This window comes from Phyllopteryx taeniolatus, chromosome 3 (assembly GCF_024500385.1).
Source record: "Phyllopteryx taeniolatus isolate TA_2022b chromosome 3, UOR_Ptae_1.2, whole genome shotgun sequence".
NCBI lineage: Eukaryota > Metazoa > Chordata > Actinopteri > Syngnathiformes > Syngnathidae > Phyllopteryx > Phyllopteryx taeniolatus.
In genome coordinates this window covers 9,329,837-9,474,015 of record NC_084504.1, presented here as the reverse complement: position 1 = coordinate 9,474,015, position 144,179 = coordinate 9,329,837, and the positions used below count along the sequence as shown (strand labels likewise).

The 144,179-nt window shown below is 40.3% G+C and overlaps 3 protein-coding genes across 9 annotated transcripts in view; 1 reads left to right on the top strand and 2 right to left on the bottom strand.

The window, feature by feature from the left end:
- The first annotated feature begins 47,112 nt into the window (after positions 1 to 47,112).
- paqr3a (progestin and adipoQ receptor family member IIIa) lies at positions 47,113 to 58,870 on the top strand. Of its 3 annotated transcripts, none has more exons than XM_061766879.1 (8): positions 47,113 to 47,303; positions 49,718 to 49,951; positions 50,467 to 50,629; positions 50,801 to 50,956; positions 52,962 to 53,159; positions 53,909 to 53,999; positions 55,033 to 55,228; positions 56,227 to 58,870. In XM_061766879.1, exons 1-7 carry the CDS (start codon positions 47,242 to 47,244, stop codon positions 55,185 to 55,187), a joined length of 1,059 nt encoding a protein of 352 aa, XP_061622863.1. In that variant the 5' UTR covers positions 47,113 to 47,241; the 3' UTR covers positions 55,188 to 55,228; positions 56,227 to 58,870. The 3 variants fall into 3 exon arrangements, with proteins under 3 accessions (XP_061622863.1, XP_061622862.1, XP_061622864.1); XM_061766880.1 differs by adding an exon at positions 49,387 to 49,492 and having other exon boundaries at positions 47,145 to 47,303; positions 55,033 to 58,870; XM_061766878.1 differs by having other exon boundaries at positions 55,033 to 58,870.
- A 1,298-nt stretch (positions 58,871 to 60,168) lies between these two features.
- bmp2k (BMP2 inducible kinase) lies at positions 60,169 to 130,532 on the bottom strand. 2 transcript variants are annotated; one of them, XM_061766876.1, is made up of 16 exons: positions 130,104 to 130,532; positions 115,175 to 115,293; positions 102,444 to 102,549; positions 102,210 to 102,352; positions 99,996 to 100,117; positions 98,066 to 98,147; positions 86,674 to 86,806; positions 86,274 to 86,377; positions 86,128 to 86,207; positions 84,974 to 85,122; positions 79,389 to 79,567; positions 79,160 to 79,306; positions 71,309 to 71,493; positions 69,440 to 69,594; positions 68,727 to 68,840; positions 60,169 to 64,093 (listed from the first exon to the last, which is right to left on the bottom strand). In XM_061766876.1, the coding sequence occupies exons 1-16, from the start codon at positions 130,246 to 130,248 to the stop codon at positions 62,790 to 62,792; spliced, it is 3,267 nt and encodes a 1,088-aa protein (XP_061622860.1). In that variant the 5' UTR covers positions 130,249 to 130,532; the 3' UTR covers positions 60,169 to 62,789. The 2 variants fall into 2 exon arrangements, with proteins under 2 accessions (XP_061622860.1, XP_061622861.1); XM_061766877.1 differs by having other exon boundaries at positions 79,160 to 79,297.
- An 8,499-nt stretch (positions 130,533 to 139,031) lies between these two features.
- The window catches only part of fras1 (Fraser extracellular matrix complex subunit 1), a 242,070-nt gene continuing 236,922 nt past the window's right edge, over positions 139,032 to 144,179 (bottom strand). For 3 of the 4 annotated variants that reach the window (XM_061766873.1, XM_061766872.1, XM_061766874.1), the window contains 2 exons: positions 143,186 to 143,539; positions 139,032 to 141,876 (listed from right to left, as the gene is read on the bottom strand). In XM_061766873.1, the coding sequence (XP_061622857.1) occupies positions 141,655 to 141,876; positions 143,186 to 143,539 (576 nt within the window). In that variant the 3' untranslated portion in view covers positions 139,032 to 141,654. Of the gene's footprint in view, positions 141,877 to 143,185; positions 143,540 to 143,559 lie in introns of those variants that run through there. The other variant, XM_061766875.1, reaches the window with a different exon arrangement.

Sequence of the window (144,179 nt, the reverse complement as noted above, 5' to 3'; positions counted from 1 at the left end):
ATAGAAAATGTGCTTTTTTTTTAGATTAAACAACACAACGATGCAATTATTTTTATAGTAAAGAGGTTTGCTGTTCGTAACTACTCACTCTCTTTAAAAACCGACGACCAAGTTCGAAGCCTTGGTACGCTGATAGATTCTGATCTGACCTTCAGCAGTCATATCAAATCAATCACTAAAACAGCTGAAAAACATCCGGAATGAAGGATTGCATTTTCCAAGCAGACCTCATGCATGCTTTTATCTCCAGTAGACTTGACTATTTTAATGGTCTTTTGACTGGACTCCCCCAAAAGAGCATTAAACAGCTGCAGCGACCAGAGCATATTACGCTTTCGAAAAGACTTTGGTTAGAATTATTTTTGGGGCCGTTTTTCTTAGATTTGTTTCTTTTAAAATTTCTTGTAATGTTGCCTAGCTACTTTTAGATTTACCTTAGTACAATCTCTTTTAATGTTGCACTTTGAGATCATTTGTTTGATGTAAAGTGTGTTATAAATAAATTTGTTATTATTGTTATTATTATTACTCAAATTCTAAAGTCTCTACATGGGCTCCAAGTCAGCTATAGAATAGATTTTAAAGTTCTACTACTGGTCTATAAATCACTAAATTGTTTAGGTCATTACATTACATTACAGAAATGCTAATAGAATATAAACCCAGTAGGGCTCTGAGATCTATAGACTCAGATAGTGGAGCAGAGTCCAAAGCAATGGTACATACATTCGCACATTCTTCGGGGAGCTGGTTGGCCTGGGTGAGGGTGACTGTTGCGGGTCATCATTGCCCCGTGACCGTCTCGCCTCACCACCACCAGTCTCCCCAATTTTAATGCACGACACCCCACCGCACACGATCACAGTACAGGGATCATGGCTGCCAGTCGGGGACATGGTAGCCATAGTAATAGGGTGGGTGGTGGGTATTCACATTTGTGTTGGCTTGACTCCTGGGGCCTGCGCCCGTTGACCCCCCCCCCCCCCCCCCCCCCCCCCCCTTTGGGTGGCGGGCTGCGAAGAGATGGGGACCCCCTTCCCCTCTTGGGTCCCCAGCTTCCTCTCCCCTCCCCTGGTGCCCTCGCCCATCATTGGTCGCGACGCGCGCTTAACATGGGCTCGCTTTTGGCAGGCTGTGACCTTTTTCAGGTGGCAGCTGGGTCCTGCATTGGGCCCTGTTGGTGGCTGGGGCCCCCCATGGTCTCCGCGGCTGGTGGGGGGGATTGAGCGTGGCACCGGTGGTCCGATACCCGTGTCCCTCCCTTTGGGACTGATCGGGGTGCTTCGGTTGGGCAAGGGGATCACCCTGGGTCATGGGGAGTGGATAACGTCTCCTTGGCTAAGTCCCCGTGCGATGCACCCCTATTCCCCTTGTCCGTTCTGTCCCTCTGTTTGTCCCGTAAAACCCCATTCTGTCTGGCTGCATTTTCAATAAACATCAAAATAATGACACAATAAGCAGAGGGACTATTTCAAACTCCCCTCTTACACATCAAAACTGTTCCAGCACAAAAGGCATACAGATTCGCCATTCTGCATGGCCATGCAGCTGAACAGGACAGGTTAAAAAAATAAATAATAAGATCCATCCATCCATCCATTTTCTACACCGCATATCTTCACTAGGGGCGCGGATAGGCTGCAGCCTATCCCGGCTCACTGCGGGCAGGAGGCGGGGTACACCCTGAACCTGTTGCCAGCCAATCGCAGAGAATGTATAAACAAACAACCATTCGCACTCACATTCATACCTATGGCCAATTTAGAGTCTTCAATTAACCTACCATGCATGTTTTTGGGAGGAAACACAGGCGAGGCTGGATTTGAACCCCGGTCCTCAGAACTGTGAGGCGGATGTGCTAACCAGTCAGTCACTGTGGCGCCTAAATAAGACGCATTATCTTTTATGTTAATTGGTAAATATAAGACTTACAAAAAGTAAAGGTTTTTGAAGACTCATCTTGGATCTTTTCATAAAACAAACGAGGTAGGCGAAAAATGTCTTATGTTTACAGAAGACGTACAATTGGTGTGTTGAAGACTTGTCTTTGATGTTTACAAATTTGATAAGGCTTGTTGAAGTCTTTCAATTGTCTTTGATGTTTACAAAAATTATATTCGGTTCGCTGAAGATTTTTCAAAAAATTTAATGCAAAGAAAGACATGAAATGTTTACAGGAAACAGACAAAGTTGTCTTGATTAGTTAATTCAAGACTTTTGTTAGGTGAGTTAAAGACTCTAAACTGTCTTTTAAGTTTAGGAAAAAAAATGTTCTTGGTAAATCTATATTGTCTTTAATGTTTGTGTGTGTGGTTGCATATGCACCGTTGACTATATGTGTGTATATGGATTCATATTGTGTGTATCTACAATGTTTACCCAAAGAAATCTACACATATTAATACAGAAAAGGAGTAAATATTAGTCGTACACTTGTGAGGAACAGACGGACTCGTCATGTTTGCATCTTGGCTTGCTAATTATACCCCAAACTCCACATGAAACATTTAGTCTTTTTTCTCTGTGATACTCTAAAGGTGACTTTGTTTCTTTCTTAGCTGTGTGTGTGCGCGCGTGTGCCCGCATGCATGCGTATGTCTGTGTTATGACATCATGGGTGACACGCGTGTGGCCTTGGGGGGTGTGGATGCCCCCTGTGGAGAACCACCGACATGTCACCTTGACGTCTTTGTCCTCCAGAGACTACCGGCCAGTCACCTTCATTTACATAAATGCCTCATCTAATGGTCAACTTATTGTAATACATGATAAGCACTAACTTGCACAATAGAAATACACAAAATAACTAGAAATAAACCACAGAGTTCTCCCCAAAAATTGTCAAATTTGTGTGCAAGCAGAGAATTTAGCAGCGCACACTATAAATCAACTTAGAAAGTAAAGAAAAAAAAAAAAAAAAAAGTGGACCAATGAAGCAAAGATGGAACTTCAAAGCAGTTTAGACTGCACAGACTGGAGTGTCTGAGAACAATAGCACACAACAGCACACTAGCCAACGACTTGAATACCTTCGACTGCAGATTTGAAAAGGACACTTTCACACCCCACACCCACCCAGCCGCACCACTGACCGCAATCACACCTCTGACTTCTGCGTTAATCCACGAACAGGATGTGAGACGCATCTTCAAACAACAAAAGATTAACAATGCAGCAGGCCCAGACCATGTGTCCCCATCCTGCCTCAATGTCTGCGCGGACCAGCTCGCTCCTGTCTTCACACAGCTCTTCAATAGATCTCTGGAACTGTGCGAAGTACCATCCTGTTTCAAACGCTCCACCATCATTCCAGTCTCCAAGAAACCTACAATCTCGGGTCTAAATGACTACAGGCCTGTCCCCTTGACATCTGTGGTCATGAAGTCCTTTGAACATCTTGTGCTGGACCACCTGAAGAGCGTCACAGGTCCCCTGCTGGACCCCCTGCAGTTTGCCTACCGAGCGAACAGGTCTGCGGATGATGCAGTCAACATGGGACTGCACTTCATCCTAGAACACCTTGACAGTGCAGGGACCTACGCGAGGATCCTGTTCGTGGACTTCAGCTCAGCGTTCAACACCATCATCCCTGAACTCCTTTCATCCAAGATATAATGAACCGTAGATGATGAAATCCATAAATTCCTTGTAATTATTCGTTGACAAACGATATTAAACTGTTGGACTATTTGCTAATGCAGTTGTTCACAAAGTGGTCAACCTCACCCCATCCTTGCTTGTGAACAACTGAACCTTTCGGGGATACTCCTTTTATACTCAATCATGACACTCACCTGTTAACCTGTTCACCCGTGGAATGTTAAAGGTGTTTTTTGAGCATTCCTCAATTTTCCCAGTATTTTGTTGCCCCTGTCCCAGCTTTTTTGGGAAGGTGTCACAGGCATCAAATTCAAAATGAGAGAATACTTGCCAAAAATATGTTCATCAGTTTCAACATTAATTATCTTGTCTTTGTAGTGTATTCAATTAAAATAGGTTGAAAAGGATTTGCAAATCATTGAATTCTGTTTTTATTTACGTTTTACACAACGCCCCAACTTCACTGGAATTGTGGTTTGTCCAAAAACATTTTAAGTTAATGTTTAGGCCAGCAGGGCCAGTATGATCAACAAATTTTGAGTTCCCCACATGTTGTTGGTATTGACAGCAGAATTTTCAGTCTTTTGAATTAATATTTGGGTTAGGGTTAGTTAATATCGGTTAGCAAACTTTTTTTTTTTTTTTTTTTTCAAACAAAATTATCGCCAACAATTGGGCTGAAATGTGGAGCAGAAGTTTGTCAGCAACAAAAAATATTTAACAATAATAACAATAAAAAGTTGGCTAATTTACTGGTCACACATGCCCAAGTAGATTAAACATTTACTCGCAAGTCTCGCAATCTCAAATTTTAGGGGCAAAATGCGACCATTTGGGGCAGTTTTGAATCCTGAATATAAATGTACCCTAATTAATAAGTAACCACTACTTTGGACAAGAGAAATAGACTGAATAACTAGAAATAACCCAGAGAGTTAAAAAAACAACAACAACAACAATGGCACTGTCAGTCAGGTGTACACACAAATCTACTGTACATGTTGCACAACTGAAACAAACAGACCTACTAGAAATGACCCAGAGTGTCAACAAAAAGTCAGTGACACACTCAGTCACATGCATGCGTAATGTACGTGTCATATGATTAATGACGAACTGACTAGATAAAATCCATAGAATAAAAAAAAAAAAAAAAGGCCACTCCACACTTGGTCATGTATGTGGTATAAAATGAATGTAATGGCTCCTCTCACCAGTTGGAATATTGATAAAAATCATTACCTTGCACAATAGAAATAAACAGAACGACTACAAATACTCCACAAAAAAAATGTCAACCATCCTTCTAGATAAAGCCTTGCCTTTGATGGGCAAATCATCACATGGCTGGTAGCATCTGTTGTCGTCTCACTACCGTCGCCGTGGCGACCGTAGTCGTCAAGATGTTTCCTCATCTCCGCCGCTAATGTCTCACTGAGGGTGACCATCTGCTTTTACATCTCAGCGGTGGGAACGGGGCGGCAGCAGCTTCTGCTGCTGGCTCGCCACATTTTGTCCTTGTCCAGATCGTATGATGTAACACTAAGTAAAAATAAAGACAAGTGATATGGAGGCCGGCGCCCGCCTTTGAGCCCCAGGTGTCCTCACAGCTGAACAGATGTGGCGTGATGGGGGCAGGTGAGGGGTGCTCCGAGGCAACCCACCACTTGCCTGACTCCACCCATTGTCTTTCTCCACCTGCTCTGCATGGGCCCACCACTTTACTGATGCAAATTTCTTTTACCACGCAGGCAACCGCCACCCCTCCCATCAGTTTCACCTGGGCCCTCCACTTGCCTGACCCCTACTATCCCCCCGGACATCAGTCAACCCTCTGACCTGCCCCACCTGCTCCACTTGGGTTCACCACATGCGCCTCCTTTCCACCCACCCGCTCCAACCTGGTCCACGTGCGCTCTGTTTTTACCATGCGTACCTACGCACCGCCTCCCCTCCCACCTCCTCCATTCTTGCCTAACCCCTCCTTTTTCCATACCGAGACCCTCCCACATGGGCCCACCACTTGCCTGACCCCTCTGCCGTTCGACGGGACATACGCCACCCCTTCCATCTGCTCCACCACTTGCCTTACCCTTGTCTTATACAACCTGACCCAACACTTGTCCAATCCCTCTTTCTCTTCCACCCAGATACTCGCTACTCCTCACACTTGCCACATTGCTTCCCTTACTCCTCTCTCTTGTTTCCACATAATTATCTGCCACCCTTCCACCGGCCTTACCCTTCCTCGCATAGCCCCACCCTTGCCTGACTCCTTTCTCTTCTACCTGGACATCCACCACCCCTTCCACCTGCCTTAGCCCTCTCTTTTCCAACCTGACCCAACACATGCCTGATCCCTTTTTCTGTTCCACCCAAATATTTGCTGCCTTCTCACCTGCTCCACCACTTGCCTGCCACCTCTCGGGAGTATAAAGAGGGCTTTACTTTCCATGTGCTTCGCAATGCCTCGCATAGTTTCATTAATGAGAGAAAAAGAGAAAGGAGTCAGTTTCTCTTTTCCACCATACATTTTCCGCCTGCCTCCACCTGGCCCCACCACTTTCCCGATCCCACTGTTTACCACCAACACATCAGCCACCCTTTCCCATCCAGCCCACCCTGCCTCATAACACCACAACTTGCCTGACCCTACTCTTTTTTTCTATCCAGCCCAACCAAGCTGTCCTATCTGGTTACACCACTTGACAGACCCATCTTCTTTTTGCCACCCACCCCTCCAACCTGCCCCACCACTTGCCTGATCCCATGCTCCCACCCTGACAGCCGCCTCCCATCTCATCTGCCCCACCTGTGCCACCAATTACCTCATTCATCTTTTTTCTTCCTGGTAGCCGCTGCCCTTTCAGACCAGCCCCACCACTTAGCTTACCCGTCTCTCTCTTATCTTTCTACACATCTACCACCTCTTCCACCTGCCACACCCTGCCTTGCGTAGCCTCCCCAGTTGCCTGACCCCGCTTTCTTTACCACCAGACATCTGCCATCCGTGTTTTCCAGGAGTGTGGCTGGATAAGAAAGAGAGGTAGCAGACAAAAACCTGTGGGAGGAGTTCGGTGAGGCCATGGAGAATGACTTCTGGACAGCTTGGAGGAAATTCTGGTCCACCATCCGTTGTCTCAGGAGGGGGGAAGCAGTGCACCGTCAACACTGTATAGTGGGGACGGGGTGCTGCTGACCTCAATTCGAGATGCTGTATGCACTTTGAAGACCTCCTCAATTCCACTGACATGCCTTTCTATGCTCTCCTATCTCTGAGGTTGAGGTCAACGAGGTAATTAAAAAGCTCCTCGGTGCAGGGCACTGGGGTGGATGATATTCGCCCGTAGTTCCTAAATGCTCTGGATGTTGTGGGGCTGTCCTGGTTGACACACCTCTGCAACATTGCATGGACCTTGCGGACAGTGCCTCTGGATTGGCAGACCGGGGTAGTGATCCCCCTTTTTAAGACGTGAGACCGGAGGGTGTGTTTCAATTACAGTGGAATCACACTCCTCAGACTCCCGGGTAAGGTCTATTCAGGGGTTCTGGAGAGGAGGCTCTGTCGAGAAGTTGAATCTCAGATTCAGGAGGAGCAATGTGGTTTTCGTAATGGCCGTGGAACAGTGGAGGAGCTCTACACTCTCAGCTGGGTCCTCGAGGGTGCATGGGAGTTTGCCCAACCAGTCTGCATGTGCTTTGCAGACTTGGATAAAGCGTTCAACCATGTCTCGGGGGGGGGGTACTGTGGAAGGTGCTCTGGGAGTGTGGGGTTCCAGACCCCTTAATAAGGGCGGTTCAATCCCTGTATGACCGTGTCAGAGTTTAGTCTGCATTGCTGGCAGTAAATTGGATTTGTTTCCGGTGAAGGTTGGACTCTGTCAAGGCTGCCCTTTGTCACCAATTCTGTTTATTACCTTTACAGACATAATTTCTAAGTGAAGCCAAGGCATTGAGGGGGACTGGTTTGGTGACCTAAGCATTGTGTCTCTGCTTTTCGCAGATTATTTGGTTCTGTTGGCTTCATCAAGCCGCGATCTTCAACTCTCACGGGAGCAGTTTGCAGCCGAGTGTGATGCGGTTGGGATGAGACTCAGCACCTCCAAAACTGAGGTCATGGCCCTCAGTTGGAAAAGGGGGGAGTGCCCTCTCCAGGTTGAGGAGATCCTGCCTCAAGGAGTTCAAGTATATCAGGGTTTTGTTCATGAGTGAGGGGAGAAGGGAGCAGGAGATTGAAAGGCGGAGCGTGAGATCGACAGGGGGATTGGCGCAGCAGCATGTGGACTCTGTATCGGTATGTCATGGTCAAGAAGAAGCTGAGCCTGAAAGGCGAAGCTCTCGATTTCACGGTTAATCTACAGTCCTACCCTCACCTATTGTCACAAGCTGTGGCTTGTCACTGAAAGAACAAGATTGCGGATACAAGCAGCCAAAATAATTTCCCTCCGCAGGGTGTCTGGGCTCTCCCTTAGAGAGGGTGAGAAGCTCAGTCCCCCGGGAGGTACTTAGAGTCGAGCCGCTGCTCCTCTGTATTGAGAGGAGCCAGATGAGGTGGCTCGGGCATCTGGTTAAGATGACTCCAGGCTGCCTGCCTGGTGAGGTGTTCCGGGCATGTCCCACCGGGAGAACGCCCCAGGGATGACCCAGGAGACACTGGATAGACTATATCTCCTGGCTGGCCTGGGAACAGCCTGGTATACCCCCAGAAGAGCTGGACGAAGTGGCTGGGGAGAGGGAAGTCTGGGCTTCCCTGTTTAAACTGCTGTGCCTGCGACCTGAATCCGGATAAACCGAAAAGAAAATTGATGGATGGATTAGCTGCCCACCTCCACCTGGCCCCACCACGTACCTGAATCCAATCCTTTCCACCAACACATGACCCTTTCCCACCTGCCCCACCTTGCCTCACATAACATCACAACATCACAATCTTTTCCACCTACATATGTGCCAACCCCCTCTCGCTTGCCCCATCACTTTCCTGACCGTGCTCAATTTTTCCCTCCCCTGCCAGACAACCTTCACCCTTGCCACTTGCCCCACCCTGCCCCGCCCCTCCTTGGTCCATCCTCATCCACATGCGGTGCGGTCCCCTACTGCTTCCTTTGACAAGCCAAGCTGTTGGCTGACCGCTTCATTTTTGATGTTGGTAGACGCACATACACACGCACACAATCACACACGCCTGTCTACACATACACACAGCGGGTTGAAGGGAATGGCATCCAAGAGGATGGGGCGCTTCCAAGTGACCAAACACAGGCTGCTTCCCGAGTGTTTGCTTCATCTCGTCTTTGTTGTCTCGAGGTCTTGTGGCGTGTTTGTCTTCTTTATCTTCTTCTTTATTGTTCTCCCTGATTGTCTTGCTACCTTCTTGGCGGCCATCTTGACTTCCCTTAAGCCGCCGCTGTCATCCTTCTGATGCTCCTCACAAACGTTTAACCCACCCCCCAACCAAATGTCATTTTCGGTGGAAATGTGGAATAAAGCGTAATTTCTTACAGGCTGCTTACATACCATGCAATATATAAATTAAATAAATTAGTTTAATTAAAATTTTCATTTTATAGTATTTAAAAAATGCATTTTAATGTATAATTTTTTATGGGACCTATACTTTCTATTTTTTAAAAGTATGTCTGTCTATCTACTGTATGTCTATCTATCTCTCCATCTCTATCTATCTATCTATCTATCTATCACCTCTATACCTGTACTTACTCTTAGATATTGATCAGTAAGAAATATTTTAGTATGTGTTTGTTGTTTTCTAAAAATGTCTGCATTATTTATTGTACTTTATTTAAACATTTAAAAATCTAATAAATGAATATGTTGATATATTCTTTTAATTTTTTTATTATTTATATATTGTTTAATAGCTAAACATTCATGCAGCTGGTCATGTTGTCCGATGATCATTTTTGCGTGCGTGTCTTTGCGTGCGTGCACGTGCACTGTGCAGATGGGTGCAGTAGCCTCTGAGATGTCGTATCATTTTAATTGGTGGGGGGTGAGGCCCCACCCACGTATCAGTTGACACCATCACTTCCTCTTTTGGACCTTTCGGTCATCATGACAACTGTATTGTTTTTGGTTGCAAGCTGTGTTTATCATAAGACACTTATACTCCTTCCCCATGAATAAATCACAAAATGATGATTTTGGATGTTGTCGATCAATCAGCCTTTGCTGTTGCAGCTGCCTCAGCACATTAGACAGGCCTCCTCTTTACCTGTAATTAAATCACTTCTTAAAACTCATCTCTTCTCTCCTTGTCCTTTGCTACTTCAGTGAGATGTTGACTGTTTTATTTTTAATTTATTTTGATGCCTTTGAAAGCAGCGAACAGATCCCACCTATTGTAGGCATCTTCCAAGGGCATGTGGTTTTGCTTTATTATAGTTTTATCAGACAGTGGTCAACATATTTTCAAAGAAGTTAATATCTTTTCCCAAATATCTGTGCTGAAATGTAACTGTTTTTTATTAGCCCATGCATATAACTAACTCAGAAACACCAACAAAAGAGAAACACGTTTTAAATTAATTAAAAGACTTACTAAGTAACAAGGAACGACCTAATAATACTAACGTTTTTACTTACTGAGCAACCAACCGACAAACCAATCAATAAACCAACTAACAAACTTGGTGATTTACTAACTACTAACTGCTTATTGTGATATGTATGAGTAAGTTGTTTATTTTACAAATATTTTTGGAAATGTATTTACAATAAATCATCTAAAAAATTATTTAATGAGATAAAGGTATAAAAATGAATACATTTTAACTAGACAATTTTAGGGGGGAAAGTGGCTAAATAATATAACAGTTATGAGAGGACTATCATTTTTTAAAATTTATTATTGATGATATTATATATAAGTACATTTTATTTTACCAAATTTATGGTAGAATAGGTTAGTTAATGCAACAAATGGTAAAGGTATGTATCATTGATTATTTATACCATTATAATATTATTGATTGTTTTTATTGTATTCAACTATAAAATCCGTTTTAATTTACCAATATTTGGTAAATTAAAGCAAAATATATAACAGGATTGTAAAATGTCCATCCATCCATCCATCCATCCATTTCCTGAGCCGCTTCTCCTCACAAGGGTCGCGGGCGTGCTGGAGCCTATCCCAGCTGTCATCGGGCAGGAGGCGGGGTACACCCTGAACTGGTTGCCAGCCAATCGCAGGGCACATACAAACAAACAACCATTCGCACTCACATTCACACCTACAGGCAATTTAGGAAACCGGAGTGCCCGGAGAAAACCCACGCAGGCACAGGGAGAACATGCAAACTCCACACAGGCGGGGCCGGGGATTGAACCCCGGTCCTCAGAACTGTGAGGCAGACGCTCTAACCAGTCACCCACCGTGCCTGATTGTAAAAATGTATTTTTTATAATTATTTAAATTTATTATAATGGTACTGAATGTTTTTAATGTATATTTTATTATATTAAAATACTAATACATTTTAATTTAATAATGTTAGAGAAAATTGCTATAACAATGCATCAAATATTACAGGACTAATTGTTATTTGTATTATAATTTATATTAGATCCATCCATCCCTTTTCTGAGCCGCTTCTCCTCACTAGGATCGCGGGCGTGCTGGAGCCTATCCCAGCTATCATCGGGCAGGAGGCAGGGTACACCCTGAACTGGTTGCCAGCCAATCGCAGGGTACATACAATCAAGCAACCATCCGCACTCACATTCACACCTACGGGCAATTTAGAGACGTCAATTAACCTACCATGCATGTTTTTGGGATGGGGGAGGAAACCGGAGTGCCCGGAGAAAACCCACACAGGCACGGGGAGAACATGCAAACTCCACACAGGAGAGGCCGGGGATTGAACCCCAGTCCTCAGAACTGTGAGGCATACGCTCTAACCAGTCGATCACTGTGCCGCCTTATATTAGATTTCGTTAAATATTTTATTATGTATAAATATACTGTACATACATTTATAGTTCCCACTTTTAAGGGCAAAAGGGGCTCCTAAATGAATGCAACAAATCTGACAGGACTCTTGCTAATGTGAATGGTGGTCAGTGAGGTCGTTCCATATTTACGGGGCGTTGAACGGTGTAAAGCACGAGTTGTTTCTCATAACCACCCTGAGGTGCGTCTCGTCCCGGTGACCCGTCGTAGAAAATCAAGACATAGAGCAGATTAAACGGCGGCCATCAGCGTGACGACAATTACCCCCTGGTCTGGACTGGCGCGAGGGTTACAGAGCACTTGAACCCTCCTTCAACTCCACACGCTGGAGCATGGCTGCTTGTTTTAGCTCTGTTTCGCCAGCTAATGCCGCCATTCGGCTGATCTATTGCCGAGTCAGAAGACAAGTTGGAAAGCTGCTCCTCACCGCCACCAGGCAGGGGCTTATACCTCCTTTCCTCCTCCTTCCTCCGTCCTCCTTCCTAGTCCGAACAGCCGTTTACTCCACAGCACCATCATGTAGGACCTGACATGAACAACGCTTGCAAAGGACAAGAGATGTGCATGATAACTAACTAAGGCATACACATAAAGACAATCGGCCTGTGTTTGTGACGATTTTGCCCCTTCTCGACCAATCACGTCAAATGCCAGACAATCTTATAAAATTATCCTATATGACTGTCCTTAGGTCTGATGTCAAGAGTGGATTTGTCCCAATTTTAGGGTCCGAAACAGGTCGGGCCGACAATCTTAAATCATGAACGTGTTCAATATTATATATATACATAACATAATATATACAAAACGTCTTATGTGTGGGGGAGAGCAAACTTCTCCTGAATTATCCATCCATCCATCCATCCATTTTCTGTGCCGCTTCTCCTCACTAAGGTCGCGGGCGTGCTGGAGCCTATCCCAGCTATCATCGGGCAGCTATCATGTACCCCGCACACCCTGAACTGGTTGCCAGCCAATCGCAGGGCACATATAAACAAACAATCATTTGCACTCACATTCACACCTACGGGCAATTTTAGAGTCGTCAATCAACCTAGCACGCATGTTTTTGGGATGTGGGAGGAAACCGGAGTTCCCGGAGAAAACCCACGCAGGCACGAGGAGAACATGCAAACTCCACACAGGCGGGGCCGGGGATTGAACCCCGGTCCTCAGAACTGTGAGGCAGACGCTCTAACCAGTCGTAAATTTAGAATGGGATATCACTTAAAATCATATGTGAGTCAAGGCAGCTGAGCGACCTACCTACCTACATACAGTACCTACAAACCTACCCACCTACTGTACCTCGTACCTACCTACCTACCTACCTACCGACCTAGTACCTAGCCACCTGCCTGCCTGCCTACCTACCTACCTATCTACTTACCTACCCACTGTACTTGCCCACTCACCTACCTACCTACCTACCATCTTACAAACCTACCTACCACTACCTAAAAAAAATCAAGTGGAAAAAATCACTCCTATACTACACAGCAACCTACTTACCTACCAACCGACTGACCTACCGAGCTACCTATCAACCAACAATCTGGTGTACCTACCTACAAACTCAACTAACTACCTTCTTATTCTGCTTACTTGTCTAACCTACTTACCTGTCTACCTACCGACCAACCTGTATACCTACCTCTCCTACAATTGTACCTGCCATGGCTTGGTGTTCCCACTGTTGTTAGAGTGGAGACAAAGGTCAGCTGTAACAACCCGACGTCAGCAAGGCTTCATCAGCCGTGAAACAAAATGGAGCTACTGCTGATTCATACAGCAGAAGGAGGGATTGGGGGCTGCAGGGGGGCATCGAGTGGGGTTGGGGTGGTGGTTTGGGGGGGAGGGGGGTCGTTGGGGGGGTTGGAATTATCCGGAAAGGTCATCCTCAATTTCTAACCAGAAAATGATCTTTTCCTGCTCTGTAATAAACATTTATCTGATCCCTTTATTGGTTTTATGAGAGCTGACAGTTTAGTTAAGCCATTTGCCGCCAGCGCGAGTCGAGACAGTTAACGTTCCAATGCCTGGTGGGCAAGGGCGGGAGGTCCAAAATGAAAAAAAAAGAAGAACATGAAGCCATGTTGCATTTAAGGTTGCTGGCGTTGTTGTAACAGTTGCGTGTGAACACTTTAAGGAGCAGGGACCTTCAAATGTCTGTCTTAAAACTAAAAGCCCCCATTAACTGTATTTCTATAAAACTATATATACATATATACATAATACAGTGGTGCCTTGAGATATGAGTTTAATTCGTCCCGTGACAACACTCGTAACCCACACATATCTCAAATAATCTTTCTCCACTGAAATGAATGGAAATGCCATTAATCTGTTCCAGCCTCCCATGCTCCTTTTTTAAAAAAGAAAAATAGCACTCAATAATACTGTAATTAATAAAAACATACAATAATGACATCATTAAATTGAATGTAAAGAAATTAAGCAGTTTTTGACACATTTTTTGCTTCAATGGACATTGTGCCGCTCCTTCTGGTGTGGGCAACTTGGCCTCTATAATACATACGGCTATACTGTACATGGAGTAGGTCAGATTTCCTTAGTAAGCTGCAAAAATATGAATTGTTCTTCGCAGTGACAAAGCATATGTATGTGAGTGTTGTTACAGTATATTATCTGTCTACACACGTTGGGCCACCTTATGTTTTCAAATATGGATTACCATTCTGCGGTCAAACAGCCCTCATGTACTGTTTCGATGTACATTATTTCCTCAGGAGGAATAAAAATAATCAGTCAAGATGTGAAATTCATTAAATTAATAATATTACAAAATACATGTAGGTATTCATTTAATTCTTTAATGTAAAAGGAATACAAAATATATAATAATAAAAAATAATTCAGTTATTAAGAATAATATAAGAATATAGTAAATATATTTACAAAATACATTTATTAAATGTTTAAATAAATACTGTATAAATAATATAATGAATAATGAATAAATATAATACATGAATCAAAGAAAATGAATAAAATAACAATAAATACATTATTTGAAAAGTTGAAAAACTCCTTCTTCATCATTTTATCATTGTTGATTGTCATACGAGTGTAAAAATACTTTTTAAAAGATCAAAGTTACAAATAAATGCGTTCTTATAAAAAATACATTTTTCTAATATTAAAAAATTGTTAAAATAAAAAACACTGAAATCATTAAATACAATCTTGAAATTATATTCATATATATATATATATATATATATATATATATATATATAGTAATAAAATAAATATAATATTAAAAAGATAATAATAATAATAATAATTTATTAAATACCTTAGGAAATAAATAATACTTTAATGAATGAATAGCATAATAAATGATATAATGAGTGAATAAAATACAATAGTAATAATTTAAATAATTTCATAATCAACATAATTTTAACATTTTTCTTTACGAGTGCAAAAATAAGTTTGAAAAATCTTAATGAAAATAAGATAATCCCTTTGTTCATATAGCCTATTATATGAATATATATATACATACTGTATTTCTAATAATTGATTAATGACATAATAAAAATGACTACTTATACGGTATAATTTAGTAAAATTAAAAAAATAAAATACATTAATAATAGGATGAATAAAAGATAATTCTATTATAATTACAATATTAAACAATTAATTGAACAAAAAACTGTCAACCAGTGACATTTTTACATTATTAACTACCGTACAAATGTAAAAATAACTCTCATTTTAACAATAAAAATAACACATAAAATAAGGTATTTGTCCATGTAATAATTTTATTTCTAATAATAAATTAATGATATTGTAAAAAGTAAATAAATCTATCCATCCATTTTCTACAGCGCTTATCCTCACTGTGGTCGCGGGCATGCTGGAGCCAATCCCAGCGAACTGTGGGTAGGAGGCGGGGTACAACAGTTGCCAGCCAATCGCAGGGCACATTTAAACAACCATTCGCACTCACATTCATACCGATTTAGAGTATTCAATTAACCGACCATGCATTTTTTTGGGATGTGGGAGGAAACCGGAGTGCCCGGAGAAAACCCATGCAGGCACAGGAAGAACATGCAAACTCCACACAGGCGAGGCCAGATTTGAACCCGGGTCCTCAGAACTGTCAGGCGGATGTGCTAACCAGTCGCACACCGTGCCGCCAGTAAATAAATCATTAGTAATAAAATACAAAAAAATAGGATAAATAAAGAATTAAACATTCATAGTGTAAAAATGCAGTTTATAAAATTGTAAAAATTTTGTTAATCAAATAATTTTATAGCTAATCATAAAACATTATGAAATCATGAAAAATACTTAATCAGATGAATTAGAAATCATCCAAAACTTAAATATGATAATAAAAGACATAAATGAATGAAATATTATCATTATTATTACAATATAATATTTTGGTTAATTTATTACTTCTATTAAATCTTAACTTCAATGATTAAGGTGTTATGCTATGTTTCCATTTTTTTCTTTTTATATTGTTAATTGTCATTCCAAGTGTAAAAAGAAGCTAACCACTTGCATATTTTAACCTTAAGGTTGCTTCAGCTGTCTTTTAAGTATTTTTCCTCCTGCTTCTTGTGTTTTATCTTTTTTTCAATTACGTTAATTGAATGTTGGCTGGCAAAGTTGGCCAGGCGGGCTAAGTTAGCGAATAAAGTGAACTTGTCACTCTGCGGCGGTGGTGGAGGTTGTCGTGCAGGAGGGCAAAGTGGGGGCTTCGCCTCGTGATCCAGACCATCTGCGGCCCCAGCTGGAGCGCCAGCAATGGTCTGGCACTTGTACGCCGCCATATTTACAGATCTAAACACAAATGGCGACGGCCTGATTGTTTCACGATTCATTAGTCAGACAAGCTTGGCTCGTGCGCCAGCCCAGCTGTTCCAGAGTAAACCTTTATCGCTTCGTAGGGCCGATCCGCCATCAAATGTATTGATCTGTGGCCCAGGCCGTCTCAGGGGAGGGGGTCAAAAGCAATGTTTAATAATACAGTGGTTCCTTGACTTGACTATACAACTAAGAAACGTGCCGTGATCTCGTAACTCAAGGACAAAAACATTTGGCCAAGCAACAAATCACAAAAAACTCGCAAGTCAGGTAACTCGTAAATCCAGGTACCACTGTAGTCAAAGGATGTGATTTTCTTTGTGTAGCATTGAGAACCATTTTGGGGGTGAACCCAGCTACAGTTTAGCACATTTTCCTATGTTGTGTCCAATTAATTTAAAAAAAACATTCCAAGCAAATGCTGTGTAATGACTAAGAGACACAACATTTTCTGACATTTTTGCTAATGTATTAAAAAATTAAAAGGACAAATATATTTTTTTTAATTTATTCCCTCAAAATTCGACACAAAATGCACCACAATGACAAAGTGAAAAGATGTTTTATAAAAAGAATATTTGTATTTTTTCATGAGAGATTAACACAACAATTACATCGCCTATATTTGTTTAATTATATTTTAATAATTTTATATTAGATACAAAAAGATAAAATATATATTATTATATTATTGAAACTAATTATTTTTTCTTTCTTGACAATATCATACATAACAACAAGGATACAATAATGTCAGTTAAACACAGACACACAAAATAATGATACAATAAGTAACACAATTGTGTGAAACTGATTAATGGGGAAATAACAAAATCTTCCTTTGTAAATGTAAAATTATAAAATGATCTGTAAACATAAAAGTAAAAATATTTAAATAAATAATATTTTAGTAATTAATAAAAAAATATTAATCATGATTTTTTTGTGCAAATCATATTACCACTTTACACTGGTATTAGAACCAACAATTATTATCATTGATAATATTTGGAATTACCTACAAATTCTTTAAAGTAACAACTAAAAGGTCAAGTTTGGCAAATATTTAGATTTTTTTTTTTTTTTTGAGCCACTGTCAAGCTGATGTTTACTTTCAAGAGTCCTACAAGTCAAGAAGAAGACGAAGACGAAGAAGCGCATACTCCACTCGGTCAAGTTAGCGTATTGATTTGCCATTACCGCCTGCAAATATTTCACTGATGCTTATTGGCAATATGCCACTGGGCTAAACGGCGCCATTGATCCCGTCGCGTTGTGTCACTGCTCGCGAGAAATTAGCTTTGTTAAGGGCCGAGGTGGGCAGGGTCAGACGGCATAGGGGGGGCGGGGGGTTTTCCCCAGAGAGCGGTGAGACGTTTAAAATGGACGTCGTCGTCGTCGCCTCCTCGGGCTGCGTATGCTACAACGAGCTTAGCACGCCTCACAACTGCCTGATTTAATTAACAGCTTATTAGCTAATTAGTATGTTGATTAACGCTCTATTAATCCGCCATGGAGCCAATTGAATCTTCATTGGCAATATTGGACATTACAGCGGCAAACGGCTAATTAGCAACGCGGGCACCCGTGCAGGTGAACGCCGCAATGAATCATAAGGGGAAAAAAACTGATAGCAACATGAAATTTGGTAGACACGATGAGTAGACCCACAAAAAAGTCTAGGAAGCCATGCCGGGAAAGACCCAAGAAGGCTACCATTTTTATTTGGATTTTCATTTTATTTATTTATTGTTTTTGGGTTTGAAGCAGCCAAGAGTCCATCAAATTTATTGAAAATTCAGCCCTCAAAGCAGGGGTGGATTATGGGGAAAAAGTGGCCCGGGAGTGATGGACAGACTGGCCCAGTTCAAGCTCACCGTGGGGAGCCAGCCAGCCGGCAACACAAATTTCATGATGAAATAAATAAATAAATAAATAAAGAACGTGATGCTCTTTTGGACCATAATTCATGTAGTAGTTAATAACATTAAATACCTCAAACTAAAACTATAAACAAAGGCAAAAGGAACAGAGTAAGGACCATAGATAATTTTACGCTTGAGACTATGTGACTCACGCGACGCACATGTCATGGAAACAATGAGTCCCAACCTGGGAACAACGAGTCCCTGCAATTTATCATCACGGAATACAGATACAGTAAACCTACATTATATCACGGTTATGCTTTGCGGTCCCGCTATATTGAATATTTTTATTACAGGTGTTACTCTATTTTTTTTATAATGTTTGTACAATATTTTTGTCATCCATTGCTCCTGTTCTCTCTATATATGTGTTTAGGCCTGTCATTGTATCACATTTTTTAGGATGATATATTTTCCCAAAAACTATCACGACAAACGATAGTATCGTTGATGTTTTTTATGCCACTGATATAATATTAGAGTATAATAATTCAAGTACATCCTTTTTAAGAACAATTCGCTTTTAATTCTAATTCTAAGAATAATGAACATTGACATTGTAATGTAGAACAATGAATAAAATCTCTTAGATAAAAAAAAATACAAATAAAACAGACTCGGGCTCTGTTCCCAAAATTTGCACTTCTACAAATATTAAATATTGGCATAGCAGTATAAATAGGTTAAGTGGTATTGGGAATGAATGAATGAATGAATGAATGAATGAATGAATGAATGAATGTCCATCATGATAAGACCAGCAAAAGAGTCTCAAGAAGCCTTGTCTGTATTGATTCAGGAAGTCTGCCATTTTGTTTTGAAGTGACTCATTCCTGAACATTTATCCATTTGTAGGGGTCCCAAAGCAGCTTCCAAACCCAGTTTCAGTTGGCAACATGAAGATTAGTACCAATCTATCATTACTAGACCTACAAAAAGTCTGCAGAAGCCATGGCCGAAAAGATAGAGGAAACCTGGCATTTTGGTTTAAAGTGACCATTTTAGGCTCACTATGGGACATTTGCAGTGGTACTACTTTCATATTGGCTTTCATTAGACAGATACAGGTATACCTAAATATTGTGTTACGGTGCTCTGAACATCTGGCAAGCGTCAAGAGCGCCGTGCTGTGCCTCTGCCAGCCTCCAGGTCATCCATCACGCCGCTGACAGCGCCACACGCTGTTCAGAGTGAAATCTTCAGTATGGCTGCTTGGCACATAATTAATGAGCCCATGTTGGCAGTTTTGAGCCTTGCCACACCGAGCATTTTAGTTCAGAAAACTATTATTATGTTCTACTGACCTGGATGGAGAGTCGCAAAATTATATGAACGAATATAATTTGTGTTTACATGTCGTCTTAAACTGGTTTAAAACACATGTAATGCTAGCTGCTAACTGGATGCTGACAATGCATTTAATGTACACTGGAAACGTACAAAATAAATTAAATACTTCAGGGACCCGACATCTGCTAAGGAATAGAGATGTGATTTAACGCGACATTTGTATGTGATGCTAACTGCTAACTGAATGCTAACAGTTTCATTAATGTACCCTCAAAATTCAAGGCCCAGGGGCCAGATCCAGTCCATTTTATGTGGCCCACGAAAGCAAATCATGTGTGCCAACTTCCATAATTGCTGATAAATCTGGACAAAAATTTCAAACTGTCATATAATGTAATAAATAATTACATTGAGATATTTTAAGCATTGTTCCAAAACTCTTTTTAGAAAAGCTTGAACAATAGTTTAAACAAACTATTATCATTGACTTCTGATTTAAAATCTAGTTATCCATCAATTTGTTGTGTATTGTATATATAATAAAACGATGAGCCGTTAAACTATCGTATGGTTTCACAATCTAACGGGCCAGGCCTCTGAGGGAAACCATAATGTGACCAATGTCAAAAATGACACCCCTTAAATAGAAGCAAAACTATCTTTCCTGTCCTATAAACATGTCATCTTCCTGAACTGACCCATAATGCTGCCAATATAATGAGCTTACAGTGCATCTTAGATATTTTAGTAACAAGAACTGGAAGAAAAATTATCTTTCCTGTTGTGCAAATATGTAAACTTCGAGGATCGACATCTCAATATGATGCAAACTACTAACTGGTTGCTAACAATGTCTCAAATATTACATTAGAAACTTACAACATGACATTTAGTAGACATGTCTATGATGAGAAGACCCCCGCCAAAAAGCCATGCCCAAAAAGACACAGGGAAACTGCCATTTTGGTTTGAATCGGCCATTTTAGGGTCATTTTAGCCATTTCCACAGGTCGTTGGAATTGTTTGAAAATTCAGCCCCCGAAGACCATTTCTCTTTGCAACATGAAATTTAGTAGTCATGTCTACTATGAGTAGACCCCAGAGGTATGGACTCAAGTCACATGACTTGGACTCGAGTCAGACTCAAGTCATGAATTTGATGACTTTGGATTAAACTTGACAATATACTAAAAGACTTACAACTTGACTTGGACTTGGACAGCAATGACTCATGACTTCACTTGGACATGAACTCATCGATCCATCCATCCATTGCCTTTACCACTTTATCCTCACAAGGGTTGTGGGCTGCTGGAGCCTATCCCAGCTATCTTCGGGCGGGAGGCGGGGTACACGCTGAACCGGTCGCCAATCGCAGTGCACATATAAACAATAATTCGCACTCACAGTCACACCTACGGGCAATTTTAGATTTTTCAATCAACCTACCACGCATGTTTTTGGAATGTGGGAGGAAACACACCCAGACACAGGGAGAACATGCAAACTCCACACAGGCGGGGCGGGGATTTGAACCCAGGTCCCCAGAACTGTGAGGCAGATGTGCTAACCAGTCGTCCACCGTGCCAGCGACTTGAAATCAATGACTTGAAAAGACTTGCTACTTTGACCAAAGTCACTAGGGTCGCGGCCTTGCTGGAGCCTATCCCAGCTGTCATCGGGCAGGAGGCGGGGTACACCCTGAACTGGTTGCTAGCCAATCGCAGGGCACATACAAACAAACAACCATTCGCACTCACAGTCACACCTACGGGCAATTTAGAGTCTCCAATTAATGCATGTTTTTGGGATGTAGGAGGAAACCGGAGTGCCCGGAGAAAACTCACGCAGGCACGGGGAGAACATGCAAACTCCACACAGGCAGGGCCGGGGATTGAACCCGGGTCCTCAGAACTGTGAGGCTGACGCTCTAACCAGTCGCCCACCGTGCCGCCATAAAGAAAAATAAAGAAACAATAAATGTGACAGCTAAATAAGGTATACATCCCAGTAACCGCTGATAACATACACAGAAAGGACGACGACATTTAATGTAACAATAAGGAAGTTAATGATTGCAACAACACATTGCATTGTGGGAATTGCGCGGCTTGACGTCCGTATGCTTGTTTTCGTTAGCATTAGCAGCTAGCTTTATGAGCGACCACGCAAATAGTTACACGGCGGGTCGGCTGTGCGCTGTGTGGGCTTCCTGTACAATGTAGTCTGGTTTAGTCAGTGTAGTGTTCTCAAGAATCAGTCTTGTACTGTATTTCTTTTTTTATTCACTTTATTAGCAGTCGATCAGCACACAGCTAGCATCTATTGACATGAAACAGCATTCTTCTTTGTGTTGATTTCTTGGTCTCATTTTAATGTAATATTTTTACATAGTGCCCCTAGTGTTCTGACTGAGATACCATAATTGGATAAAATTTGATGACAAACTTGTGTTCCTGTTTTTTTAAATTAATTATGTTTTTGATACTCACAAGAAATGCCAAATTTAAATGTTTATATTTGTGTTTGAAATTGCCTCACTAGAAATGTTTCTAGACAATAAAATGTAGTTTCCTGTTGTATGCACAGTGTGAATTTTACAAAAAAAACTGATAATTCATTATCTAAAAGAGGAAACCAATTGTTCCTTTATTCTTCTTCTTTTCCTTTCGGCTTGTCCCGTTAGGGGTCGCCACAGCGTGTCATCCTTTTCCATGTAAGCCTATCTCCTGCATCCTCTTCTCTAACACCAACTGCCTTCATGTCTTCCCTCACGACATACATTAACCTTCTCTTTGGTCTTCCTCTCGGTCTCTTGCCTGGCAGCTCCATCTTCATCATCCTTCTACCAATATACTCACCATTTCTCCTCTGAACGTGTCCAAGCCATCGAAGTCTCCTCTCTCTAACTTTGTCTCCAAAACATGGAACCTTGGCTGTCCCTCTGATGAGCTCATTTCTAATTTTGTCCAACCTGGTCACTGTTAGAGCGAACCTCAACATCTTCATTCTCGACACCTCCAGCTCTGCTTCCTGTTGTCCCTTCAATCCCACTGTCTCTAATCCGTACATCATGGCTGACCTCACCACTGTCTTATAAACTTTGTCCTTCATCCTCGCAGAGACTCTTCTGTCACATAACACACATAACACCTTCCTCCACCCGTTCCAACCTGCTTGGACCCATTTCTTCACTTCCTGACCACACTCACCATTGCTCTGGACTGTTGACCCCAAGTATTTAAAGTCCTCCACACTCAATATCTCTCCTCCCTGTAGCCTCAGTCTTCCCCCACCACCCCTCTCATTCATGCACATATATTCTGTCTTACTTTGGCTCATTTTCATTCCTCTCCTTTCCAGTGCATGCCTCAATCTTTCTAACTGTTCCTCCACCCGCTCCCTGCTTTCACTGCAGATCACAATATCATCATATCATCCCACCTCCACCTTAAATTCCTCTTTCACACCTACAGCACACCTCATCACTGTTGCCCTGCTACATGTCCTGTATTATTCTAACATACTTCTCTGCCACTCCAGACTTCCGCATGCAGTACCACAGTTCCTCTCTGGGTACTCTGTCATAGGCTTTCTCTTGATCCACAAAGACACAATGTAGCTGCTTCTAACCTTCTCTGTACTTTTCCATCAACATCCTCAAGGCAAATAATGCATCTGCTGTAGTTTTTCTAGACATGAAACCCTACTGTTGCTCGCAAATACTCACTTCTGTCCTGAGTCTAGCCTCCACTACTCTTTCCCATAACTTCCTTGTGTGACACATCAACTTTATTCCTCTATAGTTCCCACAGTTCTGCACATCACCCTTGTTCTTAAAAATGTGCACCAGCACACTTTTCCTCCATTCCTCAGGTGTCTTCTCACCCACTAGAATTCTGTTGAACAAGCTGGTCAAAAATTCCAAAGCCACCTCTCCTAGATGCTTCCATACCTCTACAGGAATGCCATCAGAACCAACTGCCTTTCCATTTTTCATCCTCTTTAATCCCTTTCTAACTTCCCTCTTACTAATCATTGCCACTTCCTGGTCCACCACACTTGCCTCTTCTACTCTTCCTTCTCTCTCATTTTCCTCATTCATCAACTCCTCAAAGCATTCTGTCCATCTGTCCAGCACACTAGTGGCACCAGTCAACACAGTTCCATCTCTACCCTTAATCACCCTAAACTGCTGCACATCCTTCCCATCTCTAGCCCTCTGTCTGGCCAACCTGTATAAATCCCTTTCTCCTTCTTTAGTGTCCAACCTGGCATCTTTGTCATCATATGCCTCGTTTGGCCTTTGCCACCTCGACATTTGCCCTACGTCGCATCTCAATGTATTCCTTTTGCCTCTCCTCGGTCCTCTCAGGGTCCTACTTCTTCTTAGCTAACCTCGTTCCTTGTATGATTTCCTGTACTGTGAGGTTCCACCACCAAGTCTCCTTCTCTCCTTCCCCACCAGAAGATACACCAAGTACTCGCCTGCCTGTCTCTCTGATCACCTTTGCTGTAGTGGTCTAGTCTTGTGGAAGCTCCTCCTGTCCACTAAGAGCCTGTCTCACCTCTTCTTGAAAAGCCGCACAACACTCTTTCTTTCTCAACTTCCACCACATGGTTTTCTGCTCTGCCTTTGTCTTCTTAATCTTCCTCCCCACCACCAGAGTCATCTTGCACACCCTATGCTGTCTAGCGACACTCTCCCCTACCACTACCTTACAGTCAGTAACCTCCTTCAGATTATATCGTCTGCACAAGATGTAACCCACCTGCATGTTTCCACCGCCGCTCTTGTAGCTCACCCTATGTTCCTGCCTCTTATGGAAAAAAAGTGTTCACGACAGCCATTTCCATCCTTTTTGCAAAGTCTACCACCATCTGTCCCGCCAAGTTCCTTTCCTGGATGCCGTACTTACCCATGACTTCTTCATCACCCCTGTTTCCTTCACCAACATGTCCATTACAATCTGCACCAATCACGACTCTCTCTCTTTCTGGGATGCTCAGAACTATTTCGTCTAGCTCCTTCCAGAATTTCTCTTTCCCCTCCAGGTCACATCATACCTGTGGGGCATAGCCGCTAATCACATTATACATAACACCCTCAATTTCAAGTTTCAGCCTCATCACTCGATCTCAGAATCACCTTTATTTTGCCAAGTATGTCCAAAAAACACACAAGGAATTTGCCTCCAGTAGATGGAGCCACTCTAGTACGACAACAGACATAAGGACATTGAGAAAAACAGTAACTCAGCAATAAAGGGTTGCTAGTTATCTGGTAATTATTACTTTTTTTTTTTTTTTTTTTTTTTTTTTTTTACAATTGTGCAAAAAGATGCAGAGTCCTCTAGCACTTAGAGCAGTTTAAATGACTAATATAGCAATAGTCCGGTGCAATGATCATTGTGCGCAGGCACGGGGACAACATGCAAACTCCACACAGGCGGGGCCGGGATTTGAACCCCAGTCCTCAGAACTGTGAGGTAGATGTGCTAACCCAGTCGGTCACCGTGCCGCTAAATATACATATATTAAAATATATTTTTCTTTTGTTAGTAAAATTACTTGGAAAAAGTAGGACTTGCGACTTGACTCGGGACTTGTCTGTCTAGACTTGAGACTTTACTCAGGACTTAAGAGCAAAGACTTGAGACTTACTTGTGACTTGCAAAGCAATGACTTGGTCCCACCTCTGGTAGACGCACATAAAACTCTCAAGAGCCCATTTCTCACAGCAACATGACATTGGGTAGGAACGTCTATCATCACAAAAAAGTCTCCTATATTGGTTTGAAACAGCCATTTTAGGGTCACTTTGGCCATTTCCATAGGTTATTAGAATTGGTTCAAAAATTCCACCCTCAAAGGCAGTTTCACAAGGAAAAATTTCATTTGGTACACATCTATCATGATAACACCCACAAAAAAGTCTAATTGAACTAGTTTATGGACAAATTGTCCATTTCCAGGAGTTCTTTGAACTGTTTGAGAACTCAGGCCCCAAAAACCGTTTCACTTCGCAACATTACATTTGGTGGGTATGTCTATAATGAGCAGACCCATGAAAAAAATCTTACGAGCCCATGTCTGGAAAACATTTGAGGTCTGCCATTTTTTGTTCTCAGGTTTCTGGGATAAATTGGCCATTTCTAGGGCCCACAGAATTGTTTGAAAAAAAAGTTGTAAACATTTTTTTCCCGTCCTGTAAATAGACCATCTTCCAGTCCCAACATCTGCCCGGACTCAGGGTAACACATTTTAAAATCCGGCAACATCTGCATGTTGTCCCTGTACTTCCCGTTTTTTCTGCTTCGCCGCCCCCCTGAATGATGCCAAGAACCCAGTAGTACGCCTTCCCAGCAGATGGACAGCAAATATGGCCTCTTGTTTTTTTTCTCTGGCCGGGCGAGAATGCAACAGTCGGGCGGATGAGTGATGCACCCTGGGGGGAGGGGTGTACAGCAGGTAGCACGGAGGACGCTAATATATTCATGAAAATATATTTGTTAAAAAAAGATAATTGGGATCGAAGCAGCATTCTTGGAAATGTAGCGAATGAGTCGATAAAAAGTACTGGCGAAATAATTGACAGACGCCTGTTATATGGACAGCACCGGGCATAACAGATGGGTGGATGGGGGGGTTACGGGAGTGGGGATGTATACGGGGGTTGCGCATCATGATCATGTCATGGGGGAAGTGTTAAAATGTTACACAACAATAATTTCTTTCACATGAGACTTTGGTGCTGTTACCATCAGCGACGCGTTAATTGTTCTCTTTTTTATGAGGTTACAATTGATGACATCACACAAACACGTACACACACACATACACACACAAAGTTTTTGTTCCCACCTCTACTTGGACACAGCTCAGACTGAGATGAATGTCGGCCATTATCGCAGGCGGCCATTTGTGCTGGTATTTGACTCGCTAATGATCGTCTTCCAAGTTCATCAGTTTATGCACACACACACACACACACACACACACACACACAAAGCTACATTTTTCTCTCTAGTTCATCATTTGCTGTTAGCTGGTGTCTTAGCGCCTCACATAGTGTACTGATGAATACAAGTACATAAATACAAATACTGATAAAATCTCACACAAACATCAATAGTAATTTTTAAAAGCTTAATTGAGGTTTAGACATATAAACAGTCTCATGCAAGTCTCAGGGAAAAAAATAAAAAATATTGTCGTTTTTAAAAGTGTCATGCAAGACTCACTTTAGTTTTCTCAGACAAACCCAAAATCAAGTGTCAAAGTGTCGAGTCATGTATAAAAATATTATGTAAGTCTCAAGTGATTTTAATAAGTGTATATAAGGCCCAAGCCCTTTTAAAAGTCTCATTCAAGTCTCAAACCATTCGGAAAAGCTTATTTTTTTCAAAACTCATGTAAGTTCCAAGCATTTTAAAAATCGTACGCAAGTCTAAAGTTGTCTTGTAAATCTTGTGCAACTCTCAAGTCATTTTGATGAATTGAATGTAAAGCCCAACAACCTATCCAAGTCTATTATCGAAGTTTCGTATGAGTCATATCATTTTCAAGTCTTATGTAATCTTTTTAAAACTCAAGCAAGTCCTACGTTGTTTTTACATGCCTCCTGTGAGTCTAAAGTCATTTTTAAAAGTTGAATGTATGTCTCAAGTCATTTCTACAAGTCTCATGCGAATCTTAAGTCAGTTTTGAAAGGGTAATGTGAGTACCAAGACTTTTTTAAGTCTAATACAAGTGTCAAGTAATTGAATCTCATTCGAGTCCCAAGTTAATTTTGTCTTATGCAAGTCCCAAGCCATTTCTAGACAACTGATGCAAGTCATTTTAAAAGTGTTGATCAAGTACACAGTAATTTTAAGTCTCATATAATTCTCAAGCAATTTTTACGTCGCATGTGAGTCTCAAGCCAATTTTAAAAATCTCATTTAAGTCGCATGTGATTTTTTGCAGGTCTCATGAAAGTCTCAAGTTATTTTTAAAACTTGGAAGCCATTTGTATAAATCTTATGCAAGTCTTAAGTCTCACAAGAAAGTATTAAAGCAGTCTTGAGTCAATTTAATTGTGTAAGTCTTGTGCAAGTTCCAAGTATTTTTTTTATCAGTCCCATGTGAGTCTCAAGTGCATCCATCCGTCCATTTTCCGTCCCAATCATCCTCACTAGGGTCACGGGCGTTCTAGCGCCTATCTCAGCTGACCCTGGGCAAGACGCTGGGTACTCCCTGAACTGGTCGCCAGACAATCGCAGGGCAGATAGAGACAAATAATCATTCACACTCACATCAGAATCACAATCAGAATCCTCTTTATTTGCTGAATATGTAAAAACACACGAAGGAATTTGTCTCTGGTAGTTGGAGCATAGTACGACAAAAGACAGCCATTTTGACAGTAAATACTTTTGAGACATAAAATCATAAAAACACACTACGAAGAGCCACATAGCCTCTTGCAATTTAATGGCCAGAGGGAAGAAGCTGTTGGAATGTCTGCTTTTTTTAGTTTGCATTGATCGATAGGACCTAACTGAGGGAAGGAGCTGGAAGTGGTGGTGACCAGGATGTGGAGAGTCCGAGAGCATGCAAAATGTTAGTTCTGGCAGCGTGCAAGTTCTCAAGGGTGGGTAGGGGCGTACCGACGATTTTTTGGCAGTCCTGATTGTCCGTGGCATTCGGAGTTTGTCCTTTTTTGTGGCAGCACCAAACTAGACTGTGATGGATGAACATAGGACTGATTCGATGACTGCTGTGTTGGTCTCCCACTTCAGGTCCTGAGAGACTGTAATTCCCAGGAACTTAAAGGTTTTGACAGTTGACGCAGGGCAGTTGGACAGCGTGAGGGGCAGGTGTGGCGAAGGATGCTTCTTGAAGTCCACGATCATCTCTGCAGTCTCGAGCATGTTCAGCTCCAGGTTGTGTCAGCCGCACCAAAGCTCCAGCCGCTTCGCTTCCTGTCATTATGCAGACTCGTCACCATCTTTGATGAGGCCGATGACTGTGATGTTGTCTGCAAACTTCAGGCGTTTGACAGCTGGGTGCGTTGAGGTGCAGTTGTTCATGTAGAGAGAGAAGAGGAGTGGAGAGAGGACACATCCTCGGGGAACCCCGGGGTTGATGGTACGTATAGATGAGGTGGTGTCCCCCAGCCTCACCTGCTGTGTCTTGCCCGTTAGGAAGCTGTAACTCCACTACCAGAAGGCAGGCGAGACACTGAGCTGGAGAAGCTTGAAAGAGAGTAGTTTGGGGATGATGGTGTTGAAAGCAGAGCTGAAGTACACGAACAGGATGCTCACATAGGTCCCCGCGCTGTTGAGGTGTTCTAGGATGAAGTGCAGCCCCATGTTGACTGCATCATCGACAGACCTGTTTGCTCAGTAAGCAAACTGCAGGGGGTCGCATGCAAGTCCCAAATAATTTGTACAAGTTTCATGGAAGTCTCAAGCCATTTCTAAAATAATCTTATGTAAATCTCAAGTTTTTTTTTAAGATTAATGAGCGAAAGGTTTAGAGTGCAAAGTCTCACATAAGTCTAAAGTCAAGGTGCAAGTCAGAATCAGAATCATCTTTATTTTTCCAAGTATGTCCAAAAAACACACAAGGAATTTGTCTCCAGTAGTTGGAATGTCTGCTAGCTTTATTTTGCATTGTTCGGTAGCGCCTACCTCAGGGAAGGAGCTGGAAGAGCTGGTGACCAGGATGTGGAAGGTCCAAGAGGATTTTGCAGTCTTGTCTTAATTCTGGCAGCATGCAAGTCCTCAAGGGTCGGTAGGGGGGTACCGACAATCTTTTCAGCAGTTTTGATTGTCTGTTCCAGTCGAAGAATGTCCTTTTTTGAAGCAGCACGGAACCAGACTGTGATGGAAGAACACAGGACTGATTCGATGACTGCTGTGTAGAGCTGCCTCAACAGCTCTTGTGGCAGGCCGTGCTTCCTCAGAAGCCGGAGGAAGTACATCCTCTGCTGGGCCTTTTTGAGGAAGGAGTTGATGTTGATCGCCCACTTCAGGTCCTGAGAGAGTAATTCCCAGGAACTTGAAGGTCTCGACGGTTGACACAAGGCAGTTGGAGAGCATGAGGGGCAGCTGTAGCGAAGGATGCCTCTGCAGTCTTGAGTGTGTTCAGCTCCAGGTTTTGTCGGCCGCACCACAGCTCTAGCCACTCCACTTCCTGTCGATATGCACTGGTCACCGTCTTTGATGAGGCCGATGACAGTGGTGTCATCTGCAAACTTCAGGAGTTTGACAGCCGGGTGTGTTGAGATGCAGTCGTTCGTGTAGAGAGAGAAGAGTAGTGGAGAGAGGTCACAACCAGTCTGATTCAAGTTTCAAGTCTTTTTTTATGTCTCATCAATGGAAATTCTACAGCAAATCCACTTGGACAAACTACATGTTTGGAATTGGAAATGCCTAAAATCACAGTCTTTTTTGGGGGGGATTTGGGTTAAGTGTTATTTTTACCAAAAAACGAATGCAAAACAAAGACGTGTCAGTGAGCACAATGGATATCTATGAGGAAATATGAATATTTCATTCTTAAAGTGTTAATTATGCATCAAGGGTAGCACTTTGCGAATGGACTCAATTAATCATGTTGATAGAATTGGACTGTGTGTGTGTGCGTGTGTGTGTGCGTGTGTGTGTGTGTGTTAATATAATAACGTTTGGGTAAAATTTGACGTCCTGTAATGGATTGTCAGCCATCACTTATTCATTAATTAGATGGATGATCTAACCCAGCCACTTCACTAATGCCCATCACGACTAGAACACGAGACGTTAGATGACATGATGTGCTCACTTCACTTTTGGAAGATGTTCATGTAAGTCCCAAATCAGTTTGAACTATTTTTCATTTCATGTCGTTTGTACAAGTCCCATGTCAGACCCAAGTATTTTTTTTACAAATATCACTTAGAAGATCTCAAGTCATTAGTGTAAAGCCCTAGTCATTTCAAGTCTCAAGTCATTAGTTGAAGCCTCACCTAAGTCTCAACTCATTAGTGTAATGTCCCAAGTCCTTTTCAAAAGTCTCATGCATGCCCAATACATTTTACAGGTCTCATGCGATGCCCATGTTTTTAAGTCTCATGCAAGTCTAAAGTAATTTGAAAAGTCTCAAGTCATTATTAAAAGTCTCAGGAGCTCCCAATTTCTCATTGTAAGGTTTATGCCAAGTCTCAAGTTATTTGTAAAAGTGTCATGTTAAGTCTCAAAGGATTTTTATTAGTCTCATGTGAGTCTAAATCTATTTGAAAAATCTCATGCAAATTTTAAGTCAATAGTAAAAGGATCACTCAAGTCCCAAGTGATTTTTAAAGTGTCAAGAGCTCCCACTTTCTTATTGGAAGTCTCATGAAAGTCTTAAGTAATTTTTTTAAAGTCATACTGTATGTAAGTCTAAAATCCTTCATGTAAGTCTCAGGCAAGTCAAGTTTCAAGTCATTTTTATCATTCTCATGCAAGATCAAACTTATTTTCACAAGTCTTGTAAATGATCCAAGTCTCATGCCAGTCTCATCAAAAGTCTCATCAAGTTATTTGTCAATGTCTCTTGCAATTCTTATGTCCCAAGTTTTTCATCTGATCCGTGCCAGTCTCAATCTTTTTTTTCTTTAAATCTCATGTAAGTCTCAAGTGATTTTTAAAAGTCTCAAATCATTTACACAAGTATAATCCATCCATCCATCCATCTCTGTACCGCTTATCCTCACTAGGGTCGCGGGCATGCTGGAGCCTATCCCAGCTATCTCCGGGCGAGAGGCGGGGTACACCGTGAACTGGTCGCCAGGCAATCGCAACAAACAACACTTTGCACTCACATTCATACCTACGGGCAATTTAGCATATTCCATTAACCTACCCTCCATGTTTTTGGGATGTGGGAGGAAACCGGAGTATCCAGAGAACCCCACGCAGGCATGGGGAGAACATGCAAACTCCACACAGGCGGGGCCGGGATTTGAACCCTGGTCCACAGAACTGTGTGGCAGACATGCTAACCAGTCGACCACAGAGAGAGAGACAGAGACAGAGAGAGAGAGAGAGAGAGAGAGAGAGAGAGAGAGAGAGATTTGGAGTACGAATAGAAATGACCAATAGAAATAGATGAGATCTGTTATGAATGAAAATGTACCAACAGTTTCACCTCCCATAAAAAGCTTCCATCCGTCAACATCCACTTTGGAGTGCTGCTTCATCGTCGCACTTCCTCGCCTTTAGACTACACCACTAACTTGCTCTACCTCTTCCCTTATACCTCCCTCCACCCCCCTGACTGATATTGGCTCATCACACTTAATCTTTCCTGAGATCCACCGCTCTTTGCTAAATGACTCGCAGCCTTCGGGCCAGGGCGCGTGAGCGAAAGAACGAGAGGAGATATTTATTTTTCTCAGGGCTAATGACCTGTCACCAGGCCCCACCCACTGATGGTTATTTACTGGGGCCCAGATGCTGGCGCTCAAAATGAGTGGTCATGTCAGCACCGGCCGCCATCCTTCACAGCAACCCTCCCTTAGCTGTCCCCCACCCCCCAATTGAATCCCGGCGATCCCATTGACATTGACTCTGTGACTTTTAAGGCCATTACCTTCCTCCGCCCACCATGATCACCTTGTCGTGGCCAAAGAGCTGACTGCTGATTAGCAACAAATTACTGACAGGAGAAGGCTGTGTGACACTCATTGTGTGTGTGTATGTGTGGGAGTAGGTGGATTTGCTTAGGGGTCTGGGGGGGGCGCCCTGCTGCGCTCATGGTAATGTAATAAGCACAGAGGGGCTCATATGTTGACGCTCGCCACCAGGAGGACACCAGCAGCTGCTGCTCATTGGTGGAGAACCATCACATTTCCTGTCTGGTCCATAAACGGCCCACAACGAGGATGTGCAAGGTGAAGGATTGGTCGCCCAATTTGAATGTAGGCGGGTTTATGAATGCAAATCAAACACGATCCTACACCCACTTCCAAGGGCCATGGGTGCAAAAATAAATCTAGATAGACGCTAACGTAGCATGCAGAGTTACACAGTCTCATGGAAGTCTCATGCAAGTTTCAAATCATTTGAGAAGAAGAAGAAGAATAATCACTTTTTTATTGTCATGAACATGCATGCATGCACACGAAATTTGTTCTCTGCATTTAACCCATCACAGTGAACACATACACATGTTAGTGGAACACGCTGGAGCAGGGAGCAGCTGAAGCGCCCAGGGAGCATAAAGGTCTCGTGGAAGTCTGAAGTCATTTTTAAAATCTCATGAGAGTCCCAGGTCGTTAGTGTAAATGTCATGCAAAAGTCTCTAGACGATTTATATAAGGTTTAAGTCATTTTACAGGTCTCGTGTCATTGCTTTGGTCATCGAGGCTACGCTCCTTAGTTTAGCTGGATAGTATAGCATCAACATTTTATTGAACTCGTCTTTTTTGCCTCTGCAAACATTGTCCCTTGTTACCAAAGTGATGCTAGACTGTTTCACTGTGTTTACCTTATTTTTTTCTACACTTCTATGACCATTAAAAAAATTTCAAATGTTACAGAAGCCATTGCTTGTACAGTTAATAGTACAAATTTATGTTTTGAGGACAAAATGTCTTCTTTGGTCTACACCATTAAGTGGTGTCCTCTCTGCATTTTGACATGTCAAGAAGCCTCTAGATTAACAGCCGCACCCCCTCCCTGTTCTCACACACACGCGCACACACACTTCCTTTTTATCCCCTCCATTACGGGGTGCCTCACTCATTTGCATAACCAGATAATCCTTGATAAAAAATTTCCATTAGACAAAGGTGAAATGGATCAATTTCCCGCTGCCAAGATAAATCTCGGGTTTTTACACCGACGGGGTCATTACACAAGCCACATTTCCCAGAGAGCGGGGGATTCTGGGGTCCGATAGCGCAAAGGAGGGGCTCCATTTCCCACTTTCCAATTACCTTTAAGAAAAGCTTATTCTGTGGACAATAAAGCACATTACAGCACAATATGATACAGTCCATAAAGATCAGCGTGTTTGATGAGAGCTTAGCGAAAGCTCAGCATATTTCCGAGGGTGGGGTAGGGTTGCTAGGGTGGGCTACCACAGTGTTATCGCTAACATGTCTCCTGTGCTTGCTATGCAAATGTGCTATTAGGGAAAAGTCACCACGCATTAACACTCTATTCGAATAACCCCTCCACCAGTAAAATGAAGATTAGGGGTGAGGTGATGGTGGACTTGACAGGACAGCAAGGTGTTCAGGGGCACGGAGAACGGCGGGAAAACTCATTACTTTGCTCGCACCCCCAATTCGTCACTTTGGCTTTGACCTTCAGACATGCACAACCACCCACCCACCACCACCACCCACTACAGTTTCAGATGAATCACACACAATTTTGTTGTTAGCTGGCGAATTCATCATTTGCTCAGACCCCTTCCCGTATTTGATTTTGCTCTTTTAAAAAGGTAAATATGGCTAAACAATGTGCTCGCAAAGGCTCAGAATGAAGCTACACGTCTGTGAAATAATCTTATGCTGTTGTTAGCTAAAAATGCAAACAATGCGGAAAACTATTTGCATAGCCAGTTAAAACCAGTCAAAAATCAACAGGCACATCTTGTTATATTTCAAATAATGCTATTCTGTTGTTAGCCCAAAATGCTAACACTATGCTGCTAAAGTGGCCTACTTATTAGCCGACATTATGTGAACTACTCTCGAGATAAAGCTATGTGGTGTGGATTCCATCTAAAATCAACAGGCACACCTCGTTATACTTAAAATAATGCTATGCTGTTAATAGCTCTAAATGCTAACATTATGCTTCAAACGTGAGGCGTACTTACAAGTCTACATGCTAAAATATGATAGGTAAAATAATGTTATGCTGATGTTAGCAGAAAATGCTAACCAAACGATGTGGTAAACCAGATAAATGCATGTGCTGGCTAAAGCTATGAAACAATTGTCTGCTCCAGGGTTAGCTGCTCCTGTTGTTAGCTCAAAATGCTAATGCCATACTACTGATGTGATGCTAAGTTACTATCCGTGGCACTAGTCACCTAAGCTAATGAGGCTAACTTTACATTTCTCTGGTGGCAATGTTTGCATATGCCCATTGTGCCACCTAATCCGGTATGGGCACAAACTACTTTCACAATCGGCAAACAGTATGATATCATATTTGTATAAATCATTTATATACAAGTATTTTTACTTTTATCCGAAGACCCCAGCCATAAAGAAAACAACATTTTATCAAATTTGGCATCAAACAACCATGTAATCAGTCCTAGTTTTGATCGTCAGGAAAGCATACACAGGAAGCCAGCTATTCCGCGGTCCGCTTTGGTCACGTGATGTTCCGTACATCGTGGATTAAAGGCTCAAAAAAGGCTGAATAATATTAATAATTAGAAACCCCTATCCAAAAGCTGAATAATAATAATTAAAGCCCATTAAACACGAGTTAGTTAGCTGAATAATAATAATTAAAGCCCACCAATTTTGTTGGTGTAATAAAATTTAATAATAATAATAATAATAATAATAATAATAAAATTAAAAAATATCCCAAAAGGCAATGTGGTTGGTTGAATAATACTAAAGAATAATTAAAGCCCCCTGATAAAGGTTGGTTTAGTGCTCATTATAATTCACTTCAATTAAATTAAAGCACCACTACACCTTAATAAATCATGCCACACGCTTCTTTCAAGGTATTAAAAATATTAAAAATATGAATATAACATTAATACGTACATATCCACGCCCATTCATACAAGTTCATGCAATAATATGTACAAATAATTAAAGAAAAGCACATTTTAACAATGGATCATTATTATGAATATAATCATAATGCTTAAGGTTTTGACTTATGTAATTCTTTAAAAGCCCTGTAGTTTTCTATACTGGTTAATAATCTCTTAATAATAATTTTCAATGTGGGTTAAAGAACCAGAAAAATGGCAGTTAAATAATAGGCGTGCGTACCAGAGTTCTGTGCAAAGCAGGTAAACAGTGATATCTGCAGGACAATCAGTGAACTGCAACCCAGTGCTGCCTGTCACCTATTTACAGATTAATCAAAGAGAATAAATGATTTTTAATCACCTAAATAACATATGAGGCTCTTTTATCCATAACTATGCATTTTTTAAATTTAAATAATATGTTTTTGATTTGCTTCATGAGGAAGATTGAAGTCATTTCTTAAAAGGAATAAAATAATAATTTTAAAAAAGCCCTTCTTCTGTTGAAACATGAAAAAAAAAAAAAACCTTGAGCTTGTCCAAAATAAGGGTACAGTATGTCACAGAAGTGGGTGCACTCCTCAAAATACATAACTCAATACAGAGCCATTAATGTCTAAACCATTGACAACAAAGGTGCGTATACTCCTAAGGGAATCTGTCCACATTGGGTTCGATTAGCCATTTTCCCTCCCCGGTGTCGTGAAAAACTCTCAGACGTGAATGGGGAGCAGGTTATGAAATTTGGTGTCATGGGTCACACTGTCATACTGTTCACTGGAAGTTCAATATGGCACCTCATGACAAAGAAAAATTGTTGCTCTACATAAAGATGCGGCATAGAGGTACATGGGCTCTCTCTAGTGGTATCTAAGAATCACTAAATGTAATGTTCAAATGAAGCACAGTACAATTTTTAAGCACATTTCAGTTGTATTTAACTTTTAAGGACAATACTTTTGCGTTACAGTTCTTGGAAGTGTTTGTTTGTTTGGACATTTTTTAGGTATTTTCTTTAACTTTTATGACTTTTTTTGTTTTAATTTTTGATTCATTATTAAAGTTCAGTTTTTAATATAGTTGTTGGTCATTATTGTGGTATTTGGAGAGCCATGTCTTTTTTTAAGGCGGTACTTGAGGAAAAAAAAACTTTGAGAACCACTGGCCTCGGCTATAAAAAGATTGGCAACACCTTAGAGGTGCAACATTAATGTATTAATTGACATCTAATCAATGATCAAATTACTCAACAACTATTTTGATTATCGATGAAATGTTTGGAGGCCTTTTTTGACTTACGTTGTCCAAATCTTCGGAATTTTAGCCTCTCAGCAGTAAATTTCCGTCGTCCTCCATGAAAGCAGAATGATTATCTTAGTGATCAAAATAAGCATTTTGCAAGCATCTGCTTTGACTTGAACAACAATGATCGAAAAAACAATGATCAACATTTTTGCTTCTTTTCTGATGAATGTTACCGACCAAACCAGTAACTGAATCATGTTTTTGCATTTTCTACACTGTCAATTTAAAATAATGTCCTGTTTTTGAATAAAGGGATGGAAATTTAAAAATGTTTTTTTTATCCACTTCATCAATTAATAGAAAAAAATAATCAACAGTTTTATCGATTATTAAAGTAATGGTTTGTTCCAGTCCAACAACACACTGAAAATATTGACAAAAATGTGAGGTGCATACTCAGCTTTGTGAGCTACTGTAGCATTCTCGTAGCAGTGCTAAGCTAGCCTGTGGCGTTAGGGCCAGGGAGGTTGTTTTTGCGATACTAACACAACATGTCAGCGTCTTTATGTATGGCCAGCAGACATCTGCCTCTGTCCTCCACATGTCCTCAAATGACTGCAAGACACTTGGAGGCTTCACGCTTTGTCTCGTCTGGTGATGTTTACGCGAACATTCGCTCGTTGTCTTTAGACTGCTTGCTGCACGGACGAGACGTCTGATGAGACCTTTCACCCTCACGCTTCTGTCTCACACCACACACACTTCCTCGACTCTTTGTCTTCGCAGCAAGTGTCTTGGATACAAAATGGCGGTAACAGGGCGAGAGGAAGAAGTGGTGGGAGACATTTTGTGTTCCTGAAAAGAAGCAAGAGAGAATAACACCTTGTTGGTGTCTCAATACTTTTGTCTGTCTCGTATGTGTGTGTCTTTGATTATTATCAGTCATGTTTCATAATCTGTTGGCATCCTAATACTTTTCGCAATCAAGTGTGTATCTGATTATTGTTCAGGGTCCAAAATACTATAATACTATATTATATAATAACGATAATAATTGCTATACAAAATTATTTTGTAAAGCAATTGCTGAGATTTGTGTGGCAATTTTTTGACACGCTGCTTTGGGCAGTAACTTGAATAAAAGTACTGAATCACTCTCTAGTTTTGTTTTTCTACCATATATTTTTATATAGATGCATATAAATTGGATAAATCAACTAATCTAATGTTTGCTGATCATGTGAATAAAAATGAGTTTGTTTTCTATGGTTCCTTGTAATTTTTATTATGCTTACCATTTCTAATGTATTTACTAAAATGAAAAGCCTACTCACTGCAAATGCAAAATTACTGGAACTAAACCCAATATTAGCATTCATAGTTTCACTAAATTCAAATGTATTGGATTTTTTTTATAATTAAGTTAAGTTATAATTAATTAATAGGGTGACGTTTTTTTTAACAACTTTATTTTTCAAGTTTTCTGGTTACAAAAATACTATGCGAGGCTAGGCTCAACCTAAGAAATCAAATACATCATAAAAGAATGTACAATATTTTTAAACATCCATCCATTTTCTGAGCCGCTTCTCCTCACTAGGGTCGCAGGCGTGCTGAAGCCTATCCCAGCTGTCATCGGGCAGGAGGCGGGGTACACCCTGAACTGGTTGCCAGCCAAACACATACAAACAAACAGCCATTTGCACTCACATTCACACCTACGGCCAATTTAGAGTCTCCAATTAATGCATGTTTTTGGGATGTGGGAGGAAACCGGAGTGCCCGGAGAAAACCCACGCAGGCACGGGGAGAACATGCAAACTCCACACAGGCGGGACCGGGGATTGAACCCAGGTCCTCAGAACTGTGAGGCTGACGCTCTAAGCAGTCGACCACCGTGCCGCCTATTTTTAAACATAAAGCACAAAAAAGGTCATCCTTCCCAATTTTACACGTTTAAGTGTTGAAGATAGGAGCAATAGTGTATGTCATTGTTCGTCATCTGAAAACCATATAGCTATGGAAAGCTCGGTTCAGTCGTCAGTGAAAAGGGAATCTGAACAAATTCCATGAAGAAGCCCCAGGTCTGCATAAATTTCCTGTGTTTTTCGTTCAGCTTGTATTGAAGTTTTCTCGAGGCAGGAAGGAAGCACCTCTTTCAACCATTGCAAAAAAAGACCGGGCTTTGTTTGACTTCCAATTATAAATAGGACAAGTCTGCGGGCCAGTAATGAGCCAAATGCCACAGCGTTTGCCTGCAAATCCGTAAGGTCACTATTGGGAGGAGGCACGCCAAAAATGGCTGTGTGGGGATGCGGTACCAAGTCTTGCTTGCAAATGTGACTAAATACTTTAAATATCTGTTTCCAATAATTATTAAGCAAGGAGCAGGCCCAAAACATATGGCCTACAGAGGCTGGACTATGGTCACATCTTAAACAGTTACTGTCATCAGTATCATAAAGCTTAGCAAGCCTCTCCCTTGAATAATGGAAACGATGAAGCACTTTGAATTGTATTAACCCATGGCGTATGCACAGTGAGGAGGTATGTATACGGGTAAGACTTCTTCGCCACATCTCGCCTGGCAGCTCTTCACCCAAATCTTTCTCCCATGCGACTTTTGTCTTGTCCCAAGATACTTTCTTCATTTCCCGTGGTCTACATGTTTTTAAATAAAATTAACTTGAATCAATTACTTTTTATTCGAATTCCGGCTCCAACTGTCCGCATGTCGAAGTGTCCTTGGGCAAGACACTGAACCCTAATTTGCTCCCAGTGGGCCTGGCCGCGCCTTGCATGGCATCAGCCGCCCACTGGTGTATGAATGTGTGTGTGAATGGGTGAATGTGAGGCTTTGTGAAGCGCTTTGGGCACTGTGATGGTGCAGATAAAGCGCTACATAAGTGCAGTTCATTTAGCATTTACCATTTTATTAATGAATTGCAACAGCAATTTAGGATCTTGTGCTTTTTTAAATTATCAATGATTTTAAAAAAATGGACAACTTTATATATATTAATGCAGCGCTATGGGGGGCACAAGCCAGTGCAAACTGTAGGCCGGTCCCAAGCCCAGATAAATGCAGAGGGTTGCGTCAGGAAGGGCATCCGGCTTAAAACTTTGCCAAACAAATATGAGTGTTCATCTAAAGCATAGGTGTCAAAATCAAGACCCGGGGGCCAGATGCGGCCTGCCACATCATTTTATGTGGCCCACGAAAGCAAATCATGCTCGTCAACTTCTGTGATTTTTGCTAAAATCTGTACCCAAATTCCAAATTGTCATAATAATAAACAATAATGTTGAGATATTTAATTTTTCCTTTCCCAAACCAGTCTTCTACAGTAACTTAAACAATACTTGAACAAACTATTATCCTTGTCTTCTGATTTCAAACCTTGTTATCCCTCAATTTGTTGTGTAATGGTAATCATATGTTTTGTTGATGATTAAACATTTATATGGTTTCACTGTTTTAACCGCCCTCTGAGGGAAATCATAACTACAATGCGGCCCGAGACAAAAAAAAAAAAGAGTTTGACACCCCTGATCTAAAGAATTCCATACCTGATCGGTCATGGCCCGGGTTAACAACGTCCTGCAGGGCGCCGGTGGAAATTCAGCTACTGGGGGTCGAAGATAAAGGAGAGGTGGAAAACGGGTTCTTAGGCAGAAAGAGAAGAGGAAAGCACAGAGCCTATAATTGAATGTGGGGAAGTGAAGAAACGGGTACAAGCAAGTTGGAACGGGTGGAGGAAGGTGTCAGGCGTGTTATGTGACAGAAGAGTCTCTGCTAGGATGAAGGGCAAAGTTTATCAGACAGTGGTGAGGCCAGCCATGATGTACGGATTAAAGACAGTGGCACTGAAGAGACAACAGGAAGCAGAGCTGGAGGTGGCGGAAATGAAGATGTTGAGGTTCGCTCTAACAGTGACCAGGTTGGAGAAAATTAGAAATGAGCTCATCAGAGGGACAGCCAAGGTTAGATGTTTTGGAGACAAGGTTAGCGAAAGCAGACTTCGATGGTTTGGACACATCCAGAGGAGAGAAAGTGAGTATATTTGTAATGGGATGATGAGGATGGAGCTGCCAGGCAACAGAGCGAGAGGAAGAGCAAAGAGAAGGTTGATGGATGTAGTGAGGAAAGACATGAGGGCAGTTGGTGTTAGAGAGGAGGATGCAGGACATAGGCTTACATGGAAAAGGACGACATGCTGTGGCGACTCCTAGCGGGACAAGCCGAAAGGAAAAGAAGTAGAGCTTTATATTCAGGGGACACTACTCCTTCCTGACTTGTGTGGTTATCTCCCCTAAGTAAGAAAATACACATAACACCTTAAGTGGGCTCAACTGGCTGTCTGTCTTCGAGACTCTACACAGCCTGATGGCGTCATATACCTGTATCCTTCTGTCTTGTGCTATGCACATAATATAGTACCATACAGCACACCACCACACGGCTATATTGGACGCTTGTTGTCAATCACTTTGCCTTTCGTGTAGACCTTCCACTACTTGTGTTAATCTTATGTGTCTTTGATTATTATTGTCAATGATTTCACTTGCTGTATGGTGGCCTCATACGTTTGTCCAACAAGTGTACGTGTCTTTGATTATTATTGTAAATCACTTTTCACTTCCTCTATGGTGTTCCTATGCTTTTGTCCATGTGGTGGTGTATGTCTTTGACTATTAGTGTCAATCACTTTTCACTTCCTGTGTGTTGGCCGCATACTTTTGTCCATCGAGTGTGTGTCTTTAACTACTACTGACAATCACTTTTTATCTATTTGGCGTAGTTGCCTCTGATTATATTGTAGTTTATCCATATCAACGTTTATCCATGTATGTGTATTTGATCATTTCCGCTTTATTTGTCCACGTGGGTTAGGGGTCACTTCCTTTGTAGCTGTCCAAATACCTTTGTCAATAATTGTCTTTGGTAATTATTGTCAGCGACTTCTCAATTCCAGTACGCATCCAAATACGCCATAGTGATTTCCATGTACAACTTTCATTGTTTGTGGTTTATAGTAATGTTAAGCATTTACATGCAGAGAGAGGAGAGGGAAGTCTGGGCTTCCCTGCTGAAGCTGCAGCCCCAACAACCTGACCCCTGATAAGCGGAAGAAAATGGATGCATGGATAGCACTTCAATAACTTTTCACTCTCTTGCTACTTATAGCAATCATTCCATAGTGAATGATCATGGGTCTTTGACTATTGTGAATAACTTGTCACTTCCTGTAGGTGTTCCAATACTTTTGCCCATATACGCGTCTTTGACTATTATTGTTAGTCACCTTTCACTTGCAGTCAGTGTACCAATACATTTGTCCATGTATGTGTCTTTGATTATTGTAGACGATATATAGTGAGGATAAGCGGTACAGAAAATGGATGGATATATTGTAGCATGCGTCCGTCTGCACTCACTGACACATGCAAAATACTTTTGTCCATACTGTACTTGTCAATCTTTTTGCAGCATCTGGCCTCGCTGAGCTCTTTACGGCTTAGTGTCTTTGTACCTTTTTTATTAATTTTTTTATTCTTTTATGGGAGTAAAAGTTTCATCCGCACAACAATATTGAAAAGCATTACTAATAATAATAATCCGAGGGGCATCTTTTGGACTCCGTCTTAGGAGATACATCTGGTTGCTTGTAAATCCCAGCCCAAGGAAAAAGCGGCAAAAACAAATTTGACAAGAGCTCTGGGATTAGCGCGGATAAACATTATAGTGCTTGCACTTTTTGCAGCTGGACACAAAAAGAAACTTCCCGCTAATCCCTCAGGGATGGGGATGTGGAAGACCACAAAAGCGCGCATTTTATCGAAACGTTTATTAGCGAACAGAGCGTAGCTTTAGACGCGCATATGCGCCGTGATCCGCTTTCCTGACCGGGTTACATGACTTGCAGATTGCTTTTCTTCAATTGTTCTAAAGAAGATTGGGAACATGTTTAGTTTTTATAAGTCAAAGAAAAAGCTTTTAGTGATTGTTACTTGTTCAACAAACCTGTTCTCCGCTATAACATTGCACGACACGACAAACCTCTTTGTTGTAAACGCAATAAAGCAATACTTAGACGTAAATGCAATAAAGGACTTGTTTTGCATTCTTAGCTGTCATAAAAGTATCAAATGAAGTTAACCATTGCTATCAGTATAACATAAATGCAGTAATTTCTGGGGAGTATTTCTGCTAATTAGCTATCTATCTAGCTAACTAATTACCCATGATCAAAACAAAACAACGTCTCGACTTGCAGACATCCGTTTTATATTTTTTTGCGTAATTCTGCTAACTAGCTACCTAATTGTCATCAGAATACCTTTTTAACTTGTGGAAATGGATTAAGTGGTTATTTTAACGTAACAGACTGACTGACACACTAACTAACTGTGATGAGCAGTGTTTTTTTTTGTTTGTTTTTTTCATTCAGGAAGTGCGCAAGCAACTAACTTTAGTGATACAATAAAGAAGAAAAGCTATCGCGTCTAGGGTGCATCGGTCAGTCTGCTGCCAACTATAGCACGTTTCAGAATATTTTCAGACAATAGGCAGGGGGATACCAGGGGACAGAACGCGAGTGACTAACACTGACTTGAACCGACACCATGACAAAAACTAAAAATAATAATAATCCATAAATGTGTAGTAGTAGAACCAAAGTCCATTATTGGGTTTGTGGAAGACATTTTCTCACACATACATGTATGTAAAATCTTTGGTTCGGTTGTTTTTGAGTAACTTAGTAAAACAATTGTGATCTGCTAACTAGTGCTAATGCTTTCAATCCATTTCAGCGTGAAAATAGCATATCTGTGACATTCATCCAACCAAGAGAAAAGTCAAGCAATATAGATAACAGGGAAATAGACTATCTACCATAGCCTAACAGATTGGAAGTCAAACAGTATCAGTCACCAAAATAACCAATCAATGCTAGGATAGGCTCATTTACAAATGACGGCAGTACAGTACGCTAAAAGTTAGGCTATACCGTGATCAATCTTAAAGGTCCCATATTTTTGCAATTTAGACCTCCTCCTCAGAGTATTGGGTGGGTCCTTTCGTCCCAAATCATTTCGTCGACGGGGGAGGGGGTTATTACTGCAAACTCCGATGAAAATTTTTGCACCCACACAGGGCCACTTTGCCTAAAATAGAGGCACTTCTCCATAAACTGGCAGGGCACTGGCCCCGACCGTTCCACTGCCTCTCTCCCAAATACTAGAAAAAGTTGGTTTTGTAAAATATGGCACCTTTAAGGCATTTTAATTTACACATTTAAAGCAATTTACCTCTTTACATCTTTTTCATTGTTTCATCTTTTTCACTGACATGTCACACATTCAAAGTATGGCAGTAGAGAAGAAGGCTAAAATCATCATTCAAGTCCATCCATCCATCCATTTTCTGAGCCGCTTCTCCTCACTAGGGTCGCGGGCGTGCTGGAGCCTATCCCAGCTGTCATCGGGCAGGAGGCGGGGTACACACTGAACTGGTTGCCAGCCAATCGCAGGGCACATAGAAACAAACAACCATTCACACTCACAGTCATGCCTACGGGCAATTTAGAGTCTACAATTAATGCATGTTTTTGGGATGTGGGAGGAAACAGGAGTGCCCGGAGAAAACCCACACAGGCAAGGGGAGAACATGCAAACTCCACACAGGCGGGACCGGGGATTGAACCCGGGTCCTCAGAACTGTGAGGCTGACGCTCTAACCAGTTAGCCACCGTGCCACCATCATTCAAGTCATTTAAGGGTTTGTTCACTAGTGGTGTCATTGGATATCGCTTGGGCATTTGCTACCTGAAAGAATGTGTGACGTCATTGTGAAATGTCTGACATACTGTAAATTTGAATCAAGCTAGTGTTTTGATGTTAGCACAGAGTAGATGTTCCGCCTCAGGGAGACGGAATGTAATGCGACCTTTTCCCGATCATTTCGCCGCGACGTGCTTCCACGCTTCTGCCAGTGCCGCCGTCATAGCGCAATCATCGCACGTGCCATATTTTGTCATCACTTCCTGCTTTTTATGAGAAATATTGGGAGGAGACGTGGCTTCCATTTCATGTTCCATTACACGGCGCCTTAACGCGTAATTACACCCTCCAGTAGCAAAATGGATGACGGGAACGAAAGGTGCAAAGAAGTGGGACAAAGGTGGACTCTGAATAGGGATGAGGTGTCAACGGTTCAGTCTTTAATATCATTTAACAATAATAATATTATACCACAGAGCATTGATGCTAAGCTTAAAACATACGATGCTGAGCTGCCTCAAATGGCCGCTAGAGGTTACCAGAGCAGGAAATTCGAACTTAGAAATTGTCAGTGGGTAAGCCAGCAAATTAGACAGCTAATTAGCCTGATAGCTAGTTAATTATTAAGTTAACTAGTTATTCAGTCAGTCAGTTGGTCAGTCAATCAACCAGTACTTAGACAGCTAGTTAATCACTTAATTATTTATATAGATAGTAGTTAGTTGTTATTTAGTCAGCTAATTACTTACGTATTTAGTCAGATATTTAGTTTGTCTTCTATTCAGCTAATTGTTTTGTCAGTTATTTAGTCAGTAATTGGTTACTTATAGTCAGCTAGTTGATCAGACAATTAGTTCATTAGTCAGCAATTAGTCAATCAGCTAGTAGGCCAGCTAATATGTTATATAATTTGTTACTTAGCTAGTTAATCAGTTAAATAGCTACCTGGTTAGACCAGTAATTATTCTGTTTGTTAGTCCACTAATCTAGTGAGACAGCTAATTAGATAGCTTGCTATATAGTGTGCTAGTTCTTCAGCTATTTGGAAAGTAGTCCGCGTTTGGCTGACAGGTACTTAGTTCATTAGCTGCTAAAATTTGCGGGGACAATTACATACTACTGGCCTAGCCTGTATATTACAGAACACTATTTTCACTTTTTTCTGCAGGTCTGTGTAAATGTGGAGTGGTTGTTTTGACAACTTTGTTTTCTTTCCATGAAAAAAATCTCGCTCTTCCAGGATGACTGTGGTGTGGTGTAAACCAGCGGATGTCTCTGCGAGCTCGTGTGGCGAGAGCGTCTTCACTATGTCAATGCGTGAGTACTGAGAGGTGTATTAAATGTGATAATGAACTACACTCATCCCGCGACCCTTGTGAGGATAAGCGGCTCAGAAAATGGATGGATGGATGCATGGAACTACACTCATCCACGACACGCTGAATGGAGGGCAGGCGTAAACACTGTGCGAATGAGGCCTTCTCTCTTCTCCTGAGGGAAGCTTTTGACCAACGTTCCTTAACATCTCAACGCTCAGACCAACATTCCCACTGATATCCCACAAATTTACACACTTTAGTTCAGTCCAGTCCAGTTAATTCGTTAGTCAGCTAGCTTGACTGATAATGAGTTTCCTAGACAGTCAGATAATAAGTTACCTAGATTCACCGAATTAGTTAGCTACCTAGCTAGGTACTTCATTAGTCAGCTAGTTAAACAGGTATTTTATCAATTAGTTGGACACAGAGTTACTAAGACAGCTATTTAGTCAGTTAGTTAGTCCGTTAAAGGAAAAATAATGAAGCGGAAATTATTTAAATATGATTATACTACAATGATCTATTGTCATGATTACAAATAATGATTATTTCTTTTACTTTCGAAAAGGGTGTGCGTCTCCATCAGTGTTAACTTGTCACAGTAATAATAAAAACTTTTTGTATACATTACACACAGAAATATATCATGATGTCACTTCCTTGCCATTCCAAAGCACTGACTGTCAAATTAGCATGCCCATGAACCAATTGGTGAAACACAGCCATCAGGTGCACAGAAACGTGATTGCTTAATTGTAGACACACCAATCAGGTTTAAGCACTGCATAAAATGCAGCAGGTGAGTTCATCTGTCTTCAACCAAAATGGAAGAAGAGATCATGTATATTTCTGTACTGTATTTAAATTGGTTTTTCTTGGCGGCACGCTGACCAAATTTTCCTTACATTTTTTTGTGAAGGGAAAATTAGTTTTCATTACAGCTATTATTTGTTGGGGTAGGCCGTCTGCCAGCCCCGACAAATAATATCTGGATATATAGGGTTTTATGTTTTAGCTATTGAGAAATACTGCACTCTGACTCTGTCTCTCTGTTTGTCTCTACACATAGTGAAAATTCAACAACCAGGGCTCCCTGAACTGATTTCTTTACATCATTAGCCAAAGGTCTGATACATTTTTAGTTATTGTGTAATAACAAGCGTAATACCAAAAGTGCTTCTTGCTTTTTGCTGTTTTTTTTTTTTTAACTAGTCATTTCATCTGTATTTTATTATTATTCACACAAATACAGGACTCGATGAGGAAGAAAAAAATATATAATTTACGGATCGGATTTACTTTACTGTACTCTCAATTTATCGTTAGTGTATTTTTATTCAGGCACTCTTAGGACGCTCTTGTCTTATGGAGGCAGGGTGGGTCCTTCATTGTTGACGTCAATACTGATTTGGAAGATAAAATTTAAAGTTGATCGTTGCTGGGTACCATTCCAAGTTACGGTTTAACGATTTGATTCTTTCAAATGTTCAGTGTGTTTAGTGAGACCCAAAAATGGAACGAAGTGCACATTCATAAAGTTGAACGGTGAGTTAATCTTCAATTTAGTCGAGAAATTAGCTAGCTTGTTGTTGTAGCCTATTTAAAACCCCTCTCGTCGCCAAACTCAGTTGGAATGTATTAAACATTTACGTACTCTATTTAATCAGTATAGTGTCATTCGAGTTACTTTTGGTGTAATTTGAGTCTTCGGACGTATTTGGCACAGAGTTGTTAACAAAGAAAGCGCTTTTAACAGGGTTTGGTGACAAATATTGTCGTCGCTTGCCGTTTCTACCCGCTTAGTCAGCAGTTGTTCAATAAGAGGTTTTTTTTTAATGGAAGTTATGACTCAGTTAGACCTGATTTTCATTGTTTAGCAGAGGTGGTAAAAGTACTCACACTATGTACTTGAGTACACGCACTTTTGACTATGGTAAATGTGGAAGTACTCAACATAAACTGAGTATGAAATAGTTATTTTCCTTTCGGCTTGTCCCGTTATGGGTCGCCACAGCGTGCCATCCTTTTCTCCTGCATCCTCTTCTGTAACACCAACTGCCCTCATGTCTTCCCTCACTACAGTTATCGACCTTCTCTTTGGTCTTCCTCGAGTTCTCTTTCCCGGCAGTTCCATCATCATCTTCCTTATCCCAATATACTACTCACTCTCTCTCCTCTGGACGTGTCCAAACTGTTGAAGTCTGCTCTCTCTTTAACTTCGTCTCCAAGACATCAAACCTAGGCTGTCCTTTTGATGTGCTCATTTCTAATCCTATCCAACCTGGCCGCTCCGAGAGAGAGCCTCAACATCTTCATCCAGCTCTGCTTCCTGTTGTCTCTTCAGTGCCACTGTCTTTAATCCGCTCATCATGACTGGCCTAACCACTGTTTTATAAACGTTGCCCTTCATCCTAGCAGAGAGTCTTCTGTCACAACACCCCTGACAGGGCTCTACACTAACATTTGCACTTGTAGCACTGGTGCGATCAACTTTTTCAGTTGGTCGCTCCAGCATATGATTTGTGTACGTGAACATACTTCAAGCAATTCTTAAATGAAAGTCCTCTCCCGAGCACCGGTGACCACCACCACACGTTTTTCCCCATTTTGGGGAAAAACGTGATCCATTGTTTTTGTATCCGGTCGCGTTTGTATCCGGTCGCGTTTGAGTTGACAAGATAAAGCCCAGTGATTGTAAAAGACGGGATGCGGTGGTATCGGAATAAAAGTTTTTATTGCAGTAGTGCAATCGTGGAAGACCAAATTTGTCTTGTCGTCTGATCCATGCATTACGTGTTTTCAGTCTCAGACGTGTTGATTGTCCCACACTGCCGACATGTTTTTAAAAAAAAAAAAAAACCTTATTGGCGGTCAGATATTTACAGTACTACGGCAAAAGACACGCGACAAGGCTAAAAATAAACTAGCTTTTGGATTCAAATGTACTGACCACGATGGTGACGCGGAAAAAATGTCTTTTGCGGAGCATTGATCGGATCGGCAAATTATGACAAAGCCGATCAGCATAAAATGCTAATTATTGGCCGGTACAGATGAAGCCGATTAGATCGGTGTAAAGTCTAGATGAAATTTTTAATCGCGCACACTGAAAAAAGGGTCGCATATGAAGCTAACAGCTAACTCACAACTGAGCAGCCAAACGAAATGTCACTTTGTCCTTATATAGTGGGGGAGGGAACTCGCACGAGAAAGTTTACGCCCCAGCCCTGTTTTTTAGCCCCGCCCACAAAATCAGGAAAATTCAAACAGTGAAAAAGATGCTCAAGCTAAATCTCAACAATTTACACTATATTAAGTTTTTGCATATGTTTTCAGCATTTCAAACATATTTAATGTATTGAGAAACAAAACAAGGATATCTTCTTAGAGTCTCTTTAAAATAACCCATCCTCCATTTCTCTTTCCATCTCTACCATGGTAAAATAATTTGAACCCTGCCCCTCAGCTTCAAGCCTTACTGCCTTTCCACCTGGTCTCCTGGACACACAATGCATCTAACATTCTCTTAATCATCATATCAACCAACTCCTGCGCTAATAGTCCCAACATTCAAAGTCCCCAATTTCAGTTCTAGGCTCTTTACTGTCCTCTTCTCTTTCTGCCTCAGAACCCACTTTCCACCTCTCCTTCGTCTTCGACCCACAGCAGCTGAATTTCCACTGCCGCCCTGTAGGTTAACAGCCACATTGTTAACCCGGGCCACGACCGATCCGGTATGTAATTCTTTGGCCGAACGATCATATTTCTTTGGCAAAGTTTTAAGCTGGATGCCCTTCCTGACGCAACCCTCTGCATTTATCTGGGCTTTGGACCAGCTTACTGTTCGCACTGGCATGTGCCCCCTGTACAGCTGAAGTTAAATATATGACATAGCACCTCCTAAAATGTTGATTATTATTCAATAACTGTCATTATGTGACCTGTTTTGTCTCGTACAGTCCCTCCTTAGGTCAGAAGAAAGCATCCCCCACCGCCGTGATGCCTCAGAAGGGCCAGAAGAGTGCCCAGACCACCCACTACATCGAGCTGGGGGGCTACCAGTACTGGCCGGTGCTGGTGCCCCGTGGGATCCGCCTGTACACCTACGAGCAGATCCCGGGGTACCTGCGCGAGAACCCCTACATCACGGACGGATATAGGGCATACCTGCCCTCCAGGCTCTGCATCAAAAGGTGAGGAGCAGTTTTTTCAATTTTGGTTTTAGTTGTTTTGTTTGTTTTTTGTTTATTATTAACATACTTTTATATTTATTACTTAAAAATAAGACTTCTGCAAGAATCTTTACTTTGGAAACCAACTTTTTTTTGTCCATTTTCTGATGTTACGGACCAAAGCAGTGACTGAATCATAATCAATTAATGTTGTGCATTTTCTACACAATTCTCAATTTGAAATAATGTCCTGTTTTTGAATAAAGGCATGGACAAATAAAAATGTTTTATCTGATTCATCAATTAATCAAAAAGAAATCAAAAGAGAAATCCATTATTAAAATAATTAGTTGCAGCCCTAGTAATAAATCAGTGAGTAAGACAGCTAGTTAGTTCTTCAGCAGATTTTACATAGTCAGGAAATTAGACAGCTAATCAGTCATTCAGCCACATAGTTTCTCAGCTATTTAGTTAGTTCTCTTGAGCACTCGGCCGTGGTGGCTTGTTGACGTGTGTGCTTTGCGTCTGTCCGTCAGCCTATTCATCCTGTCCAACGAGACGGTGAATATCTGGACTCACCTGCTGGGCTTCCTGCTCTTCTTTTTCCTGGCTGTGTACCACATGGCGCAGGTTCTGCCCCAGCTGGGAGCATCACGCGAGGACTATGTCATCTACTCAGTCGGCCTTTTCTGCTTCCAGGTACACTGTTCTGCCGCACATTTGTGATTCGTTATTTGTAAATTCACCAATCAGTGGATTTTTTTGGGGAAACTATCCTCTGAAAATCTTAACTCTTTGCTGTTTTGTACTCTATGGAATGCCACAAGATGGCGCTAAAAGTACAAGTTAACCCATCACTTGTGTGTCCAGCTATGTCTGCTTTGCTCCGCGGGCTACCACGTGTTCTGCTGCCACCGCTCGGAGAAGACGAGTCGGCGCTGGATGGCGCTGGACTATGCCGGCGTGTCGGTGGGCATCCTGGGCTGCTATGTGCCTGCCGTCTTCTACGCATTCTACTGCAATAATGTGAGTATGCCACCAGAGGCGGGTGTTTTTTATACGCAACACAAATATTATGTTATTGGAACACAAAATATCCAACACCGAACTCAGGTGAATCAGCATTTCATCCTCATTACAATGAAAAAAAAATGTGGCCTTTCTCCAAAATTGGTATTTTTATTTTCTTCTGAAAAAAAGCCGCTTTTTTTCCCATTTGTCTTTTACACTGAAAACAACAACCCCCGCCCCACACACAAAACTGCAAAATGTGTTTTTTGCTTCTATGTAAACTCAAAATTGTATCTATTAAAGGTCCCGTATTTTTGCTATTTAGACCTCCATAGGGGGAGTCTCTAATATGGACTTAGTATAAAAATGTCAATTTTATATATATATATATATATATAAATATATATATATAAATATATATAAATATAAATATATAAATAATATATATAATATATAAATATAAATATATATATATATATAAACATATATATATATATATATATATAAACATATATATATTTATATATATATATATATATATATATATAAATATATATATATATAAATATATATATATAAATATATTGATTGATTTATGACCACAACCGGCGATAAGTATATAACAATAAACAATAAAAAACACTTTCTTAATACCATCCATCCATTTTCTGAGCCGCTTCTCCTCACGCGGGTCGCGGGCGCGCTGGAGCCTATCCCAGCTATCATCGGGCAGGAGGCGGGGTACACCCTGAACTGGTTGCCAGCATAACAAAAGTATTTTTATACTTAAGGCCATTTGGTAACATGACATGTTGTGGACCCGTTAAGTTTGTCCCTTTCCGAATGCTGTAGAAACCCACCCGACCCCCTTAACCCCCCCATCTTGTGTTGAGATGCGCATTTGTTGGAAAGTATGTTGAAGAGCGATACAAGCAGATATGCTATTGTATTCCGTCTCTTCATTTATAGTTATTACACCAGACGATAAGTATATAACACTCGGTGGTGCATCGTTGATTTTGTTTGAAGGCTTACAATTACCTTAGCATAATTGCCTTCTTACTGTATTTTAGTTCATTTTTCTTTTTATAAGTCTTTTTGTTTTATGTGTCCAGTTTACAATAAACTACAACTGGGAGTGACAAATATACAGCTTGACGTTTTGCCTCTTATTTGGAGAACTAATCTCTGTCAGTCGCTATCAAAGTGCACGGTGCACACAACTTGTAGTCGTGACTTACCATGCCATTGAGCTCACTTTTTGTATATTACTCTTTTATTCAGCTGGGTAAGGTAATTGAGAACACATTTTCATTTGCAATGCCAACCTGGCAGCAGACACCAGGGTAAAACAAATACACGTTTTTGTTTGAAGTTCTGTGTCATACATCTTGTGCTCCTGTGATGCCCAAAGCTGGCAGGCAAGCAACGCAGCAACACATTGTCTAGCATTGTGGAGAGTGAAATGCTCAAACATTTTAGACTACTTTGTCCACACACACACAAAAAATTGACGTGAAAATTGCGTGACACAACGAATCAATGAAATTCGTTGCCACCACTTTATCGATTCGTTGTTGCAGCCCTAATATACAGTATATTGAAAAATTTCCCAGACTTAGTTTTCTTTTTTTTTTATGTTAATGATAAAGTAAACTGTAAATTTGGCCACTTTTTGTTGTTTTATGATACGAAATTTGACCGGGGGTAATTTATTTTATTTTACAATAAAAACCAGATAAATGGCCCCCCTCTTTCTTAATGTTGGGCTATTTTTTGTCAGTTGTTTACAATTAAAACAAGAAAATCTAAAAATGTGTCCATATTTGGTTGTTTTTATGATTTAAAAAAAAAAAAGTTATTGATAAAAACAAAATAACTTGCAACATTTGGCAATTCTTTGTTTTTAAAAAATCACAAAATGTGCCTTTTTTTTTCCAATATATATTTTTTTGTAATTCTGTGATTTATTTATTTTTTATAATGAACACCTCTGAAAGCAAATGTTTTTGTGTGTCAGTACTGGCGTCAGGTCTACCTGGTGACAGTGTTGGCCATGATCCTGGCTGTGTTCCTGGCACACATCCACCCAAACTACCTGAGCAAGCAGTGGCGCCGCCCTCGATCGCTGGCCTTCTGCGCGCTGGCGTCGTGCGGTCTGGTGCCCGTTGTGCACTGGGTCTGCGACGCTGGCGGATTTTCCTCGGAACTCGTGCAAGTAAGGCTGTGCATATTTTTAATATCATTTAGGGATGTTACATTATTTTTTGCAACCAATATATACATACACACATGTATGTGTTTGCATACAAATATATATAAATATATATACATATAAACATATAAATATATACATATATATACACAAATATATATATATAAATATATATATAAATATATACATATATACACAAATATATGTATATAAATATATATATATATAAATACATATATATACACAAATATATATATATAAATATATATATACACACACACATATATATGTATATACACGTGTGTGTGTGTACACAAACATACATATATACACACATTCACACACACACATATATATATATATATATACACACACACACACACATATATATATATATATGTGTGTGTGTGTGTGTGTGTGTGTGGATAAACGGCTTGGAAAATGGATGGATGGATGGACAGTCCATGCAGCTACATGGTTATAGGTCACGTGTGTGACTCCAAACGACACTATTGATTTATGACCACAAGCCTGTGCTTCCCAAAATAATTCACACTTGTTAAACTTCTATTTGAAGTTAAATAATTTGAATGCGTTACAATTGCTAACCTGTCTGACGTTCTATCGTACTGCGGAATAGAATCAAGGCAGACTGTGTCTGTGTGTCTTTCACAGTCGCTTATACACGTACTGATCAGATCGGGACATGCCTAGGCTTATTTTTTTTTAATTTAACGTTGGTCTCTCTGCAGGCATTCATCCCCCGTGTGTTGGTCATGTATTTGATGGCGGCATTGGCGCTGCTCTTCTATGTCTCCAAAGTGCCTGAACGATATTTCCCAGGTCAGCCATGTCAGTATGCAAATGCCAAATCATCCACTAACAATTCACAATGATCAGCAGAGGAAATCAGCTTTCTGTGTCTCTGTGTGAAGAAACACTTGTTATTTTTCTTTCAAATATAAGATTTTTTTAAAGTCTTCTTTTCTAAATTGTATTAGGTTTTGCTGTTTTTATTCAACACAAAAAATTATTTTTGTTTGTGTAATGGGAGAAAAAGAGCTACCCGTAACTAGAAGAAAATGTGATGACACATGCTTTTCATTGGATGGCAACAAATCTCTAAATTTTGTGTTTAAAAAAATATTTTTTTAGTTTTTATGATACAAAGTTAATGCAATAATTTGTAATATATTTAAAGGTTTATAATTATGTTTATTCATTATTATTATTTCAATAGTTTAATTAAATAAATACAATTTCAGATTGCCGCTTTCTAATGAAAAGCATCCAATTTTTGTATTTCTCTCCAAAAAGACATTTTTCATTTTCTATCAATTGAAACCGAAAACTCACAATATTTGGAGCTCCATCACTGTTTAATGAAAAACATGGATCAAATTTGACGATATGTTTCTTTTTGAACAGGAAAAAAAAAATACAATTTCCTCATCTTCCAGGTAGAAAGAAAATTCCTCTTCAATTCAAATGAAGAATTTGAGACTTTTCCTTATAAACAAAATGTTACATTATTATTCCGATAAAAATGTTATGTATTTTTTAAAAACATTTCTCCAAAATGTTTTAAATTTAGTTGACTTTCAGATATTTTTTTCCCCCCACAAATCACAAAATTTGGAGACTTGTATTTTGTTTTCTCTCCTGAATCATATCCAAATTTATTAAAAAATGAAAAAACTTAATTTGTACTTTCGTCACCATCCAAGGACATACATGGACTTCCAAGTTGTATTTTCTCCTTTTAGCGTAAAAAAATAAAATAAAAATCATGATTTAAAAACGAGGAAAGAATGGTGAGATTGGCCAAAATGTTTTTCGGGTAAATGACGTGTTGTTAATGAATGTGTTGTTTTAGGCCAGCTGAACTACGTGGGCTCGAGCCATCAGCTGTGGCACGTGCTGCTGCTGCTCATGTTCTACTGGTGGCACCAGTCGTCCTGTTTCATCATGGCCTACAGACACAGCCGGCCCTGCCCTGCGGACCTCGTTGACACCAACGTGCACTCCTAGCCACCATGAAAGACAACTACACGACACTCTTTGTATACATTGTAAGAATGTACTGCAACACTATCCTACATGGTCCTGACTATGACTGTATTAAACTACAGTAGGTTGACTGACTGACTCAACCATTGAAGACTAGACTATCCTACCCTGTCCTAGACTATTACAGAGCGCGAACCAAGCAGCTTTTTTTTTTTTTTTTTTTTTTTAAACTATGTAGTGTCTATTTCATCACGGTGGCCGGACACAGCGCCACGCTGGCCAGTAGAGTCGGACATTTGATTGATGATCCTGAACATTAAATTGGGGAAACTATGCAAAACTATAAGAATTTGAGAAGGGAGCCAATACATTTTACAGCACTGTATGACTAGACTATCTTACCTTGTACTAGAGTAGACTATTGCTGTACTAAACTATGTTATGAGACTGGAATAGACTACATTACAATAGACGACGACAACTGTCCCATACTTGACTATCCTAGACTACTACTACTATCCAATGAAAACCCATTTGTTCTCCCTGGTTTTCTCTTCTTTCTGGATGAGAGTTTGTAGTGTTATTTTATTGGGTTTTTGTAAACAGTGTTATATTTTATATCCTCTGATGTACAGCACTTTAGTCAACTCTGTTGTTTTTAAATGGGCTTTATAAATAAATGGGCTTTATAAATAAATTGGATTGTGCTAGACTAGACCATTACTGTACTAGACTGCTAAAGTACCATAGACTAGACCACAATACACTCAACTAAATTCAATAAGACTATCCCATCCGTGTCTAAACTAGACTATTCTGTCTACACTGTCCTAGACTAATACCATACTGGACTATGCTAGACTGGTCTAGGACTATTCTAGACTGGAATAGTCTACGCTACAATGGACTCAACCATACCACATACAACTAGACTATCCCATCCTTGCGTAAACTTGACGAGCATACCCTGTTCTAGATTAGACCATTACAATGCTAGACTAGTCTATGACTCCATGTCATTTCTTAACAGAAGCTGTAATGCTTGTTTGTTTTTTCCCAGCATGCACTGCCGCTGCCGAGCCCATGGGTTCAGGACAAGAGACAATGGCCGTCATGTTAGCATTTCACATGCTAGCCAATCTTTACATAGTGCTCAATAACCTTACATGGTCAATGAGGACATCAACTCGGAAAGACCAAAAAATTGGTTGCTACTGAACCTGCGTGACTGATAAGGATGCTAATTCCAAACATTTCTTTGCTATCAACTGAACAAAAGAACTGAGCGACTTAACGAAGGAGCCTGGCGCTAACACTGTAGTAAACGGGAACAAACAAAGATTGTTAGCATGTCGTTATTATCGTTGTTTTTGTAACTATGGAAACTCGGTGGAGGTTTTATAAAGGTGCTCCTTTATGTGAGAAAATCTGAGAAACACTGTTCTTAAAGGGCCTTGTCTACTCTCTCCTAGACTAAATGAGAGAGGAATATACAAGTCTTAACTATCCCCCGTTAGTCTAAAACTGACTATTCTAACTGATCCTAGACTAGATGACAACTATTTTAGGACAGAGTATTACTCAACTCCAATATGAATCAGATCACAATAGACTCAATCATAGATAAGACTATCCCCATCCTTGTCTAAACCAGACTATCCTACCCTGTGCTATACCATGCTAGGCTTGACAATATTTGACTCAAGTACAGTGCCCTCCAAAAGTATTGGAACGGCAAGGTCAATCCCTTTGTTTTTGTTGAATACTGAAGACATTTGGGTTTCAGCTCAAAAGATGAATGAGTTCAGAATTTCAGCTTTTATTTCACGGTACTTACATCTAGATGTGTTAAACTCAGGACAGAGCACCTTTTGTTTTAAGCCACCCACTTTTCAAGTGAGCAAAAATATTGGAACAGACATTAATTAACGAAGTGAATAACATTTAATATTTGGTAGCGTAACCCTTACGTGCAATAACTGCATCAAGCCTGTGACCCATTGACTTCAACAAACTGTTGCATTCTTCATTTGAAATGCTTTTCCAGGCCTTTACTGCAGCCTCTTTCAGTTCTTGTTTGTTTCTGGGAGTTTCTCCTTTCAGTCTCCTCTTCAGGAAGTAAAATGCATGCTCTATTGGGTTAAGGTCGGGTGATTGACTTGGCCAGTCTAAGACCTTCCAGTTTTCCCCCCCGATGAAGTCCTTTGTTGTGTTGGCAGTGTTTTGGGTCATTGTCTTGTTGCATGAACCAGCTTCTCCTGATTAGTTTGGATGCATTTGTCAGTAAATTACCAGACAAAATGGTTTTGTAGACTTCAGAATTCATTCTGCTGTTACCATCATGAATTACATCATTAGTAAAGACTAGTGAGCCCATTACAGAAGCAGCCATGCAAGCCCAAGCCATGACATCACCTTCACAGATGAGCTTGTGTGTTTTGGATCATAAGCAGATCCTTTCTTTCTCTTTCCATCGCTTTGGTAGAGGTTAACCTTGTCTCATCAGGCCATAAAACCTTGTTCCAAAACCTTAGTGGCTCATCTCTGTACTACTTTGCAAAATTCAATCTGGCCTTCCGATTCTTTTTGCTGATGAGTGGTTTGCATCTTGCGGTATGGCCTGTATAGTTCTTCTCTCAGTCTTGTGTGATACCTTCACCCCTGCCCTGTGGAGGTTGGCAGTGGTGTCTCTCGCCATGTTTCTGTCATCAACTGCTGTTGATACCCTTGGTCGACCTATTCGATGTCTGATGCTCATTATACCAGTAGTTTGGCTTTTTCAGGACATTCCAAATTGTTGTATTGGCTATGTACAATGTTTGTGCAATAGCTCTGATTGATTTGACCTATACTCTCAGATTCCCATAGACAGCTCTATGGTCTTTGTGTTTGCTTAACTCATTCAGTCCCAGCCTTCCCAGTTAACATTGATATTTGACTTCTAAAGGCACCAATGGCAGTGAATCTGTTAAGAGCAAATGCAGTTTCCACAGGTGAAACCCAAAACCAAAAACAAGAACTATCTAATGTTTAAGCAATCAATTTGATTGAATCCTGAGCAGCTGGAAACACCCATTAGTCACGTTCCAATACTTTTGCTCACTTGAAAAATGGGTGGTTTCAAACAAATTTTGCTCAGTCCTGAGTTGTTTAACACATCTAGATGGAAATAAAAGCTAGAATTCTGAACTTTTGTCTTACATTCATCTTTTGATCTGAAACCCAAATGTCTTCAGTATACAACAAAAACAAAGGAATTGACCTTGCCGTTCCAATACTTTTGGACGGGACTGTATGTATGGCAACAGTATCCCATCCTTCTGTTAATTTGACTAGACAAGGCAGAGTAGATCATTACTCAGTGGTGGGACCAAGTCATTGCTTTGCAAGTCCCAAGTCGACGACTTGGGACATGACGATAAAGTCTTGAGTGACTTAGTCCCACCTCTACCATTACTAGATGAGACTGGGCAAGTCTACGTATTCAGAATAGACTAGACCACAGGTGTCAAACTGGTGGCCCGTGGGGCCAGATCCGGGCTGCAACATAATTTTATGTGGCCCGCGAAAGCAAATCATGTGTGTCGACTTCATGTTTCTTGTGAAAATACCAAAATCGGTGTCTTTACTTGTATAATGTTGAGATATTGCAAGTATTTTATGTTACCAATCACCTTTTTTAAATAAATGTAATAATTGTTGAACATTTTTTATTGGCTTCTGATTTTAAAACTAGTTATCCATCATTTTGTTGTGTATGTCATTATATGAGACAATATTTTATATGGGTTCACAGTGATAATGGCCCTCCGAGGGAAGCAATAACTACAATGTGGCCCGCGACAAAAATTAGTTTGAGACCCCTGGACTAGACTATAATAGATGCAACAGACTATCCAGTCCTGTCATAACTTGACTATCCTACCCTGTCCTAGTCTATTATACTGGACTACAATGGACATAACCATTCACAACTATTCTACACTGGCTGTTTGTGCTACAGTAGAGTGGAATAGCCATATCGCATCCTAGACTGTGACGGACTAGACCAGGTGTGTCAAAATCATTTCTGTCACAGGCCACATTGTAGTTTTGGGTTCCCTCAGGAAGGGCTGTTATGACAGTATAACTATATAAATGTTTAATCGCCTCATATTGTATAAACAAATTAATGGATAACTACTTTTGAAAGCAGAAGTCAAGGATTATAGTTTGTTCAACTAACTGTAAAAATTGGTTTGGTAACAAAAAAACAAAAGAGAGTGCGAGTATTATTTATTAAATATGAAAATTCAAAATTTTGTTACAATTTTTAGAAAGACTCATGGAAATGGATACATGATTTGAATGGATACATTATTTGCTTTCACAAGCCACATAAAATGATGTGGCAGGCCAGATGTGGACCCCTGGCATTGAGTTTGACGCCTGTGGACCAGACTATTCTATAAAGGACTGGAATAGATGAGATGTAACCATATACGACTTGACTATCCCATAATACCACATCATAGACTGGACTATGACGGTATTAGACTATGCTAGACAGGACTGTAAAATAATCGCTGTTATTTGTCTCTAGTTCTTCTAGGGCCACGTGCAATGTTCCTGCTTTGTGTAATTATAGTAACCATTTAGCATTAGTATGTGCTACATTGTTTTTGTAAGAGCAAGAACGTTAAAAGAAATTATACAAATTTCATGTAGATTAACTTTTTTGTATTAAATTATTCTTGGGAACTCCAAATAAAAGAATAAAAAAAGTTGTGTTGTGATGTTTGTGCAAATAAAAATCTCAGTTCATTTCTCAAATAATATATTTCAACTCACGCATTTTCCAAACAATCGAAAAAAAATATATACTTCAGCCTAAAAAACATCAGTGTATCTTCCAATCAAAAGAGAGCACTTGTGAAAATAAATGGTTACAGAAAATGTCAAAATTAAAAAAAAAATTAAACTCATGACCAACGTGGGGAGGAACAAAAAAAAAATAAAATAATCCCATCTGGTCCACATTGGTGACATGCATAGAAAAAGAAGGGAAAAAACTCAAGAATTAATAATAATAAAAAAAAAAAAAAAGAAGAAACATAAGTGGTTAAAAAGGTTTCCAGAGGTACTGTGCAGCTAATGCGCTCCCGTATAGTAAATCGAGTAAGGCTTTGCGGTGTGAACTACAGTGGTACCTTGAATTACGAGTTTAATTGGTTTTAATTGGTCAATGAACGGTGGCTCTCCTTGCAGAGATGCGAGGGGATTACAGTACCTTAATTGATAATTTTTTTTACCAAGTTTATCCAAGCGCTGGCGTGTCTGAAGCTTGCTTGTAACTCAAATTTTGGCTCGCAACAACACAAAAGAAAAATGACAAAGTGACGCCATAACTAGAAAAATAAAGTTGGGGCACTCCTAAGTCAAGGTCCTACTGTTATAAAAAAAGATGTGAGTGTAACGGTCGCACATTAGAAATCAGAGTTTGGAGAAGGTTGCTTCTGCAGGATGAAAACAGCTAAAACAACATGCAGACTCCAGAATTCTTCCACAGAATTTAAGAGGTGCTGGTAGTGTCTGCTGATTCTGCCCCCCTACCCAGAAAAAAAAGGGGGCTCAGGAAGACTTACACAAGAATGAGTCACTTCTTGTTTGGAACCGGTTCGGAAGATGTCTGCTGCAATGCTGGTCCAAAATTCCCTGTGTCTGGCCGCCGGCATTATCTCTTGTGCCAGTTCTGTGACCCCCCCCCCCCCCCCACCCCCCAAAATCTGTTCATGGTTTTACTTCTCCCCTGTGAAGAACTGTCTAGGACTTCCCACTGGTGACAATGGGAATAACCCCAAAATCCATCCTTGGTTTTCGTTACCTGTGACGAGCCACCCAGGACGCGCCCACTGGTGACTTTCAGGGAGATCCAAAATCTCACCAGGGTGTCTGGAAAGTGGTCTTGCTGTTGAGGTCCGCTGTAGATGACAAACTCGGAAACCAATCTCTTGGCTTTACATTTTTCTGTCAAGACCCACTTGTGGGGCCCAGGATTTCCCACAGGCGGTGCACAGGACTTCTCCCTAGTGGTCTCCAGGCCTACCTTGTTTTCAGAGACGCCTGGACACCTTCACCCAAATGGGACCAAAAGAATCTTGCTACATAAAAAACAGAAGGGCCGCTTAGGGCAGTACTAGTGGAACAGTCAAACATTACAAATCACAGTTGGAGGCTTGCTAATGTTTCTCGAGTATACCAAAAGGCACTGGCCCCAAAAAACATCAGTCAGTGGTTTTAAAGGGCCTCCCATAACTTGGAATTGATGCTCGTGGTCGGGTGCTGCTTGCTAAATAAAACAGGTTTCGAGTGGAACAGTCGCACATTAGAAATCACAGTTGGAGGGTTACTAAGATTTCTCAAGTGTAGGGAAGAACACCGCCCCAAGAACATCCCACTGGTGCTGCCTGTCTGGGTAGGCACCATGCATGCCTCTCCTCAAATGGGTCCAAAACAATCTTGTTTCTGAGGAATGTGGGCTTGCCTGTCTTATGGCCTCATGTCTAAGTGTTACTTTCTAAATAAAAACAGACTGGTTGCTCAGACCAGCACTCGTGGAACAGTTGCACATTACAAATCACAGTTTTCGGTTTGTTAAAGTTTCGCAAACGCAACTCAGGATTTCTCACTGGCGGTGTGCCCAAGTCGACCATACCTTCAGCGACCTCTACCTAAAGCGTCCCAAAAAATATTGACGGTTGCTGCGGGGTTGGCAACGGAACAGTCGGACAGAGTTCGCCGGGTTGCTAATGCTTCTCAAGGGTAACGAAGAGCACTGCCCCAAAAAACTAATTCAGTGGTTTTAGAAAGCCGCCCAGGACTTCCAGCATCCTCCAGTCAATGTGTCGCAGTGCTACTTGTTAAATAAAACATGCTGTACAAGTGGAACTGTCATGCAATAGAAATCAGTTTGCCGGCTTATGTTTCTCAACCGTAACAAAGGGAACCACCCCAATAACATCTGTACTATTAATTTCCCCATTAAAATTAGCCCGGGACTTGGGCCTGCTAGAATATTTCACTCAGAACATATGTGAGTGGTCACAGTCTGTCAGGTTGCTAAGGTTTCTCGAGCATAATGCAGGGCACTGGCCCTGAAAAAACATAAGTCAGTGGTTTTAGTGAGTTGACTTGGACTTGCTGGTCTTGTTGAGTCGTGTTGCGGTCCTGCTCGCTAAATGGAAAAAATAAAAAATAAACGGGTCGTGTGTTCGTACGTTAGAAATCACAGTTTGTCAGGTTGCTAAAGTTTGAGCGTAACGAAGGAGCCACCCCAAAAGTGTCACGTCTGTGGTTTTACTTTCCTCGTTAAGGGTCTAGCATCCTCCGAGCGGAGTTTCGTGATGCTGGTTTCTAAATAAAAACACAGGTCTTGAGTGGTCGCACTTTAGAAATCAGTTGGTCGTGTTGCTAATGTTTCTCGGCCGTAACGATGCAGCATAAAACAGCTAAGCGGACTCCAACGTGCTTCCGTAGGATTTACGTGGTCATAAAAAGTCAGGCAGTGTCTGTTCCACGACTAAACAAGAATCTCAGGGCCTATGTAACAGCGACCAGTCATAATGGAAGACATACGAGAGCGAGTCATTGCTTGGATGGAAACGGCGCGGCACCAAATGGGTCCAGTTCCACTGGCTGTTGCTGAGGTCCGCCAGGGACCACCACTTCCGTAAAAGGCACCGCCCCAAAGTCGTCCGTAGTGTTACAATCCCCATGAAGAGCCACTGCCCAGGAGGTACCCAGGTCACTCTTGCTTTCAGGGAGGCCCCCCGGGTAGCTGCCTCCGTTTCGTCCTCCGTCCTGAGGGTGGAAGGGTTTGGCTCCGAAGGGGTCCAGAATCTCATCCTTTTGGAGTTGGGCACTGTTGTCCTTATCTTCTGCGATGGTGACATCAAGACTGATGTTCTCTTTAGAGTCACTTAGGAACTCATTGCTGCTCTGAGAGTCCCGCCGGCTCACTTTCTTGTGTCTCCGGACTCGATCCGGGGTGCGGAAAGCAGGTTTGGCGGGTTTTACAGTTTTCCGTCCGGCCGTGGGGGTGCCGTGGTGCCGCTTGCCGCCGCCCGTCCCGGTGCCTTCCTGCTTGGTTTTCCTCTGGCGCGATGACAACTTCTGGAGGCTGCGCTGTTTCAACCTCTGTTGCCGTGGTGAGTCCTCGGCAAAGGGAAAGAAGATGTCCTCGGCGCTCTTGGACGTGGTCGGAAATGGGACGCCCGGCTGGAATGGGCCGAAGCCGAAGACGTCCACACCATCGGGGGAAACGGGTGGCGTCTGGCCGCTGGCGTTCTTGGAGAGATTCCGGCTGAACGGCGCTTTGGTGAAAACATCGAAATCGTCGGCGGGTGACTGTTCAAGGCTCACTTGTCGGAAAGGTGCTTTGGCAAAGATATCTCCAACAGGGGACTCTCTGTCAAGGAAGGGAACGGCACCAAAGATGTCCACTGAGGCGAGGGACTCGTGAGGGTCCACCAGACCTGGAGAGGACTGGCTTTGACGCCCCCGCCTGGTCGTACCTTCCTTCTTGGCAATATTCTTCACCTTGTTGTCAGAGTCAGAACTACACTTGTCTTCGTCCTCGCCATCTTCTTCAGACTCCATCAAGAGCGGTCGCTGGCCCAGATTCTCCGGCTCGGTGTCGTCACCATGTTCACTGATTGGGCCTTCGTCTTCCTCAGGCTCCTCTGGTTCTTCCTCTTCCTCCTCGCTGCTTTTAGACGAAGGCGGGTCGGACTCAAATTCGCTGTCCGAGTCGTCGCCTGGCTGGCCGTTGCTCCTCCTGATGGACTTGTGCTCTTTGGGTACTGTAAGTGGTGACCGATCATCTCGGGAGGAAGGAATAGGAACGATGACTTCAGGTGTCGTCGGATCACTCCCCGCCAGGTCGGAACCTGCCAAAATGACACAAAAGTGCATGTCGGAAAAGATTAATCTCTTTTTTGAGCAAAGTGCAACATCTCCAAGAACGAATGGAGGGTAATTAGCAAGTAGATCTTCTCCAAGAGCCAATTCTTTTCGTAACTCGCTAAAAACTGAGGAATTGACAAACTACATTTAGTCAGGGTAAACAGTCCATGTTTTGGGATTTTTCGGTATGGAACAGAGATGAATACAAATACAGTGCAACTCAAACCTGTGGCTAGTAGATCTGCTTTTAACGGCTGCAAGTTGTTGGAAACGGCAGGGGAAACTAGGGCGGTGCAAACCTGTCTGCATTGTTCGTTCCATAAAAGACAAAACTATTGAATTTCCTAAAAAGGCGATAAACCAAAGATGTTGTACTTTTCTAAAAAGAAGAAACTATTGCTGTTGCACTTTCTGGAAAAATAGGCTATTTATGTTGCACTTTACTAAAAAGAAGACAAGCAAATGTCTCTAAAAATTAACACTACAGTGACATTTGAAACAAAACTTTACATTTTTTTTTTTCCCCAAATGTCTTGGTAAAGAAGCTACAGAGAAGAAATCTTACCTCCACCAGGTCCAAAAGTTCAAATGGTATCATTTTGATCACCGATTGTTTGAAACTACACCACCGATTTGCACAAACCTATGAAGGGTGTTGGATATGAGAATTTGTCGCCCTTACAAGTGAAGAATTGTTCGACCTTGGCAGGGGTCAGCGGGATTTTTCTTATTTTTATCATTTTGACCACCGCTTGTTTGTTTGTTAGCAGGATTACATTTAAAAAAACAAACAAAGAAAAAAATGACATGACCGATTCCCACCAAACTTTGTAAAGTGGTGCATACAAGAATGTACCATATAGTTTCACTCTTATGGACCACTTTCATCAGGGTCAAGTGTTGCAAAAATCGAGCACATGCAGCAACTGGCGATAGTACGGCCTTGAACTTCTTGACTATTCAAACACACGTGTTTGGGATCATTCGGCCTTGGTGGAGGCCTTTTTATTTCTATGATGATCACCGCCTGTTCCTTCGTTAGAAGGATTATGCCAAAACTACAAGACTGATTTTCCACAATACTTTAGATGGTTGTCGGACATGTTAAGTTTGGTTCAGTCCTGGCGGAGTTCTGCATTTTTTATGTTGTTTTGATAGCCACTTGTTCATTTTACACAAAAACTATATGACAATTTCCAAAGCTTTTTAGACAAGTGGCACATGCACAAGAAAGTATTTGTCAGCCTTGGCGAAGGACAGCGTTATTTTGTATTTGAACGTTCCTCAGGCAATAAGCAATAGCAATAGCTTTTTCATTTGTTCATTAGCGGGATGATGCAAAAACTACAAGAAAAAATTTCAACAAAACTTTGCAGATGGGCGGTGGACATGTTTAGGATTGTTCAGCCTTGGCGGATATTAGCGTTTTTTCATTTTTTAAACGTCAGTCAAGTGAAAAGTACAAGAGGTTTTGCTTTGATTGCTGCTTTTTAAAGTTCATTAGCAGGTTTAGCAAAAAAGTACATGACCGATTTCGCAACCAAACGTCATACGGATGTGCTGGGGATCTTTTGGTCTTGGCGTAAGTTTTTTTTTGTTTTTGTCTCTGACTTTTTACCGCAGTGACCGGACAACAGCCAAGCTAGCGCATCAGGAACATCTTGCTTGTTTGGGTGTGTAGTGGTGGAACATTCAAAAAAAGGAAATCCTTTTGTGTGTCCTTCATTTTTTTCCAATGTGTTTTTATTTCTCAGTAACATTCTATAAGAAATACAGCCACACTCACAGTATAATACAAGGGCTTTATACACACACAAAAAATACAATTGTTTTTAATTCCACAGACCACGTACCAGCTCCAGTATGTTTTCAAAAACATTTAGCTTTTCTTTTTTTTTGCGCTTCTAGAAAAGGGCAAAAGCAAAAAAACCCTGAGACAAAAAAAAAAAAAAAAATACAAGACACACAAATGTAAACAGCGTGGATTAATCTAACATGTTGTTTTCATGGCTCGTTCTTCTAGAATCTTCCACCAGTACACCTGAACAAGATGTTTCTGAGCGTGGCTGTCGTACGCATGCAAGGAGAAGCAAATGATAGCAAAAAAAGAAAAAAAAACTAAAAAGCAGGCAGCTGGATAAGTAAACAATGGGACTTACCTTTGGGGATAAAACGTACGAAAAAAAGGTGATTAGCGATGGTGGCGAGCACTGCGCTAGCGAGGCGGAATAGCACAGCGCTAACACTCATACAGCCCTTTTGGATTGTATAGCCAACACTTGAAAACAACAACAAAAATTAAATTTACCATTCATGTGCCATCAGCCAGTTGGGACTTACGTATAAAATGTACCGAAAAAACAGGTTTCTTCAACTAAATGTAATGAGTACGCGATTCGCCAATTGCACGGTTGGTCCACTGAATAAAACGTAGCATAAAAGGCACTTTATAGCAAGGGAAAAAAATAAAGAAATGCACTAAAAAAAAGAGGTGATAATGGTCACTTAGCAACATAGCATTTTGCACCCCCCTTTTTGTATTAAACTGGTTAATTAAAATACATTAAGATATTTTTTAGAAGTTGACAAAAGAGTTTGAGACTAAGAAATTCTTACTATACATCAATGTAGCCAGCCACATGAGCTATCTTATGCCGCAAAGTACAGTAGCTCCAGCTATTTACATTAGCATGCAATACATCGTGACAAACGGAATGTTAGTTACCAACTACAAGTGGGCATCATCCATTCATCGATTGTTTAAGAATTGTGTGAATTTGTTGAATAACCGCATCTGAAAATAATGAGATCACTACCCGACTTCACATATAAATAATAAAATGAATATAAATAGTACAGTGGAACCTCGCTTTAATGGACGAATAGGGGCAGGGGGTCGTCCGTTACAGCAGATTGTCAGTTATATTGAAGCACTTTTTTTGTGGCCATATGCACCCATATTACTGTACAGTACAAAATGGTTTTCTTTTTTCATGGTCGAAAACGCCCAGTACAAGGTTACTGTAAATAAATATAAAAAAGCTTTAAAATGCCAAATTTAAGAAAGTGGGATAGGAGAATCTTACTAAATGTTCTGAACTCCTTTTTAAATACAGCTAAACCGTATGCTCAAACCCTATGCTTTCGAATCAAGACAATCTATTACCACGTAATCGACAGAATTCTTACTTTATGATCAAATTATCGATTTCCACCAATCAGATAGAGTCAGACCCCAACAGGAACAGATTTCTGAACCCCTAAGCAGAGTCTTCTAAATTACCCCAGAAATATATTAGACGAAAGTTAAATACAGCATTAGCCTTGGTATAATAAGAATATAGAAAGAACTGGCGTATTGATGGCACACAAAAACAAGCACTAAAATATAAACAAAATGATCAATTTTGTCAATCAAGGCTGTATTTAAAAAAATTTAAATAAAAATCCAAATTTTTCTTCATTCTATATTACATGATAAAATATTGCCACACTGATGTTCAAGTGCTAACAGGGTTTTACTGCATCGCAGAATGGGCACAAAAATTATTGTAATGATTACAAATTGTCGTTAAAAAAAAACAACTAAAATGTTGACATTCACATTGAAAGCAGTAAGAGGCACACAAGCTATTATTGCTGCCGCCAACCGAGAAATATTCACATTGTGGCCAGCGTGGAGGGAAGAGCGGAGGACGTTAGAGTCAACCTTTCAAGTAAAGTCTTTACCGAAGTATTTTACTAAGTTCGGAAGCTAGCTGGAGGATTTTGTCGTTACAGGTGGTGATTGGCTCAGATGGATAAATATTTTATATCGAGCTACACTAGATGGCGTACAAGTTCCAGAGGTTGTTAGCAATGAGGTGTAATGGCTAAGTTAAGCGCCGGTTTTAGCGCGCTAGTATATTTTGTTACATAAAAAATGCACAAATTATAGCGAGCGGCTTGGTAGGACTCTCAGCCTGGTATAACAAGCATCTTGACGACTGAGAATTGCAGCAATGCAAACTTACTAAAAATTACGTTGAAGTTATTCAAAATAACATACTACATTTTGTCACCATCCAACAAAAAACTTGCATTGGCAAGTTTTGACTGTGACCATTCGCAACTTGGCCACAAACTTATGAACTTAGTAAGACGTACGTAAACGTAACAATTTACGTTGCGAGCAATATTTTATTTCATAGATGATGTAGAATTAGCGTCAATGAAACTTCGCCAGGATCAATCCAATTATCCAAAGTTTAGGTCCAACTAAACCTGTTCCTGGTCTTTGATTGTTGTCAATCAAGCGGTTATCAAAATGCAGAATGATTGACAATGACCATGCCAACCAAATGCTTTCCTGGCTCAAATGGTCCGGGCTACATTCATCCCCCCCCCCCCCCCGAAATACTCTTACTGTTGACCTATAAGGTTCATTACAATCAAAGCAGTCACCGCCAAGCTTGCAATAATAGTAATTAAAAAGAAAAATGTACATGAAGTGCTTTTTCTACAATCCCAAGAGGAGGCGCAAGTGAGTCAACTCAGTGGGAAGACAAGCACGGAAAATATAAAGCCAAAGAATCTCCCGAGCTGTTGTCCTTGTGGCAGAGACTCCTTAAGACTTGCCTGTGCTGGCCACAAATGGCACCGAACCAAACAAGTCCTCGGTCGGGAGGGACTTGGCGGAAGCGGGTGGGAGTCGGTCGCCTTCCACGCTAGCCGTTCTCTCCACAGGCTTTTCTGCATGGAGTCACAGGGAAAATAAACATTGTTACCTTACTGAGCAGCTTGATAGACTCTTGGTCTGGTATATTAAGCAGCATGATAGGTCTATAAGACTGGTATATCGAGCTGCTTGGTATAGCAAGCTGCTTGTCATGACTTTCAGCCTGGAATATTGAGCTGCTTGATAGGACTCTCAGGCTGGTGTATCGAGCAGCCTGGTATATCAAGCAGCTTGATAGGACCCGGAGCATGGTATATCAAACTGTTTTATCGGATCCATAACCTTGACAGGACTCTCAGCCTGATATATTGAGCTGTTTGATAGGACGCAGACCCTTAGTAAGAGTCTCAGCCTGGTATATCGAGGAGTTTCATAGGACTCTCAACCCGGTACATCAAACAGCTTCACAGAACTCTTGGCTCGGTATATCAGGCTGCTAGATAGGACTCTCAGCCTAGTATATTGAGGAGCTTTTAGTGAACAAGTGTTGTGCATTTGAGTAAGGCCCATTAGTGAAGTTTGAGTACAGAGTGTTTGATGTTACATTTGTGCTTTTCATTTTATCGAGCGACCAATCCTTCCTAAAAGGGTAAGCAAAGAAAGCGTCACTTACTTGCTCTGAGCATGTCAAACTCTCGGTCGATCAGCTCCTCCTCGGTCAGCTTCGAGAAGTTGTCCTCGCCAAACGGGTTCCAGCGCGACATGTCCGGGGGGTGGCTGATGCTCTGGGAGGGAGGGGTGCCGCCGTCCGAGGCCAGCATGGGCGTCCTTCACAGGGGAGACCGGGTGGACCATTACAGTGACTTACTTACTTACTAACATTTCTAAATTTTTTTCCTCCCCTAATATTTTGGATTGTTTAGTACTTTGATGTCTTTCGTTTTTTTGTATATTTCTGCTTGATATTTATCTTTCCTAGTGTGAGTCAATTTTTCTAATATTTTATATTTGTTACAAATATTTTTGTCAAAATGTTTGTATATTTTTTACTGTTTTGTAACATTTTTCTTGTAGGATATTTGTATAATGTAATGTATAATTTTGCATTTCAATTTTTTTAATTTATTGAACTACCAAAACTCAAACTTAAAAGAACAACCAGAAAATAAATTTGTAATTGAATAAAATAATAAAGAAAAATACATACATTCATGGCTAAAAACATGCCAATGCTTTTAGCCATAACATTAACAGCTTAAAGCATGCTCAGTAAGGCCAGAATAGTGGCGTACCTTCGGCTACCGTCTCTGGTCTAACCCGAATGTGTGCCTGTTCATCCAGTCAGGTGGTGCTGAGCGTGGTTTCTCCTTGCGTTATCACAACATCCTGTCTTGGACGCCTTATTGGGATTCCCACATAGTTTCCAGGCAGGGCACGCCCTGTTCCAGTCTTACTGGCTCCAGGACACACGTCGCCACATTATGATTGGCTGTTGTATCCCTGTAGAAAACAGCCTAATGCTTCCGGACGGGTAAAGATGTGACTTAAGTGTGGTGGCATTAATGTTTCCAACTAATACTAACCTTAACCCATCCTAAACTGCCTTAAGCCCCAAACATAACCATAACAAACTTACTTGGTTTGATTTCGTACAAATGTGATACATGTTTGGGATGGTCATCTCGTTACATCTGCGTAGCCTGCCCTTCCCGCGACGCAGGAGCCAATTATGTTACAGTGGGGCGTGTCCTGCATAGAAACTATCTGGGAATCCTAATAACACATCTTGGACAGGATGTTTCGGTGATGAAAGAATTTCAGACAGACACTGAAAATGCTGTGGCCGAGTGGGCCGGTGCTTATATGCAAGTGGTGGCCTGACACAGACACGTAGTGGCTCCGGGCCACCATTAATGTCAGACCCTGCTGTGATAAGAGTTTTTCCCGTATAGCCCAGCCCTATTTGTGCACTGTTGGAATGTCAAAACGAAATGAATATTTTTATTTTGTAATTGATTTATTCTTTGAAGCATTAATACTAATTTATGAACTTGCATTGCTTTCACCCATAAATCCAATTTTACTAATAATTGACGTAATTTCTTTCAGCTTTTCAGTTTTTGGCCTTGGTTTCCTCATTTTTGGATTTTGGTCTTGGGACATTACGAAAATATTCCACAAACTATGATCCCTTAAACACTTTAATAGTGTTTCATAAATAAAAAAAAAAAAGAGATACCATTTTACTTTTTTCCAATAGTCTTTTTGTACTTTTTCCTAATATTTGTATTTTTCTTGTTTGATATTTGGATATGTTTGTTCTAATTTTATTATTATTTGTTTTCTAATGTTGTTGGATTTTTTTTCCATAATATTTTTTTATTTGTTTTTCCAGCATTTGTGTATTTTTGTGTAGTCCAACATGTTCAGCACTCTTGCTGTGCTATTGTACCTAATATTTTGACTTATGCCACTCGCATTAGCCAATCTCTAACATTTTTCAAATTGGCAATGATATTTTCTAACTTTGTGAAGGCATTACCTGGGATTGGAGTAGGATGTCTCTGCAGGCGAGGGCGCACCCATGTGGGCTGTCCCTGCGGTGGGCGTGGTCACATTGTAGGAGCCCAGAGGTACCTGGAACTCCACAGGGGAGGACATGTATGTGGGTTGATGATGTTGTTGCTGCTGCTGTTGCTGAACAAAAGCCTGTTGGTACTGCTGCAGCTGTGGAGAGTGGGGGTGGGGTATGTGGGGGAAGAGAAAAAGGGATGGTGGCAATGATTTGATGGGTCACGGTGATGAGCGACAAGATGGCGGAATGCTGTTAGAGACCAGTTCTGGATTTGGGAAGCTGGATGTGCAAGGGACGGGGGTGGCGAAGGGGCCAAAGTCAAACAAAGTCAGCTCACATTTTTTTTTTGGGTTCATTCAAAATCCCAACCCCCCCGCCAATATACTTTACATTTGTCAGCTAATATTAACAAGGCATTACACGATCAGAATTTTTCCCATCACCGATTAGCGAGTTAAAATAAACCAATAACCAATCACCAATCTTATCACAAGATGGAGCAATATATCTATTTAAATAACTTCTTCATTTACTGTATATACAATGGAACATTGGTTACGAACTTAATTCGTTCTGTGAACCCGTTTGTAAACCAAAAATGTTTGTAAACCAAATAATGTTTCCCATTAAAATGAATGAAATCCAAATCAATCCATTCCAACCCCAAAACTAAGTTATACTTACCTTTTTTTAAATTAGTGTGGTAAAAAATAAATATAGCGCAATATACACACTAAATAAACATAACTGCTCATTGCCCATTAACGTTAACTAAAGAGGGGAAAGAGGAGGAGTACAACAGCTTATTGAAAAGCCTTCTTTCATCAGAGTTGTCTTGTTCAGAAAAAGAAATTCAGAAGGTGGGATGTCACAGTCATTAAAAAAAAATAATTGCTCTGTTGGCCAATTTGCTGCACATTTCTTTTGATCATTTAAATTTTGTATTGCCTCGCTCATACTATCAGCAAGCGTGTTCTCATTTTTTGTTAGTCAAATAGAGAACAAAAAACAACAATAACAAATATACAGTGGCCTACCTTAATTCAGAGATGCAAACCACCAAAGGCATGAAAAAGGTGACAAAAAAAAAAGTTGGGGAAAATGTAAATAAAAACTGGATGCAATGATTTGCAAATGCTTTTCAACCTATATTAAACTGAATACACTCCTAAGACAAGATATTTAATGTTCGAACTGATGAATGTTATTGTTTTTTTTTGGTGCAAATATTCTCTCATTTTGAATTTTATGCCTGCAAAATGTTCAAAAAAAAACTGCGACCAGGGCAACAAAAGACTGGGAAAGTTGAGGAATGAAAATGGGGGTGGGGGAACAAAGCAAAAAACTGTTTGGAACATTCCACAGTAGGGCTGCCACAAATGATTATTTTGATAGTTGACTAGTCACCAATTATTTTTGTGTTTAGTTGACTAATCAGGTCACATCAGTGGCATCTGGCCAAAACCTCCTATGTCCAAATTTGGTCAAGCCCATATTTTCTTCAAGTCTTGACAATGGCTCAACGTACATGTTTGCTTGGTTTCCGCCCGACGCCAGCGATATGTAAATTGCAGCTAATCACACCAGCTGCTCTCATACAACCATCATTAGCTTCCAGCTTGAAGTGTGTAAGGAATGTACAAAAGATAATTTGTCATTTGTTATTTATCCAGATAGAACACTAAGAACAGTTTATTTACAGTGTTGATCTGGTAATGGTACATTCAACTTTTACTAAACTTTGCAGCTTGTACCAGCATTGCAGACATGGTTTTATATGATAGTGCAAATTAAAATGAAGGCAATACTCTGCGTTTAACATTTTTAGCTGTAAATGTTGATTGTACTTTAAAATGGAACCAAAAACTATGCACAATCATGTACAATCACAACAAGGGAACTACAAATAACCTTGCTCAAGATTCTTCTCTGCTCTTTTTTTCCAGATGTTTTGTATTAACAGCACATTCTTTGACATTGACAAACAATAAATCTCATGTAAGTCGTTTGAAAAATGAGCAAGTTCTGATTAATTTTCAATGCACATACAATGCCTTTGGTGGGAACGTTGCCCCGCCAAAATGCCCGCCACATAGGCATGTTGCAAAGACAACCTGCTACAGCGTATTGATTTTCTATTCATATTTGTCGTTACATTATACCAAACACATAACCTGTGTGCTAAGGCTAATGAAACCATCATCGTTAGCCTTAAGATAATAACGTTTACAGCTTTAAGCAAGTAGCTCACTGCTGTTCGCTGTGGGTTGTCGGTAATATTAGCAGCTAACTAGCCAGATAGCTTCCTTCTTCGCCAGAAAAGGAATCGGCCACAACGCGCTTCATTTTTAGATGGTCGTGTATCGCTGTCGTCCTGCCATAAAAGGCACTTTCTGTCTTGCAGGTTTTGCATTACAATTTTGTGAATTGCTCAAACTTTGAGGCTCTGTAACGTTGCTAACGCTGTTTAGGCGTGGTTCTTCTGGGTACATCACGCGGGTCCGTCACGGGGGGACCCGGATTACGATAATATTAGCAACTAGCCAAACATCTTACTGAGAGGACTGTCGTCTTTACCTCTTCATTAGAAATTGAGTCAGCCACAACATACTTCCTTTTCAAATGCTCGTGCACCACTATCGTGCTGCCATAAAAGGCACGTTGTGTCTCGCAGGTTTTGCATCCCTTTTGCGGAATTGCGGGCTCAGTGGCTAATGCCGACTAGCCGTGGTTCTTCCAGGTATTTCATGCAGGTATGTCATGGGCAGACCCGGATGATCACTACTGCACATGTGCGTCAAGCCAGAAGGCAAACAAATGAAAAGCGCGAGCATTCATGCTCCTTTTGAGAGAAAAACAAAGCTTACAAAAAATAAAGTACGTCAACTATGAAATTGATTGTAGACGATTTTGATCGTCGACATAGTCGTGACTAGCTGACTAATCTTGGCAGCCCTATTCCACAGGTGAACAGGTTAATTGGAAACAGGTTAGTCCTGATTGGGTATAAAAGGAGCATTTCCGAAAGGCTCAGCTGTTCTACAAGGATGGGTTGAGGTTCACCACTTTGTGAACAAACAGTTTAAGAGCAACATTTCCCAACGTACAATTGAATTTGGGTATTTCCTCATCTATGGTCCATAATATCATGAAAAGATATTCTGAAAAGATATTCTCAGAGAATCTGGAGAAATCGCTGCACATAAGCGGGAAGGCAGAAAACCAAGCTTGAATGTCCTTGACCTTCAATCCCTCACGCGGCACTGCATTAAAAACTAGCATCATTGTGAAAAGGATATTGCCATGCGGGCTCAGGAACACTTCAGTTGTCAGTCAGTTTGTCTCGACATCTACAAATGGAAGTTGAAACTCTACCATGCAAAGCGAAAGCCTTATATCAACACCCCGAAAAGCTGCTGGCTTCTCTAGGCCAGAGCTCATCTGAGATGGACTGATGCAAAGTGGAAAAGTGTGCTGTAGTCTGACAAGTCCACATTTCAATTTGTTTTTGGAAATCTTGGACTTTGTGTCCTCTGGGCCAAAGAGGAAAAGGACCATCGGATTGTTATCACCGCAAAGTTCAAAAGTCAGCATCTGTTATGGTCTTACCGATTGCATGGATAACTTGGCAGCACTAATGATGAAAGCAACATATGCTGCCATCCAAGCAACGCCATTTTCAGGGACATCCCTGTTTATTTCAGCAGGACAATGTCAAGCCACATTTTGCACGTGTTATAACAGCGTGGCTTCGTAGTAAAAGAGTACAAATACTAGACTACCCATCTATGATTCTAAATGTGTGGCGCATTATGTAGCGCAAAATACAACAACTGAGACCCCGGACTATTGAGCTACTGACGTTTTCTGTCAAGCTAGAATGGGAAAGAATTCTACTTAACAAAGCTCAACAATTAGCGTCCTCAGTTCTCAAACGCTTGCTGAGTGTTGTTAAAAGGAAAGGCGATGTAACACAGTGGTAAACATGCCCCTGTCCCAGCTTTTTGGAACTTGTTGCAGGCATAAAGTTAAAAATGAATGAATATTTACAAAAAACTATACATTTGATCAGTTTGAACATTAAATACCTCGTCTTCGGAGTGAATTTAACTGAATAAAGGTTGAAAAGGATCTGCAAATCATTGTATTCTATTCATATTTACATTTTGCACAATGTTGCAACTTCAAGAATTGGGGTTTGTAATAGCTGTTCATTTGTAATAATAAAATTTTAGCTAATATCTTTTGTATTTTCTTTAATATTTTTGCACATTATTTTTCAAATATTTACATATTTCTTTTCAAATATTCTATATTATTTTCCATTTTTGTCCTCTAGTATTTTTATTTTCGTCTAAAAGTTTTTGTACAGAATTTTTCCTTTTCTTCTAATATTAGTCTTTATTGTGATATTTGTATGTAGTCTTAATTTTTGTAAAATTCCATGTCATTCACTTATATTTCTCTAATGTCCTTCTTATATTTGTATTTTTCTTATTATTTTCTTTGTATTTATTTTCCAATTTTGGTCGTAACATTTGTGTATTTTGTATATTTTATAGTATGTATTTTTGTAATACTAAATTTATCCCAACAGATTGTTTTCCAGTGTTTGTGCATTTTGTAGTTTGTATTTTAGTAATACTACATTTATCACAACATTTTTTTTCCAGTAATTCTCTTCATTATTAATGTAATAATATGCAATATTTTCGACCATTTTTGCTGGAATATTTTTGTACTTTTCCTCTCTTAGTTTTGTGAAAGTATTTCTTCCTAATTTTGGATGCAATATTTGAGCATTTCTTTCCTATTATGTTTGCATTTTTTTCCTACAACATCTTCATGTACTTTTGTCATGCTACCTTAGTATTTTTCTTTTCATAGTTTTGTCCAATATTTTTGTATTATTTATAAATTATTTTGTAATATTCTGTATTATATTGTAATATCTTTGTTGGAACATTTTTGTAGAATTCCTTATTTACATTACCGTAATATCTCGTGTATTATGCGCACCCCCAAAGTTGACCTCAAAATTCTGGAAAACCCTTCTACCGATGATACATTTTTACAATGCATGATTTTGCTTCTACTCATATGATCAAAACGAAGTATTATCTGTATTTTGTTAGTTTCTTTCCAATAATTATTCTGAAGTTAAGCGCTTTATTTGAACACGTACTCCTTTTTTTAATTTGCTTGCTCTTATTTTGAAATTCACAGCCCTACTTTTATTTAGTAAATTAGAAAACACACAGTTCTGCTCATATGTTTGATTACACAGGCCGAATTTGTAAGATGGGTACAATTCTTTAAAGAAAACATGAAGGACCAAGCGAAACACATTTTAATGGGATTCAAATTAAACGGTCAAGCATTTCAGAAAAGCATTATCATTAAACAAAACATAACCAAAAAAGAAATTAATTATGGGTGTTTTTCAGTCATATAAAAAATAAAAATATTTCACATTCTGCCAGGATATGTAAACTTATGAGTACAACTGTACATATATGCATTCATACGTTTCCCCTGGTCATATTGTAATTAAAGTGTAGGCTACACTTTTTTTTATTTTTATAACCACCAGGTGGCGGTGGCATTTTGGAATGAAAGTGTACACTATTTCATAACCACTAGATGGCGGCATACATTTATAAAATGTGAAATTTTTTTTCATTTGCCCCTATACGTATGTATAATGCGCACTATTGACTTTTGACAATTATTGGGGGGGGGAGAGAAATGCGCATTATACACGAGAATTTACAGTATTATCTGTATTTTGTTAGTTTTTTCAAATAATTATTCTGAAGTTAAGCACTTTATTTGAACACGTAATCCTTTTTTTATTTTTATTTACTTGCTCTTATTTAGAAATTCACAGCCCTACTTTTATTTAGTAAATTAGAAAACACACAGTTGTGCCCATATGTTTGATTACCCAGGCAAAATTTTAAGATGGGTACAATTCTTTAAAAGAAAACATGAAGGACCAGGCGAAACACATTTAATTTTATTTTAATGGGATTTGAATTAAACGGTCAAGCATTTCAGAAAAGCATTATAATTAATCATCATCATTGCCCCTATACCTATGTATAATGTGTACTATTGACTTTTGACAATTTATTGGGGGGAAAAAATGCACATTACACACGAGAAATTACGGTATATTAAATTATTATATATTTTCGTAATTCTTATTTTTTCAAAAACTAAATTTTTTTCTAATATTTGTTAGTCGCACGAAAGCAAAAGAAAGTCACGTCGCTGGTGTTTGGAGAATAAAGGCCGTGCTTTGTGCGAACTTGCTTCATATGTCGGTGCTGCACCCAGAGGGAAAACGCTGGCTTTTCACTCTTTGTTCAATCCCATCGTCGCCTCGTCGTGCCAGATTGCCGCCTGCCAGAAACAGATGGGGGACGCTGGCAGGGAACGGAACTAAAGATTGCCGCCAGTCAACACTTAAGTAGTCTGCTAGCGATGCACAGTTGACTGTTTGTGCTGCACGTGTAGGAAGACAGAGAGCGTGTAGCTATGCAACATGGTGATTTCATTTACACGCCATAGGGCTGCACCACTTTTATTTTTTTATAAAGTGTATTTTTCATCAAGTATTTTAGTTTTTTCCTGTATATTTTGTATTACTTTCAAATATTTTGGGAGTATTATTTCTCTGTTACTCTCATATATTTTTTAATAATTTTCCCAATATTTTTATGCTTTACATATAATTTTTACATACCATTTCCTAATATCTTTGTATTTTCTGTCTATTTAAAAAAAATATATATATGGGGTATCTTTCAATTTTTCTTTGTTGAATACTTATTTAGTTTTGTGTAGTATTTTTGTATTTCCCATTAGTATTTTTATCTTTCTTTTGTAATTGGGATGGTATTTGTGTATTTTTTCACCCCACTATGAACTTGTGTGTTTTGTCATACGTTTTTTTCCACAAATAATGTTGTATTTCACACAGTATGTACTATTTATGTTTTTCCCAATATTGCTGTACCCTTTGTCTGGTATTTTTCTTATTTTGTAAAATTTTGGTAAATGGTTTTGTATATTTTTTGTCTCATATTTGCATATTTTTCATCAGGTTTTTTAAGTTTAATTTGTAATATACTGTTTTATTTCCTGATATTTTGTCATATAATTTATGAATCTTCCCCTAATATGTATTTGTTTATTTTTTGTCTAATACTTTAATATTTTTTCCCCCAATTTTTTTTTTAAATTTAATATTTTTTCATCTTCATCCTAACAACCCTGTATTTTTTGTACTGTTTTAATTTAACATTTGATATTTCTCTATTTATTATTAATATATATATATATATATATATATATATATATATTTTTTTTTTTTTAACAATAATTTCTTTAATATTTTTTCGTACAATATTTGTGAATTTTTGAATGCATCGTCAAATAGTTTTGTGTTCCCTTTGAAAAAATTGTCTTATTTCTTCATATTTTGTCATGGTAATTATCTTTTCCCCTCATATGTATTGGAGTATTTTTTAATCTAATAATTTCCTATTTGATTGAAATGTTTTTGTATTGTTAATTTTTTATTTCCTTACTTTTTATTAGAAATGTTTGTGGTGGTTTCCATTTTTCCTTTAATATTTATGCATTTACCCCCTAATGTTTGCCAGGTTATTTGCCAACTGTCACGTAATTACCTGATGGCTGTGTCAAAGTGCACAGTCATAGACATGTCAATTTACTGGGCACATGCCCTGCAAACTCTGTGTGAAAGGGGCTACTGTGTATTTTGCTGTGAGGAAATGACAAACTCACCATGGCGGCATACTGGGCCTGAGTGGCCTGAGCGACTCTCTGCTGATACATTGGTTGCTGCTGCATCATCATCTGCTGCTGTTGCTGGAGTAAAGCCTGTTGCTGCTGCTGCTGCAGCTGGATGGACTGCTGCACAGCCTGTTGGTACTGAGAGGTTAAAAAAAAAAAAAGATAAAAAAAAAACAAAAAAAAACGAAGCCACAGAGACAGGGTCCACCTTGTGTGTTACCTGGAGGTATTGGAGTTGCTGTGCATTGATGTGTTGCTGCTGCAGTGCTTGTTGTTGTTGATGGTGGTGGTGAAGCTGCTGAAGGCGCAGGTCGCCCGGCTGCAGCTGCTGCAGGACTCTGTGCTGCTGACTGCCAGGCTGCGGCTGCACAGAAGGCTGTGCTGAACCAGGTGTGGGAGCTGGCCACACAAATTAGACTATTAGCTACAGAATACTTATTCTGTGAGTACAGTATTTTCACGACCATAAGGAGCACTTAAAAGTCTTAAATTTTCTCCAAAATGGTGGACGGGGCGCCTTATAATGCGGCGTGCCTTGTGTGTGCACCGAGTTCCAAAATCTGTAAATGTTGTTGTGCGCCCCGCTTGACTGACTGGGAGCATTTCCTGCCGACACACTGCTTATATAGAGGAAAGGCAGACGTGACTGAGGACAGCATGCAGACGTTAAAGGGGGAAGGGTGCGCATGAAAGAAGACGCTAAAGTCACTCCCCCAGTAGGTATCCATGGTTCGCAAGTGGAGGAAGCAGGAAAACGAGCTTCGCCACGTCAAGAAGACGAAGCTGAGTTTCCGCGGAAACAAGGTGAGGTGGCCCGAGTTGGAAGACCAACTCGAGCAATGGATTAATGAGCAAAGAACAGCCATAAATACAGTATTAAATACTTCAATAAAGTACAACCAAACTCAGTTTTGCTCCCGCTGCCTTTTTATAAACATTGTTTTAGCGTTAATGCATGCTACCATATGTTTTAAGCTAGCATGTTTTACCATGCCTGCGCCCAATAATACGGTGCGCCTTGTGTGTGTGTGTTAAATACAGAATTAGACCCTGTAACTGAGACTGCACCTTTTAATACGGTGCGCCTTATAGTTGCGAAAATACGGTATTTTAGTATTTTTTGACAATCATTTTTGTAATTTATTATTTTTAACCTAATATTTATGTATTTTATTTTTTGTGGCATATTTGGTATTTCAAATAGGTGTATTTTCATATAATACATTCATGGTTTTTGTCAATGTTTTACATTTTTTCAATATTTTTGTATTTTCATCGAATAATTTTCAACTTTTTTCCTTGCATTTTTGTCTTTGTTCTAAAGTTTCTGTATTTTATTTCAACAGAATTTTTGTACTTTACACTAAATACTACTTTTACTAGTATTTTATTATATTTTCCACTTTTTTGTGTAATATGTTTTATGTATGATACTTTTGTGTTTTTGCCAAAATATTTTCTAGTACTTTCTAATGGATCTATTTTTTTCCCAGTAATTTTGTATTTTATAACTAATAGTTACTACTTTCAATATTTACTTTATTATCCATCCATCCACTTTCTGTACCGCTTCATCCTCACAAGGGTCGCGGCCGTGCTGGAGCCAATCCCAGCTATCTTCGGGCGAGAGGCGGGGTACACCCTGAAATGGTCACCAGTCAATCGCAGGGCACATATAAACAAAACAACCAGTCGCGCACACATTCACACCTACGGGCAACTGAGAGTCATCAATCAACCTACTATGCATGTTTTTGTGATGTGGGAGGAAACTGGAGTGCCCGGAGTAAACCCACGCAGGCACGGGGAGAACATGCAAACTCCACACAAGCATAGACTTTTATAATTTACATAGTTAACCCCACCAAACTTCAGTTGTACAGCCGGGTTCACGACCCTTGTCCTGCATGCTTCTTCTCCTGTCCTTGTCTGTTCCGCCATAATAGGGATACAGATCTTCCATTCTGCTTGACCTAACAGCCCAACAGGACAAAAAATAAAATAAAATCGAGGCCAGGATCTGAACCCCTCAGACCTGTGAGGCAGATGTGCTAACCAGTCATTCACCATGCCGCCCATTTTATCGTGTCACGCATGCACACACACAAGCACAGAGTTATATAAGCACTTATACTACTAAAAATACCCCCAAAAGTTATATAGTTTAATACACACACACACACACACACACACACACACAAACGATTGTTCTTCGTTGGTGGTCAGTGGATCAGGAATCAGAATCATCTTTATTTGCCAAGTATGTCCAAAACACACAAGGAATTTGTCTCCGGTAGTTGGAGCCGTTCTAGTACAACAGACAGTCAATTTACAGAACACTTTGGAGACATAAAGACATTGACAAAAAACAACAACAAGTCTACTCTAAGTCCTCTAACACTTAGAGCAGTTCGAATGGCTAATATCGCAATAGTCCGGTGCAATGACCATTGTGCAAAGGGCACTGAGACTTCAAGGAGTGTATGCGGTTTAAAGTGACGAGTAGTGCGATAATCTGGGACAATGGTTGTGCAAATGTTACAGATACTCCTCAATCAGTGTGCAAATGGAGCAGATGCTACTCTGGCATGAGTGGCCACTATATACAAATAGTGCAGCACGGCGAGACAACTACAGTGAGTGCACGAGTAATACATAATTGGCCCCCACAGAAATGTGACAACGAATCGAAACAATGCATTACTGATATAACTTATATAACATGACATTGCACGTGTGTCAAATTAAATGTTAATCGCACGCTACACCATTTTAAATTTGTTTTAGGCATCCTAAATATTATTATTGCAATATTTCCATGACTTATCCAAAAGTTTGTAGAACATTTTATTTTTCAATAACTTTTCAAGGACATGGAAAATGGATTTTCTACTTCCATAACTTTTCCAGGTTTTTCATGACTGTGCGAACACCGATATTTTTAGTAATATTTTAACCATGTTAATCATGATTTATGCTATTTCTAATATTTTCTGATATTTTTTCCCAATATTTTTAATATACATAATGATTGGCCCTCATTTACTAACCGTGCGTATGCATAGATTTGACGTTTGACACACAAATCTGTGATTTATCAATATGTTCATATTTGTTTTTGTCTGTACTCTGTGAACAAATTTAGAACCTCACCAGACGACGAGAGACGAGAACTAACATTGAGCCTCATCGGTGGGTAGGGAAAGGAATCAGCGTTTTATAGCGTTCGGAATAGACAATCGTTTGGAATCAAAATAAAGAACCGGAACCCCTCAAATTCAAACGATATCCAACCCTAATGATAACACGATCGAGAGCTAAAAGGTTGGTAACGCTTGAGCCACGGTAAGTAAAAACAAAAAATAAATAAAAAAATAAAAATTAAAAATATTTTGCGTGGGTTTTCTCCGGGCACTCCGGTTTCCTCCCACATCCCCAAAACATGCATGGTAGGTTAATTGACAACTAAATGGCCTGTAGGTGTGAATGTTTGTTCCTTTATATGTGCCCTGCGATTGGCTGGCAACCAGTTCAGGGTGTACCCCGCCTCCTGCCCGATGATAGCTGGGATAGGCTCCAGCACCCCCGCGACCCTAGTGAGGAGAAGTTGCTCAGAAAATGGATGGATGGATGCACCGAAATAAATGACCTTAAAACAGTTACAAAAAATTTAATGCAAGTGTATTGTGCTTAAAAGTTAAATACAACTATACTTTTAAAATATTCTTAAAAAGTTGAAGACATTTTAAGATGATGTAGAGTTTGAACCTTTAATTCAGCGATTCTTGCATGCCAAGTGGTAGTGGAAAACCCTCCCTTTTTCTTGCTGGCTAAGTCCTTCTCAATAGGTTTTAGTAGTTTCTGTGAGTTTTCCCACAGGTTTTTGTGAAAAAAGATAGCATCAAATCATGTTACCGTGCATTTCGATCCCCATCCATTCAATGTTTACATTTGTATAATGTACCTTCGAAGCGCTATTATTGCTGCAGCAACAATCATTCCATGCTCACAATAACAAAACTGTCCATTGAGAAATTGTCTGTTCAATAATTTAACAGTATTTATTGTTATATTTTTTCATTAATAACATTAGAAATTGGATACTGCCTGCTAACAGTGATTTGTTTGTTTGAGTCAAAAAATTCAAGCGAAGTCAAACGCAGGAACACTTTTCCTCCACTTGATGATTTCTTTTTATGAAAAGCCTCTGTTGCTATTTCTAATATTTTCTGATATTTTTTCCTAATATTTTATCTGAATATTTTTAATATACATAATATTAGTGGGCCTCATTTACTAACCGTGCGTATGCACAGATTTGACGTTTGACACACAAATCTGGGATGATAGCTGTATTTATTATATTTTTTCATAAATAACATTAGAAATTGCATACTGCCTAATAACAGTGATTTGTTTGTTTGAGTCCAAAAATTCAAGCGAAGTCAAACGCAGGAACACTCTTAAAGGCATGGGAATCCTTAGTTTCTTTTCCTCCACTTGATTTATTTTTATGAAAAGCCTTAGTAATAGGTTTTAAATTGAAAAGTGGACATTTGAAGAGAGTGAAGTATGTCAGATGTATTATTGCATTGATATCTGTATTATCTGTATATCTGCATTTCAGCAATAATGTTATGGTATGTAGCATCATAACTGGAGAATGATAATGTTTACAATTCAAGTCAGTGTGTTTATTTTGAATCCTGTGCCTCCCAAAATACTCAGGACTTCAAACTAGTGTTATATTTTTCTACGTTTGCTGCACTGTTGAGTGAAAAGGTGTTCTTATATACACTATATGTATTTTATATGCTTTGTATTCTCATACCATGTTGGGGTTAGTGTTTTAATTATTGACTATGAGGAGTGTTGTTAACAAAATAACTGGCTATTTAAAAAAGGTTTAAAAACATACAAAAATTGTGATATCATCGAGATTGGACAACATTAATTAATCCTGACCTCTTTTTTTTTTTTTTGCCAGATCGAACAGCCCTACAACAAACACACAAAACAGGTTTGACAGGACAATCTAAAAACATTTAGATAATCTCATAATACAACAATTACCAGTATTACTAAGCAAAATTCAAACTCTTTAAAACCAAATTAATTGAAACATCAACAGCCTGATGTTTCAGCCTCTAACATGCTTGAAAGTCCTTTAAAAGTGTTTAATGATGACAAATTAAACAGAAGCACAAGTCCCAGGGAGTATGATCCCATGAAGGCTGTAATATGCTGGGGCACAAGGACTGTGGCAGGAGCAGGAGTCCAGACTTTACAGATGTTAAATAAAAATGTTTTGCCTTATTGCTGTTGTTTAATGTTGCTGTGACTTCTCTCAGTTTGCATCCAACACAATACTATATGATAGAAATATGGGGAAAATTAGGGCTGCACACATACTGTATACACATATTGCACATGCCATTATCACAGTGGCAATATTTTTTCGATGAGGCCTATTGTGTTTTTATCCTTGTATAATAATATCCCCCCCCGATAGACAGAAAAACACGACAGTAGGGTGCCAAGTGATGGCAAAGACAAGACCTCATGATTGTACCATAAACGTGGAGAGATGAGAGATTAAAAAAAAAAAAAAAAGTAAATATCAATTAAATGTAAATTTGATATATCTCTGTACGGGCTGCTCTTCTCAATATGCCAAAATAAGTCAACAACGGAGAACTGAACGACGTAAACAATGTAATGTACCCTTTAACACCAGCAGGTGCCACTAATCTGCGTTCTTTCACGGTTTTGTTCGTATTTGAGATCGTAACATTATTGACGCACCTTTCTGACCATTGCTGACAGGTGCAGAAGGCACCATGGTCATCTTGACAGGCGTGACAGTGGCAAGCGGCAAGACGTTACTGTTCGCTGCCTTAGGCCTCTGTCGGGGGGCAATGGAGGTCTCCGTCGGGCCCACACAGTCTCGTATTCTGTTAAAAAAATAAATAAAATGATCAAATGTGATTGCTATGATTTTAAATGATATAACCAGGGTATCTGCAGGTTTAAGGAAGCCCAAACAAAAATCACAAAGACCACTTTAATCAAACTTAATCATGGGCTATGTTTTATCTAATTTTCCTCACGGGATGAATTAAGTATCTGCCAACCTATCCAAGATTCTGTAATAATAATTTTAATATATGTTAAATGAGCACATGGAACATGTTTCATTATTCGTGTATTTCTCATCTAATATTTTTCCAGTCCCTCCCAAATTTTTGTAATGTTTGTGTTTTTAAATATACATTTACTATATTTTATTTCTAGTTTTCTTCAGCATTTATGTATTTTTTCCCAGAATGTGTATTTTTTCATCTAATAATTTTCTTGGGTTTATTTTTTTATTTTGCATTTTTTCTTTATACTTGGGTGTTTTATATCCATTTTTCCTTATTACAATAATTGTAAATTTTTGTCTCATAAAAAAACATTTTTCTAGTATTTTTATTTTTTCACCTCATTTGTTCATCTTTTGTTTTATATTTTTCAAATTTTTAACTAATGTTTGTATATTTTTTTTAATAGTTGTGTATTTTTTGGTCTGTTTTTCCAATACCCATATTTTTCCATCTAATATTTTTCAACCTTTTATTGCATGTGTATTTTTTGTAAGATATTTTTTAATTTTCCCTCAGTCTTTGTATATTTTTTGTTGAATACTTTTCCCTGTTTTTTTTTAAAGATGTGTATTATTTCGTCCAATAGTTGTCTATTTTTGTCTTACATTTTCTTTTATTACATAATTGTGTATTTTCTGTAAAAATGTTTCCTTCCATCTATTTGTCTATTTAAAAAAAAAAATTGTCTTAATATAAGTGCAATTTCTAAAATTCTTTGAAATTTTTCTCTGTGTAGTTTTTCTTAATAGATTTGTAGTTGTCTCTAATTGAGTATTTTATGTGTAATAGTTTTTACAAAAAAATAAAAAGTACCTTGCTTTCGTCATACTCTTTTTAGCGGCTACCTCGCTGGCCGTCAGAGGTTCTGGTAACGATGTGGGGATGGGAAAACTCTGGACAGAAAATAATTCTGTCACCGTGCAAAAATTAAAAAAATGTAAAGTCTGTGCTTTACTTACAAAGATATTTGGCACAGGACAGTCTCTTCCGGCAAACTTAAAGGCAAAATAGGACACTTGGTAGATGTCTGGTCTCTTTTCCTGATCTGGTTCGAGCATATATCCTGTATAAAAAGCATTTATAATATTGAAGAACTGTGGGATGCGCTTCTCCACTAGGCCACTTGCTGGAGCCATTGTTTCACTACAATAAGGAGAAGTGAGACTGTGGAAAACAAGCAAGCAGACAGTCCTGACTGGTTTAAACAGGCTCAACTTGTGTACAGATTACGTGTCGCAACAATCACACACACTCACACATACAAAATAAGGCTGAGTGTGCAGATTAGCTCATGAAAACAGAGTCAGCCCACATTCAGTCATTGGCCAAATGTTTGCGAGTGAATATTAAAGGACTTACGGATTAAGCAGTGCAACTTGAGTGAGAACTTGGAGTTGTCAGGAACGATAAAGGTTCCGTCGCATATGGCAACTTGACTCTCCCCAAATGGAAGCGTAAAGAAACACAGCTTGTACAACAAGCATCCCAGCGCCTGCAGAGACAAACATTTGATGGTTATACACTGTTTTTTATGTTGAGCTGACATGACAACAAAAATAAGACAATATATTTGGTCTGGACACCTGTAAACTGACAAATTGTCATGAAAATACCTGCTTCAAACCAAAATGCCAGACTTTTCTTTTTCGGCATGGCTTCTTGAGACTTTTTTTCTACTCATGATGGACACATGCTTACCAAATTTCATGTTGCTACATGAAATGGGCTTTGGGGGCTGAGTTTTTAAAAACTTTGGAGCAGGGCTCCACACTAACGTTTGCACTGGTAGCACTGGTGTGACCAACTTTTTCAGATGATCGCATCAGCACATAATTTGGTCGCACCCTTTTTTGGGGGAGGTACAGCATGACTAAGCATATTATATTAACCAAATTGGTCGCATATACAACCTTTTTTTTCCAGCATGTGTGATTAAACATTTCATTTGTCCTGGATGTGTGTGTGTGTGTGTGTGTGCGTCGTGAAAAAGTATTGGCCCCCCCCCTCTCAAATTCTTATATTTTTGCATAGTTTCCCCACTTTGTTTAACAACATCAAACAAATGTAAATATCAGACAAATATGACCCAAGTGAACTTAAAATGCTGTTTTTCGTGGTTATTTCATTTATTAAGGAAAAAAAATATTCTAAGTTTCCTGGCCCTGTGTGGAAAAAGTAAGGGGCCCCTAACTGGCTGGGCCATCCTGAGCAGCAACAACTGAAATTAAACGTTTTCTGTAACTAGCAATGAGTCTTTCACATCTCTGTGGAGATATTTTGGCCACTCTTCTAAGCAGAATTGTTTTAATTCAGCAAAAATGTATGTTTTTTTTTAACATGAACGGCCTTTTTAAGGTCATGCAATTGCATTCGAATCGGATTAAAGTCTGGACTTTGACTAGGCCACTCCAAAACCTTAATTTAGTTTTTTTTTAAGCCATTCAGAAGTTGACTTGCTAGTGTGTTTTGGATTGTTATCCTGCTGCAACACCCTGGTGCGCTTTAGCTTGAGGTCACAAACTGATGGCTGAACTTTCTCCTTCAGGATTTTCTGTTAAAAAGCAGAATTCATGGTTCCATCAATCACAACAAGTTGTCCAGGTCCTGAAGAAGAAAAGCAGCCCAAGACCATCACACTACCAACACCAGCTCGCTCCAATCTTCACTCAGATCTTCAATAGATCTCTGGAACTGTGCGAAGTTCCATCCTGTTTCAAACGCTCCACCATCATTCCAGTCCCCAAGAAACCTGCAATCTCGGGTCTGAATGACTACAGGCCTGTCGCTTTGACATCTGTGGTTAGGAAGTCCTTTGAACGTCTCGTGCTGGACCACCTCAAGAGTGTCACTGGTCCCCTGCTGGACCCCCTGCAGTTTGCCTACCAAGCAAACAGGTCTGCGGATGATGCAGTCAACATGGGACTGCACTTCATCCTAGAACACCTCGACAGTGCAGGGACCTACGCGAGGATCCTGTTCGTGGACTTCAGCTCAGCGTTCAACACCATCATGCCTGATCTCCTTTCATCCAAGCTTCTCCAGCTCAGCGTCTCACCTGCCATCTGCCAGTGGATTTACAGCTTTCTGACGGGCAGGGCACAGCAGGTCAGGCTGGGGGAGGCCACCTCATCCACACGCAGCATCAGCACTGGGGCGCCCCAAGGTTGTGTCCTCTCTCCGATGCTCTTCTCTCTCTACACGAACGACTGCACCTCAGCGAACCCAACTGTCAAACTCCTGAAGTTTGCAGATGACACCACTGTCATCGGCCTCATCAAGGATGGTGACGAGTCTGCATATCGACAGGAAGTGGAGCGGCTGGAGTGTGGTGCGGCCGACACAACCTGGAGCTGAACACGCTCAAGACTGTAGAGATGATTGTGGACTTCAGGAGGCATCCTTCGCCACAGCTGCCCCTCACGTTGTCCAGCCGCCTTGTGTCAACCGTCGAGACCTTCAAATTCCTGGGAATTACAATCTCTCAGGACCTGAAGTGGGCGACTAACATCAACTCCGTCCTCAAAAAGGCCCAGCAGAGGATGTACTTCCTGCGGCTTCTGAGAAAGCACGGCCTGCCACCGGAGCTGCTGAGACAGTTCTACACAGCGGTAGTCGAATCAGTCCTGTGTTCTTCCATCACAGTCTGGTTTGGTGCTGCTACAAAAAAGGACAAACTCCGACTGCAACGGACAATCAAAACTGCTGAAAGGATTGTCTGTACCCCCCTACCCACCATTGAGGACTTGCACGCTGCCAGAACTAAGACAAGGGCGTGCAAAATCCTCTCGGACTCTCCGCACCCCGGTCACCAGCTCTTCCTGCTCCTTCCCTCAGGTAGGCGCTACCGATCAATGCAAACTAGAACTAGTAGACATTCCAACAGCTTCTTCCCTCTTGCGATCAACTTCTTAAACACCTAACCTATAATTCCATTACAATAAACTGGCAAATTTTTTTTGACTTGAGTTCGTTGTCACATTTCTGTGGGGCCAATTATGTACTACTCGTGCACTCACTGTCGTTGTCTCGCCATGCTGGACTATTTGCATATACTGGCCACTCATGCCACAGTAGCATCTGCTCCATTTGCACACTGATTGAGGAGTATCTGTAACATTTGCACAACCAACATTGTCCCAGATTATCGCACTACTCGTCACTTTAAACCGCATACACTCCTTGAAGTCTCAGCGCCCCTTGCACAATGGTCATTGCACCAGTCTATTGCAATATTAGTTATTCCAACTGCTCTAAGTGCTAGAGGACTCTGCATCTTTTCGCACAATTGTTTTTTGTCAATGTCTCTGTCTCCAAAGTGTTCTGTAAATTGACTGTCTGTTGTACTAGAGCGGCTCCAACTACCGGAGACAAATTCATTGTGTGTTTTGGACATACTTGGCAAATAAAGATGATTCTGATTCTGACCATGTTTGACTGTTCGTATGATGTTCTTTTTCTGAAATGCTGTGCAACATTTATGCCAGACGTAATGAGACACACACCTTCCAGAAAGCTCAACTTTCTCATCAGTCCATATAATATTCTCCCAAAAGTCATTTTCTTTTGCAAAAGTACAATGAGCCTTTAGGTTCTTTTTGGTCAGCATTGGTTTTCACCTTGGAACTCTGCCATGGATGCCATTTTTGCCCACTCTCTTCCTTATTGTTGGGTCATGAACAGTGAAAAATTCGACAATTCCGCCATTTTGAGTAACGAGGAAAGTAATGCGTTACTTTCCCTGGGAGAGTAATCAGACTACAGTTACTTTTTCAAACCAGCAATAGTTAACATTTGAGTTATCAATGTCTCTCAGTAAGTACTGATTTGTGGCTGGTGGTTACTCAAAAGATTGCAGTTCAGCCATTCAATATTCATTTTAACCGTTGACACAGACCAATGATTTCTCAATAAGCAGAAGAAAGCGATTGGGAGGTGATTGTTGATTCTACAGTGCACAGTGATGGTGCAGTACCATAAAAATGCAAAGAAATGCACAATTTCACTAATCGCCACACTATTTTTATTTTCCTTTGTAAAAAGTGTATTTGATTGCTGTTACTTTTTTATTTACACATTAAGAATACAGTTTTAGTGTCGTGTTAAGCGCACAATGCATTGTGGGTTAATTATTCATATCGAAATGTGTGGTCATAAATTGTCATACAATAAAGACTTACAATACTTATCTTAAAAAATATTTATAATGAAAAGTAAGAACTTTCAACATCATTGTAGTCCGGACAGTGAGCTGGTTTGACGCGGTACACGGCTGACGTCATGTAAGTAAGTGCTTCTCCCCCCGTCAATCACCCACAGCTTTGCTAGTTAGTTAGTTAACAGTTGCGTAATCTTGTCACCTTTTCTCGCTCTTCGGATCAAAATTACAATGGTCGGAGCAATGGTGTGTGTGTTTGTATGCCCCCAATATCAAACCGCCACTCACTTTCACGTTTACGTGGACGCACAAATGCACGCACACACACACAGTTGCCTTCATGGACCACAATCGGCATCCATCTATCAGTTGAGATTAGATTTACGGAGAATGGTGTGCTTACATTTAGGTACTTACTGTACCTGTGTTTCCATGTCAAGACTGCACTAAGTTGCTGATTCAATGTGGCTTCAACTACACAAATATTAAGTTATTGGTTCATATTGGGCGGCACGGTGGCCGACTGGTTAGAGCGTCAGCCTCACAGTTCTGAGGAACCGGGTTCAATCCCCGGCCCCGCCTGTGTGCAGTTTGCATGTTCTCCCCGTGCCTGCGTGGGTTTTCTCCGGGCACTCCGGTTTCCTCCCACATCCCAAAAACAAACATTAATTGGAGATTCTAAATTGCCCGTAGGCATGACTGTGAGTGTGAATGGTTGTTTGTTTCTATGTGCCCTGCGATTGGCTGGCAACCAGTTCAGGGTGTACCCCGCCTCCTGCCCGATGACAGCTGGGATAGGCTCCAGCACGCCCGCGACGCTAGTGAGGAGAAGCGGCTCAGAAAATGGATGGATGGATGGTTCATATTGATGACATCATTCTGTAATTTGTGTGCCGTACATTGCCAAGTAATGGGTACATTTAAGCTAATGCTTTTTTTGTACTGCGGATAAGTGATATTCCTGCACATTTCGCAGTTGCCGAAAGTAACTAAAAAGTTATTTTCTAACAGTTACTTTTGAAATCAAGTAATCAGTAAAGTAACTAAGTTACTTTTTCAAGGAAAGTGTGGCAACACTGGGCATGAACACTAACCTTAACTGAGGCAAGGGAGGCCTGCAGTTCTTTAGAAGTTGTCCTGAGTTGCTTTGTGCCCTCCTGGTTGAGTCATTGCTGTTCTCTTGGGGTAATCTTTTTAGGCCAGCTACTCCTGGGAAGGTTCATCACTGTTCCATGTTTTCTCCATGTGAGGATAATGGCTCTCCCTATGGTTCGCTGGAACTTTAGAACTGGCTTTTGTAACCCTTTCCAGACAGATAGATGGCAATTACTTTATTTCTCAACTGTTCTGGAATTTCTTTGGATCGTGTCATTCTGTTGCAGCTTTTTTAGATCTTTTGTCTGAGTTGATTTTGTGGGGACTGATTCTGTCTAAATGATTTCTTGGTTGAATAGGTTCTGGAGGTAATAACGCTTTGGTGTGATCAGTGAAAATTAACCAAAAATTGTGATGAGAAACAATTTATGATTTAACAAGTGGGCTAATTACTTTAATTTCTAATTTCATTTTTTTTGTTTCCTTATTAAATAAAATCACCATTTAAAAACAGCCTTTCAAGTTCACTTGGGTTACATTTGTCTGATATTTACATTTGTTTCATGATCTGCCAACCTATAGGCATTCACTTCCAGAACACTTTGGCCACATTTGTCTGAATTTCCATATTACCGCGGGACAGTTAGTGCAGTTTATTATGTAATTGGATATATTATCTAATCTTATCTTAATATAATAAATATTTATTATTAATAATTCTATATTTTAAAGGCGTCATGGTCGGCGACTGGTTAGCACATCCGCCTCACAGTTCTGAGGACCCGGTTTCAAATTCGGTTTCGCCTGTGCGGAGTTTGCATGTTCTCCCCGTGCCTGCGTGGGTTTACTCTGGGTACTCCGGTTTCCTTCGTCATCCCAAAAACATGCATGGTAGGTTAATTGAAGACTAAATTGTTCGTAGGTGTGAATGTGAGTGTGAATGGTTGTTTGTTTATTCAGTATGTGCCCTGCGATTGGCTGGCGACCAGTTCAGGGTGTACCGTTCCTCTCACCTGAGGATAGCTGGGATAGGCTCCAGCAAGCCCGCGACCCTAGTGAGAAGAAGCGGGACAGAAAATGGATGGATGCATGTACTTTTAACCTGTCCCTGTTCTCAGATGACATCTCCAGTGACATTAATTAATTTCCGGTTCAGCGGATGTCTTGTGATGCTGTGAATTATTTTACATTTATATCTCCAGATGCGTATTAATTGGCTTGTTATTTTGCTGTTAAAACTTGGTTACCGGGGGTGATGTAATAAAAACTAAAATAATTATTATATTAAAAAAATATTGATGCCATAATTTATTAATTACGATTATAGATTGATTAATAGATTAAATATAATGATGTGCTATTCAAAGTCTGCAGAATTATTTTTACCCTATGACACAATGACCTGGAATATCTGTTCCGCGGTAATGTTCTTGACATTTTAAAAAATAAGAAATTCAGACAAATTGTTCCGTAGTGAATTTCTTAAGGTTGGCAGCTCTGCAGTCAGAGTTGTAATGAAATTTTACTAATAATTTGCATAGTAATTTCTTTTGGTGTTTTGGCTTTTGGTTTTCAGCCTTCAGTTCCCCGTTTTTGGTTTCGGTCAAGAGTTTTCATTATAGTGCATCACTAAGTTATGTGCTTACCAAATTTCATGTTGCCAAAGGAAACTGGCTTCAGGGGATGAATTTTCAAACAAATTCCAGGCAAAATTGAAGCCACTAAGCTCCAGTTAGTCAAGGCTAGACAGGAACATTGTTCTGAAATCACGAGTAACAACAACAAAACTCACACTCGGTTTACTGTGGTTGACAAGCTCACAAACCCCCCTAATCACACAGCTCCATAACTCCTCAGAACAGATAAATGCAATGAATTTGCTTGCTATTTTAGTGAAAACATACAAGTCAAAGATCAGCACAAATCATCATCAATCATTAAAACTAACATGCAAGAATTTAATAGAGTTGACCATAAAAAACTAGAGAAAACAGTTCAGAAGCTGAAAGCATCAACTAGCTCTCTTGACTCAATAACATCTGACATTGTCAAAACGATTGTGAAGTCTGTGCTAGCTGATTTGCAGCATATACATAAACAATTGCTCACTTCTGTCAGGAGGGTTTTGAAGGTAGTAACTTTTGAAAGCACCTGCCATTAAGCCACTTCTAAAAAAGAGAACACTGGATGCCTCCGTTTTCGCAAACCACAGACCCATCTCAAACCTCCCCTTCATAGCCAATATTGTCGAGAAAGTGTTTTTTTAATCTACTCAGCAATTTCTTGAATTTAAATTGAGTTTTTGACAAATTTCAATCAGGTTTCCCACCTCATCACAGTACAGAATTAGCTCTTATCGAAGTGATAAATGTTAAACCGGTAAGATTGAACACTGACTCGGGAAAGTTGTCAGTTCTTGTCGTGTTGAATCTCAGCTGGGTGTTTGATACATCCATCCAGCCATCCATTTTCCATACTGCTTAGTCTCACAAGAGTCGCGGGTGTGCTGGTGCCTATCCCAGCTGACTTAATAGATCACAAAATACTACTGAACAGGTTGGAAATGTGGGTAGAGCTCAATGGAACAGTCCTTAATTGGTGGAGGAAAGGAGTCATTTCATATCCATTGGAAATTTTCAATCTGATCTAAGGGTCCTCAAGGGTCAGTTCTTGGACCCCCCCCCTTTTTTTTTTTTTTAACCCTGTACATGCTACCCTTTGGTCAAATTCATCAGAACTTTAATGTTGACTGTCGTAGCTATGCAGATGACACTGTTACATCTATTGTTGTCTCCAGATAACGACAGTTCATTTGAGGTGTTATGTCACTGTCTAAAACAAATAAGTGGATGAACCAACATTTCCTTCAATTAAACTACAACAAAACCGACGCAATTATTTTTGGCAGTAAAGAAAAGAGGATTGCTGTTAGTAAATACCTGGAGTCACTCTCATTAAAAACCACAGACCAAGTCCGAAACCTTGGCGTGCTGATAAGTCTGATCTTTCAACAGTCATATCAAATCAATCACTAAAACAGCCTTCTACCAGCTGAAGAAAATATCCAGAGTGAGGGTTGCATGTTCCAAGCAGACGAAGAGAAGCTCATCCATGCTTTTATCACTAGAAGACTTCACTATTGTAATGGTCTTCTGACTGGATTCGCCCCAAAAGAGCACTAAACAGCTGCAGCTCTGGTTCTGACCAGAACAAAGAGATCAGAGCATTCATTCATTTTCATTCATCTTCAGTTCCGCTATCATATTACTCCAATTCTAAAGTCTATACACTGGCTCAAAGTGAGCTATAGAACAGACTTTAAATTTCTGCTACTGGTCTATAAATCACAAAATGGTCTACATCCTGAACACAAAGAAATGCTAATGGAATACAGTATAATCCCAGTTAATCAGTAGATTAATCACCACAGCAATTACCCACATGGAACCGTATGGAGCATATGTATCCTTTATTGGAGGTTGATAATAATGACGATGACGATGTTGTTTTAACTGATTTGTTTCCTGATACAGATGATTACGATGTTTAAACTACAACATTCATGTATGACAAGTTTACTCTGAGTGTAAATGTATTTGTTTCATAAAAATGATTCTACAGTTAAAAATCGAAATGAAGTGACTGTAAGATGATATGAGAATTTGTGCAAATACATGATAAACAGGAGGGAAATGTTAAATATATTTTAGAAGTTATCATTTATTTGCTTAGCTTGCATTAGTATTATGGACGATTTTAGATGTCTCGCCTTCAAAAAGATGACTCAGCATCATCCGATGGAAGGGCGCCTGGACCAAGGACGTGATCGGATGTGGTCGGGGACGTGACAGGTGTTGGTCCAATGTTTTGTGTTGTGTCTTATTGCTTAGAACATTATGTCTGGGAAAAACCCTCCTATTTTCAAATATTTTGTGTTGTGTCTTGTAGCTTAGTACGTTATGTCTTGTAAACTTAGAAACCTCCCTATTTTCAAATAAATGCAGGAGCGACGGGAGAGATTGTTTAGAGCGTCTTGAGAGGCTGTGATCTGAACAATCTCCCATACGCCCTCCTCATGAGAAAAAGAAACCAGCGTCTTCATTCCTTTTGTGTCTATTTTTCATAATGTTGGGTAAGATAAATCCAACACACTGTACATTTTTAGTAGTTTCAGTAAGCTGTGTTTTGTTTTTCTGTACTTTGTTTATATGTGCCATGCGATTGGCTGGCGACCAGTTCAGGGTGTACCCCACCTCTCACCCAGAGTCAGCTGGGATAGGCTCCAGCTCGCCTGTGACTCTCGTAAGGATAAGTGGTAAGGAAAATGGATGAATGGATGGATGTTCTTAATTTATTTTGCTCTCTTTTTTAAATGCTTTTTATGTAAAGCACATAGAGTGGAGTGGACCTTGTGTATGAAATGCGTTCTATAAATAAATTTGCTTTGCCTAGTTACTCAGCTAAGGACCCAGGCGCCAAGTTTACGCCCTGAGCATTATGGCCGTCCAAATAAACAAGTCTGCAGGCTGCTTATGAATGATGCATTGAAATGTGCTGACACTGCAGTTTAGAAATAAACCACTTTGGAATCAGCCAGCTGCCTTCGGGGCTTCTGGTACCTCTGAGCACACATCTTGTTGTGCACTGAACAAGCTGATAAATACATGTACGTGTTGACACACACTCCAAACATAGAACAGGAAGTGAGCGCACTGGTAGGGTGGCTGACAGGAAGTAGGGAGGCGGTGGTGGGGGTGGTTGTTGCCAAACAGTTGTCTCGTCTTACATTCAGAGGTTTAAGTGCTTAAATGCATATTTAGCATCACAGATTTTATCCTGTCCAAGCTGAATTTGAGCAACAGGCAGGGAACACAGGACTGGTCCCCAGTCAATCCCAGGGCATAAATAGACAAACATAAATTCCCACTCACATTCACAATTTTGGACAATTTAGTTTAATTTTGGAGTGTGGGAGGAAGAGAGAGTACCTAGGGAAAACCCACACCGGCATGGGAAGAACATGTAAATTGAGATTCAAACCCAGATCCTCTGGACTGTGATGCAGATGTGGTAACCACTAGCATCACATGCTAACCCAAAATATTTTATAATAGTAAATATTGTTTTCAAATTTAAAATCACAACAACTGTGTCAACTGTGTCATCACACATATAATATGCAAATAGATACCCGATACCTTGACTTACAGTACATGCCTCAGTTTTTTTAGTAGAGCCCGATAGATAGGGGATTTTTTGGGGCCAATGCTAATCATATCGGGGCCGAAAAAAGCAGATAACCACTATATTGGCAGATACATGAAACGAGAACACTGAGATAAACAGAATACATACTGTACGTGCAAACAAATTCTGTAACTTAGTCGATTTTTGTTTCAATAATTCTTGGAAAGCTGCTGCAAGCGGGCCAAAATGTTCTTCCTCTGGGACAAAATCTGTGTTACGCGTAAGCTGCAGTACTTCACTTGAGTGAAATGAAAAAAGGAGCAAACAAACTAAGGCACTGTCAGACCCTTGCATGTGGGCAAGGAGAGCCACAGTCACCGATGCACTTAGAGCAGTTTATTGAACAGGACAGTCAAACAGAAAAAAACGTTAGCTTAATAGCATATTTTCCTATGTCGTATTTGAACGTTTTTGGAAAACAAAACAAACAAAATTTTTTAGCAAGCACATTGGTATTTTTTCTTGATATCGTTAGCCTAATAGCACAATCGCCAGTCATTTTTCACTTACTGTCACAATGGCAATAAAAATACTAATGTGCTTATAAAAATTGTGTTTTCAGAAAACATTCAAATATGACCTAGGAAAATATGGTATTAATGTAACAAAAATACAAAATGAGAACACTCGAACAACTCAATGCTCACACTGAACTAACATCCAACTCCAGCTTCTTGTGTCACTCACTAGCCCACGCTCCTTGAAGGTACACATTCAACACTCTATAAAGGCAGTACGCACAGTAATTCACACTCTTTTATTAGGTTTCATAATATACACTGATATTGTACTTTATTAAAAATGTTGTTTTTTGGGTGGCTGGAACAGATTAAAGGCATTTTAATTCCAATGGGGAAAAAAAGATATCACATGCGAGCAAATTGACTTACGAGATTGGTCACGAATCAAATTAAACTCATCAGTCAAGGTACCACTGTATTAAAGTAGTAACAGTATGAGTTGAACCCTCACTCCTTATACTGGCTGGGGTCCAAACTCTCTCACCTTCAAATCAAACAAAGTCCTCACCTCAAAAGAGGGCAAATGGAGGCCTGAAATTGTTTTCGCCAGAGACGTGCCGCAATTTTTTTTATTTATTTTTTTTTTTTACAAGAGGGAGGGAAGTGAAGGTAAACAAGGGTAGGGCGAGGCCGTGAGGAGGAAGAGGTGTAACCTGTCAGGGCAGAGTAGCGGCAAGAAACACACAGGCGGGACAAACCAGCCCTGCAACAACACACTCACACAGACACTTACCCATATATCAGCCTTAGTGGTGATGGCTTTCCCTGCATACAAGTTAATCATCTCTGGCGCCCGGTACGAGAGAGTTGTGTACCTGTGGGTTTAAAAGTAGGAGACGGTGAGTGACAGGAAGACGTTTTAATGACAAAGGAGTTGACTAACTACTGGACGTAAACATCTCTTTTAAAAATTGCCACGGACGTACAATAAATACATAACAAAAAAGACAAACGTACACTTTTGTGTCATAGGTGTAGTGTTAAATATTGTGAAAGGTTTAAGTGGACTTCTTAGAATGTCCGTGGCTGAACGAGGGATGTAATGGTACGCCAAAAGTCAATTGTTTTAAGGTCACTGTTCGGTTCATATTCGCTACAGCAAGGGAACAAAAACCAAACTGCTAATTTTTTGTACAAACAAGAACAGATTAAATGAAAATTAAACAAGAAACATGGTGCTACACAGTTACAATTGCACTATATTGCACTAGAGTCAGACCACTACCGTAATGCGGTAGACTAGTGTTGCACCAAGTACCGGTACCAGTACCGGACCGAAGTATTTTGATGTTAATCAGATCTCAAACGTCAAAATGAAAACTCAGCACTATTTTCCAAACAAACAAATAACTTTGCTGATAGACTGAATTGAATAGTTTGTATGGACAATAGTTTTGGTTTCTATTTTGTGCAATGTACTTGTGTACACGTACAAGGTATACATGTAAGAAGAAATGAAATTACGTCTTCTCTTGCATGCTATTTATATTCCCCATATCCTCAATTGCTGCTGAAACGATGCAAATTTCCTCATTGTGGGACTAATAAAGGTTATCTTATATTACAAATATGTATTAACAGTAACAATATACTTTTAAGCTGTCCACAATCTGAAGTGACGTGTTCAGTGACGTACTAATTCATTTCCGGTTCAGACGTGGTGTACTGTGTGGACGTGTATTATTTTGTATTTATACCTCTAAACACGTATTAATGGGACTGTTATTTTGTTGTTCAAAGTTGGTTACTCGGCACGAAAATGGTGTGCCAGCCATACCTATGTGACAAGTGTAGTTTGACCATATCATTTATTTCGATGTTTTGCGACTGCTTGTACAGATAGATTAGTGATTAGCATGGCTTTGGCATCGTCTTCTCCGGAAAGATCAGTGTTACGGCCATAACGAGTCAACGTTCAGTGATTTCCGTAACGAAATACAGACGTTCCGTAACATTTGGCAGCTCTGTATATATATGATCATGCAGGCATTGATGTAATTGTTTAAAAAAAATACTAATGTTAAGAATGGGCTAATTCCATTGTTACATAATTTTTCCAATTTATCAAAAGATTTTGGATTAAAAAATATATAAATGTATTTTAAGTTGTTTTGTCAGTTTTCATTCCACTGCTTTTACTAATGTTTGAGAGTTTTTCCGCAGTATCGTTTCAGTACCAGTATCGAGGTACTTTATGCAGGTATAGTATTTAAGTCAGAATTTTAGTATCGTGACAAAACCACGGAGACAGTTACTGAAATGTGCTAGACAGTTTCCAGAACACGACAGTTACAGCATGTAATAGACAGCTAGTAGAACGTGAAATACAGTTAAAGGAACAGACCGGACTAACTGGAATGCAGTTTTGATATTTACCGTAATGCGCTAGAGAGTTACCAGAGCATGGTAGACAGTTACTGGTAATTGGATTTTACTAGACAGTTACTGGTTACTAGATCGTGGTAGGCAATTACCGGAACGCACTAGAAAGTCACTCCGACGCATTTGACAGTTTTCTGTCTTCTTTCGGCATAATTTGCAAAAATGCTTAAATCCCGAGTGTCTGTGACAAACTTCAATGACATCTTTGAAGTCATTTTCAAACTGCCATAAATATCATCTTGACATTGCTGCAGCAGCGTTCCAAGATTTATTGAACTCACTTCTTTATCTCGTCCTCCACAGCGGTCACGCCATCTTTGTGCGGCTGCAGAACTTTGTGGGTGGCGCTGCCAAAGTCACAGAGCACGTAGCTGCCCTGGTCATTTAGCAGGATGTTCTCCACCTGCCGAGGAGTACCATGTTGGTTACTATGTACAGTATTTATATAGAGTGAGATTATGTGGGTGTACCTAATGTTGTGGCCAGTGACATTTAAGATAATGCTGTCCTGAAAAAAAATAAAAATAGGATGGGTGGAATAGTGAATACATTTTGTTTCGCTAGGTGTTTGTCCCCCTGCAGTGACATCACACACATACGAGGTAACTTTGTAAAAAGGCTCATTTAGATTACATCATCTCTAGGAGGTGTTCAGATTTGAAGTTCTCCTGGAAACAACCCTACAATGGATAGTTCTTGCATCTTTTTGGACATTGTTGTTAGTCCACACTTGATAAAAATGCCTACCAATTTTTTTGTTACTAAGTGAAACGGGCTCTGAGGGCTGAATTAAAAACAAAAACAAAACAAAACACTGTTGGAGGAATTCAACTTTGTAGAACCCCTGGAAAGAGCCAATCATGAGACTAAAATGGCTGCTTCAAACCAAAACGTCAGACTTCCTGTGTGTTTTTGGCATGGGTTCTTGCAACTTTTTTGTGTGGTTACTCATTATAGACATGCCTTCCAAATTTCATGTTGCTAAGTAAAACGAGCTTCGGGGGCTGAATTTCAAAATACTCTCTTGGAAGAGTTCCTCTTTGTGGAAACCCTGGAAACAGCCAAACATGACCCCAAAATGGCAGCTTCAAACCAAAATGGTAGACTTCCTGTGTTTATTCCAATTTGGTTGCTTAAGGCTTTTTTGTGGGTCTACTCATGACAGGCCTTTCTAATTTCATGTTGCTGGCTTTGTGAATTTTCCAAATTTCTTGGAGCAGCTGGTCTTTGTAGAACCTCTGGAAACAGCAAAAATTGTCCCTAAAATGGCCACTTCAAACCAAAATGGCAGCGATCCTGTGTCTTTTTGGGCATGGCTCCTTGAGACTCCTTTGTGCATCTACTCATGATGGACATGCCTTCCAAATTTCATGGTGCTAAGTAGAGAGGGCTCCTTCTTGTGGTTGAGTTTTATGGCAAATTATCATGCGTAACCACCATGCTATGTCATGACAAACCTTTGGGGGGAAAAAAACCTGCCGCCAACCATCCACAGTCATCTGGCTTGTAGCCATTTTCAAACCTACTCTGCAGATGGAGGTCAGCTGAAGGGTTCAAAGTTGTGCCACTTAGCCACTGAAGTGGTTTTGTGAGAGGAGAATGAGGAGCAAGGGACGTGGGAGGCTGGTTGGGTGTTTCTGCATCAGAGGAAGGAAATAAGCTAACATGAGCTGCCAACGGAAGGAGGAAGGGGAGCGGGATAGCAAGAGGAAGTAGAGGCGCTGGAATGATCCAGAAAGTCTTGTGCTGACCAAGCAAATTTATGATTCCATTAAGCTCAGTTCCCTCATACATTTATGAAAAACTCCTCTCCCCTACACTGATGAAAAAAACACCTCCATAAATAAAAGCTCCCTTGTAAACTTATGACTAAACTATTTGTGTGATCGCTCACGTAATAAAGCTAGCTGCTAAATGCTAATGTAAACAAGCCTCTGAAGCACTTTTTATCTCATCTGTGATCGACAAACTACTATCTTGTTATCTTCCTGCCTCGTTCACGGAGCGAAGACAAAAACACAGGCAATCAACTGCCACCACGATCGTAACGCGGCCCACGGCGTTGTTTTCTGTACGTTACAGGAATGACACTCTTTAGCGTGATACATACATTATTACATGCACCCACTCGATAACGTCCTTCATCTTCAGGTGATTTTACACAGATATGGCTGTCTTCATTGCAACATCTTTCATACACGTTTTGCAGACTACTGTTGTTTCCATATGACATATGTTACACGGCCTTTTTGGGACTATTTCTTGCTCGCTAGTCGCTAGCATGTCCTCCATGTTGTCTCCATGCAACAAGAGCGGCCACGGACTAGAAAAAATTAAATTGATGAGCTCTGTTTTCTATATCGACCATTAATAAAATATTGATCTAATCGAACTCCTCCGGGTATTGTCCAGCACTAGTCTTAAACGTATCATTAACATCCCTCGCTCGCCATCTGCAGTTGAGTAAGTAACTGCACCAGAGAATGGCGGTTTACCTTGAGGTCCCGGTGGATGACGGGAGTCTTGCACTGGTGTAGCCGCGCCACAGCCTCGCATGTGTCGCAGAAGATGTGCAGGACCTCGGCCTCACTGAAGCCCACATTCAGACGCAGGTTCATCTGCTTCACCACCTGGCCCGCTACAACACAACACCACCACCACAACAACATAGTTAAGCCTTCACCCTGGTAGAGTTCACACTATGTAACCATTTTGTGGACGCAAAGTACCTTTGCAGTACTCCATGAGGATGAGGACCTCCCACACGCTGTCTGATACGGTGTTGACAGCAGAGTCCAAGTAGCCCACGATGTTCTTGTGGCCTGACAGCTCCTTCTGCATGGGGCATAAAGACAATAATAACCTTAAAAGCATTCGGCAGCACTTCTTTTTTTAAGACTTCATGTCAGTAAGCATAAGCTTCTAAAAGATTAAAGCCACAACTGGCTAATTTACCATGTGTGCCCATAAGTTAAAAATTGTGCTTAAACGTTTTAAAACAAACTGTTCTAAAAGATGAAATTCAAATGTATTATACTACAAAGTTAAACTGTACTTAATGAACGTAATGTACGAGATAATAAAAAGCTGCAGTCATTAGGGACAGTTTGAACATTTAATTGCTTCTTTAACGTACCATTGGATGGAGCACGTGTACCAGTGTTACCCCTACATAGGCTTTACTTGGGTGGCCCGCTGAAGTATATTGATAGCCGCCTGAGAAGATGAAACTAGAATTCCCCCACCATCCCTCCCCACCCCCAAGAAGAAAAAAAAAAGAAAAAAAACATGCGCGCTCATTCCAGGGCAGAATGTGATCAATTTTGCCTCTAATTTTTCAACGGTGCACCTAAAAAAACGTTGCACTTGTGCCACCCAGCCGTTCCATGGGGTGGGGGCAAGGGGGTGTCTCCAGTGATGTGTCAGTTGCTAACGTAATGGCTCTTAATGATTCTTTGAAGTAAATGACAGACGCGCTTCCCCCCCCCCCCCCCCCCCTTCTCCCTTGCACTGCGGGGCAAAGAGCGACGTCACAAACAGCTCTGCAGGTGCACGGGGCGTGCATGTGCTTGGTCATTGCACTGCACAGAGGAGCGGTGGCAATTACCCAGAATTATACAGCACACACACACAAGAGTTGAGAGGAGAGAGGGAAACGAGAATTAAGAGTACAAGCATAAACTCACGAATGAATCTAAAAAATACTAGTTAAGAAAATGAGTGACAGCAGGAAAAGAAGAAAAATATGGACATTTCAATTTTATTGACAAATCAAAGGCAGAGTATAGAGTCTGCAAGAAAAAATATCTCAGCTGGCTCCATAAATAACCTACACAGGCATATTAGGACTGCCAACCCATCAGTGCAATGGGAAGAAAAAAACCCACATACAACAATGAATGCCAGAATTTCCGTTACGCCGTACCACACGTTGAGAATAGTGTAGCGGATCCGTATAAGGTGCATGCAGATGACACAAATGTGACGATAACAACGATGACATCGCTCACCGCTGGCCGGTTGACAGACTTGATATGGCTCCCCTTTGTGTGTCACTCAACTCAGCTCAAAACATGTAAGGTAATGAACAGGTACTCTCCTTTTTTGGTTCATATATCCATACAATACATAGTGAATACATAGTTATAGTTACAGCTAAATAAACCAAAATATTTTTTTCCCTTTTCTTTCCTTCTGTCTGGCCAGCCATCTGTCAGTCTAATATTTTGACTATGACTGCCACAGATCCAAGCAAGTGGCTTGTAGTGGAAGCAGGTGATATGTGTGGAATACTTCTCAATGGAAATAACCACAAATCTGAACGTCCACTCGAGAAGTTTGCAATTTAGGAGCAAGGGAAGGAAAACATGCATAAGTACTTGAATTTGTTATTTATTTTTACTATAATGAACATCAAGGCTATTTAAGTTAAAAAATAAAAATTTAAAAAGGCCACACTACAGCATGTGCCTCATGAATGGTTTTATGTACATTGTGCTGCATCTACTATAACCTTAGAAGCAGTATTATGCACTGCACTTGCTTTAAAAACGAAATTAAAACTAACAGAATTAGCAGGAAAAAAAGTCAAAACGAAATAAAAACTAACTATGATGGAAAATTCAACATATACCCTGGTCTGGAGTCACAGCTGGACACTTGCTCAATACTACAGTGCATTTAAATACAGGTAGACTTCATATAAATGAGTGTGAAAAAGGGAAATGTGCGCTAGTCTCCACGTTACATGTAATGTATTTTTTTAACATCACAATATATCGCAGGGTTTTTATAAAAAAACAAATTATAATTAATTAAAAAAAAAAAAAAAAAAAAAAGTGGACACTATAGCCTATTTTAAACCTTTCCACACACTATATATTAAATAAAGTATGTGTGTGTGTACATACGGAGAGAGGCATCATGCTCAATGACATATTAGCAATATGATGAAGAGGCTTTTTCAGCTTTACATGCATGATGCGGATAATGTAATGTTATTACTTATTATTATTATGTCCTAGAATAAATAGCTAAAACTGAGATTTCAGTCTCATCTCACAGTAAAACAATCAATTTTGCAATTCTTTCATTAAACAATTCTGGTATGCAATTCTGGTATCACAACAATGGTCAATAATTGACCATTGTCACTTTAAAACGCGGTTACAATGATATCATTAGGTTCAATGTGTTACATGTTAGATCAGGAAATCAATATTTATAATTAAGGAGGAGAAAATAAAAAAATAAAACAAATAATAAAACAAAAAAACAATCACAAAGTATCGGTATTTTCATCAAAACAAATGCCCCAAAAGTAATCGTATCATTAATTCATTCATTTTCCGTACCGCTTATCCTCATTAGGGTCAACGGGCGTGTTGGAGCCTATCCCAGCTGACTCTGGGCAAGAGGCGGGGTAACACCCTAAACTGGTCGCCAGCCAATCGCAGGGCACATAGAAACAACCAACTATTTGCACTCACATTCCCACCTACGGGTAATTTAGAGTCTTCAATTAACCTACCTTAAATGTTTTGGGGATGTGGGAGTAAACCGGAGTCTGTATCATATCGAATCAAAATTGTCTGGTATCACCCATCACTATGGAGCAGCTGAGAGTGATCCACCTCTCCACAATGGGGGCACTGCTCGGCACAAAACGGATGAAGGAAACGTTCGCTCACTCCAACAGGGCTCGCCCTATGGGCAATATTTTTGCTTGTTCTGTGGTTCATAAATGAAATAGTTTGATAATTGAGGCATTCGTAAAGTGGGGTTCCACGGTATTACTCTACATTCAAATTAGGGCTGTTTTATTGATTGTGTAGAATGCACAAACCTACAGCTAAGAAAGGCAGGAGAAAGAGGGCTTTAATTGAGTGTGGAACAGAAGTCTACAGAAAGGACATGGCATATCACCACAGAGCACCACAAGAAGAGTGTTAGACACCAAGCATCTCTTGCACTCACTTTCAACAGTGAATAGGGTAGGAGCGTTATTTTGAGGGGCAAAACAATCTCTCTCTTTTTTTTTCAATTTATTGGCATAGATCTTTTTATACTTGAAACGATGAGTCCCAGCATGCACATGTCTGGAAATAATGAGTATCAGCCATGGAACAACAAATTCCTGTCATTTATAATCATGGAATACAGACAGTAATCCTCTGCTATATCACAGTTCTTGCTTCACTATGCCACTACTGTATTTTCACAACCATAGGGTGCACAGTTTTAAAAGGCGCAGTCTCAGTTACAGGGTCTTCTGTATTTAACACATACATAAGGCGCACCATATTATTGGGTGCAGGCATGCTAAAACATACGGTAGCATGCATGCACGCTAAAACAATGTCCATCCATCCATCCATTCTCTACCGCTTATCCGGGTCGGGTCGCGGGGGCAGTAGCTTCAGCAGGGACGCCCAGACTTCCCTCTCCCCAGCCACTTCATCCAGCTCTTCCGGGGGGATCCCGAGGCGTTCCCAGGCCAGCCGAAGAATGTAGTCTCTCCAGCGTGTCCTGGGTCGTCCCCGGGGTCTCCTCCCGGTGGGACATGCCCGGAACACCTCACCAGGGAGGCATCCGAATCAGATGCCCCAGCCACCTCATCTGGCTCCTCTCAATGCGGAGGAGCAGCGGCTCTACTCTGAGATCCTCCCGGATGACCGAGCTTCTCACCCTATCTCTAAGGGAGAGCCCGGACACCCTGCGGAGGAAACTCATTTCGGCCGCTTGTATCCGGGATCTTGTTCTTTCGGTCACGACCCACAGCTCATGACCATAGGTGACGGTAGGAACGAAGATCGACCGGTAAATTCAGAGCTTCGCCTTTCGGCTTAGCTCTTTCTTTACCACAACGGACCGATACAAAGTCCGCATCACTGCAGACGCTGCACCGATCCGCCTGTCGATCTCCCGTTCCATTCTTCCCTCACTCGTGAACAAGACCCCAAGATACTTGAATTCCTCCACTTGGGGCAGGATCTCATCCCCGACCTGGAGATGGCATGCCACCCTTTCCCGACTGAGGACCTTGGTCTCAGATTTGGAGGTGCTGATTCTCATCCCAGCCGCTTCACACTCGGCTGCGAACTGCTCCAATGAGAGTTGGTCACTGCTTGATGAAGCCAACAGAACCACATCTGCAAAAAGCAGAGATGCAATACTGAGGCCACCAAACCGGACCCCCTCTACGCCTCGGCTGCGCCTAGAAATTCTGTCCATAAAAGTTATGAACAGAATCGGCGACAAAGGGCAGCCTTGGCGGAGTCCAACCCTCACCGGGAACGAGTCCGACTTACTGCCGGATATGCGGACCAAACTCTGACTCCGGTCGTACAGGGACCGAACAGCCCGTATCAGGGGGTTCGGTACCCCATACTCCCGAAGCACTCTCCACAGGACTCCCCGAGGGACACGGTCGAACGCCTTCTCCAAGTCCACAAAACACATGTAGACTGGTTGGGCGAACTCCCATGCACCCTCGAGGACCCTGCCGAGGGTGTAGAGCTGGTCCACTGTTCCACGGCCAGGACGAAAACCACACTGCTCCTCCTGAATCTGAGATTCGACTTCCCGACGGACCCTCCTCTCCAGCACCCTTGAATAGACCTTACCAGGGAGGCTGAGCAGTGTGATCCCCCTGTAGTTGGAACACACCATCCGGTCCCCCTTCTTAAAAAGGGGGACCACCACCCCAGTCTGCCAATCCAGAGGCACTGTCCCCGATGTCCACGCGATGTTGCAGAGGCGTGTCAACCAGGACAGCCCCACAACATCCAGAGCCTTTAGGAACTCCGGGCGAATCTCATCCACCCCCGGGGCCCTGCCACCGAGGAGCTTTTTAACTACCTCGGTGACCTCAAACCCAGAGATAGGAGAGCCCGCCTCAGAGAACCCACACTCTGCTTCCCCATGGGAAGGCGTGTCGGTGGAATTGAGAAGGTCTTCGAAGTATTCTCCCCACCGACTCACAACGTCCCGAGTCGAGGTTAGCAGCGCCCCATCCCCACTATACACAGTGTTGGTGGTGCACTGCTTTCCTCTCCTGAGACGTCGGATGGTGGACCAGAATTTCCTCGAAGCCGTCCGGAAGTCTTTCTCCATGGCCTCACCGAACTCCTCCCATGCCCGGGTTTTTGCTTCAGCGACCACCAGAGCTGCATTCCGCTTGGCCAGCCGGTACCCATCAGCTGCCTCAGGAGTCCCACAGGTCAAAAAGGCCCGATAGGACTACTTCTTCAGCTTAACGGCACACCAACGGGTTCGGGGATTGCCGCCACGACAGGCACCGACCACCTTACGGCCACAGCTCCGGTCGGCCGCCTCAGCAATGGAGGCGCGGAACATGGTCCACTCGGACTCTATGTCCCCCGCCTCCCCCGAAACATGAGCAAAGTTCTGTCGGAGGTGGGAGTTGAAACTCCTTCTGACAGGGGATTCTGCCAGACATTCCCAGCAGACCCTCACAATACGTTTGGGCTTGCCACGTCGGACCGGCATCTTCCCCCACCATCGAAGCCAACTCACCACCAGGTGGTGATCAGTTGACAGCTCCGCCCCTCTCTTCACCCGAGTGTCCAAGACATGCGGCCGCAAGTCAGATGACACGACCACAAAGTCGATCATCGAACTGCGACCTAGGGTGTCCTGGTGCCAAGTGCACGTGTGGACACCCTTATGCTTGAACATGGTGTTCGTTATGGACAATCCGTGACGAGCACAGAAGTCCAATAACAGAACACCGCTCGGGTTCTGATCGGGGGGGCCGTTCCTCCCAATCGCGCCCTTCCAGGTCTCACTGTCATTGCCCACGTGACCATTGAAGTCCCCCAACAGAACAATGGAGTCCCCAGCGGGAGCGCTCTCCAGCACCCCCTCCAAGGACTCCAAAAAGGGTGGGTACTCTGAACTGCTGTTTGGTGCATAGGCACAAACAACAGTCAGGACCCGTCCCCCCAACCGAAGGCGGAGGGAGGCTACCCTCTCGTCCACCGGGGTGAACCCCAACGTACAGGCGCCGAGCCGGGGGGCAATAAGTATACCCATACCTGCTCGGCGCCTCTCACCATGGGCAACTCCAGAGTGGAAGAGAGTCCAACCCCTCTCGAGAGGACTGGTACCAGAGCCCAAGGTGTGTGTGGAGGAGAGTCAGACTATATCGAGTCGGAACTTCTCGACCTCACACACCAGCTCGGGCTCCTTCCCTGCCAGAGAGGTGACCTTCCACGTCCCTAGAGCCAGCTTCTGTAGCCGGGGATCGGATCGCCAAGGTCCCCGCCTTCGGCCACCGCCCAGCTCACACTGCACCCGACCCCTATGGCCCCTCCCACAGGTGGTGAGCCCATGGGAAGGGGGACCCACGTTACCCTTTCGGGCTGTGCCCGGCCGGGCCCCATGGGTGCAGGCCCGGCCACCAGGCGCTCGCCTTCGAGCCCCACCACCAGGCCTGGCTCCAGTGGGGGGCCCCGGTGGACCGCGTCCGGGCAAGGGAAAACGAAGTCCATTGTTTGTCGTCATCATTAGGGGTCTTTGAGCCGTGCTTTGTCTGGTCCCTCACCTAGGACCTGTTTGTCATGGGTGACCCTGCCAGGGGCATAAAGCCCCAGACAACTTAGCTCCTAGGATCACTGGGACACACAAACCCCTCCACCACGACAAGGTGACGGCTCAAGGAGGGGCTAAAACAATGTTTGTACTTTATTTAAGTATTTAACAATGTATTCGTGCTATTTTTTTTTTTTTTTTTTTAAATCGATCCTCATCCACAAATCCATCAAAGTCCTCATCTTCTGTATCCGAAATGAACAGCTGGGCAAGTTCTCCATCAAACACGCTAGGTTCCCTCTCGTCATTGTCAGAGTCAGTCTCGTTGCTGTACGGCTCCTCAGAAATGATGCCGGCTTTTACGAAAGCTCGAACAACAGTGCAAGCAGGCACGTTAGCCCAAGCATCCACAAGCCATTCACTAATTGTGGCGTAACTCGCCCGGCGCTGCCTCCTAGTCTTAGTAAGGCTGTGTTCGCCATCTGCCATCCATCGCTCCCATGCCACTCGCAACTTCACATGAACGCCCTGTTTACACCGATGTCCAGCGGTTGGAGTTCCTTCGTCAAGCTTCCCGGAATGATGGCAAGCTCCGAGTTATTGCACTCAGTCGAATCGTGACTGCAGAGACTCTTCTCCCGGCTGTTCTTTGCTCATTAATCCATTGCTCGAGTTAGTCTTCCAACTCGGGCCACCTCGCCTTGTTTCCGCGGAAACTCGGCTTCGTCTTCTTGACTTGGCGAAGCTCGTTTTCCTGCTTCCTCCACTTGCGAACCATGGATTCGTTGATCTCGAATTCTCTCGCGGCTGCTCGATTCCCATGTTCCTCCGCATAACTGATAGCTTGCAGTTTAAACTGTGCTTTGTAAGCGCGTCTCTTCATAGGTGCCATTTTCGGGGGTCCTTAGCCAAACCGATGTTTTGCACAATGCACTTACCGGCGCTATATACCTACTGGGGCCGTGCCTTTAGCGTCCTCTGTCACGCGCACCCTTCCCCCTTTAACGGCCGCATGGTGTCCACAGCCATGTCAGCTTTTCCTCTATATAAGCAGCGTGTCGGCAGGAAATGCTCCCAGTCAGTCAAGCGGAGTGCTAATCACACAACAACATTTATATATTTTGGAACTCAGTGCACACATAAGGTGCGCCGCATTTTAAGGCGCCCCGTCCATTTTGGAGAAAATTTTAAACTTTTAAGTACGCCTTATGGTCGTGAAAATACGGTATATTGCAGACTTTTATTACAGTTGTTACTCTTTTTTTTAAAAAACAATATACAATATTTTTATGTGATCAATTGCGCTCTCTCTGAATGTATGATATGTTTAGTTTTTTAATTTTACTTTTTTAGGATGATATTTTTTCCCCAAAACTATCACGACAAATGATAGTTTTGTTGTTTTTATGCCACTGATGTAGTGATATTACAGCATAATAATTCAACATCCTTTTTAAGAACAATTAACTCAAATAATACTGTATATTGAACATTGGCATTGTAATGCACACAGGCACGCACATGCACACAGGCACGCATATGGCCAATCAGAGAGGGTCGGAGGTTACTGTCCTGCTACTATCTCAGCTTGGTTTAGAGACCAGATGGGTTTTGGTGTCTGCTTTCAAGTCGCATTTCTTCCTCAAATGGGAAGAGAGGGTACAGGTGGACCCGCTCTCTCTTTTTTCGCATGTGCAACCAAATTAGTCTCACTCCTGAGACCTGTCTTATAAAAAAATAAAAATAAATAAAACGCCGGATTTCCAGTACTGCACCGGAATATTTTAATCCATAGCATGGAGTTTTCGGACGCAGATTCATTTTATTTTAAATCCTCCCGTCGATCATACATTGTGACCAAACAGGTTTCATTAGAGGACGTAGCTCCGCCAACAATGTCAGGTGACTGATAAAATGAATAAGTATGTCTCAGCGTAATAATCTAAAAGCATTTGTCTTGTCAATAGATGCAGAAAAAGCTTTTGACAAAGTTAACTGGTCTTTTCTTTTTGATGCACTTCACAAATTTGGCTTCGGTAAAACATACGTTCACTGGATCGCAACGTTATACAACTCAACCAAAGCAACTGTCACCACAAATAGGGTCACATCACAAAGTTTCACTTCATAAGGAGGAACTAGACAAGGATGCCCACTCTTGCCCCTGCTATTCCCACTATTTATCGAACCACTGGCAATATGGCAGATATTAAAAGGTATCTGTACTCCTGTGCCAGAACACAAAATCAATCTTTACGCAGATGATATCCTTCTTTATTTACAAGAACCAAAGGCATCAACAAACAGTTAACCACATTAAGACATTTTCGCAATTATCAGAATATGCTATCAATTGGTCAAAATCAATAATACTCCCTTTAATGACATTAAGACATTTTCGCAATTATCAGAATATGCTATCAATTGGCCAAAAATCAATAATACTCGCTATAATGACAAACTCATGGAATCCTGTAGACGAAAATCCAAACTTTCCTATTCCGAATGGGAAAATCAAATATCTAGGCATTAATATCTCAGCAAAACTTCTTCTTCTTTTCCTTTCGGCTTGTCCCGTTAGGGGTCGCCACAGCGTGTCATCCTTTCCCATGAGAGCCTATCTCCTGCATCCTCCTCTCGAACACCAACTGCCATCATGTCTTCCCTCACGACATCCATCAACCTTCTCTTTGGTCTTCCTCTAGCTCTCTTGCCTGGCAGCTCCATCCTCATCATCCTTCTACCAATATACTCACTCTCTCTCCTCTGGATGTGTCCAAACCATTGAAGTCTGCTCTCTCTAACTTTGTCTCCAAAACATCGAACCTTGGCTGTCCCTCTGATGAGCTCCTTTCTAATTTTATCCAACCTGGTCACTCCGAGAGCGAACCTCAACATCTTCATTTCCGCCACCTCCAGCTCTGCTTCCTGTTTTCTCTTCAGTGCCACTGTCTCTAATCCATACATCATGGCTGGCCTCACCACTGTTTTATAAACTTTGCCCTTCATCCTAGCAGAGACTCTTCTGTCACATAACACACCTGACACCTTCCTCCACCCGTTCCAACCTGCTTGGACCCGTTTCTTCACTTCCTGACCACACTCACCATTGCTCTGGACGGTTGACCCCAAGTATTTAAAGTCCTCTACCCTCTACCCTCAGCAAAACTTACAGAGTTAAATAATTTAAATCACGTACCTCTACTGGAAAAGATTTGTGATGATTTAAAACATTGGAACAGCCTACCCATCTCATTTTTAGGGCGCATAGCTACAAATTAACTATTTAATTTCAATGATTCAATTCAAACCCACATTAAAATGGTTTCAAATGCTAGACTCTGTCATTTTCAAATTTTACTCTAAAAACAGCCATGCAAATACCAAAGGCATGAAAAAGGTGATAAAAAAAAAAAAAAAAAAAAAAAACATTTTAGGGGAGGTTGATTTTATTTTAACAAATTAAGCAATCTGGAAGACTCTGAATAGTACAATAAGGCAAAATAAAGACGTTTTGTTTACGCAGAAAAACATTTATTTACACCACCGCATGTTGATGTACAAATTTAAGATTTAAATTAAATTTGCCTAATTTCTTTGCTTTTTGTTTTGGCCTCCAACTTGATCCAGGCCCATCTCAACCTGCACCTGATGCCTGCTTCAAGCTGTGCCACATGAATAGAATTCTCCTATTTAAGCACTCTCATTCTGGAAAAGAATTTACTAAAATCATTGCCTGTTTCACTTCGTTTTTCATTATTACCAACTTCAAAGGCTAATCCCAAATGCATCCTCCAGGAAAATATTAAGTACAGTATTTTTCTGTTTTTATTGGCCATTTCTGAATTTGAAGTTAGTTCATTCTGTGTTGTGACAATCCCTAACATCGCTCCGTCGCATAATACATTTAACATTAACATCCATAAACTAATTAGATAATTGTAAGTGCGTTTCCTAATTAATACATGATGTACTAGCGGATCAACTCTCGCCGATGTTACATGTGCTTCGCGGTTCCACTGGAACCACAACCAGGGCCACGACCTGCAGCACCTCAACACGAAAATACAAAAGACCAGTGTGACAAATACGACACTGGCTGATCTGATGAGCAAAAATGTTGCCTTCACCACTTACAGATCATCAGACTGGCCATGTGTCACACAGTAACTACACTGAGCATAACGCACACTGTATGTACCGTTATGGTTGCGTTATACTGTCGCTGTTATAAAAAAAAAAAAAAAAAAAAAAAAAAAAAAAAAAAAAGCCATACATTCAATGGTACTCCTAATTAAGAGAGACACTCGCAGCCCACAGGACTAACGTTATGTTAGTCAAGTAGAGTGATTTGCGCTCTGTCTCTCGGGTCCCGCGACGCAGCATCATACTCAGCGGAGAGAAAGGTCCGTGTTACAATGAACTGTTGCTCACCTTGCATTTCACAATGAAATGCTACCACACTTTCGCCATGTCTTTTTTCTCTCTCTCTTCTCAATTCGGTGTCACATTTTGCAACCGCTGTCCACCCCCCCAGAATGGGCAGAATGGGTGGCAACAATGGGGAAGTGAAATGTCAGTATTTTGAGGGTAATAGCCCATCAGCAACATAATTGAAAAATTAAAACTATGAACCAGTTTGTTTTTGGACTGGTGAACTGTGAACTGAACTAGTTCATCTTTGGAACGATAAACTGAACTTTGAACTAGTTCGCGTAGAAAATGAATTTCCCAACAGTGATGCTGTATTATTTCACATCGCAATATATATTGCAGGTTTAAAAACAAAAACAAAAAAAGTACTTTTTTTCCAATATCGTGCAGCCCTAGTGTTATGGGGAATTTTTTACCATTCTTCCAGAAGCCCATTTGTGAGGTCACACACTGATGTTGGATGAGAATTCCTGGCTCTCAGTCTCCGCTCTAATTCATTCCAAGGGTGTTCTATCAGGTTGAGGTCAGGACTTTGCGCAGGCCAGTCATGTTCATCCACATGAAACTCTTTCATCCATGACTTTATGGACCTTGCTTTGTGCACTGGTGCACAGCCATTTTAGAAATGGAAGAAGTGTTTCCACAAAGTTGGGAGCAACACCTAACCTGTCCAAAATATAGGCTCCTTAGTTCCAGTGAAAGGAACTCTGCACGATTCAGCATACCAAGAGCTTTTGGACAATTGAATGCTCCCAACTTTGTGGGAACAGTTTGGGGATAGCCCCTTCCTGTTCCAACAAGACTGTGCACTAATGCACAAAGGAAGGTCAATAAAGACATGGATGAGAAAGTTTGGTATGGATGAACTTGACTCATGTCCTGACACCAACCTGATGGAACACCTTTGGGATGAATTAGAGTGCAGACAGAGAGCCACGTCTTCTCATCCCACATCACTGTGTGACCTCACAAATGCACTTCTGGAAGAATGGTCATAAATTCATTACACACACTCCTGAACCTTGTGGCAATTCTTTTCGGAAGAGCTAAAGCTGTTATAACCATAAAGGAGGACCGATGTCATATTAAACCCTATTAATTAAGAAGGGGATGGCACTTCAGATCATATGTGAGTTCAGGCAGGTGAGCATATACGTTTGGCAATATAGTGTAGGAGTAGTCTGAAATTAATTATTTCTATTAACATTATTTTCTAGGAGAAAATAAAGTACTCTATATTTGAATAAATAAGGGGTTGAACAGCATCCCAGAGTTTCAACTGTATTTAAATCGACCTTGACTACATTATTCACAACATAAACAATGTGATTAAATTTAATTTATATTTCAGTGGAAATCTCTGAGAAGTTCTTTCAACAGGGAGATGACATCATACCTTGGCTTATCATTCATTATCACACTTAACACATTCAATGGAAGTGAAACTGTGTGTGTAGCGTGTGGCTCTCACCATGATGGTAATCTCCCTCTTGTGGACATTTAGGTCGGGCACGTTGTTGACATACATCCGCTTAAGGGCGCAGCGGACGCCGCTGTGTGTACGGGCCAGGAACACCACCGAGAAGCCTCCTGCAAACACAAACACACACACACACGTAAGGTTTCAGACATTTTGCTTGTCCTTACTGGCACACAAAATCTGTGGTTAGATTTATACAGGTGAAATACCAGTGGTAACAGGTAAACGTGGGGCAAAATTGTGCTATGATGGGAGCTATTAAGAAAGCATGATTCATTTATGAGATCATTTAGGCATCATATGTCTCATGGAGTCCATTGTCAGCATGGTCTCAATCTATAATACATGGAGGTTAGAATTAGGCTAGGGTTAAGGTTAGGGGGAAAAGGGTTAAGGGGAAAATGTGGTCCATCATGTTTGTCACATACTGACAAAGCTTTCTACAGATGAAACAAGGACGCACAGCAGTTTTAGAGCACATTTGTTGCCTCGACAGAGTCAGATGAAGCTCTCCTGACTGGTCAGGCACCAGAGTCTGTGTCAGCGCATGGAGCACCAATATGCATTTCTGTCAACAACTAATTCAATAATCCATCTCTCACCACATACCAACACATGAAAAAGTCTATTATTGAAATAACACTGCACAGTATGCTCACACACTCTCCCTCACACACAAATTTAGCATTAAGTGTTATAAACGGGTATGCCACAGTGGGCAATTAAACACATGGCTTGGCTTTAGAAGAGCTGTAGGCGGCGAGTGTGACATATCTTGGCATAAATATAATTCCTGTTTCACTATGAACTGCCTTCAAGTTATGTTACACCCAATTATATACTGTCAGGTTTAGTTGCGTGCATTGCGTTTTACCATGGCTAACTTAGTGTTGCGCACCTTGACTGCCGTGGCAAATGTTTTGACAATTTATCCATCCATTCATTTTCTGAGCCGCTTATCCTCACTAAGGTCGCGGGAGTGGTGGAGCCTATCCCAGCTATCATCGGGCAGGAGGCGGGGTACACCCTGAACTGGTTGCCAGCCAATCACAGGGCACATACAAACAAACAACCATTCGCACTCACATTCACACCGACGGGCAATTTAAGAGTCATCAATCAACCTAGCATGCATGTTTTTGGGATGTGGGAGGAAACCACAGTACCAGGAGAAAACCCACGCAGGCACGGGGAGAACATGCAAACTCCACACAGGCGGGGCCGGGATTTGAACCCCGGTCCTCAGAACTTTGAGGCAGACGCTCTGTGGAATTGTGTCTCCTTGAAAATCTCGGACAGTAGCCGTTTTTAAATGATGGTGTCAGTCTCCCACGAACGATAAGCACCAAGTCAAGTATGAAATGAGCGCAAAGGCGAAGCTTTCAGTGCAGTCAGTGCCAGTGTGACAGCGTGTTGTGTGGCACGCAGAGCGGCGGGCGGCCATGCGGGGATAATGATCACGTCATTCCACGCGTCGGTTGCACTTGATACGCGCACATTACGGGCAGAAATTATGAATGTTTTGAGATGATTCAAGGAAACAAAAGTACTCTTGTCTGTCTTTTTTTTTCCCCATCTTCTCTTCACCTCACTGCCATGTGACGTCAGCTAGACCATCTCGCACTGGTTGGCTGTGATGAACATTTGGAAATCACAGCCTGTCTTGTTTGCCCATCCTCTTCCCCCCTTGTCTCATGACCATCTCGGTTTGTCCAGTGGCCTGAAAAGGGACTGCCGTGGGCTCCGGGAACACAGTGAAAATGCCTTTGGAAGAAAAATCAACCTCGACCCGATTAGAGGGTTAGTGTTGGGAATTAAGGTTTATGGTTTGGATTGGGAGTTATGGTTTTGGCTAGAGGTACAGTTAAGAGGAAAAAAAACAGCCTTGAAAGTTTCAACAACAACAAAAAAATTGAAATGGCGTTAGGTTAGGAGGATCGGGGTTTAAGGGTTAGAGTAAACAAGACCTACACCCTCAATCGCATCACGTCAACATCTTTTCAAAGCAATCAATTATGTACCGCTTATTAGAAGCTCATGCTATTGAACACATATCCGTGGCTATTATCAGGACGAGTTCATTGGGTAAGCAAAGGAGTCAACAAAAGCATGTTTGTTGTGCAAAAGGTTAGCTCAGGTCAGCTAGGGGTTGCTTGGTTACTTGGGGGGGCGGGGGGGAAGTGGAAGGAGGTTCAAGGAACAAATGCTAGCTCGCAATGTTCGCGGTCACAACAGTGGGAAACACCAGACAATCTCTTTTTGTCATTATCAGTATTATAAGATGATCCTTTAAGATTGTCCTTAGGCCTGATGAGTGGATTCGTCCCGATTTTAGGGTCTGAAACAGGTCGTGGCTGACAATGTTAAATAATGAACGTGTTTGATATTTACGACCAAGACTCTTCATGTGTGTTGGAAACACAGACTTTTCCCAAGTCATGATGCAGAGAATGGTGACGTGGAACAGAATGTAGCCAATCAAAGAAGCTTCCAAGACTGACAAGCAACCCTAAATATATTTTAAGAGTGGAAAAATCTGTGTGTGTGGACCAGGCCTCAGTGAAAACACTGTACGATCACACTGTCATAACATGGAATTTAACTTGTTTTGTAATATAAGATTAGATAAATTCATCCATTCTCAACACCGCTTATCCTGGTAAAGGTTGCTGGGCGTTGGAGCCTATCCCAGCTGACTTCGGGCGAACGGCGGACTACAACCTGAACTGGTCGCCAGTCAGTCGCAGGGCACATATAGACACGGACAACCATTCACACTCACATTCACTCCATCACTGAGTGGGAACTGAACGAATAGATACATTATTTTGTTAATATAGTCAGCCCGTGTTGCAAGGAATGCAAAGTTATCAATGTCCTTTCACTAATGTTCCTATCATACTGTGTTGCGCGTTTTTGTTTGCACATTAAGGACAAAAGTCCTTATTTTGTTTTAATTCCGCATTTTAAAAAACACCATTCAAGCAACACGTTTTTCCTCATGTTTTTTAGATTATAGGGTGAAAGCTACAGCTGGCCACTAGTGTGGACTGAATGGGTGGCAACATGGGGGAAATTAAGTATCAGTATTTGAGGGAAATAGCCCGTCAGCAACATTGAAAAAACAAAAGAACTATAAACTAGTTTGTTTTTGCACCAGTGAAATTAGTTCAAAATTTTGAATTATGGACTACGAACTTAACGAGTTAATTTTTTTAACGATGAACTGCACTTGTTCGCATAGAAAATGAACTTTCCGAACACTGATCCTGTAATTTTTCACATCGTAACATATATCGCAGGTTTAAAAAAAAAATAAAAATAAATAATACAAAAAATAGCAAATTTTTTCCCAATATTGTGCAGCCCTAATTCAGAGGGCTTCAGTTTTCAGGTCTCCTAATAGCCGGTGTTTACATTCCTCCTCAAGCTAACACGAATGCCGCACCGCTAACTAACGCTCGCTGAACAAGTAAACGAAATGGGGGGGGGGGAAACAACAAAAAAAACACCCAGTCTCACCCCTCATTATTCTTGGGGACTTTAACAAGGTCAAACTCAACCACGAACTCCCCAAATACAAGTAGCACATTGACTGTCCTACCAGGGACAATAACATTTTAGACCACTGCTATACTACACTAAATAACGCATACCGTGCCATATCTCGTGCATCTCTGGGCTTGTCTGATCACTCCTTAATTCACTTAATACCAACACACAGGCAAGAACTTAAATGCGCGAATCCTACGGTGAAAGAATGAAGAAGTGGGCCAACGAAGCATAGATAGAACTTCAAAGCTGTTTAGACTGCACAGACTAGAGTGTTATTGAAAATTCAACTGGAAGCCTGGATGAATATATTGACACTGTCAAATCCTATATTAGTTTCTGTGAAGGTGTGTGTGTACGAACAGTTATTTCGCACATTCAATAATAACAAACCGTGGTTCAATGCCAAACTTAAGGCTTCATTAGCCGACGTCACTGCGGCTATCCCGCGCGTAGTTTGCCTTCATACTCGAGCGCAACCCACGCGTGCAGTTTTTAAAATGTACTGCAGTTCACCTCCAAGTCGCTACGGCTGGTATTGGCTTGGACACCACAGAATGGAGTTTCCTCTGCATTTTTTGGGCCATTTCCGGGGGCCGTTTTTACTTTCCTTTCAGTAATAAGTAACAAAGCAACAACAATACTAAGTACATGTTAGAGAGTCACACTTTAGAGGTCTAAATAGCCAATATACGGACGGGACCTTTAAACTGCTTTAATTCCAAGAATGTACAGTACGCGTCTTTGTTTAATAGTAAGTAACATTTGTGAACAGCTGCGTGCGTTAGATCACGGTGTGTCACCTCAGGACTGGGTTTCCAACCTTGGAGGTCCTTTTAGCCAGCAACTGCTCCCTGCTAATTACCGCCAATGACTTTTGGATCAGCAAGATTTAGCAAATCCTCGAGAGATTTGCTATGATACGGGATAATCTGCGCCCAAAAAGCGGCTCAACACGGACTGTAGTTACAAAAGTTAAGGAGAGAGGTTAGCGCAAGCATTTTAACTCATTCACTGCCAGACTTCCCAGGTAACATGGATATTTGACTTTTAAAGCCGTCAATGGCAGTGAATGTGTTAATTGTAAAAAGGTGTAGGGGTATATTTCGTGGTTTTCTTATTTTACATATTATTTTTTTATATGAATTAGCGTTGGGCATAGTTTGAATTGAGCGATTCCGGTTCCGATTCCGGTTCCAAACAATTATCGATTCCGATTTTATTTTAGGGGGCTGGGTCAAAAAAGTTTGCGTGGTTTAAATAAAGGCTGTCCAAATTATGAACATCCATTTTCTTAGCATCCTGCAGCATAGACTAAAATGAGCATTTGACTCGAGGTTTTTTATAACAAGTATCAATATCAAACCTATGAACTAAAAGGCAATGTGTGTGGAACTAACCCAATTGACTTAATATTAATTAATGTTTCAGCTAAAAGTTAAATATAGCATTGTTAAAATAGTTATTTGGGACTGTTTTGTCACGTCAAATGGTTTATATGTGCAAGTTTTAACTTGACTTCCTGTTTTAAGCTTGTAGCCTTTTATTTAGAAGGGTACGGATAAAAACTAACTTCACACGTCACCGGCGATTATTTTATTTACTTATTTTATTCATTTATTATTTTTTTTATTATTATTATTTTTTTTTTTTTAATGGGTGGAACCAAACCCTATAAAACGCTGATTCCTTTCCCTAGAACTGGAACGTCCAATCGGTTTTCGATTCTCGAGCCCCAACTCGAGTCATTTGTATTTCATTTTGGCACAACCAACACTCTATAGGTTGTGAACTGAAATGCTTTGAAATAAAATAAACAAAAATGCCTTAGACTAAATATAAAAGGATTACTAAATGAATACAAATTCAATTTAAAAAATCAAGTAAATAAACAAATGCCTGTAATTCAGGCAGAAAAACTGATTACAAATAGTTTTGTGTGTAATTAATTAGTAGCTTCAAACAAGCCACCATCGTATTGGGCTGTGGAGACCTGTGAGGCATAAAAAAAATATCCAAAACGAGGCTTTTTTAATTTTTTTTTTTTTTTTAATATTTTTTTTTTAAATCACTTAAAAATGATCTCACACCTTCTAGAGTCCATTAGAATCCAAGAATTGTTTGCTGTCTTCGGGGCGGCAACTAACCTCGTGACCCACTTCAGGCTGCCTGCCCAACAGCTCTGCCTTCAGGCCTCACCACCACAGTGACAGTCCGGATGCATTAGCAACAAAAAGTTCCAGCTGTGTATAAATAGACGGGGCGGGGGGAACTGTACGGGGGGGGGGGGGGGCTGTCTTTCAGCAAGCAGACGACACATTCTGCACTTTTCGGAGGGACGGACTATCACGGCAGTCTCAAGCAGACGTCTTACCGTAAAGCTTGGCACTTTGTTGTGGGAAATATGGAAATTAGCATTAATGTTTGTCGTAATTCTCAACCTTTAAACTAACTACTAACTAACAAAAAAGATTACTCAATATTTTAACTAACACATAAGTGTATACATGTCCAAAACATTCATAAGGTGAATATTCATGAGTAGCACTAAAGATCTGTGATAAACCATAAAATAGCAGGGGAATACTGTAGGTCACTGTAGGTTTAGCCAGCTAACATGACCACAACGCACCTCTATTGCATATACATGGTCAGAATTAGCTTTAGCCAGTTAATGCAATGAATGACAGCACACTTCTATTTTACATACACATTTAGTCTTAGCCAGCTAGCACAACCAAAGCACACTTCTAATTATATACAGTCCAGGAGTGTCAAACTCATTTTTGTCACAGGCCACACTGTGGTTAAGATTGAACGACAGTCTGTCAAAATGCTGAGTCTGGTTAGAACGGCCACTTCAACCTGAGTACAATGCAGCAAGAACTTTAAATTTGAGTAAAACAGTATAACTCAATTATTTCTCAACATAACGCTACAAGAATTTTAACTCATTTCTGATGAAGATGCTCATTTAAAGGCTCTAATTAGCATACATTGAAAAAACTGTCAAAATTTCATAATTGTTTTCAAGTGATGGTCTACATTTTTTATCAAAGGGGGGGGGGGGGGGGGGGGGGGGGGGGGGGGGGAATGAAGCTAAGCTATTCAAATTTGGACATTAATATATGAACCCATGTACTTTTGAAAATATATAAAATTTTAAAATGCCAGCATTGGTTGCTATGGTAATCGGAACTTTGTAATAGAATTACATGATTTCACTAGTAGCGCTATTTGTCAGGAACTAGCGGATTTATTTTACTGAAACTTAACAACCAACTTAAAAAAGCTATTGTGTGCAACTATGAAGTTTGGTGCTACACACTGTATTCTATTTAATGCTGTAGATGGCTGAAATTATAACACCCCCCCATTAAGCTAGTCGATTGTAACGTTGACAACATTATCTTGGGAAATCGCAATTATAAATGGTCGAGAATTCTTATTTGTATTAAGGGAAGTATCGTGCAAAAGCTGTGAATATTTAAAGATGTCATCTTAAGTAGACGGTGCACTACTGTATATAGATTAGCCTACAATAATGTATCTAAAATTTTGTTGGGATTATGCCACGGATTTACGGATTTTAAGGATTAAGATCAGTTTCCTCGGCTCCATCTATCCCCATGCAAAATGAATAAATTCTTCAAAAGATTACTCAAGACGTACCGAATCTTTCACTGAACGATGTGACTAGTACTATTAGAGTAAATTCATCCATATACATGCGTTCAATGTGGACCGATAGCCTGGTATCTTAACCTAGTTCATGCTCATTCTTTTGGTCAAAACTACTAGAGTACACAGTCGTTGACATTTTACCAAAAGCCACAAGCAAAGCAAACTACATCAGCACAATATTTTTGTTTTTTTCCCTTCTTTTGTGACTTTTCGAGAGGGTTTCGTGCTTTGTTATGGGAGTGCCAAACAAACATATTTAATACATGTTTTTTTTTTTCACACGCCCCAAGGACGTAGCAAGTGAATGTACAGGAACAGAGTATGTTTCACAAGTTGCAGAGGCTCGTGGTTTCACTCGTTTCTAAGTTCAATTACGGCAGGAAACTGAAATGATGTACGACTTTTTTGCTATAAACAGATGATATTGGGTTTAAGGAAAACACTAAACAGCGACATAATGTCAATACTCACTGGGAAATGCCCTATTTTCCGACATCTTCGGCACACTCGCACAGACTTCAACAGCCACACTTGACCATTCCTGTTCTTCTGCTACTAAGCGAAGCCCCTTCTTAGACTAGATGACAAGTTTCAGCAAAAAATATCCACAAATAAGCTTATACGGGCAGAAATTCCAAAGTGTTCTCCAAGTTGACCCCCTAAAAATTACATCATGTTTTAACTTCATCACTTGCCCAACTTGACTTAAATAGCGCAAATAGAACATTGTGAGAAGAGCAGTGTGGGCAGTCGACTAGGTGATGTACTTTAGTCATTAATTGTTTTTTCATTAATTTATTTGTTATTGCTGATTTTAGAGGCGTTTGAAAGGTTGAATCCATGTTTTGTTTTTTTTTTTTTTTTTTTTAGAAAATTCCCCCTAGATGGCGGCCACTTGTCATGTTGCCACTCTGAGAGTGCAGTGTACTGAGAGGCAGAGCGCGCTCCCTTTCTTTGAATTTCCGAACTAAGGCCTTGCTTGAGCAGCTTCCATTGTCGTCCTGCTGGACGCTCTGGCCCCGGCCAGAGCGTCCATAGTGCGCTATGGCACTCCCAGAGTGTGGCGCTCTGAATAACCGAACAGCACATTCCAACAACGCTCTGTGTTTCCAAACAGTCCAGAGTGTACAGCGCGCGCTTGGAATGCATATCTGAACCTACCCACAGTTACTGGTAGTGTTAACCATCTAAATTGCCTACAGCGCACCTCTATTTTACATACAACGTTAGCGTTAGCCTTTGGCCCTGCTCCCTCTTCCGATGGGCTACTCGTGACTGGCTCGGACTCAATGGGCAAGCACAAAAGGGGGTGATGACGCCTGTCACGAGAACACCGGCTGTTTTTTTTTTTTTCTTTTTCGCACCACCATTCTATGAGATGACAAAAGAGGCACAATGTGACCATTCATCAGTCGTACAGTAGGATAATCGTGGCCATTCGCAACGTTTCTACAGCTCACAGGGACAGACGGCTAAACCGGTTTACTCAAAACAATATCAACATGCGGACGCGCGCGTGCACGCGCACACACGCACACACACACACACACACACACACACACACACACGCCAGTTTGTCTGGCTAATGCTGTCACCAGGATTACGTTTTGCTGTTTTGTTTCTATGGTTACTAACTTCTTCTTGCACATAAATTGTACTGTAAAAATTACACCTTTTCTTATTTTACAATTGCAAAATTGCAGCTTTTTGTAAAATTTCTTCTGTCTCGTAAAATTTCTTCTTTTTCCTTGAAACTTTTTTCCCTCGTTAAAATACAAACCTTGTCTCATGCAACATCTTTGGGAACTTTGTAATCATGAAAAATAACTATTTTAAATAATATTTTCCCATATTACAATATCATAAAATTAAAGCTTTTTTTGTAAACTAAAAAAGTATTCTTATAAAATTTCAACCCCCCCCCCCCATATTCTACTTGTCTCAAACTGTCTACTTTTCCTCGCAACATTTTTTTCGTAAAACGTTTTCGTGACATTAAAACTACGTTACAACTTTTTCATCATAATATAACAACGTTATTCTCATATTTATCATTTTGCAAAATGTAAATTACACCTCATATCACAACTTTTTTTCCTTTAAAATGAAAATATTTTCCTTGTAACATTACAACTTATTTCTTGCCAAAAAATGATAACTTTTCCATTAAAATTTCTAAAATTTACAGCAGGGTAAACATTTGAAATTACCGTTGGATGTATAAAATTGCCACTATTTTCCTCTCAATTTCCATTCATCCATTCATTTTCTGAGCCGCTTATCCTCACAAGGGTCGCAGGAGTGCTGGAGCCTATCCCAGCTATCATCGGGCAGGAGGCGGGGTACACCCTGAACTGGTCGCCAGCCAATCGCAGTACACATAAACAACCATCCGCACTCACATTCACACCTACGGGCAATTTAGAGTAGTCAATTAACCTACCATGCATGTTTTTGGGATGTAGGAGGAAACCGGAGTGCCCGGAGAAAACCCACGCAGGCACTGGGACAACATGCAAACACCACACAGGTGGGGCCGGGGATTGAACCCCGGTCCTCAGAACTGTGAGGCAGACGCTCTAACCAGTCGTCAACAGTGTATTTTTTTTCTTGTACACAAGCTTTTTCTGAATGAAACGTACTGGATTCTCCTTTGATTTTGAAAAAAAACAAAAAAAAAAAAAACAGAATCTTTACTTGTCCTCCAAACATTACTTTATCACTGGAAATAAAAATAAACAAAAGGAGCCTTTTCCAAGCAAATTTTTATTCCCAAGCCCCTCTGGGCCTTCTGACAGAAAGATGTCCCACTCTGTTGGCTAATTGCAGCGACCAGTCAATGTTTAGTAATTGAACATAAATGGTAGACAAAGATGTCAATCAGTCAAAGGCCAAGCGCTTAAGGGGAATCTTGTGATTTTCATTAAACGGAAAAATGGGTAATGACTGAGTAAAAACATCACATGATCTCTTTTAGTACATTGACATGAGTGAGCAGCGAGCACACAGTAGAAGGAATATATGATATGCTATTAAGCACATAATACAGGGGGAATGCAACAATTTAATATTAAAAAGGTATCAGTGTAAAAATAGATTTTCGTAATATGACTTTATTCTTGTAAAATTGTGATTTGCGTAAACTGCGACTTTATTCTCATAAAATTCAAAGAATTGGTGTATAATTATCATTTAGAACATAAAATAATAAATGCTATTCTCCCTAATTATAAATTGCTATTTGTCTCATATTACATTTCTCATAGAATACAACCTTTTATCGTTAAACTACATTTGATTTTAAAAAATATATATATAAATAAATAATCTAGCAAAATGTCAATCGTTCTTTTATAATATTTAAACTTTGTTTTCCTAAAATGACTTTTTTTCTTGTAAAATTTAAATTTGGATAATTGTAACGGAGTAAAAGTACCGTTACCGCTAGCTGCCAGTGTTCAAGGAGTACGAAAAAGCCTAGGACGACAGCGAACCCCCCGCCCCCAGGAAAAACTCATCGGATCTATACGATTCACGTAAACGGCCTATTTTGAGTTCAAAACGGCGAATTTCGCCAAAAGGCATTTGCATGTATGAATATTACAGCACTGTTCTTGTGAAATTAGAACAGTGTCGTAAAATTCTTACTTTCTTCTTGAATAAGTTTTAAAATGTTATTGAAAAAAACTGTCATATCACTAATTTAAAAAAAATAATAATAATAATTCTCAAAATGATAAACTTGCAAAATTACAACTTTTTTTCATACAAATGTATTTTCTCTTGTCCTATGTGATTTTCTTTCAGTTCACATTACATTTTTCCTTGTAAAATTACTACTCTTTTTCCTGGGACAATTTTCTACTTTTTTCTTGTAATAGAATTTTTTCATGTACAATCTGCAACTTTTCTTGGAAAATTACTTTTGGTAAAAATCACTTTTCTCAAATAATTACAAAAAGAAATGTTACAAATATACAATTTTTTCTCATTTCACATTTTTATTCTTGTAAATAAAAACTTTCACATAGAATTTCATCTTTATTCTTAAAATATGCCCTCGTAATAATGACTTAGTAAAATTTTAACTTTTTCTGTAACAATTTTACTAAATATTTTCTCGCTAAGGCGTCACGGTAGTCGACTGGTTAGGACAGCTGCCTCACAGTTCTGAGGACCGGGGTTCAAACCTCGGCCTCGCCTGTGTGGGGTTTGCATGTTCTCCCCGTGCCTGGGTGGGTTTTCTCCGGGCACTCCAGTTTCCTCCCACATCACAAAAACATGTGTGGTAGGTTGATTGAAGACTCTAAATTGTCTGTAGGTGTGAACGTGAGTGCGAATGGTTGCTTGTTTATATGTGCCCTGCAATTGGCTGGCGACCAGTTAAGGGTGTACCCTGCCTCTCGCCCCAAGATAGCTGGGTCCTGGCTCCAGCACGCCCGCGACCCTAGTGAGGATAAGCAGTACAGAAAATGGATTGATGGATGGATTTTATTTTCTATCTATGTTAGCTAACATTAGCATTAAAGCAGTTAGTAAAATTAAAACTTTTTCTCATACAATTTACTACGTTTTTTAGCTAAGCAGCTAACATTAGCATTAAACCAGAAATATTTATCAGTTTGATTTTTTTGTCTAACACTGAGGTTACTCACTGACATGAGATAGTTCAGTGTCAATTGTTATGCTAATTTAATGCTAAACAGAACATGTCTTGAATTAAATAAACTTTGATTATATACTTTTAAGTAAATTTGTGCCATACAAATACCAACAGTAACATTAGCCCTGACGCTCACTCCAAGACAGACAGCTCTGTGACAAATGACAGAGATTAGCACTTTCTTGGCAAAAATAGCCATAAAAAGCTAACCACACAGCAAAAAAAAAAGGCCTGCACTCATGAAAAGGAGATACTAGGGGTGACGGGCTGTCACTTCCAACTGCCAGTCAACACGTCCCATGACGGAAACATTGCATGACTTCTTTTTATATCTTTACAACATTGCATCACAGCATAATTTATCACTTCCTGTTAGGCTACAGGTTTAGAAATCCACCAAAAATCTTGTAAATTTAAATTGTTGCACTGCTGCTAAACAGATTTACCACCAAGCATATGCAACGCAGGTAGGGCCTATGCAGGTGTAGTGACCATCAGAATGGTCGGCGGGGGCACACATCTGTTTTTGCGAAAACTGATTATTGGCGGTATTTTCCTTATAATGGCCGTTCATTTCTCACATATTTCCGGTATTTGCGGTTGGGCCTAGTCCCTACACCCCGCAAATAGCAGGGATCCACTGTATGGCTTTTTTTTTTTGTAAATAAAAACATTTTCTTGTAAGAGTATAACTTTATTCTTGTAAGATTTCAGCTTGTGACAAAATTGCCTCTTTGTGTCTTTTTTCTTGTTAAAATAAGACTTCATCCACATGATGCTTCCATCCATCCATTTTCTATATCGCTTATCCTCACGAGGGTCACGGGCGTGCTGAAGCCTATCCCAGCTATCTTTGGGAGAGAGGCGGGGTACACCCTGAACTGCTTGCCATCCAATCACAGGGCACAAACAAACAAACAACCATTCATACTCACACATTCGCGCACACACTCACACTTATGGGCAATTTAGAGTCTTCAATCAACCAACCATGCATGTTTTTGGGATGTGGGAGAAAAACGGAGAGCCCGGAAAAACCCACGCAGGCACGGGGAGAACATGCAAACTCCACACAGGTGGGGGCGGGACTTGAACCCCTGTCCTCAGAACTGTGAGGCAGATGTGCTAACCAGTCTCCACCATGCAACCTACATATTTGATTTTTAGAAAAAGTACAAATTAAGTTTTCTTCATCTTTATTCTTGTGAAATAGCTTTTTTTTTTTGGCAAAAATAACTATTTTCGTTGTAATACATTTATTCTTGAACTAATTAACTTTTTCTCATGATATAGTGCCTTTATTCTTGCAAAATTACCTTTTTTTCCCCTCATAATGTTACAAATGTATTCCCATCAAATGTTTGTGTAACGTTACAACTTTTTTCTTGTTAAATACTGTGACATTTTGTGATACATTGTACTGGACAGTGACATGATTCTTGTAACATTTCGGCTTCATAAATTATAAATTTTTATATTAGAAATTATGAAAAAAATCGAAATATTAAAACATCCTAACATTGTGTGTTCGTGTACATTTTTCTCATAATATAATGTTAAACTGAAATTAATTACAACTAATTTCTCATAATCTAGCGACTTAATTATTGTACATTTGGAAAATAGTTTTTTTATCAAGAAAATTATTTTTTCTCATATTAAACTTTACTTTAAACAAATGATAACTATTTCCTCAAAATAAAGTGACTTGATTTTTGGCTTTTGATTTTACCTTTTTTTATTACAACTTCACTCTCGAAAATTATTTTTTACTACAATGTTTGTAAAAAGTAACTTCTCAATGTCATAATGAGAGATTTTCTCTAATATATTTAGTGACATCCAACTTTTTCTAAAAGTACACCTTTTTACAATTTAACTAAAAAAAAAAATCATATATCAAACGAATGACTAATAATGACCTCATAAAACAGTGACCTTTACCCTCTTTTGATTTATGACCTTTAATTCAAACTTTTTACAATTTTACTCTTTAAAATTTATTATTTTATCATTGTGTTTTCATAAGAATGTTTTTTAAATTGTAAAAATGACACTGCTCAAAATATTAATATTATTTAGCGACATTACAATTTTTTCTAAAATTAAAACTTTTTACAACTCAACTCACTAAGTTATAACTTCTGTTTTCATATTAAAACTTTACCCTCAAACAAAACAATTTTATCATAATACTGCAACTGGACTATCGTTTTATTTGACTTTTTTTTTTTCAATTTACAACTTTTCACAAATTTACTCCTGAAAATTATTTTACTAACAGTATTTTTTTTTCAAATTGTAAAAATGTCAACTTTTCAGTAAAATCTTAAAAATATTTTTCTTCATTACAAGTTTTTCAGAAAGTACAACTTTTCAAAACTTAATGCTTGAAAACTCTTATATTAAAACTGTATTTTCATAAAAAGGAACTATTAATAGCAAAAATTACAACTTTTCTCATAGTATTAACTTTACTCTCAAACAAATAATTATTTTCTCATAATACAGCTAATTGATTCTCGTTTGTCTTTTTCATTTACAAACTTTAGAAAAATATTTTGATATCACTTTATTTTCATGAAAAGCATGTTTTTTTTAATCATAAAAATTGCAACTTTTTTGCAAAATATTACATATTTTTTTGCAATTAACTTCATTCCTTCGGAATTTTCACACCTCAGTTATTTGTGCATGCTACATTTAGTAAGATGCAAGGAGGACCCTCTTAATAGACATTTTCAGATGTATGTACGACACTAAAGTATAATTAATGCTCCATATGTCCAATTTATCGAAGTAGTGACACAAAACTACAACCTTAAACTGTTTGTTGACACAAGAGGCTTGGTCGTTGTTATCATGGGGGCAACCCCCGGTCCCCCTCAGTGGAGGAAACTACAGCTGTTGCCGGGGGTGGGTGGGGTACTTTCCTAGTTACTCAGGGGTGGGTGGGGTACTTTCCTAGTTATTCAAACTCGATGTGTGTGTATGGGAGAGTGGTGTGTCTGGCGAACCTACCCTCGGCTACGAGCTCCTCCACAGTGACTTGATACCGGCCGACGGCGAACACTTTGCCGAAGTAGCTGGTGAGCCCGGAGCCGGACGCTCCCCCGAGGCTCCCGCCAACGCTCTCGGACTTTGGCATTCTGGAAAACTTCTTCATACTTTTTTCTTTTAAATGAGTCCAGTCAACAATGGCGCTCACTCGAAACTGTAGTGGGGGGAACAAAACAAAAAACACACTCGAGCTGAGGTGTAGTCCTATCTACTCATTTCCGGTCTTCTGTCCTCCGCCGCGGAGCCTCTTCTGGCTTTCGGCATTGGGTAGGCAACCGCCACCCGAACCCAACACGCTCAGGCAAGTCGTGCGGGTGACAGCCTCCACCTTGATGAGCACGACAGGCTGGTTAGCTAACGTGACACTAGTGGCTAACTCGGAGGGCACGCTTTTATTAAAAAAAAAAAAAAAAAAAAAAAGAAAGAAGAGAAAAAGAAAAAAAATTAGCGAAAATATATCCGCTTAAAACCTCCCGTGGCTGGGATACATTCAACCAGGTCGTCCTCCGAAGCGGTAGAGGTGGCGGCGGCGTCGCGGAGCTTTCCACGTCGCGATGAGGCGCTAGCCAGCAGCTAGCTAACAGGCTTCGGCAGGCGCCAGGCAGGCAGATCCTTCCGCCGCCACCACACCAGCTCAGGTGAACCAAAGTAAGCCGCGGATAGGGCTTCTCCTCTCGGCAGCGGAGCCTCAGGCGAGGTGACGTGCGGCGGGCTCGTCCGCGGCGTCACCGGCTCGTCGCTTGTTCCCCGCTGCCATTTTCACTCGCGGCGGATAAAGTTGTCATGAGTCCGAAGAAGAGTGGAGCGGAATGGAAGAAGGCCCGCAGTAAAGTGATGGGGAATGGGCGGCTGGTGGGTTTAGCCAATGAGAGACAACCCAATTTGACGTGGCCACGCCCCTCTCTTCTCAGTTGTTATGGCGAGTTGGGAAGAGCGGAATGAATGAATGGCAGGAAGAAAAAAAAGAAAAATATTTCAAGACAAAAAATGTAATTTTAAGATAAAAAAGTTATAATACAATTATCACAACTTTTACTTTAAAAGAGTTTTAATTTTTGAGAGATTAAGTAAAGTTTTATGAGCAAGCCGTTGTAATTTTTACATGAAATCTTTTTGTAATACTAGGAGGAAAAAAGGTTGAATTTTCGAAAGAAAATGTAAATATTTTAGTAGAAATTTAAATGGGAAAACAGTAGACATTTGTAACAGTAAACATTTTCAAGAAAAAAGCTATAGTATTAAAATAACAACATTGCAATATTACAATAACTTGCTTTGAATTTATCGAGCAAAACATGATGGAAAAAGTCTCAATTTTAAAAGAAAAAAGTGACATTTCTGCGATTGGCTGGCGACCAGTTCAGGATGTACCCCGCCTCTCGCCCAGAGTCAGCTGAGATAGGCGCCAGCACACCCACCACCCTCGTGAGGATAAACGTTTAAGAAAATGGATGGATGGAAAGTGACATTTTACAAAAGAAGTACAAAAAGTACAAACATTTTGGAAAAGGTAATTTTATGAGAAAAAAAGTAGTCTTAAAAGAAAAAGTTTATTTTATGAGAAACAAAGTTGTAATATTAAAAGAAAATATTTGTTATATTGCAATATTACATGAAATCATGTTTGATGTTTACGGTAAAACCTAATTTTACAAGATTTTTTATTTTAATTATGTAATATGTGTATTATTATGTATAATATGTAATTAAATAAGACATTTTACAGCGGGAAAATAATTTTATGAGAAATAAAGTAGACATTTTATGAGAAATGAAAAAGATACAATTGAATATAGACATTTGGCATGTTGTCAAAAAATGATCACATCTTACATAAAAAAGATATTTTATGGTGCATTTTTGTTCATTTGTGCAGACCTGTGGTGGTTGGAATTTTACCATGAAAAATGTAACAAGAAAACAGTTTTAATTTTATGAGTTGCACAAGTTGTAATATTACAAGAAAAAAGTGTATTTTTTCCCACAGATAAATATGTGAACTTTTACAAAAAAAAGTTGACATGTTATGAGAGAAATTGGAAAATTTTGTGGGAAAGATTTAGTTTTACTATAAATAAATTGTGTGAATTTTATAAGAAAAACAATTTTATTAGGTAAAAAATATAATTTGACAATAATAAAATTGCTATATTATGATAAAACATTTGACATTTACAATAAAAAGTTCAAATGTTAAGAAAAAGTTGTAATATTACCGGAAAAGGGTGTAATTCCATGAGGAAAAAGTTGGAATATATACAATAACATAGTTTTCTAAGTAGTTTTTAAAAAGATGTAATTTTTTTGATAAAAAGCTGTAATATAAAAAGAAAAATGTTGCAAAAACTCTAATTTTTATGATAAAGGTTTGAAATTTCATGAGGAAAAAGTAACTTTTTACAAAAACATTAAAATTTTCACCACAAAAGTGAATTTTACAAGAAGATCATGTAATTTTACAAGAATATAATGTAATTTTTCGAGATTATTATTTATTTATTTTTTTACACAAAAAACATGTATTTTTACAAAAGAAAAAGTTTACATTTTGCTTGGGAAAAGTAGAAATCTTGCAAGAAAACAGTTGAAATTTACGAGAGTAAAATTTTACGAATAAAACGTTTCTATTTTATGATAATTTTTTTTCTTGCAAGTGATTTTTTTAAAATTATTACAATTTATAATATAATTATTACAATATAATATTATATTGTCATGCAAGTTTTAAAAGTAACTCTACTGCCATTGTTATTATAATGTAAAAACAATAAAAGAGTCTTCAGGGTAGGAGATTTGCGTACCGGAAGCCTCTCACACATTTTTTCTTTCACAATTTCAACTGTCATGCAAACATAAAAATAAGTTAACCACTGTTAAAAACTATTTTAAAAAGTGTTAACGCCAATGACAAAGTAAATTGGATTTGTGTGCCTGATTCGCGTCACACATCATTCTTTTGAACATGCTTTACTGTCAAACTTCTGAACAGAGCTGCAAAGAAAAAGAAAAAAAAAGTTCCAAATGAGCAAGAGGAGCTGAGGCGTATTAGGATTCCCACATAATTTCCAGGCAGGACACGCCCCACTGCAACATGATTGGCTCCTGTGTCCCTGGGAAGGGCAGCCTACGCAGATGTCACGAAATGAGCATCCCAATCATGGATCGCATTTGTAAGACATAAAAACAAAGAAGTTTGTTATGGTTAGGTTTATGGCTATGGTTGCGGGTTAAGGTTAGGGTGGGTTAAACGCCACATACTTCTTTGCCCGTCGGGAAGCAGTAGCGCGTGTCTGCCGGCATACAGCAACCAATCATAGTGCAGCGGCGCCTGGAGCCAGTAATATTGGAGCAGGGCGTGTCCTGCCTAGAAACTGTGTGGGAATTCTAATAACGCGCAGGTGAGAGATAACGAGGGGAGCAAATGTGTGACGTTACATAAGAGGGGGCGGGGCTTGGACGGGTCACGTGACTTAAGTCAACCGCCATGTGTGCACACGTCCCTATCCTGCACAAAAAGGAAAAGAGTGAAAAAAGAGAGAAGGGGTGGGACGTGGGGGGATTCTCCTCTTTGACACACTTATTGTTATGGCTGCCTGGCAGGGAAATGCTGACACCTGAGGGTGATTATGTGCATCGACACTGCAACTTCAACATACTGTACTGTAATGTCTGAGCTATTGCACTATAGTAATATTCTGTGTTATTTACTGTATGGTAATAAAAAATAGGGGTAGGACTCAATAAAAAAAGAAAAAAATCAATTAGAGGCTTTGTAATAATTATTCTCGATTAATCGCATTTTAATCATACAACAATATTTGTCCTAAAAAGTAACATGGTTTAGTTGAAATCGATTTTAGTGGACGACTAAATAAAATTATTGACACAGACAGGAATATTGTCAACTCATTGCATTTATGCAAAAAAAATAAAAAAAATAAAAAATACTGCAATTGTGCATTTCAACACAGAACAGATGAAAAACTAATAGAAAATGTCCCTGGCCAAAAATATTTTTTTTGTACAGTATTATTGCCTTTAAATGGTTTCTTTGTGGCAGTTGAAACGTTGGATCACAATTTGCACAAAACTATGCTTATCAAGACTTTCATCTGGTATTATTATTATTTTTTTAATTTGCTTCCCATCAGTCATCGCAACCGTTTCATCCAATTCCTCCATTTTAATAGCCGTAGCCGAACTCTGACGTGTGCGTCAATGTAATCGGTGTACCAGGAAATTGGGGACTAAGAAGGGTTTACGCGTTATATGGAACCCCAAATGCGATTAAAATGATTACAATTTTCACACCTGGATTTGGGGATCATCTGCCATTCCTTCTTGCAGATCCTCTCCAGTTCTGTCAGGTTGGATGGTGAACGTTGGTGGGCAGCCATTTTCTGGTCTTTCCAGATGCTCAACTGGGTTTAAGTCAGAGTTCTGGCTGGGCCATTCAAGAAAAGTCACGGAGTTGTTCTGAAGCCACTCCTTCGGTATTTTAGCTGTGTGCTTAGGGTCACTGTCTTTTTTTAAGGTGAACCATTGGCCCAGTCTGGGGTTCTGAGCACTCTGGAGAAGGTTTTCGTCCAGGATATCCCTGTACTTGGCCGCATTCATCTTTCCTTCGATTGGAACCAGTCTCCCTGTCCCTGCATCTGAAAAACACCCCCACAGCATGATGCTGCCACCACCATGCTTCACTATTGGGACTGTATTGGACAGGTGATGAGCACATACACATACCGCTTAGAATTAAGGCCAAAAAGTTCTATCTTGGTCTCATCAGACCAGATCTTATTTCTCAACATCTTGGGAGTCCTTCAGGTGTTTTTTTAGCAAACTCCATGCGGGCTTTCATGTGTCTTGCACTGAGAAGAGGCTTCCGTTGGGCCACTCTGCCACTCTCTTTCTAGAACTTTTTCCCATCTCCCGACTGCATCTCTGGAGCTCAGCCACTGTGATGTTTGGGTTCTTCTTTACCTCTCTCACCAAGGCTCTTCTCCCCCGATTGCTCAGTTTGGCCGGACAGCCAGCTCTAGGAAAGGTTCTGGTCGTCCCAAACGTCTTCCATTTTAAGGTTTATGGAGGACGCTGTGCTCTTAGGAACCTTAAGTGCAGCAGAATGTTTTTTTGTAACCTTGGCCAGATCTGTGCCTTGTCACAATTCTGTCTCTGAGCTCTTCAGGCAGTTCCTTTGACCTCATGATTCTCATTTGCTCTGACATGCACTGTGACCTCTAAGGTCTTATATAGACAGGGGTGTGGCTTTCATAATCAAGTCCAATCAGTATAATCAAACACAGGTGCACTCCAATAAAGGTGTAGAACCATCTCAAGAATGATCAGAAGAAATGGACAGCACCTGAGTTAAATATATGAGTGTCACAGCAAAGGGTCTGAATGCTTATGGCTGTGTGAGATTTCAGTCTTTCTTTTTTACTAAATCAGCAAATATTTCTACAATTACATTTTTTTCTGTCAATATGGGGTGCTGTGAGTACGTTAATGAGGAAAAAAAATAACTTTTAACAAATGGGCGGCACGGTGGACCACTGGTTAGAGCGTCTGCCTCACAGTTCTGAGGAGCGGGATTCAATCCCCGGTCCCGCATGTGTGGAGTTTGCATGTTCTCACCGTGCCTGTGTGGGTTTTCTCCGGGCACTCCGGTTTCCTCCCACATCCCAAAAACATGCATGGTAGGTTAATTGACAACTCTAAATTGCCCGTAGGTGTGAATGTGAGTGTGAATGGTTGTTTGTTTCTATGTGCCCTGCGATTGGCTGGCAACCATTTCAGGGTGTACCCCGACTCCTGCCCGATGATAGCTGGGATAGGCTTCAGCACGTCCGCGACCCTAGTGAGGAGAAGCGGCTCAGAAAATGGATGGATGGATGGATTTTAACAAATGGCTGCAATATAACAAAGAGTGACAAATTTAAGGGGGTCTGAAAACTTTCCGTACCCACTGTATCTGAAGAGAAGGGAAAAAATGCACAATCACAGTGAATTTTCTATAAATATTGAGTTTGGCCCTCAACTTTGTCCCAATTCTTAATTTCGGCCAACAGTGAATTTGAGTTTGAGGGGCCCCTGCAAAGTTTTTTTCTGCATTCATTGTGTTTTAGCAGGACATGATGTGATATTCAGTGCATTAAACTCGACATAATACACAAGGAGAGGCAGCACAGTGGTGGCTTTCACATTTTCTTTATTGACTAAAAAAAGGCACCAAATACAGGCATTGTATCAGTAGTGTCATCAGCAAAATCATCATAGCACCAAAAATACGTGGAATTCCTCAATCCAGAGCCCCCCCCCCCCCCCCCCCCCCCCCCAGGCACAGACAAAAAAAAAAAAGACAGCAAGTGAGACCAATCAAGTCTTGCTTGTTTTTGCAGTGCCGGTCGGTGTCTCACCTACTTGACTTGGACAGCAGTACCAACATTAGTAGCATAATAACAAACACTATACAGTGGAACCTGAGAATTTGAACGACTCGCGACTTGTACAAATCGGACTTCGACCAAAAAAATCAGAGTAAAAAAAGCCTCAGAGTTCGACCAAATTCTCGGAGCTTGAACACCCGAGCAAAGCCGAACGCATGTTGAACGGGTAGCCGAGTCAAGCCGAGCGATGCCAAACGCACACGTGACGGTAGCAGAGACAAACGAGCCACTGCCCATTTCGAGTCGGGCAGTCATAGCGTGAACACTCTCATCACATTTGCGAGTGCTTCTCAAGATTATTTTTTGTATTTTTCCAGTACAATTTTCTTCGGCATGGGCCCAAAGAAAGACAGCAGTGCTACCAGCAGCAAAGAAAAAAGGAAACTGGTGCGAACCACAGTGGATTTAAGGAAGGAGATAATCGCTAAGTATGAAAATGGTCTGCGTGTTACGGGTCTTACTCACCAGTAATTTTACAATTATTATGTTTACAATTAATATGCATTTTTTTATTGTTTAAATACAGGGTGTACATGTTTTTACATAAATAGGAATTTACTGTATTTGGAGGTTGGGAACGGATTCAACTCATTTACATTATTTCCTATGTGAAAAAATGTTCCGGAGGTTGAACAAATCGGACTTCGAACACTTCACAAGAACCAATTGTGTTTGAATTCCGAGGTTCCACTGTATATATATATATATAGTATAGTATCAAAACATGGGGAAGGGGAAAGAGTTTCCAATATATCTTTGGGAGGAAGAACACACATGCATGTGCGCACACAAACACAACACACACACTTGATCGTTAGTAAGGCGACACTTTTCATTAGTTAAAATCACACGGGGGAAAAAAAAACACTTTGGATGATTGTTTTTCAAATACTGAACGTGGGCACTTGTTGGAATATCGGCAGTGGTGTACAAACAAAAAATAAAAATGAATAATGTCACTGTACAATATGTGTGTTATAAGGCTTCAAATAACATCAGAAAAATATGTTTCATATCAACACTGTCCTGTCCACTGATATGGTAGCTCAAATCCAATTTTTATTTGTATTTTCATGAGAAAATAGCTGAAATTAAAAGAAATAATAATACAAAAATTAAAATTCATTGGTACGAAATGATAGAATTTTATGAGAAAACGTTTATGTCACAAGAAAAAAAGCTGTAATGTTATGAGGAACAAAATATTTTTACGAGCAAAAAGTTTACAAGTGAAAAAGTACAACTTTTTTTTTTTTTTACAAGAAAATGGTTGGCATTTTACGAGGAAAAAATTGGAGAGGAGAAATTTCAATTTTTAAAAAAAAAAGACATTTTCCAAGAATTTTATGAGAATAAAATTGTAATATTTTCAAGAAATTACAATTTTACAAACGTAATTTTCCTTTGGAAAAAAGTTGAAATTTTATGAGAATAAATTTGCAATTCTTTGACAAAATGTCATGTTTCAAGGAAAATTTTTTTTTTATGAGAATACATTTTGAATTTTAAAGGCAAATTATGTAAATTGTTCTCCAAATTGTTGCAATTTCATAAGAAAAAAAAAAAGTCATTTATAGAAGAACAATGTGGTATTTTCTTGAAGAATTTTAATCGCCAAAAATGTTATTTCATAACAAAGTGGAATCTTTACAAAAAAGTTGCAATTTTATGAGAAAAATAGTTGCGTTTTCCTACAGAAAAGGTTGTACTTTAAAAACTTGAAATTTTACATGAAAAGGTTTGTAGTTTATGAAAACATTTGTAATTTTAGAAGGACATTTTTTTGTCATTTCGAGAACAGTCGTAATTTAAAAAAAGTAAAACTGAAATATCCACAAAAGAAGTCGTAACTTTACAATAGAAAAAGTACATTTATAAAAGATTTTGTAATTTTACGAAAAAAGTTTCTAATTTTATGCGATCAAGTAGACATTTTACCAGAGTATTATTGTAATATTACATGACAACAAGTAGAAATTTCATGGGAGACATTTCTTAAATTTATGAGAAAGTTTAAATTGTGTCCGCCCTGTCCTATCCAATTTTCTCGTATCGTAATTGGTGAATCACGATTTAGCCTGATAAAAATATATTTACAGAGAAAAATACTGGTTGTGAGTTAATGCAGATTCATCATAAATATAAACCTCGACTTTAGCACAAATACAATGTTGATATCAAACAGATTTCGCATCAAAATACAAGTATAATCCAAAATAATAATCAAAGCAATTGATCGTAATAGGACAAAGCTTGATGTTATAATTGCACTTGAATCTCATCGACACTTAATCAGCAGCATATAAGGTACTTGATGCCTAATATTATATACGATATTACATAGTATACGTGATATAATATTATATGACAGTGATATGACTTGATACAGTAGAATCTGAGCTACCAATCACAAATGTTGTGCTTTGATGTCCACACAAAGACAGATATATATATTTTTTAATTAAAAAGAAAAAACTGTTTCGATTAAAAACAAAACAAACAAAAAACACACCGACAGGCTGTCAAGTGTGTGCCAAAAGCAACATGCGGTGCTGTAACCCGAGAAAAATAGTAATTTTAAATGAGATGTTCCTTTTTTTATGAGAAAAAAGTTGTAATTCTATGAAGAGAAGTTAACATTTCACAAACACATTTCTGAATATTGAAACAAAAACATTTGTAATTTGCCAGAGAAAAATTTTGCAGCAAGCATGCACTATCTAGAACAAACCCCAAGTCCGACAAAATTGAGACGTATAAAATGTAAATAAAAACAATACGATTTGAAAATCCTTTTCAACCTTCGTATATTCAATTGAATACACTACAAAGACATGATATTTAATGTTCAAACTGATCAACTTTATTTATTTGCAACTATTCACTCATTTAGAATTGGATGCCTGCAACACGTTCCCAAAAAGCTGGAAAACGTTTGGGAACTGAGAGCACTAATTGTTGAAGCTTTGTAGGTGGAACTATTTCCCATTGTTGCAGGATGTACAACTTCGGTTTCTAAAGTCTGGGGTCTCCATTGTCATATTTTACGCTCCATAATGAGCCACATATTTTCAATGGGAGACAGGTCCGGACTTCTGGAAGACCAGTCTAGTACTCGCACTCTTTTCCAACGCAGCCACGCTGGCATTGTCTTGCTGGAATAAGCAAGGGACGTTCCTGAAAAAGACGTTGCTTGGAAGGCAGCATATGTTGCTACAAAACCTCAATGTACCTCTCAGCATTAATGACGCCTTCTCAGATGTGCAAGTTAACCATGCCACTGGCACTAACACACATACCGTCTTCAGATGCTGGCTATTGAACTTTGCGCTGATACAAATCCGGATGGTCCTTTTCCTCTTTGGCCCGGAGGACACGATGTCCATGAGTCCTCAAATTAAAAAACAATATGGACTCATCAGACCACAGCACACTTTTTCATTTTGCGTCAGTCCATCTCAGATGAGTTCAGGTCAAGAGAAGCCCACGGCGTTTCTATGTCCTGTTGATAATGGCTTTTGTGTTGCATTGTAGTTTTAACTTGCATTTGTAGATGTTGATGTCAGTGTTAACTGACAATGGTTTTCTGAAGTGTTCCTGAGCCAACGTGGCAACATCCTTGACACAATGATGCCAGTTTTTAATACAGTGGTGTTGGTTTTCGGCCTTGCCGCCTATCGTGCAGAAGTTTCTCCAGATTCTCTAAATCTTTTGATGCCGTTATGGACTCTAGATGATGAAGTCCCTAAATTCCATGCAATAGTACGTTGAGAAATCCTGTTCTTAAACTGTTGGACTATGTGCTCATGCAGTTGTTCACAAAGTAGTAAACCTTCCCCCATCTTTGCTTGTGAACAAGTGAGCCTTTCAGCGATGCTCCTTTTATACCCAATCAGAACACTCACCTCTTTCCAATGAACCTGTTCACCTGTGGAATGTTCCAGGTGTTTTTTGAGCATTCCTCAACTTTCCCAGTCTTTTTTTTTGGAATGTGCTGCTGACATCAAATTCAAAATGAGAGAATATTGGCAATAAAATGCAACACTCCTCAGATTGAACATTAAATATCTTGCCTTCGTAGTGTGTTCAATTGTAGGTTGAAAAGCATTAGCAAATCATTGTATTCTGTTTTTATTGACGTTTTACAAAATGTCCCAATTTCACTGGAATTGGGATTTGCACGTAAAAGATGAAATTTCACGATTTTTAAAATAGTAAACGGAAATAGTATAAGTTTAAGAAAAAAAATGTACAACTTTACCCGAAAAAAGCTGATATTTTCAGAATTATCCATCCATCCATCCATTTTCCATACCGTTTATCCTTACTAGGGTCGTTGGCGTCTTCGGGGGAGAGGCGGGGTACACCCTGAACTGGTCACCAGCCAATCACAGATTTTCAGAATATTTTCTTGTTTTATGATAATCTTATTTCCATGTGAAAAAAGTTGTAATTTTATGAAAAATTATGTAGCGATTTTGACAATCCCTAAGGCAGCATATGTTGCTACAAAACCTCAATGTACCTTTCAGCATTAATGACGCCTTCACAGATGTGCAAGTTAACCATGCCACTGGCATGAACACACATTTCAGTTTTAAGTTGAAAGACATTGGATGCAATTTTTATGAGAAATAATTTGACATTTTTACTCAAAAATGTTGTAATTTTACATGAAAAAAAATGGTCATTTTAATATCACGATGCAAGCCACCTAGCGTGCTGAAATGTTGTCATGAAATTACCTCTGTCAACATGATTCAAATAAACACAAATTTTGCATTAAGCATCCAACTAGGCTAAGCTACAAAGGACGTTTTAAAAAAAAAAGAAAATAGCCATCTTAGTGTGGACCCAGCCAACAGGTCCATAAATGACGACATCAGCTTTCGAGTGCTTTGTGGATGTGTGAGGTAGCCCAGTTGAATGAGCAAAAAAAAAAAAAAAAAAACAAACAAACATGTCGCACCTTTTCCCTTTTCAAAGTGGTACAAAAATACATTAGCAAATATGTCATTCCCGTAAGAAAATAGCTTTAAAAAAAACACCCAAAAATCTATGTGGTTTCAGACCTCAGTGCCGTCGTTAAGGTTGTTGTGGAGTTTGACTTCCAGGTTGACTTGCTTGACCTTGGCCTTGTTGCCGCCGGGTTCCTGGTTGCGGTTGAACACGTTGACGTTGGTGACGGTGCAGTGCTTGCTGCTAAAGTTCTTCTCCACGCACTTGTCCAGGCAGACCTCCACCTTGGTGTTCAGCGGGTACTCCTCGTATGCCTTCTTGCCCGGCGCCTGAGGTTTTTTTTTTTTTAAACAAACAAAAAAAAAAATAATCATAATTTTACAAGAAAAAAAAAAGTCATTTCTAGAAGAAAAAAGTACATTTTTATCTGCAAATAAATTGTAATTTTATGAGAATCAGATCCTGGAAAATGGATGGATGGAAAAAAATAAATAAATTTAAAAAAATATATATATATATATGTTTTTGTTTTCTGGTATTTTACCCCTTGAGGCCACTTTATACTCCCGCATTGCATCACGTGACCTACGCATGGGGCCTATGCGACACTTGACAAGCACACGGCACAAATTGGCGCCGTGCGCAGAATGCCGCGGAGATCATCTCTCTTGATTGGTCTGCTTTTGTCACATGCTTTGATGACGTACTCAGCTTCCCCCTTGGTTCCTCAATACCGCCATCTTATCTTAATTTTACAAAAAGTTGTAATTTACAAGACAAAAAGTTGAAATTTTATGAGAAAAATGTAACTTTATGAGAAAAAAATGAAAATGAAAAATCTTATAACTAAAAAATAATTTCATGAGAAAATATTTTTTTAACTACAAGATTTCTTTTTAATATTACATGAAAAAGTTGCATTTTCTTTTGAGAACATGATTTATTTAAATTTTACAAAAAACAAGCTGAAGTTTTATGGGGAAGTAATTTTCAGGGATTTTTTTTAATTGCAAGAAAAAAAATTATACTATTAGTATAATATATAATATTATTGCACATTGTTTATTTTCCGCTGCACGGTGCGCGACTGGTTAGCACGTCTGCCTCACAGTTCAATCCCCGGCCCCGCCTGTGTGGAGTTTGCATGTTCTCCCCGTGCCTGCGTGGGTTTTCTCCGGGCACTCCGGTTTCCACTCACATCCCCAAAAACATTCATGGTAGGTTAATTGAAAGACTCTAAATTGCCCGTAGGTGTGAATGTGAGTGTGAATGGTTGTTTGTTTATGTGCCCTGCGATTGGCTGGCGACCAGTTCAGGGTGTACCCCGCCTCTCACCCGAAGATAGCTGGGAAAGGCGCCAGCATGCCCGCGACCCTAGTGAGGAGAAGTGGCTCAGAAAATGGATGGATGGATGCTTGTTTTCTTTCTTGGTCGATTTATAATAGAATTTGTATTTGTATTATTACCATCCATGTATCATGTTGCAATATCGGACGAGCAAAATTCCTAGTTGTGAATGTACCTTTCACTGATAAAATCAATAAAACGTTTCTGATTCTGATATTACAAGTGACGTTTTGCAATTTTGCTCGAAATAAAGTTATTTTCTGATTTTCTCAACTGGTAATCGTGACTCACTTTAGCCTGACGGTGGCATCGTCGGAACAGCAGGCAGGTTGCCAGCCCGACCAGGAGCAGGAGGGCCAGGACGGCCACCCCTCCGCCAACAGAGCGGCCCACCTGGGCGTGGAAAGTTCCGCTGGGCCCGCTCTCCAGGCGCAGGGCCTTGATGTTGGTGCCGTTCTTCACCTGGTCGCCCTCGTTGTCGTAGATGAGCGACTCATCCAAGGTCAGCCGCCCGCTGTGGTCCACCAGGTCCCTCTTGGGGCGGCTCAGCTGGTAAGTTAGCGAGCGCTCAATCCTGAGGCTGGACCGCGACTCCGGACTGATGACGTAGATCACCTGCAGGTACCACTGGTGTCCCGCCTCCACCTGACAACCGACAAGGGCATGAGTTAGTGGTCTCGCGATACCAAAATTCTGACTTCGATACTATACCTGCATACATTTTTGTGCATTATGGGCCGAGGGTAAGAGTACGTCCTGCAACCGGAGGGTCGCTGGTTCGTACCCTGCCCGAGCGCATGTCATCATTGTGTCCCTGGACAAGACACTTAACCCACATTACCAAGGAATAAATGTGGTTGGATGTTTGGTGGTAATCGGAGGGGCCGTAACGCGCAGAATGGCACACACGCTTCCGACAGACTGCCCCAGGGCAGCTGTGGCGACACAGCTTATAGCTTATAGCACCACTGAGGCGTGAAAAAGTAATGTAGCAAATTGTAAAGCAAAAAAAAAGTGCTACACAAGTGTAAAGCATTATTATCATCATCATTAAAATACCTCAACATTGCCATGGCAAAAACATCAGTAAAAGCAGTGGAATGAAAACTGACAAATACTTTTATATTTATTTTTATTAATTCAAAGCCAGGGGTGCGCAAAGTGGAGGGGAGGGGGGCTTGATGCCCAATTTTTTGTTTTTTTTGTTTTAAATATGCGCGAGTGTGTGTAAGCCTGTCTGGGGCCTTTCGTCAATAAAATCTAACGTAACCATGTTATTTACGTT

Coding starts and splice junctions, on each gene's coding strand:
- paqr3a (XM_061766879.1), top strand. CDS start 47,242: ATGTTCAGTGTGTTTAGTGAGACCCAAAAATGGAACGAAGTGCACATT. Junction 49,952..50,466: donor TCCAGGCTCTGCATCAAAAG/GTGAGGAGCAGT, acceptor TCTGTCCGTCAG/CCTATTCATCCTGTCCAACG. Junction 53,160..53,908: donor TTTCCTCGGAACTCGTGCAA/GTAAGGCTGTGC, acceptor GTCTCTCTGCAG/GCATTCATCCCCCGTGTGTT.
- bmp2k (XM_061766876.1), bottom strand. CDS start 130,248: ATGAAGAAGTTTTCCAGAATGCCAAAGTCCGAGAGCGTTGGCGGGAGC. Junction 102,550..115,174: donor AGAGGGAGATTACCATCATG/GTGAGAGCCACA, acceptor TGCCCCATGCAG/AAGGAGCTGTCAGGCCACAA. Junction 64,094..68,726: donor GCCATTTGTGGCCAGCACAG/GCAAGTCTTAAG, acceptor TCATTTTGGCAG/GTTCCGACCTGGCGGGGAGT.